Genomic DNA, 144,179 nt, shown 5'->3' with positions numbered 1-144,179 from the left:
GATTATACAAATTGCTCTTAGGTGTGAATGGTCTTTGTTTCCGTCTGTCTCTATGTGCTGGCCCTGTGATAGACTGGCGATCTGTCCAGGGTTTCACCATCCGTGACCCTGTTCAGGATAAAGCGGGTATAGGTAATGGATGGATGGATGGATAGCCTGGCTTTATTACATGCCTTTGTCACAAGTATCGAAAGTGTTTGATGACCACATTTGAGGGATCGTTGTGATAAATATGTGTTTATATATACAAAAGAATATTCTCCCTTATTTTGGTAAAAAAAAAAAAAAAAAAAAAATCATGGAAAAGCCTCATTGGACATGAATACTTCTTAAGTTAGTTTAAAGCTCAACATGGTGAGTCAGATACAATGACTGTAATAGAAGTCTCCATTGCACCATTCAGCACACAACACCAGGACATTAGCTTGATTTTTACTATTAAAATGGAGCAGAACCACAGACTCCAGATAAATGACCTGTAGTGGTGTATATCCGCCTCCATAAGCGGCAGAACAAGTATGTGTGCATCCAAGGGAGCAGTCACACAGTTTCACCTTTTCCACAACTTATTTGCGAAAGGAGGGTCTGTGCATGTGAACGTTCACCAGCAGCCAGTAATCACAGCGCGATTCAGTTTGGACCGTGATCAGTTCATTTAAGTGCCCTGAACCTACAATCTATCCATCAACCTCCTCTCAGACTGTGACCAAACTAAAACACTGCAAGCTGCCGTGCTCTGCTGCCTGTGTGTGTATGTGTGTGTGTGTGTGTGTGTGTGTGTGTGTAAAGATAAGAAGCAGATAGCATCGAGGTTAAGTTGTGTAATGTTAGTGGGAGATGGGGAGTGGAGGGGGTGTAACCCGATCAGACCGTGAAATAGCAACTTGAACGCTCAAAACTCAGACAAATGGATTCTAATTTTGAATGTTAGTGTGTTATTACTGTCACACAAACTTTAACGGCTTGGTCTGATTGCTAGAGAAATGAGACAAGGCTTGAGACAATGGGTAGCTTCTGCCTCGCAGCAGTGGCGGTGAGAGTGCAGATGTTCCTCCAAATTAAAACCACATTTCCCATAAATCCTGTTGCTTCCCGCTAGAATCTACGAAAACTCATCTTGCCTTTCATTCCTTCCACTGACTGCCACCACCAATAAAAAAGCCTCTGCTGAGTTTGTACCAGACTGTTGACAGCAGAAATGCCACAGAATGTGCCAGGAGGATGATTTATTGATGTTTCATTTGGTGCATGCAGCATCTTTAAGCTAAAGCTCATGTGACATTCATGCAGCCGGTCCTTTCAGCTTGTAAACATCTGCAACTGTCCCAAACTCAGCTTTTCTATCTCAAGAAATGAGCTCTTACATAACAGGTGATGGAAGAGCTGTGCTGAGCTATAAATCGAGTTCACCCAGTTGATGTGTGTTGATAGAGAAGAGTGGATAACCCTCCGACCTGTCAGCTCTAATCTGATCTTTTCATCTGCTAATAAACACACACGGTGGAGGAATGTACTGTGTTTAATGCGGTGCGGTGGCGGCGGCTCGGGCGGTGCAGGTGCCCTTCGGGGCTCAGAAGAAAAATTAAAGTGGTTTGTGTTTCTGAGCAAGAAAACAGAACCAGAGAATGATAAAGATTTAATAAAAAGATTTCATCAGATCGAGTCCACCTCTGATAAATACTAAAACTGTTTTCTCTGGAAAGCCCTCAAGAGAAACTGATGTCTGATAAATATAACATTTTTATATGAGATTTAGTGTTCTATGATGGTCTAAATGTTGCTTCAAAATCAGAATCAAAGTACACCCTGACAAGATAAAATATATAATCTGAACTATATTTCACACACACACACACACACACACACACACACACACACACACACACACACACACACACACACACACACACACACACACACACACACACACACACACACACACACACACACACACACACACACACACACAAATATGCACACACAACAAATCTTAAAGAGGCATTCCTGCAATTTGCACTTTTGTGGTCTTAAAGAAGCTTTAAGAGCTCACCAGAAACATATTTTGAAAAGAGCAGAGGAACAGATATTCTGACTTTTAGCCCCTTCCATTGATCAAACTACAAAAACAAGGGTTACTATATTTCCCATAATGAAACTAAGCTGCATCGTGACTGTTAAAGTCCCACATCTTTTAAACTCCTCAGACAAGTTTATAGTGCTGTTCTACTCACTTTTTTATTTTATTTTGTATATTTGCTGTCTCCGAGCCTAAAATGAGATAACCCTAATGACATCACTGTGACATCATCAGGCTTATTTCCTCAGGTGTGATTAAAGCCCCAGAGCCTGAGAAGATATTATATGACTGTTTTCACAGGTGCAGCAAAACCCCTTAAGATGAATAAAATCATTGGAGTACCCTTTAACTCAAGGTCCACTTATTAGTCAGTTTTTTTTCCTGAGCTTTCAACCACATGAAATAAGGTTAAAATAAGGTTAAAAGGTTAAAACACACACATGGTGACGACCGAGCCATCTGCCGAAGAAGACAATGAGGCTAAAAGTTCTGGCAAAAGCTCGTAAGCATATCCTCTTTTGTTTTTGTTTTTTTATGATTTTTGTCTAGTACTTAATGAATCAAAAAAAGTGAAGCATTTGTTGAGGTGATGTGAGAATGGCAGGTGAGGAAGAAAAAGAAATGGAGTGAGTGGAAGAAAGAAGAGGAGGGTCAACTGCATTTCTTCCACACTCAATGTACTCCCAATGAAGCACAACATTCCTCACAATGGCCCATTGAGACGGGTGCTTTGGCACTGTAATTGGCAACAGCGGTGTTGTCTGCATACGTGTGTGTGTGTTTGTTTGAGATGGTAAAGTGTGGAAGGGGGTTTGAGGAAAAGGAGACATTGTTGAGAGGGTTTAGGTCTTTGTCCTAATCCTAATCTTGGCTAATTCCTGTTGCCCAGAACCATTACAGGATAGAAAAGAGCCGCACAGCTGCCTCTTTACGAACCTCGAAATCTTCCAGATGGAAACACACACACACACACACACACACACACACACACACACACACACACACACACACACACACACACACACACACACACACACACACACACACACACACACACACACACACACACACACACGTATACACACACAGCTGGGTTTCCATTCATGGATTCTTATGCGAATTCCACCTGGTGAATCAGACAGAGGTGGCGAATTATGACAAAGTTTCTCATATATTGTAAAACACTAGTCATTATCTTTACGAGGCAGATTGGGAGTAATAAATATGCCCAAAAGAAAAGAAAAAACATAGGCCTCCACATACAACATACAACATACTTCAACTCAGCTGCATTTTAAGAGCAGAGACACAGTGAAAAAAAGAAGTTCATAATTCACACAGATACGTGCTGCAGGTGTGTTCTCGATATGAACGGGATCCTGCTGACGTGCTGCAGGTGTGTTTTTTGGGGGTAATGAGTGTGTGTGTGTGTGTGTGTGTGTGTGTGTGTGTGTGTGTGTGTGTGTGTGTGTGTGTGTGTGTGTGTGTGTGTGTGTGTGTGTGTGTGTGCGCGCGTGTGCGCAGGTGTGTGCAGGTGTGTGCGTCCTCTTCATGTGGTGGCTTGGCAGGTCACGGTGATGGTGCACAGCAATAGCTGGAGAGCAGGCTGGAAGGCAGACACGACTATACACATCTCCCTGGCACCGATAGCTACTGCTTAGACTTGAGCCGTGTGTGTGTGTGTGTGTGTGTGTGTGTGTGTGTGTGTGTGTGTGTGTGTGTGTGTGTGTGTGTGTGTGTGTGTGTGTGTGTGTGTGTGTGTGTGTGTGTGTGTGTGTGTGTGTGTGTGTGTGTGTATTGTGTCAATCAGGCCTGTTTGAACAGCCAACTGAACTTCATATCCTGTATCTTCCTCATTCTCTCTCTGACAGACAGGTGAGGATGTGGCAGTGAGGGCGAGCTGTGGTTATAATTTCCAACACTGAAGTGTGTCAAAGAAAAAAAATAAAAGCCAGGAAGCTAATTACGCCAAGCAGAGAAGCAGTGAACCTTTGTGCACACGTGTACTCCTTGACAGTCGTCTCTGATCCGTGCTTCTGCAGCGGTGTGTTTGGCTGACAGCGGGGGGATCTCCCGCTGCACAGAGAAACAGAAACAAAGGTGCCCTTGTGTTGTTTAGCTCTGACCACATGATTTCACAGAAGATAACATTCCTTGGTTGTATCCACCACATAGTTTGGTAATTGCAGATAGAGGAGCAACAGCAAATTTGCATAATGTGTGCATCTGCGTGCACGTGTTTTTAACTATTGTATGAGTCTTACACGCCTGTGTGTGAATATACTTTAAATTCCAAGAATGTTGAACAGATGTGGTACATCGGATCCTCTTTGAAACAGGGCCTGCAGATAAAAGTGGTACTTGGACAGAACTACAGGAAAAAAAAATATTTTTCTGTAATTTATGCACACACAAAAAAAAAATCTATATATGCAATATTGTTCTGTGAAAAGAGTAAGTGCAACTTTTAACTATTGATTACAGTTATTTTTAGTGACGATACGTCTATTGTCGATGGCCATTGTTTTCTTGTTTTGTCTTAGTTTTCTCTGTTTTTATCTTGTTCATTGCTGCTGATCCTGAGTGCCAATTGAATTTTGTTGTATTCTTACAGCGACAATAAACTGCCTTATGTCCTTATGTATTTGGCATCAGAAGCTTGTTTTGCCCTCGTTAACAGAAAGAACTTATTGTAGGTGTTTTGCATAATTATCTGCCAGTCTCTGATATCTGCTGACGAAGCTGATCACTGCATGATAGTCCGTCAGTCCATATAAATGTGTGAAAATTCAGTGTTTCAGATGATTTGTTTGATTTTTCGGTACTGGCTGCACGGTACAGCACACATTTGTCCAACATTTGTTTCTGTACTTTGTAGTTATCATGTCATCACCAAAAATGAGAGGGAACATCTGGAGCTTTGTCATCACTCATAAGTAATATGTGGCAAACCAACTAGCCAGTAGCTCCGTTGATCTAACATGCGAAACTGTCAGCGACCGAATGTCACCAGCTTCCCCACTGTGGAAAATTGTCAGCTGATGTTAGTTAACCATGTTAGCATTAAATAACATGTTAAACCCTGGTCTCTGTCTTATACAGGCTAACAGTCAGGTTTCTAGCCGAAAGAAACATAAAACGAGTAGATATATCAAATTATAAATTTAATTTCAGTCTGGAAACTACAATAAAAGGTGAATTAATTATTTTGAATGCAGGAAACAGCAGTAGGGTGGAGAAGTAGAGCAGGCTGATGAGGAAACAGATGCACCTTCAGGGTTTCAGGTGAGCTCCTGATTATGAATTATGTTTTGGAGCATTTAGGTTAGTCTCAAGATGTTCAGCAAATACAACCTCTGAAAGTCAACCTAATTGTTATGAGTTTATTTTGGGGAGGTGTTGGTAGTTGTCCTACCAAAGTTGAGATCAAATCGATGCTCTTAGGTCTGAGTTAACAGGCGAGACGAAAACACAGCTTCACCAAGGAAGAGCTCTGCTCCCAACAACGAAGTGACTCTCGATAGCAGCCTAATAAATGTCAGCGGGATAGGAGTACCTTGGAAGGAAATAACAACTTTGAAGTACTTGTAAAGCAAAAAAAAAGTTTGACGTGATTTCATGGTTTACTTAAGTTCATAACTAAACTAAATAAATGTTGTTATTGTCTACTGGTTGCACACAACAGTTGTAAAAGCTGCAGCCAGTTTAAGAAAGCTTTAACATTTGGCGTTAAAGCTTTCGCAGTCTGGTAGCCAAGATTCCTCTTTCACAAGAAGTGCTAAAAAAAGGAGAATAAGTAGGTGTAATATACATACAGATGTAAATCTTTTTTCTTCTTTTTCTATAATTGGTGTCAGAAGATAAGCATTGGAGTTGGTTTTAGGAGTGAAAAAGTCATAATGGTGCCTCACTAAAATAAGTATATCTATATCTGTATATATATATATCTAATGATCTGAGTTGCTTTCTTGCAAAATCACAAATTCCTGAAAGTAACACTTAACATTCAAACCCACTCGATTGCAGGAATGGAAAGATTTGACTTTCCTCAGCTGGTGTGTCTTCTCTTATTTATCTAGATATTTAGAAAGATGGGACACACTTTCCTTTCCACACTTAAGATCCCATAAATTTCTGATGAGAAGGCCAAGAAAACTGCACACTCTTCATCGACTGGCTGAGTGACCAAAGGATGGATAAAATCCAGGATATTCTCTATTTGGTTTCATTAGACGCAAAGACAAGCCAGGGGAGGAAGACAACAGGGACTCCAAGATTAGTCCAATGCTAGAAGACATACTTTCATGAGCAGCATCTTGTGGGGACAGTAAAAAGTTATTCCTGGTAATAAGTCTGAAACCGTGCAGCAATAAAACTCACTGTGGTCACCACTGATGCAGTGATGAACCGTGACGTAACCCAGACACAGACACCTCGTGAAACCAGTTTTGGTATCGAGAATAACGTCAGTTTTACAGTAACCGGGAGAACAGGGTTGTTTTTAGATTCACCAGTGAGTTTTTGAATTTCTTAAGTAAAGTTTAGAAAGAGTTGCACAAGACCAGAGGCTGCTTTGTCTCAAACCAGAACCACGTAATTATTCAAGAGGAGCTCAAACACAGAAACTGAACCCACGTGGTTTTCACAGGACAGCGGCAATAATGAGTGACTGGAGCCTCCGTTTCACAATGCTGATTTCACATATTTGGATCAGGTCTGAAGAACCACAAAACCCCACTAACCTCACCTCCCAGGAGCCTACTCGACTCATGTTACTGTACTTCATGAATCTTTGAGCATCCTGGCGGAGGGCTGTTGTGCAACCACAGTGACACATCCAGCGCCTCACATGACACATCATCGCAGCTGCAACGCAACACTGAAAATATGCCTCTTTACAGTAATTACAGGATTACATATTTCTGCTGTTGTATATCAATTTTCCATCCATAATATAAAGTATCTGGAGTATGAAGTGGTGGGTCGACACAACTATGTCAGAGCTTCTGTGAGCTACAACCCAGCGGGACATAAACTACAAATTTACTTTGATGAGAGTCCTGGAAACTTGAGATTTAGGCAACTTTTAACATGACAGCAGTGATTTATAACCTGCGGCTGAAAAAATTCAATTCAAATTGGCTAAAACTAAGTGCAGGTGTTATAGGCAAACTAAACCACCTAAATATTAGATAGCGTGATTGCAAACTAGTCTAAACAGTTATCTAACAGTAGCCTAATACAAATGGTTAATAGCTAGCTAAAACTAATAACTGGAACCGTTACCTAAAAATAATGGATGAAGATACAAATATCTACCACAGTAATTGACAGTTTGAATAATTAACAATAAAGTATTGTGTGAATTAAAATTATGAGCAAAATGTAGTGGATGGTCAAAACATTGCTAAAAGCGGTTGAACAGTCAGCTTAACGTGTTAGCTGACTGACGGAAAGAAATAACAAAATAAATATAATAAGCTAAATCACAAAAAGTAATGGTTCAAATAGATAGCTAAACGTAAAAGGTAAACGGTTGAAATAGCTAAAAGTAATGTGTAAATCGTCGGCTTAAAGCAGCTACTGAATAAGAACTTCAAATACTTGAAACAGTTAGCTAATTGATCAATTGTTAAAATAACAGCAATGGATAAAAGTTGAAATAGTTAAAAAGTGTCTGAGAAATGGTTGACAACGTTACCTTAAAGCTGATCTATAAAATCCAGCTTCTGACACTAGTAGCAACATTAAAAGCTAGAAACTAAACTGAACCAAACACTGACAGTTTAGTTGTTCACTGAATACAATCAACGGTGTTAAATGACATCTAGTTTAATATCAATGCAAATGAACACAAATGGAACATAATGAGTTACGATGATGATGATGATGATGAAGGCTTTTCATCAGTCATACAAGGTTGGACACCACTTAAGGACTCGAGATCAACACATTCACATTCACACATGCGGTAGTTACTCACATTAGTCTTGCTGGACACGGCGAATGTGGCTCGGCTGGAGAAGCGGGTGATGGAGGGGCTGCTGCTGGACACCGGGCTCGTCACCATGGAGGAAACTCTGGAGCTGGCGGGGGGGCTACTGGAGGTGGGGGAGGATGAGAAGGGCGCCGGTGGGGATGCAGGGCTGGATTGAGTGCTGAGGCTGCTGTAGGTCTGCGCTTGGCTGCCCAAGGTGGAGGTCTGGATGTGGAGGTGAGCCTGGCTCTGCGTGTGAGCCTGACCCTTCCCGTAGATCACCTCCTTCACCTCCTGATGGTTCTCCTGGATGTCATTTAGGTGATTCTTGTGGTTCTGGATGTAATTGTGGTTGTTGTTGTTCAACAAGGTGCTCCTGTCACATGTGATACCACTCAGGAGCTCCACCTGGCGGGTGAGAGCCTCCAGCTGACTCCTGAGCTGCCGGTTCTCCTGCTGGAGCTGAGCCACGGCTCGTCCGAGGGGCCCGCTCAGGCTGGCCGTGTCCTCCAGACGACGCTCCATACCCAGCTTAAAGGTGCTGACGTCCACGTGGATCTCTCTGATGGCGTCCTGGAGGGTGTGCTCGTAACGGGCCAGAGCTGCACACACGGTCTCCCCCTCTGGAGAGGAAGATCGTGGGTGACACAAGTCTCCCATCTCAGCCAGGGTTGAGGCTTCCATCGGCTCAGCTGCTGCTCCTGACGACCCGCTGGGAACGGGCCAGACGGCCTCTCAGTCTGTGAGTTAACGTCTGTGAGGGAGATCTGCTGGCCACTGGAGATTGTGTTGCCTCAGTCAATGTGCTGAGGGTTTGGCTGGAGGGGGTGGGGAGTGATGGATAAGGGCTGGGAGGTGAAGGTTTGTTAGTGGAGGGCAAAGGTCTGGTCTGCGTTATCCCCACTCCTGAGATAGGACGTCCCGAGCTATGTCTTCTTCAGTGAGCTTTGTCTTACTCTGGAGTCTGTTTGAAACAACGAAGGACATAAGACTGTCAAACTCCTAAAACTTAAACCTAAAACATTTCCTTTGCAGGACAATGAGACAAGAATCCAATACAGTAACACTGAAACAAAAACACGTAATAAATAATTCAATTCTGAATGTCAAACAAAATCAGAAACATGACATTTGATTCAAACACAACAGTTTGGACTGAAAAGAGCAAGAAAATCTTGTTTTTAAGGATTAATAATGACAGAAGGAAAGCATGCATCTCTTTGAAGCAGCTATGTTTCATAACTGACATTAAACACAGCAGTGAGGTAATCGTCCCTCACAGCTGCAACGAACCTACCTCCAATCTGCTCTCTGGTGCAGCTCACCACTTTCCTCAGCGCTGAACAGCTGTCTGCATGTGTGTGACTGTGAGTGAGCTCTGCTCTGTGCTTCCAGCTCTCTGGTTTGTTTAAACTCTCAGGTTGAGCACTCCTCTCTTCTGGCCCGGAGGAGGGAGGAGACAGGGAGGGGTAAGGGAGGAGGGTGGTGGTGGAGCGAAGAACCAACACGGAAAGAGTAGTAAATGTGCAGGGAGGGAGCGAAGGGAGGCGGACTGGGTTTATAACTCTCCCTCCTCCTCTTCTTTATATCATAAGTATGTATTTCACTTCGTCATTATAAGAAAATAACAGATGGAACAAAGGTAAAGAATATCTAAGGTTCTTATTGTTTATTTCATTCAAGTGTATTATTTCTTCATAGCCATTTACAGAAAAATACAAAAATGAAAATAAAATAAAGACCATTTACCATTTTTAAATCTGCTCTGATGACTTTTTTATCTGAACATTAGATCAAATACTTCAGTAAACCTATCAGTGTTCAAGTCCATGAGACAGCAAAAGTCAGCACAGATTTCTTATGACATAAGTAAATTACCAAGATGCAAAATATTGTATTTACGTAACATTCTCTAAGTAACGTACTTTTATAAAAACATCATGTAAAATGATGTTTTTTTTCCTCAAACTAATCCCTAAACCTAACGCTCATTACTTTTCACGCCCAGGCAAAACGTCACACTGACACAGTCTCCCCTAGTGGACTGATGGGTGTATTACACACTTTGCCGTGGACAGTTATCACCTAACCCTGCCGTGGAGTGAAGAACCAATCAACAAGCTCAACACTAAAACGTTCTTTCTACTTATTTTGCTTTGGTTTCGTATCCTGCAACATTAGGGCCTCACGATCTCATCAGGTTCCTTTCTGAAAACAGGAAGCTGTTTCTTAAAGAAAGCTCAGATAAAGTCACCACACACTACTGGCCCAACAACAAAAGACAGAAAGACAACATTAGCGACTAGAGAATGAACACTGTTGAGCATTTTAGCAGTTAAAGAGCCAGATGTTATTTGCAGGAGTTGGTGGAGACCAAAAAGAGAGATAAAAGAGGAGTGATTATTGGATTTACATTTGTCACGTGGCCAGAATAATGACGCCAAATGAATGAATATCGCTCTCCGCTGGCTGGAAGTGTAACTATGTGCAACCACATTGGCCACTAGTGGCGAAAAACTATTAATGCAGCTTTAAAGTTCTTCAGATCTTTTTCCTGACTTGGTTTGAGGACTCTGTGTTTATTTGTTATTAACTCCAACTATGAAGACCCTTGGATCATCAGGGTCACTTTTAGTTAAGCGCTGTTTTAAAGGGGCGATGAAGCTGCTGGTTGCAGTTTGTTTTCATTTGTTTTCACTTTGTTTGCAGTTTTCACTTTACACATATAGTGACAAATTAGAGTAAAGCTTTATCATTGCACGATTTCCACCACCATTTGTTGTAAACAGTACATAGCATATGGCAGCGCGTTCGTTGATTTGCAAAGAGAGAGTCCAGGAGAATTGTTATTGCTCAGTTCAGCAATTTATTTAAGCATTAGAGAATCAAAATCAGCATGTACATGGATCTTTTCTGTTCAGAAAACCACAGACTGCAAGCAGTTAACTGTAGCCAACTTTCCAAAAAAGAGTCCCTACCTTAGCGTTACACAGTTTTAAATGAGAAGGTGCTCCTATCTGATTGGTCATAAAAAGGTGGAGAGGCGTGGTTTAGACTTAGCTCTCCCTTCATTGGTGCGTAGGCTGGTCTCACTTCCGCGCCGCTTCGCTTCCACCAGTCACAGGAAACATCGCCCTGAAGGGAGGAAACCCTACACTGTCTCATGTGCTGCTCCTGTTCACTGCAAGGTTCCTCTTATCTGTTCAGTAGTCATAACTTTATCAGAGAGCGGCACCGAATCTTCATGTCATGGTGTTCTCCTCGAGCGTGCACCTGGTGTGACCATGAGGTGTGAGAAACAGTAGGACAATGCCTTAAATTGTGCAAGCAATAAACTCATAAACTCAATAAACTCATAAACTCAATGAACTCATAAACTTGTGCATCAATAGTTTTTTTGTAATAAGTAAAACCTTGGCTCATTGGTTTGTATAAAAGCATAAAAGTATAAAAGTAAAACAGGTCTCCCTAACACATAGATGTATACCATTAGTCTTAAGTCATTATAGGGGGGAGTTAATGGGGGTTGGATTGAGTTTCAGTGATTTTGTCCTGTATTATTACCCTAAAGGATGTCTTCATTTAGTTATTTTTATAAGTTCTGTTCTATTGTAGTTTTGTGCTTGATGGCAGGACGAGACAGACGAAGGACCACCACCCTCCCCCTTGTAACTGGACCCCAACCGAGCAAACATTCCACACCAGATAGCAATTGTGTGTGTGTGTGTGTGTGTGTGTGTGTGTGTGTGTGTGTGTGTGTGTGTGTGTGTGTGTGTGCGTGCGTGCGCCTGCGCCAAAGTGTGTGTGTGTGTGTGTGTGTGTGTGCGTCCACCCTGCTGTGTGTGTGCAACAGTTGAACTGTGTGTGTGTGTGTGTGTGTGTGTGTGTGTGTGTGTGTGTGTGTGTGTGTGTGTGTGTGTGTGTGTGTGTGTGTGTGTGTGTGTGTGTGTGTGTGTGTGTGTGTGTGTGTGTGTGTGTGTGTGTGTGTGTGTGTGTTAAGAAGTGTGTGAGGGTTAGGAGACGAGGAGGGGGCTTTTTCCTGGAAGATTGTCTCCCCCCCGTTTCCACCTCTCTCTCTCTCTCTTTGAAACACACAGACACACACACACACACACACACACACACACACACACACACACACACACACACACACACACACACACACACACACGGCAGGTTTTATGTAAGTCTGCGGTGGGCAGTACGATACACAGGTCAGAGGTATCAGCTTCATCACTCATCTGGGATTCTTAAAATTGGAGAAAGCGTATATTCCAGGCTGATAAATCTGGAAAAGTATATTTTTCTTTATTTTTAAAAGGCTCAAATGAAGCTTTTAAAAATGTTCTCCCTTGAAAAGTCAAGCATAATGACAAAAACAACATCGTGATCATTCATTTTCTACGTCAATATTGCAGATCTAAAGGATTGTCTGACAGAACTTAAGACCTCCAATTCATTTGTTCATTCATAGCAGCGGGTCGTCTCGTGGAAACTGAAACGTTGGGTTCATTTACCTCTTAAAGTGATAAATAAATAATGAATACAGAAACAAATCACTTCTTTAATTTCAAATATGATTATTTAGAGTGTTTTATTCTTCACTAAACTGACTTTATTTTTGTGTGCATATGAAATAACAAAAAAAAGAAGAAGATTTGCACTTAATCTTGTGCTGCTGTTGCCTTCATGTTAATGTATGAAATTCTGACCGCAGCCTGAAACAGACGGAGAGGTACTACGTTCTCCTGCGTTCTCATTCAGCATGAATTTGACCTCAGTTCATAACAAAGGGTGGTGCTAATACCATATTTTGTTGTTTACCTAATTACATTTAACTGAAAAGTAATAATAGCGAAGGGAATATCGTTTTCAGTGTAGACAACTCAAATACTAGTGTGAATGGAGTCCAGTTTGACACTTAAACCATGTTTCAAATTTGAATGGAGTTAGTAGCCCGGTGTGTTGAGGAGTTTTAAAGCTGCACCGTGCTGTTACGGTGATTGGATGGTGTGACATGCACTTAGCAGCTGAGGCTTTGTGCAATATTTAATGCTGCATGTTTTAACTCATTAAAAAGGTTTGAAATTGTTACACCAAATTCTTAAAGTCCAGCAATCAATATTCATATTTTAACAACTGATCAATTGACTGCGTGTCATGTGAAAGTGGTGCCTCGTAATGAATTGTCTCCAACTCCGCCGTTCTCCTCAGCTACATAAGCATTTATTAGTCTTTTAGCTAATTGTTTTGGTTTAGCCTCTAACTGTACTGTTTTGGTTCAGTGTCACCATCAGCTTTATAATAAATACAGAGGTCATCTATCAATGCTGTGCTTAAAGTTTGTTTTGTAAACCCCAAGAAGAAAATCCAGAATTATGACAAACTCATGCTTTGTCATGCAACATCATGATGTGATCCATTAAATTATCAAATTCAATTTAACTGAATGCAGTAAAAGGAAAACGTTTCTCATTTTTCTTGGACCACTTTTTACTGTCCCCGAAGTACCGCTGAGTCCATGGACCCCACTTTGAGACCCACTGCTTTCCAGTAACTATGAGTCAGCAGGTAATGTGGTTTGATCTGCATGAATCAGAGTGACATGCAATTTAAAAAAAAGCTTCAGCTGCAGTCACAACAACAGATCTCTCTTTCTTTCTGCGCTGCCTCCCTCGATCCAGTTTGAGCTGTTTCATTTTTTTGATAATGACCGAAAATGTTTGACTCCGGCTCCCCCAGTGCAGAGCTGAGGCTGTAAATGTCCAGTGTGATTACTGAAGAGAAGAGCTTTGATTCTTTTCCTCATCTGGTCCTCACCCAGATAAAGTATTTGTTGGTCTTGCAGAGACATTTGCAAATACACGTCTTCCCCTGTGCAGCAAAGGCTGCCTCAACAGATTAAGTGTGGATTAGGTCATGTAGCAGACTGGAAGACGTTTGGGGTTTCAGAAATACAGCACACTTATGGTGTAGCATATATCACGGTTGTCAAGGGGCAAACATCTGTAAAAAGGAGGGAGCAAAAGAAGTGGTTATTCGATGCTTTTGTACTTTTTTTTTTTAAAACAAGTTCAACACAGATCTGAAAGCAAACAGGTTTTAAAGACTAAAGAAATAAACTGTGGGCAAAAAAAGTCCAATAATCATGTTAAAGACTTCATTCACAAGGCATTAAAGTGGCCAATACATATTTACACACGTTACCTTGAAATGAGTCCTTCGTATCTACTTAAGGAGCAGGTCCCCTTCGATGGAGGGCACCATGCTGCACCACCTTTCAACAGTAGCCCAGAAGAGTCCAACTAAATGGCTCAAGAGGGCCTTTAGAGTTTTTATTGAGCTTTTTACCACCATAAATTCTCTTTCACAGTTGGAAGTGGAGCGGTGCTCAGTTGGATGAATCTGCAACTTCAAACTTCGAGGCCACTAAATTCTGGACACTGCTCCTTTAAAGTGATGAAAGCCAAACTCAACCAGCTTTAAAGATATATTTCAAGCTATAAATAGTTTTAATATTAACACGGGTATAAATTTGAATCTGTAATGTGAGAGAGGTTAGTCATGGGGACAACTCTACAAGGAATTATCACCTCGCTTTGACATATTTAGCCCACCGATAGCTGTAACCTGACTACACCGCAGGCCTTGTCAATCAAACAGATTCCCCCCCCAAAACACAGCTTTTTGCAGCTAGTTTGTCGGTAACTGTGTCTGTCTGCTGTTTGGTGCTGACCAGGTAGTGAATTAAGCATTTTTACTCTAAACATCTGCCTATTGTGGAAAAGTAGAAAATAATGCTACAAGAGCTACAATCAAACGGTAAAGTCGGGGGTTCGACAGATAAAACATGACCGCAATTCACTATAAAGCTCAATAAAGCCAGCTGAAAATTTTGTTACAAACATTTATTCACAGTTACACAGTTATTTGATTTTCTTATTATGAAAATATGGATGGAATTTCATCTCTTTGATACTGTCTCATATATTGGTGATGAGAGATATTTCACTGGCCTGTCTCTGACTGTGGTCCAAGATTATAACAGTGAAACAAAACAGGCAGAACACAGATATGGTCAGTGCAAACACAGATCTCAAGGGGTGATAACAGCCCTCAGTTGCACGTAATGTTGCTCAATAAGTCAAGACAAGGGCAGACAAACACTCATTAAATGATTGACACATTTAGATGAAGTGATCAAGGTTCTCACACTGCTCTCTTTGTGTCTTTTACAGGAAAACATGATGACGGCATGATGACATCCAACAGGTTGCTTTGGTTGTCACACTAGATCCTTAAATTTACCTCCTGTTGGAAAAAATGGAAATGTGAAAATGGAAATGTGAATTCAAATGTGGTTTTAGTTGGAAGAAATAACTTTTTTCCAAACAATAAACAGGGTTTTCTTTTTCCTTCTGGCTTCTGTTTACAGAGATTCTAATTCATTACATTTTTGGCTTATTTTACAGCTGGCAACAATTCCAGTGCTGTGTTTAAGTGAATAATGTTTGATATGTGGCCATTAGGGAATAAGCTGTTTATAATTAAGTTGTTAATTATAGGTATACTCGTATGAAGACGGTGAAACTGTGCAGCTAAACATGCCAAAGAAAACCACATTCCTCCTTAGTGCTCTTTAATTTCTCCTCCGTCATCATCCACATCCCCCCATATCACTTTAAGAGGGTTAGGGTATACACACACACACACACACACACACACACACACACACACACACACACACACACACACACACACACACACACACACACACACACACACACACACACACACACACACAGTGATTTATTCAAACACTTACAACTCAGCATTAGCGGTACTCACAACACACTCTGACTGCTGGTTACAGATTGTTAACATTAACAAGAGGGCTTTGGGTTCAGCCGCGAAACTACGTCAGTGCCGCTTTAAACAAAAATACATCCACGCTCCCTGAAACTCTTATAACACACACACACACACACACACACACACACACACACACACACACACACACACACACACACACACACACACACACACACAGATGCAAATATTGCAAGCACACAGCACAGCAGCATCGAAGCAGACTGCCAAACTGTTCTTTGTCGAAACATGAAAATGAGTCAGGCTGCAGGTGGGTGAAGTAGAACAACTATGATCATCTACATTACTGCACGATACAGTAGTTTCATTCTCAGATGTGACTTCTTCATTCAGTTGATTAGATGTGCTTCAGCTGCTTGGTGTTCACAGAGAATAACTTACATTCATGACGAACAACGCATTTACTTAAAGACTGCACTGTGATGTATTTTTACATTTCTATTGGTTTATTGGTCAAAGAACCGCAGTGGCAGAAATCAGCTGATGAGAAACCCACACAGACTAGACTCCTTGTCTTTCTTTTGGCTGCAGCCCAACAGCATCACTGTTTGAAGTACATCACATAGTACTTCAGTTCAAGATGTCTGCATTGTAAAACATCATACAGACATTTTGTGAAATCAACTACGCTTTAAAGTCATTAAAAGTACATTTTGTTTTTAGTCATTTCAAGTGTCTTGAAATGTTCATTTGAATTAATCTACTGTTGAGAGTTCATTAACTTTGAGCATTTTAGCAGATTTCCCAGCATGCATCATGGTGATGGCATCAATCTCCTCATATATGGCGAAAAAGTAAACGATGTTTTCCAAAATTCTGAAATTATTCTTATAATTGTGCAGGAATACAATTTTCCAAATACTTTGAATAGTAAACAAACACACTGTTTGACATCATGTCTTGATAGCAGTGTGTAAGAATTCTCATTTTGTAAAGGGATGTTTTTAGTCTATTTACGACCATTTCTCTTTGTGGGAGCTCTTTCAGCTGCAACGGTATTCAGCCAGGTTGTTCCCCTTTACAGCGTGTTTCACTCACACTTTGTAAATTGAAGACAACTTGACTGATACTCCTGCCTGGAAACCAGCGAAGGGCCACGACAACACGCGGTGTGGTGCCAGGCGCTGCGTCGTACAGGTCTCCAGGCTGGCAGCCTACCTGCTGGCTTTGATCCAGTCTGCTGACACATCGCTGCTCCGTGTCTTAACAGACAAAACAGCCGCGCGAATATCATCCACTCCCACTCGCCCGCCTCGACACCCCCATGACATCAGAGTTTCCATGGGAACATATCGTGTCCAAACAGGGCCGTGGAGACGGCAGCCAAGTCATGATGTCATTGACACTTCAAAGCACGACTTTAATTAACTGCATGTGGAGGTTAGAGAAGGACAGAGTGAAGGAGAAAGAAATGTTTTGTTTTAAGGGCAATTAGTACAAATTTGCTATTATTGTGTCATGTTATTACTGAATTTGATTAACTCCAACAAGTGCTTTCTGGCAAAGTAGACTGTGCTAGTAAGGCCACCCAAATAAAGAGGAAGATATTATTAATACACAGTTGTGCTGTAAAAGTGTTCAGTAGTTATAAAACATTAGAGCTTCTGCTTGTTGGACCAACTGGCTCCAAGCTGCAACATCCTAGTGATGCTGCTTCTTTATCTCCGTGTCTTCTGACTGTACCATCAACACTTGCGAGGTGTGAGTTTCTTTGAACCCAGATCTCTCTTATAGGAGATCTTTTGGCAGTAAACCTTCCCTTAGTGGTTTCCAAAGAGTTTCCCAAAGTTCCTAAAGACTCCTACCAGAGGCTGAGGAGAGATACGGGCTGAGTTCAGGTGATGTGGCCTCTACGCTTTAGATCCAAATGGTACCGGATCCAACTGAGTGGTCACTAACCATGTCACCGGGGGCTGCATCTCGGGACCCCCTCAATACCTCTGCCGACCCGATGCTCCCCACCCCATCCAACATGAGCTCACCTGCCATACCAGCATCAACAGCCCCCTATACCACCACCAGTGCTTTCAACTCTCACCTGGCAGGTTCAGGCCAGATAACAGACTCGGACCACCTCCTGGCTCAGATTGATTGGCTGCGCTAAAAGGTAGAAACCAAAGGGGCAGAAGACACCAGCCCTGAGACATGACCACCTTCTCCATCTCATGGCGACCAGAGGATTTTACAGCAACTATTTTACATTAGGGTGAATTAAAACATGTTTTAATCTTCTTCTAAAGAACAATTAGTATGGTCCTGGATGTGTGTTTCTGGTTATACTTGGCTGACTCAGGAACAAGCTAATCAGTCAGCAGCTCCTGCTGTTTGTTGGGGACGTCTGGACAAGCGTTGTCTGAGAGCTGCCGGAAGTTTTGAACGTTTTAGACGTAAAATGAAAACCCACCTCTTCAGCCTTGCTTTCAATTAAAATGGCTTTTAGACATATTTCAATATTTTTACATTTACTTTTAAAAGTTCCTTTTTATCTATTTGCTTTTATTTATTTATTTCCTTCACACTTTTATACCTTTCATCGTCCTTTTAGTTACTTTCACAGTTACTCTTTCTTGCTCTTACCTATACTCTCATTTTTTATCCTACCTTCTGTTTAAATAACTTTTATATTTTTAATGCATTGTCCTTGTTTTTATTATTTTTTTATTTCTAATTTTTATCTCTGTTTTTACCAATCTCATTGTAATTTTATTATTTTTTACAATTCTATCTTCTACATTTCTATTATTTCCATCATCTTGTGTGCATTGGTCTCAAAGTGTTTTCTAAACTGTCTTTTTTTTTTCCTTTTAATTTGTTTGTTAATCGTGTTTTTAATTTGTTCTTAAATGCATTTCATTTTCCTGTTATACAACTGTCTGTCTTATCATTGGCCTGTCAATCATCTGTGAAACACTTTGAACTGCACCAAAATGTACGAAAAGTGTTATATAAATAAAGTTTGATTGACTGATTGATTGACTGACTGATTGTGTATAATTGAATCACAGGAGATAGTTTAGCTTTGTTTTCATCAATCTAAATGCAAACAGGTCTCGGTTCTGTGCGCTGGGTGCACATGTAGGTGTGATAAACTTTCATGGTAATTTGGTGCACACAAACGCGAGTGCATCTGTGGCGCAGTGGTAAGTAGGAGGATTAGATAATGAGAAAGTGTGTTACAGCTGACTTCAATCAGATCAGCTCCTCTCATCCTTTTTAAAACCATTGCGGTGCAGCAAATTGTCTATTTTGTAAAGGCTGAAGAAGGAGCAGACCAGCACCTCCAAACTTTACAAAGGAGGAAACTGGTCAGTATTTCTGATTTTCCTGGATTCACATCTCATTCAAAACACAAGAGTCAACTTTTCCATCATTAACAGAATAAAATTGTTGTATTTAAAAATCTTGTTTTAACTAATATTAAGTGGGATTAAATACGTAGAACATCCACCGAACCGGTCTGTGGGACTTTGGATCGGTCTGTTCATGTGCTGCACTCAGACCTGGTTTGAACTGGCGGCCGCGCAAACTCGATTCCTCCTCAAAATAAGTGCACCAAATAATTGCATCTCTACCAACGCACCCCTTATTGCGCTCGTCCGTCCATCTCGGCACAGCAGGGTTCATGTTAAGCCCTGAAAATAGCAACTCAAAACAAGAAAATATGGCCCATTGAGTGTTATTGCCTTCTCAAGTCAAGACAAATCTGAAGTGTTGAAAATGATATGCAGTTATAAAAAGGTATAACTTTATGTTTACACCATTAAATTGATAGAAAGCATTATGCGATCATTTATTGTAGTGAAATCTTAAAAGAATTTCAGCCAAAAGGTGTCAGACTAAAGTCATTGTGTGATTGGTGCCACAAGGTTTGAATGTTTTTTCCGTCTGTATGAAAGAAACACTTCACTCTCATTGCAGCAGTGAGTCTCAGGCTGACAAGATGACCGGCTCACGACCGTCTGACCTTTACCAATGTATCTGACGGGCCTCAAAGAGCTCAAGCTTTTTGGCGCTCGAGCGACAGTTCAGCATGCAGACAAACACACAGGAAGCGAAGAGCGCCGTGAGTCCACTCGAGAGCTGCTGGCATCAGTCCCCACCTGCACTCTTAAAGTTTGTCACGTAGTACTCCAGCTAAGGTTGTATATGCTTCCATTTGTACAACTTGTTTGGCAGCATTTAAATTCAAGCAGGCGGAGAAGGCAAGCGATCCTGCCGTGACAGTGTGAGCACATGGCTATTTACTAGAAGCATTACATAACAGCGTATATTGTATTGAACCATCAAAATTACCAATTTAAAAAAAAAATCTGTTGTTCATTTTTGGTCACAGTGCAACAAATAAAATTGTTGACATATCATGTGACTTTAATGAATAAAATTTCCATTATTATGAGACAGGAAGTTGGTATATTGAGAAAAATCCCCAGAAGAAAACCTTAAGAGTTGATGGAGCCCAGATGAAGGGAGGCGGAGGAGTGATGATAGAAACATGAGATATTAACCAATCCAGGCAGAGTGCAGGGGAGGAGAAGGTGTCCTTGATTTACATGTTTGGGAGCGATGGGGTGGGATGTGTGTACAATATCAAACAACCACTCGGGGTCACTTTCAGTGTCAGTGTTTGGTTTATTTTTGCAGCGTCCTTCAAAAAGACAAAGAAGCCTCTGCTCAGCGTCTGTTTCACATTAATCATCTCGCTGTCCCAACGTAAGAGGATTTATTCTTTTTAAAAGTAATGCAGATGAATTATTGAAAATGAAGTATGAAGCCTCTCCGTTGCCACTGTGTGTTTAGATTAGACTGTACAACTGCACCCAGCAGTAAAACCTTTATTTTGCAAATGTTTTTTCTTATCAGCCTTGGAACAGAGAAGAAGAGAAGAAGCTGTGAGGGTATGAAGAGGAGCCACGCTTTACAAACTGAAGATCAGTGGCTCCTCTTAATTACAACCCTGCGAGCTCCGCTGCCCTCCAACAATTACAAACACATTTCTCTACTTCTGACGAGCTTCTTTTTCAATAACTTTTCACGTTCTGCCTCGACCTGGGAGGCACAGACACGTTACAATAAAGTTTAGAAGATGGTTTTCTTCTTCATTGAAAAGCTGAAAAAGCACTGCTGACTTTAATGGTTAATCAAGTTCATTTTGAATCTGCATCCGTGTTGATGGAAAAATAGATCATGATTACTCACACGTATCAGAGAAAAACACCGCACGTGTGGTCGCTCCTTTTTTTCTGATCTATGCTTTGCCATGAAGAGAAGTCAGAACTGATGAAGTTGCTTCAGTGTCACGTGAAAAGTGACATCACGCGAGTGCGACGCTGACAGTGTTGGGCCCTGCAGCACCTTGCTGGCGTCATTATGAAACCCAGCAGTTTCCAAACCCCACCCATGGGTCTTTCCTAAAACTTTCATTTTCCTGTAAATCACCTGGCTGTATACATGCAGTAGGTTTCATTTTTGTCCACTACAGGAAAACGTGAAACTGTCACACCTAGAGAGGCGAAAGCCGTGATACCGGGATGCATTATGTAATCCTGTACAAGCCTAATTCAAATGAATGAGGGACCTTTACACAGGAAGTCTTTTTCAACGTAGCTGTACTGTGGATAATTTACAGGAATCTACTGGAACTAATTTCTACCAGACAAATAGTTAAAAAAAAACTTCTGTGGTTGATTTATGACAGTTTCCTTGTAAAAGAAAAGATGGGGGTGGAAAGGCCAAAGACAGGTATCTTAAAATCAGGACAAATGATACCAATACTATCTACTTTTTATATAATATAATATATATAATAATGCTCAGAGGCCAGCTGTAGTTTATTTCTTTCCCTAAAAAAAGGAAGAGACACTTTGGTTATCTGCTGTAGTTCAGCCACTTAAACTGAGGCTGTCTGAACTGACAACAAACATCGTCTCTCTCTGTGACATTTAACAGGCTTCCTGCCAGCTGTTGTGAAAAACTGGGTGACATTTATTCCCTGTATTTTGGTCACACAGCAAAAATCCAAAAAGTCCACAAAATGTTTATTTCTTGGCCCTTGAAATAAGAACATCAACCTGTCATATGTTCAGACTGTCCAGCTGACGGACCACCCGGGAGAGACATGTGAGCTGAGACAATGAGCAGACGGAGGGAGACGCAGAAGTAGTCTGGACGTGGTGTCCTCTGTGGGATGGCGTCAGGATTAGATAGGCGTGGAAGTGGACGGGCCCCTAATGTCAACAGTAGAGAGGATACCGGGGACCGCTGTGAGGATGTGACCTCAAGAACTGGATGGGACTTTGGGAAGTGGAGCATGTGGATAAACAAGAAACACACATGAATCACACACTTTGATGGAGGACTTTATGTGAAAAATAATTCTCTTTAATTTATTGAAGGTTTAATACCATCAAATACATAAATAAATAGGGTTTAGCGCATGACAAAACCAAGAATTAAAAAATCCAATCAGTGAGAAAATTTGAACACATTGATAACTGATGACTGTTAAGAAACACCGTGTGTATGTTCAGTATGTGTAAGCACAAAATGAGGTCATGCACCTAGACTGAGCCAAAATACATCCCAGTCATATCCATCAATTGTTCTTTCTCTGCAATCTACACACACACACACACACACACACACACACACACACACACACACACACACACACACACACACACACACACACACACACACACTTCGGCCCTTCATCTGGCAGCGAGGCCCTGATTCAGCATTACATCACCCGTTTCCTCGTCCAGGCCCCGAACACACACACACAATCAACCTCACACACTCAGAGCCAATCAGCAGGGTTATTAGAGAACATCCATCAAGCTGAGCCCATATTTTCCTCAGAGTTAAAGTTTGGAAAGACAACATCATTAGCAGCAGAACAACGTGTTCTGTGAAAACTTCTGGAAAGCAGGAGGACGCTGAAGCTCCACTGGAGCTGCTGATGCATGAATCTATGTCATTCAGGAAACAGAGACTCGACAGTAATTTCTGTTCGATTTGATGGACTTGATCGATATCCTCATTTAAAATTAGGTTGTATTACAATGACATTAAGTCATTTTTTTAATGCAAAAATAATGACTGGTGTCCACTGGGCCTTGAACGACAAGCTTATGTCACAATTCAGTAAATCCAGGTAAAAATCTTAATAGTAAAACATGAGGATAGTTTCTATAACAGCTCTCCAATGTTATTAACTAATATCTGCCCAGTCTTCTTGTCTCCTGCTGCCCTTCAACTCGTTGTCTATCTGTTCATTTTATTCCCATGTTTCTATAAACTCCTGTGTCATGGCTCGAGCTGTAAAAGCACACAATGTCACTAAGAAACGCCCCGTTACTGTCACTGTTAACCAGAAAGCCAAAAATAAAAATGAAGTGACATTTCCTTCAAACAGAATTTATTGTGTCCATGTGAGATACTCAACCTGCTCAACTTAGTTCGTGCTACAGTCACTTTCTATAGTATCTCTATTTTAAAGGTCCTATATGTTACACATTTTCTGCATTTTGTCTTGATAATGAAAAGATATTTTCGTAGTTTTATGTAAAAAACACCTCTGTAAAGGTTCTCTCTGGAGCACGACCAAGAACCAAGAACAGGCTGTTTTGTGTCTGAGCCTTTAAGAGATGTTGATCCTCTCTTCTGATTGGCTGACTCTTCTCTGAGTGACGCTCTCCCAGGCGAAACCACAGGTTTCTGCAGTGTTATGTTTCAGTAGCTCTGCAACAGAACGACTGTCTTTTCTTCCACGTTAAAGTTTGGATGGTGGGCCGTGGTGAGGGCGGACACATGACATGAGGATGAGTTTGTGACATCACAAACTCTTGGAAGTACAAACGGTGCACTGGCTGGCAACAGGCTGCATACATTTCTCCATGGACTGAGCCTTTTGACACTTTCACAGTAGTTATTCAACACCGAGAACTGCTTTAAATTCAAAAAGGACATGGAAATGTGAATCTATACAATGTGGTACTTTTCTGTTATGCTGCCATCTGAGGATTGTACACTCGTACAATCACATCACACACACACAACACAGTGCAACCAAATATCATCGGGTTACTTCCAACTTTTACAGCTCACCAACATGTGGTGTCAGGGTTTGAACATAAAACTCAGAGGGGTGTTTTCATGAGCAACTAAATCCAGATGGATCACAGACAAGATAATAAGTGATGTTGGATCACATGACTTCGGTGCGAGGAGTCAGGTAATCAAGAGAGTCATGGTGGGAGCTGTAAACACGGGGGGTTCATGTATGTCTGACCTGCTGTCCTCTGCAGACTGCTGCTCTGTGATTTATACTTCAGTTTAACAGGCTTTAGGACACTTGTAAGTGAAAACATACACTAATGTGATAAAAGGTGAAGATTTATGTTTTGTAATAAATCTTTGTGTCTGTCTGTCTTTGTCATTTTTGGCCTCACATACGATTATTGTACAAACAGAGTCATGTTTGTTTTTGCATCTTCTAGTAATTAGTTGCCTAAACATTAACCACTGCAGTGTCTGATCAGAAATACTATATAATATATACTTTATATTATACACTCATGTGAATCATTTCCATGAGGGTCATACGGGCTGTTTTCCAGAACATAAACTGACCAGAAACCACAAAGAGCAGCTGAATGAGATGAGGTTACACAAGATAAACAGGAAGAAACAGACAAGACACAAACATGAGTGGAAGACAAGAAGCTCTGAAGCAAACATGTCAGTAGCAGAAAACACCTCTTGACTGTGTTATGACGATGAAGCTGTGTCGTTTCTAATTTACCAAAACACAAGTGTTGCAAAAGAAAACTGCCACTCGCCAACTTTCACATGAAAAACGCACACAAACATGCACACACAGAGCCGGTTTGTCTCCGGTCCATCTTCAGTATGAATGACATCATTCAGGATGAGTTTCATCAGGGCTCTGGAGAGCCGATAAATCAGGAGTGTGTTGTTTTTATACCAGGAGTGTGTGTGTGTGTGTGTGTGTCTGCACGTGAGTGTTTCCCTGAAAAGTCCTTCTTGCTGTTTAACAATCTGGGAATTCGTTCTGCTGACCTTTCCCGCGTTACGCTGTTGAGGAACTGCTCTGACTGTTACTTCCAACCACACACACGCTTATAAAAAACAAGACCATATACACACACACACACACACACACACACACACACACACACACACACACACACACACACACACACACACACACACACACACACACACACACACATCTGGCCTCCTCATTACAAATTAAAACTAATCTCAGTTTCTCTGCGGTTTTCACGTGCTGTATCACCAAGAAGTAGTTTTTCTCCTCTGATCTTTCTCCCCTTCAGTTATTTAAATCATCTCTCAGCACCAGTCCAGTCTGAATAACCACCTACTCATAAAATCAGCTCTGAATTCCTCTTACGTAGCAGATGGATGTCTGCTTTTAAATTATAGTGCATGAGATGCAGTTTGGAAAAGAGCGGACCATCTTTCAAACGATCTCAACGAGTCTCTTTTAGACCGTCGGTCTTCATGTTTACGGAGCTGCTTTAATAACTTAATCAGAGACTGAGGGAAGTTTCCATTTAAGTCTTGGAAAATGTGTGTGAACTCAGCTACGCACACACAGATAGAGGGCGTACTCTTGGATAAGTGGTGAAGAGGTTAGAAGTTCGAAAAGGTTGGACTTATCCGATAAACTTCAGTCAGTACATCAGTGTCAGAGTTATGAGACGATGGACTAATTCAAGACATTTCAACATTTAATAGCTGGAGTGGAAATGTATTACAGATATCCATGATGTAGTTTTGAATATCTAAAAGACGTTGTGACTTATGAAAGAATTTAATGTTGGATCCCCGCAAATAGAATTATAACTAGTAACAACGCAATGGCAGATATCCACAGCTGACAGGTCGACAGGATGCTGTCCACGAGTTATCTTGGTGTTGTTTGATGAAGTCGCTCCTTCTTATTAGTTTTCTGGACGTCCATCTGAAAACAGTCCCGTCATTAATTAGAAAATAAGTTTTAAAAAGCAGTGTTTTGGGGGCGTGTCTGTTTGATTGACAGGCCTGTGGTGCAGTCAGGTTACAGCTATCGGTGGGCGGGACGTGGTATCAACGGGTTTCCAATCAGATAAGAGTCAGATCCACCGCTGGCTCCTCCCAGCTCGTCCAAATATGGTCACTTCCTGCTCCAAACCGCTCTGAACTAGCAACACGGCGCCGGACGAAATCTCAACTCGAGGCTTCATAACGGCCGTTCACAAACCAACGGGTGACGTCACTGCTGGTTTCCGCCTGGTGTGAGCACAGTCCTCTCAGCAAATATACTAAATATTATACAAAAAATACTATACAAAAAATTTCCCCTCAGGGATTAATAAAGTATATACCTACCTACCTACCTAAACACACAAAGATGTACATTCTTACTATTAGAAAAAGTATTTCAGTCACAGCAGATCTTTACACAACATTTTAGCCTATAAAAATAAAACAAGACGTCAACACCTGTGGAAGTCGGATTGTTGCTTCACACCTCATGACATCTTTACAGTAAATAACTCAAGGAACTATTTGAAAATGAAAGATAATTCAATATGCCACTATCACGTAGCCGCTACTTCAGCAGACCTTGCACAGTCTCACTTTCAAGTCGAGGTAAATATATTTATTTTCACATTCAATTCCACTTGACACGAGCAACGCAACGTCTCCTCGGAGTGTCAGAACCACGCTGAGCGCCAGCTGGCCGAGCAGGAGGCTCAGCTTTCAGACGACGATTACCGCCGTGAAAGGCGACCTGCGACCGCCCCGACCGCACACCGCAACCAACACCTCACACTTTACAAAGCAGAGTGCGGTAACCATGTATCCTCCTTATCATCTGACTCCCTGCTTTTCCCCTCGAGCGATGCCAACTCCTTCGGACTGTGCAGCGCTCAGATCGTGCGTGCCCTGCCGGTGTTTGTGTGTGTATGTGAACACAATTAACACGCTGTCACCCTTTACAGCTGGAATCAAGCATCAGAGATATGGCACACAATGAAGACATTATAACTCATACAGACGGGCATCAGATGGCGTAAACACACACACACACACACACACAGACACACACACACACACACACACACACACACACACACACACACACACACACACACACACACACACACACACACACACACACACACACACACACACACACACACACACACACACACACACACACACACACACACTCGTCTCTGAGGTCTCCTATCACTTACAGTTATTCCCCTTCAGTTTCCATGTAAACACAAACAGAGAGAGAAATACAAGTTAAAAGTGTCATTAATCTCCACATCATTTCCTCTTAATCACGTCCCACTTCGTTGCCCAGAAAAATGCCACTTTTTATCTCCACACTGTCGCCGCATAAATCGGATTACTTTTTTGCTACGATAAGCGCTCGCACACACAATCTTATTTGGCCAGAGCTTCCCAAAAACACGACCGGGAATCCCCCCGAGAGCCCATCCAGCTATTTTCTTCGAACATTTTCATGACGCTGACTGCATAGCAATGCGATGACACGTCCTTGTTTTACGATCTGACTTAAATGTCGGTTTGGAGCGAGCGGCATGAATCATATTTCACTCTCGCTCTCTTGTGCAACTTCGATGTTTCAACATGAAAACCCGCCGCGTCCGTCGCTGGCTGATCGCAGCTCGCCGACAGCCAGGCCGGGATGCAGCGAGCATGAGCTCATGGCCTCCGAGCTGCTGCACGTACTTTCATTTTATTATGTGCTGAGACTTTCGAGCAACCTGACCTCACCGGAGAAACTGGCAGAGCAGAGAGTTGAGTTTGAACATAAACTGCATGAGTCAAGGTCTGTCAGCGAGAACACCGATGGCAATTAGCTGCTTTGCCTTTCCAAACACCCTTCGTGTTGGAAATCAGTCTGGTGGTGTTCCAGATCTGTCACAACAGCTCAGGAGAGGAGATCCAGACGGTCGCACCGCCATTCGAGCTGTTTATTATTTTGGAGGACCGTAGGAGCTCTGAAGTCGAGAGGCCGATGAACGAAACGGCGAGGAGGAAATCTCAGTGTGTGTGGTGAAGAGGAAAGAGAGAAAAGAGAAGCGTTGAAACCACAGACAGATGAAATAAAGCTTGAACAGAACGACCATCCCGCACGTGTCTCCAAATGCAGACAGTGAATTTTCCACCAGCTCCACATGGATCTTCATCATGTGTGCAGTAGTTAAGTATGTGGCCAGCGGTTTGGTCACGAGGTCACACACATGTGGGACCTTTTCTGCTCTTGACATGAATTTTCCGCTGAGTTTAAGTTACCAGTTGATCCGTGGAAATGCAGCGGGATCAGAGGGTCCGACCAAACCTGGGACACACAACCAGCTTTAATAAACTGTCCTCTACATGAACCACAGCACGCTGACAAGTGTGAATAAAAGTATGACCATTAAGAGACAAACACTGGTACACAGGGAGAACAACTGCTTTTATTCCCCAGCTGGATAAGTCTGTGCCGCCTTCAACACTGTATACATTTATTTTATTTCTCACCAATCATTGAAACCAGAGACAAAGTTAAAGTCATAGAAATGAAATCATCAAAGCAGGCAGGAGGATGACTCAGTTCTCTGTTTAACCAGTTTCCCAAGCTATTATAGCTTTATAGCTAATAATTTATTTATATTTTATATGCTGTAATTTGTATTTTATATGCTATAATTATGATAGCGGATGATCTGTGTGAATTAAAACAGTCAGTACAATGAGTTTGGATACAGTCAAACTAGTTTGAAGGTCTGAAGACACTATTTGTCAGATTTTAGTTGCAACACTGATGACGAAAAAGACAAGAGGCTAATCTGCCAATAGCCTACAAAGAGTTTATTGTGTTACTTGACTTTCTCTGCAATGAGGCAAAAAAAAATGGTGCATTTGAGTTTTTTCGGCATATCAAATATTGCCATAAAAAAAATCCAGAATCTTGCACCGTACACTTTATTGGTTCCCCTTTGACATTAAGTTTATTAAATTGTTGTAGCATATTTTTTTTAATACGATTGAATCTTTATGACGAAGGACTTATTGAAAACAACCACTGTGTACATTGATGTATGTTTTCGCAGGATGCAAGAGGTGACAGGTGTTAACCATCGTAAAACCTAAAAAGCAGTGAATACTTATTATTATTAAAATATTTATTTTATTATTTACTTATTTTTTCATATTTAATTTACTAAATAAAATAAATAATTAATTTATAAATAATATAATAAATACATTTATTATATTTATATAATATATTTATATATAAATATATATATATATATATAATAATAATAAATAAATAAAATAATGTACTTATTATTATAATAATACTTATTATTATTAAACTCCTTATTGTGAATAAAAATGACTTGCAGCTCTTTATTTATCTGCCTCACTAAGACATGTCCTTTCTTTGCTGGTTACCTGTAACAGCAGACCTGGAGCATCCTGGTATCGTGACAAAGCTTGAAATAGAGACACTGGTCCCCTTCAGAAAAACATGAAATAGACACACTTTAACCCGTCTGGGTTACAAGTTTTGAAACCGTGAAACTTACACACACGTACATGTCATGTGACGCAGGATCATGTACCCAAAGTCCTGCAACAGAGGCAAGTATTAGGAGGCAGGTCTCAGTCTCTACGCATGCAGTAGGTGTCATTTTCAACGACAGGAAAACATGTAACTGTCACGCCTAGTCAGGCCAAAGTGTGTCTATTTCACGTTTTGCTGTGATATCGGGTTGCTGGGAGACACAAGACCAGAGATAGGGATCCAGCCATCAAACAGAGAGGAGGATACAGCTTTAAATCATCCTCAGGCTCCTGCAGTATGCTGAGCTAATTGTTCTCAGTAGTTACATCATCCAGGGATCAGAGAGAGTGTGGTTCAGTGTATTTACTGCGAAATTGACCCACCTCCAGCGCCGGCCTCAGCCTGCCTCCAGTCCTGCAAACAAGATAATCGTTTTAAGATCTGTGGCTGGATAAAGACGCTGTAATTACAGAAATGATGCAACTTGTGATTTTTCCACTGTTCATCTATTTCTTTGTTCCCAGTCTGTTGTTGATGTTGTTTCACCTGAAATTACGCAACTTCGGTTTCTTTCCTTAATAAATTGGCGTTTCCCAGCCGATCTTTACACTGTAACTGTAGACCTCTGAGGCCCCAACCAGACACACAAACGGCCCGTTTACGGTTGTTTTTGAAGGCTCATACCAACATAGATCAATTTTCCAAAGAAGCTGCCGCAGCTGAAATTCCTGCCTGTTTTATTATTTCTAAATTAAACAGTTTTCATGGCAATTATAGTACTCAGTATCCACATGGTTAATCATGTCAATGTGGAAAATCTCTGAAATACCATGTAGGGAAAGATAAAGTTCATCGGGCAGCTCAGTCTTCAGAAGTCTCCGTGCTTATTGAGTAGCATCCAGTGTCTCATTTACAGCTACATCCAAGCTATGTTGTTAAAAGCCTCAGTAAAAAAAGAAAAGTAAAAACGTAAATGAATTGCTTTGAAATAAAGTTATGAAAAAAGTTTATTTCCTGCATATCTGAGACAATTGGCTGTTTTGATTCGTTGTCAGTAAACTGAAAAAAAAAAAAAAAACCAGTATCCAAAGCGCAACAGATTCCTGTGTGATTTACACAGGAATCCTGTGTTTGTCTCAGTGAAAAACAGCTTTAAAAGTCTCTTCTAACATATTGGCCCTCTGTGAACAGACAAAACAAGCACTCAGGAGACAGCTGATATCATCCCCTTTGAGTAATACAATTTATGGTAAATGTGATTTAACGTTAAGTGACTGTGCAGCACTGATCATAGCTGCCTTCAAACTGTGGCGTGCAGATGAGGTTGTGCGTCATTCGCACCTTATCTTGAACCGTTGATAGTATCTGCTCAGACAGCTGACTGTGGATCTTGGGATTGAATGCCAGCCTTTGTCTGTCTCTTTAAGTATAAGTTGGCTAGGTGTGTGTGTATTTTCACTGCTTCCTTTTATCTCTCTTCTATTGTGTTGCAGCATTTCTTCAAAGAACATTGAAAAAGCTACGTCAGATTTTTCAATACATTTTTTTCTTCAACTCTCCTCCTGCTTCGCTCTCCTTCCTGCCCGATGTGCAGCCCAGGCAGATTTAACGCTGCTTTACTCTGTTTGTCTTTCCTGAACATTTGTGATCAAACCTGGGCCACACACACACACACACACACACACACACACACACACACACACACACACACACACACACACACACACACACACACACACACACACACACACACACACACATCTGGTATCAGTCTCTGCTTATCCCTGTAAATGCACTCAGACCTGACTGACCAGTTGAGCTGTCGTCTCTGAAGACTCCACCTTCGCCTTCCTCTTCATCAGTCCACATCAAAGCTGATGGCTGACATATACGAGCAGCGAGGGTCAGCGTGTTTTACAAGCAGGGTTTTTGTTTTTTATAGAGTGCATGTTTCTAATAAGAGAGTCTGTGAAAAGAGCATGAAAAAGAGAATATAATATGAAAGCAGAGTATTTTGAGAGGTCGACAAGTTTTACAAGAAACTTTGATTTCACTTTTTACTGCAGGGTTGAGAGTGGATGTGAAAGACAAAGTTCCAAGAAACACACCTAAAGATGCCTTAATGTTCAAAGATGTATTAAATACTGCTTTGAATAATTATTTGGGTCTAGTATTATTGTTTTTACTGAAAAAAAAATTAAATTAGATGGTTGGAAATGCTTCAAGTGAGGAAGGCGCCGATCCGACCGAAACTACTGAAATGTAACAGTGACGTCACAAATCCTGCTGGCAGGTATACACCTTAAATCAGATTTAAAGTGGGCTCAAAGAAATTTTCAACTTCTGTTATACAACTTTTGAAAGAATGAGGACTTTAAGAATACCCTAAAGAGACAATTTAGGAATACGAGAGGCGTGATGAATAAAAAACACAAAAATACAAATATTTAAATGCCAATATTTAGCATCAATCTATTCATACCAGCATTGATGTAAAGAAGGTTCAAATAGATTTGCACCAGCTCATTGCATTGTAACCTCCTTCCAAAAAAGTCAAACGTCTCTTTTTGCCCGTCATTTCCGTGGCCTGTATGAAAGTAATCATGAAAAAAACAACAGTTCAAAAAAATACATTGACGATTGTATTATTAGGTTGAGAATAAAAAAAAAACATTGTGTAAAGGCCTTAGAGACTATTATTTGCAAAACATGAAGAGTACAAACCTTTCATGAAGTGACTCAGCTTTCATTAAAGGACCGGTGTGTAGAGAATTTAGTGACATCTCGCAATGAGGTTACAAATTGCAAACCTCTTGAACTCTCCTCGTCTCACCCTGTCTGTACGGATACTCATGAAAAACACAAAAGTCTCTCTCGATGGCCAGTGTTTGGTTCGTCCCTTCTGGGCTTCTGTAGAAACATATGCAGGCACGAAGTGCTCATTCTAAGATAACAAACACACCGTGATTAGTTTTGGATAATCATACACTAATGAAAACACAATTCTGAATATTTTATTCAATTTCAATCCCCAAACACTTTGAGTTAAAGTGCGGGAGGAACATTTCTCTCAAGCGATCATGAATGTGGTCGCACACACGGATTTACTTTTAATTTTCACCTCTGTTTCCATTCAAATATTGAATTTAAAATATAAATTGACTCATTGTTGTGTATGTTAAAATATTGGGCAACATGGTGATGCAGAAGTTACGACTGTCGCCTCACAGCAGGAAGGTTCTGGATTCAAACCTGCTGGTTTGCCTTTCTGTGTGGAGTCTGCATGTTCTTCCTCTGCCTGCATCTGTTTTCTCTGGGTTTCTCTGGCTTCCTCCTACGGTTCAAAGGTATTTGTGTCCAGGGTGCAGGATATAGATGATAGTTAGATGGATAAATCAGTACGACAAATCATGCTTGGAGTAGGGATTGGTTCGTCTGCTGTTAGTTTAGCAATGTAAAAAAACTAAAACAACATATAATCAGTGTAATTTATCACCACAGTAAGAGTAGTTAGTTCTCACACACAACAATTTATAAATGTAACTTTAAGCAATGACAGCAATAGCTGTAATTTTGACTTAAAAAGCCACATAAAGAAAAAAGGCAAGTTTCCCATGTGCAAAACCCATGTTTCCCAATTAGAGGTATGTAAAGCCCATGTGATTACACATGAAACCCATGTGATTGATGAAATGAAAACCATGTGAAACCCTGTTAAGTGTTTGGCTCGAGAAGGCAGGGAAGCAGTTAAAGGTATTGCATAAAGGGTTAAGGGGACCCTTAAATTGTAGTCCAAAGAAGGAAGGTGGTAACGGGCAAAGTGGTGCAGAAGTGTGAAGGTCCATCGAGGTCTCCAGTTGAACTGAGGCTCCAAAATAGAAGCTGGACTCCCGTAGCACTCACTGAGATGCAATAATGACCTGGAAACCAGGAGATGGCAGATCTGAGAATATGTAGAGATCTTGATGATTGTGATGAGGTGCAGCTGGTGGCTCCGCCCCCGACTCTGGCACACCTGCAAAACATCACATAAACACAGAAGGGGGGGGGCTGCTCCCAGGGAGACCTGAGGTTACTGCAGGTCACATGATGTTCCAGGATATATACAGCAAACCCATAGGATTGTATGTAAACACATGGGATTATATATAAAACTCTTGTATATTCCCATATACCAATACATACCAGTGTGAAATCCACAGATTACATGTGAAAACCATTGAATATGTGATACAAATCAAGTTTGTTCAAACATGCATTGCAAATATATTAACAAAAATGTCCATAAAAAGCGAAAAAGTGCCCCAAAAATCAGTTGGCAAATAAGTCTCTGCTTTGTCAAGGGTCTTTCTTCTCTGCTGAACCTTTGTGTTGGTCAGTGCTCACATTTCTGCACTTGTTAAAATGTTTTCCACATGTGCTACCACATATTACAACATGTGGAAAACCTTTTTTTTTTTTTCCATGTTATTATATGTTCCAATATGTGGTAAACAGGTGTCCTACATGTGATCACGTGCCCTGTGTGCAAAACATGGGAAACACGTGTGTTTTTATCTGTAAGGGGCAACTCTGAAGCTCACATGCATTCATGAGCATTTTTTTGTCAAAGGAAACATCTTTCATTTTTTAGGTTGTGAGGAGTTCAAGAGAAGGATTCTTATCATTCATTTAAAGTCCAACATTTTTACTTAGTGGTTTGTTAAATATGGACACAGATCTGCCAGGGATTCAAAAAAGAAAGAAAGGAAAGACAGATTTTTAGACAGTAAATAAGACAATTTCCTTATCATAAAAACACTTTTATTATTCACTCATATGCTGCCAAAACAGTATAAAACCACTTGATAATCAAACAACTTCTCACATCAACTTCATTTTTGCAAATTATTGACATTAATACATGAATGTAGGACCTGGTGGGTATGATACAAGGACATTAACCTTGATATTTCCCATTGGACAGACGCTCAGCCGGTTTTCACTTCAGTTACTTCAGATAAATGTCATTAAAGGTGCAATAAAAAATGTTTAAGTTACAAAAACACAATATACTAGTTACATTCAGTGCTTCTAACCAAAACAGATTTTCTGTATACATCAGACCGGCAGCACATCCATCACCACACTCCTTTCTGGGAGAAACTGCACGACAGCAACCATATAAACAGGAAGTTGAGACTTTTCTCCAAACTTCCAATTTAAACTAGCCGGTTTAAATAAATAACTAAATGTTGAGGAGTTGTTTTGTAGCTGGTTGCACCAAAAACTTTGATCTCTGATTTGTTCCACTGCCGTGTCCTAAAATAGATCCTGATAAGAAGACGTCATGGCTCCAAGCTATATGAAGGGAAACTCTGTGAGTTATAATGTAGCTCAGTCAGCTGTCAGAGTAAATGTTAGTTAACTTTTTGTAGAGCAGGTAAGTAAAATATTTCACTGGTAAACTGCTGAACTGGAGACCCAGTAAGGTAAAAGTAGATGTCTGGTTTGGACACCTTTGGCACCTGAGTGAGGTTGTAGCTTGATGCTGGAAGGGTTGCGACTGAACAGGGATCAAATTAAAGTTTGAGATATATCCAGCGTCTTCTACAGCTGGAACAGTGGACATATATTTACTTACTAATCAATTTAACTGGGTAGTTTTCTAATATGGTTTTGCACCATTAAAGTCGAAGACGTGTTTTCTTCCAGAAGAGGGCGCAAACACGTTGCAACCCAAAGTTCCTGGATGTGCAGGTCAGATGTATCTGAGGTCTAAACATTTTTTGAATGTCTTTAAGTGGTTGTGCTGTGCTGTGCTGTCTCTATATAGACCCATCTCTCATAAATTAAAACTTGTAAACTTATAAAAAAAAAAAAATTGTATCTCTGGCCACTCCCGGGCTCTGTAAAACTGTGATTACTCCATTATGTCACTTTTCCAGTTTTAAATAAATAAAAATTAGTGCAACATGAAAAAAGACCCAAAACCCAAATTCACCTCAGAACTAAATTCAAACATCAAACATGTTCTAAATTAAAGAAATGACTGAGTGGGGAGGAGACTGTCCACCTTCACTGGGGCTCCTGATGTTCTTCTCAGGCCATCAAAACTGCTCAGAATGGTTTCCACTGCAGGACAGACACACAATACACACACATGCAGATGTAAACAAACACTGGTTAAATACTAGTTTGTATTGATGGAGATTATTTAATCAAAGATAATTTGATTTTTGTATCAACTTACCGGCACTGACCGCTGTCTTGCTACAAAGAAAATAAATAATAATTACTCTCGTGGACATCAACAGTTCACGTGTCACAGTGATATTAATACAGTAGCCTGCACATGGTTTTATGTCACTGCCACCAAAACACATCTGATCGTCTGTCATATTGGAAGATGGTTACTGTTGGTTTAGCAGCCTGTTTAATGACGGCCTCTAAACTCACCTGAGTACCGGTAGCACCGCATCTTGAACAGGAAGGCCAGCAGTACGACCACAGAGAAGCCACTGGTGAGGTAAAACATCCAGCTGACTGGATCTGAACTCAGGAAACACACAACAGATATTTACCTCTGCTGCCACTTGGTGGTAGCTCACAGTACTGCAGTTTAGTTTCTGGGACTTTTGCTGCGTTCCTGAGCAACACAACACAGGAACTCCAGCTCACACCATGTTTCCCTATGTTTAAGTGTTTGAGTTGTGAGAAACAATGACAACATGGACGGCGTCTAGAAGCCACAAAAGTTGACCATTTTTAGCAAGCTAGCGGGCGGGGAACGTGAAGAGATAATGACAGAGGGAGAAGATGAGGTCGTTGGAACATCAACATTATCCACAGATGCATTGTTTACGTTATAAAGACAAACTCTACCAGACTAAAATTACAATATATTAGATCTAAGGCTGCAGGAAATGAACCTCCATGGGCTCCGCCGTTGTTGAAAACGTAAGCAAACACGTCACAACTTGTGAACTTGGGGCTTTTTGAAAATATTGAGTTCCAATGTCGTGAATCCCACGTCATGATATTGGACTGTAACACTTTAAATACGACCCCATTTGAACGCAGCATTTGTATCGATCCTGCTCACCTTCAACATCCAGGATGAAGCTCTTCCTGATGTGCTCTGTCAGGGACTGATGGGAGACGCTGCATGTAAACTCACTGCCAGAGTTCCTGAGCAAAGCGTGGAGGTAGAAGAAAGCCGACAACGAGTACGTCTTGTCCCGGTTGTGTTTGTGGCTGAAGAACGAGATGTTCTCGAGATCTTTGGGCAGAGGAGCGCCGGCCCTCTGGCCCGACGCCTTCTTTGACCAAACAAACTCCACATCCAGAGGGTAGTAACCCTGCGCCTCACAAACCACCCTCTGCCCCTCGCCCTCCTGCAGCGAGAGAATGGGCCCCACGTTGAGGGAGACACGAGGAGGCTCTGAGGAGAGGAGGGAAAGTAAAAGGAAACTTTGACTACGGTCACTGGGCTGGTTTGTCCAAGAGTCAAATTCTGCTTTCAAACACATTAAATTCTAACTTCTCATTCACATCAGTAGGAAATGTTCCATAAATGTTCCTTCGTGTTGAGATCTGGTCTCAGCTCCCACATTATTTATTTCTGTAACAACATTGTGTAACTTGATTTTTACGAGTAATATCCCGATTGTATATTCTGCATTCTATTCTACAGTCTATAAACTTTCCTTTTGCTTTGATTATTGAAAGCACGGTTCAGGGCGGGAGGTAATGAGCAGCAGGCTGAGGCTGATCCCAGACTGGAGCCTGGGTCGCCTGGATGATGCGTCCTAGCGCATCCAGAGGTTGTATCTTACACATTGTAGATCAAACATGTGAAACAGTAAAATGGTTGGAGAGCAGTTTAAGTGTAAAGCACAAATAAATTGAAGTATCAATTTAAGAGTTGAGCATTTTATCAAAGTTCAAACACTGAAATGAGCAGAGATGCCAGTTGAAGCATGATAAACTGATGTTTTGGTTCAGTTGGATAGCCTCGTCTACGGACATCTGTGGGAAGCAACACAAAATACAGTAGGAATTTTATATTCTTATTCTGTGGGATATTGATATAGCCAATGATCTGGTATATTGTAGCCTATTGTTAAAGTGGCTGTTCTTGCCTTTCAGGCAGTTGGGTGGCCTTTTAAAATGAAGGAGACTAATCCCGGTGTTGTGTCGGAAGCTTTTGAGCAAAAAAGTATGAATCAATATCTCTCTTGCGCGCTCACTCGCTCGCTATGTGCGTGTGCAGGAACCTATAGACGTTAACGGTGGCCTACGAGTGGGCGGCTCTTGTGCGTACTATGGATCTTGGTGGCGCCACTTATGAAAGCCCTAAAAACAAGTGAGTGGACCTTGAATTCAGATTTTGTCCACATGAGACTTTAAATCATCAGACAGCACGAACCATCAGAACCAGTATTTTTTTGCCATGATCTTTATCTCACCTTCGATGTGCAGATTTACGTCCAAACTCGCTAACAGTGCATTCGCTGAAACCGAACAAACGTAGGTCCCTTCACTGGTCATGTTGGCGACGGGGACGGTGTAGGAGGCGTCTCCTACTGCCTGCAGCCCCGGGCCGGACCCACCGGTCCGCTGGGTCTGACCTGAGCGATGGAAAGAGCTGAGGAGTTTCTTCATCGCTCCCTGTTGTCGCCGGTGCCACTCCACGGTGACGTTTGGTCCCTCATGGTCGATACCAAACTGGCAGTGGAGCTCTTTTTTGGCCCCCAGTCGAGCTTTCACTACTGGAGAGTTTGTTTTGATGACCATGGCAACTATGGAAACGTGACAAAGACAGTGGCACAGAGAAACATTTAGGCTTGTATTACACGGAGATGTGTGTTGTGTTCACAGTGTGGAAACCTCAACTCGAGGTTTTGCTCTAAATTTTGACTCAGATTTCAGAATAAAAGCTCACATGAAGTCCCATAACTACAAGTGCTTAACTTAGAATTTATATGTAGTTCTAATTCGACTACGTTTTTTGTGTTTACCTGTTGCAGTAAGAGTCTCTTTGTCCCTGATGGCAGGCCAGCTGCGGTAGTCCTGCTGTGCGGGATGTTGGTCAGACGGGTGTCTGAGGAAGGCGGTGACGGTGAAAAGGTCCTTGATGTGTCTGAGGGTGCAGCTGAACCAGCGGTTGTAGTCCTGGGGCGCCTGGACAGGCCAGTGGATGTGGCCACCCTCACTGTAACTTCGTATTTCACACACCAGCTGATCTGCATTCACCGGCTCCACGTACCTTCGCAGGTCCAACTTAGATCCTGCAACAGATGAAGTACAATAGAATAGAGTAGATTTCAGTCTTCTCTGTCAGTGGGCTGAAGTAACTTACCGGTGAGCAGGAACGTGATGGCGTCAGGATTGACAGGAGCGTCTCCTGTTTGACCAAACTGCAGCATAGCATCTCTGCGGATGTGTTGTGTGTCAGTGTCTCCCTTCGTATTCGGAGACAAACGTTCATCAATGAACTCACAGGGCAGCCAAGGGATCTGATGGGTACAGAGCACACCTGGATCACACACACACACACACACACACACACACACACACACACACACACACACACACACACACACACACACACACACTGAATCAGTAGTCTGTCAACATTTAGTAGGAAGCAGTCATGTTATTCTTGCTGTCTCCATGAGTTTATACTCACCACACGGAAGCTACAAAAACAACACAACCTGCAACGAAGCTTTAAACAGTAACTTACCTGTATAGAGGTACAAGTACACCAGTATCTTTAACATTAAACACATGATTGTTCATTAGTGTGCTCCGCTGTGTTTCTCCTTGTTGCTCGAGCAGCACACCGAAGCTGTTCAGGATACTTTCACTTTCACTTCACAGGAAAAAAAACAACCTGCTTTGCATGCAGCTGACATCAGTAGTGTGGGATATAGCTCTGCTTAGTGCATGTGAGGGCTCATATGCTGTACGCTCAAAATATATACTGACTGTAATCATTGTATAACATTGCTTGTAATATATATTTGCTGTAATCATTGTAGAACACATTGTTTATGCAGGAACTTATCACGTGTACGAAATACGGAAGCACCTACACAGCGTAACTGACCTTTGGGTGTACCGGTTTCAGAACAGGCAAGAGGAGTTCAAGAGTCCAAGTATAGAATAACAACTCCATATATGGTATCGGAAACAGGAACCTGTGGGGGGGTCACGTAGGGTGCAACTCGCTATCAGACAAGAGGGGATGTGGGTCAAACAGTGGAAAAGTACTGAGACAAACATATCATGCAAACGTTCCCTGCCCCATTATATGTAACGCCTCTTCCTATAGTACAGGGGTGGCCAACCAGTCAGAGACTAAGAGCCACATTTTTTACTGTGTTACCGCAAAGAGCCACATCATACACATGGGTACACATGAACATCACCCCATCCCTTCCTCACACACACACACACACACACACACACACACACACACACACACACACACACACACACACACACACACACACACACACACACACACACACACACACACACCTGTGCTCAGCCAAATTTATTGTGTGTCATTATCATGTCACACACCAACATGATAATGACAGACATTGACTCCTACAGTACTAAGACCACAGGCCAGTCATCTTCAACAATGAACATTGTGTGCACTGTCTCACACACACAAACTCTCAGTTCAACAAAGTCCACAAACAAAAACATAATAATTTACAATAGCGTTTTTCACTTACTATGCATGTTGCTTAGTGCGACTTCAGGCATTCCTTGCCTTGAACAATCCTCTTCAAATCTGGCTTGTACTCTGTTGTTGCCACTCGAAGCAACTCTTTCACACGGTGTCAGTCAGAACAGATCGATGCTTTGATTTCACGTGTTTCAGGGTAGAAAACACACTCAGACGTATGTTGACCCAAACATTGACAGTATCTTAAGCGCAGCCCGTTTGACATTGGGGTATTTTTCCATTGGCACACTTTTCCAGAACTCAATGGTCCCTTCCCTTAAAGCAGGTTTCAGTTGGTCCTCCTCACAAAGATCGATCATCTCCAACTCAGCCTCATCTGTGACTAGCGGGGCTTTCAAACAGTCCGTCTCCGCATTAAATGGGTCGACGAGGAACGTAATCTGTGGCCTTTTCAGTTGTAGATCACGGAACCGGATGACAAAGCTTTCGTGCAGGTTTTCAACCAGTGTTGCATATCTGGCTCTTTGCTTATTCAGGGCGGCGCTGGTGACTTGCCCGCTGGCTTTTAGCAGAGTGGGAAAATGCGTTAAATCTCCCTTTTGAATATGCGCCTTGAACAGCTTCAGTTTGTTGACAAACACAAACACACTTTGCAGCAGGTGAGGCAGCATTTTTAACTTACCCTGCAGGGTCAGGTTCAGTCTGTCCAAGTGACACAGCGTGTCGACCAAAAAGGCCAGATCCATAATCCACTCGACGTCCGAGAGCTCGGGATAGTCCTTGTCCTTCTCTTCCATGAACAGTTTCACAGCATCCAAAAGCTCAAAGAAGCGAGCGAGCACCTTGCCTTTGGACAGCCACCTCACAGTGCAGTGCAGCGGCAGGTCACCTGGAGGTCCTTGGTCCAGCTCAGCGATGAGATTCTTCAATTGCCTGTGGTTAAGCGCATGTGTGCGGATGTAGTTGACGATTTCCATCACAGGCTTCATGACGTTGTCTAAATTCAATGATTTAGACACGAGTTGCTCCCTGTGGATGATGCAGTGGAAATTCAAAAACTCGGGAAATGTTTGGTCAGCTTTGCACAGCCCCACAAGTCCGTTCACAGATCCGGTCACGGCCGGCGCTGCTCCATCCGTGGCTATTGCAGTTAGCTTCGGTATGGGCAGATTTGCTTTCGCAAATGCAGCCATCATTGTTTCTTTCACATTGTTGGACTTGGGCTCCTGCGAGTACAAAGCCAATATGTGTCAGCCCCCAGTCCTGCGTGTTCTTTAATGAGGCAATAGGAGAAGATCTCAGGCTCCAAAATATTTATTTAACAGCAGCAGAATAATCAGTTTACAGAGCTCTGGGTCCAGACTATGTTTCCCTGACCGCAACAAAGTATGTGTCAGTTCACGAAGTCTGACCTCCTGACTTTCCCTGACCCAGTCTTCTTATAGTCCAGACACCAAAAAGTCACGTGTATTGATGTGTCCTTTGTTGATTGGAGGAGGTCGTGGTTGTCTTCCTTCACACCCTGAAGTCCATCCTGAAGACAGCCGTCTGTTCCTGTTTATGCCTCAAAGAACAACAGTATGTGACCCCACAGGTTGCCGACCCCCTCCTGTGACCTTCTGGTTTGGCCCAGTACTTTCACTCTCATTCACAAACACAGCCTTCACAACCTTGTCTACACCTTCATTCACAACCACAGCCTTTCGTCTACCCCTTAGGATTAATAGTTGATAATACGACCTATATATAATTAATATGATATGGCATATATATATGTTGTATTATTGTAAACATAACCTAACACAGAATCGCACAACATCTATGCCACGGGTTCTGTCTTTTAATGGCACAACATCAAGGAGTTCTTCTTTGATCACACAATCTTTTGACACAGACCGTGCAAATATTGCCAGCTGAGGCTCATCTTGTACGTCACAACTCTCATCTTGTACGTCACAACTCTCGTCTTGTACGTCACAACTCTCATCTTGTACGTCACAACTCTCATCTTGTACGTCACAACTCTCATCTTGTACGTCACAACTCTCATCTTGTACGTCACAACTCTCATCCAACGCGACACTAAAATACTCACATGCTTGAAGGTCAGAGTGCAACTGTGATTCAATAGCCGTGTTAATGTCCGATATCCTGTGTTCAACAGTGTGGCGGGACAGTTGGACGTCTGATACCATTCGTTTTAGTTTGTCGTTTTCAGGAGACAAGATTTCAACAACGTCACTGAGGCATTTTTTAACGAACTCCCCTTCATTAAATGGGTTTGTAGCCCGTGCAATGCTCCAAGCCAGTTGATACGATGCAAGCGTGACAGTCTCTGAGTGCTTTGTAATTTTTTGGAAAAACTGTACCTGCTTTTCTGCCTGACTTTTCAAAGTGTCCAACTCGTGCTTGCGAAGTTCAGTCCCTTTTGGAAATCCCTGGTCGATGTTAGTGATGGAGTGAGCTGAAGTGGCGCTGAAGATTTGAAGCTTTGAAATGCGCTAATGACGTCTGACATATCAGGCAGAATGTTGATATGAACGTAAAAGAGCCGCATGAAACCAGGCAAAGAGCCGCATGCGGCTCGGGAGCCGCGGGTTGGCCACCCCTGATATAGTATAAATGTGTGTGCCAGAAAGCGGGAAGTTAGACTCCAACAGAGACCTCTGGTTGATGCTGTGTTGCTGAATAAAAGACAACTTGATAACTATATTGCCTGAAAGACTCTCTATCAACAGACTCGGGGAAACCAAGCGGTGGTTTCAACAGTAGACGCGCAGACACATTAATCACATGAAACTATGATGAAAATATTAAGTTTCCTGTCCATAATATATGTTATAAAACGGTAGTAGGTTAACCAGGACGTGTTTGTGTTCTACATATTGTTCAGTTCGTTAAAAACATTGTTTTAAATGTCTCTCCTGCTTCAACCAGACAAACCTGGGCCAGCCACCCATGCACACACAGTTACCCCTTAGGGCACGGGGCGTCGCACACACACAATTGTGTCACTGTCCTCAATGGGATTTTCCATTAAAGTAGTCCATTTCCTCGCCCATTAGCCTAGCCTTTATCTAACTCTAACCTGAAAACCAAACTTTAAACCCTCAAACAGCAGGCTGGATCCTTGGCAACCTCTAATTCAGTACCAACAGTGACAAATGTACCCTGGGTTAGAGTGTATTACATCTTTGTTCCACACCGGGATATTAAAACATGTAAACACATCTGGTCCAAGTAAAAGTCTGTTGAGAGAATATCATTTGAAAGCAGAGGATTTTGAAACGTCGACAAGTTTTACAAGAAGCTTTGATTTCACTTTTTGCTGCAGAGTTGAGAGTGGATGTAAAAGACAGGAGGCAAACGTTTCAAGAAATACACCTAAAGATGCTCTAATGTTCAAAGATGCTGTTACGCCCCCTGACGTCATTATGCCTCTTTTTAGAAGAGAGCTGTGTGTTTGTGTTTCAGGTCTGCCATGCCCCCTCCTGATTGCTGAAACTGTTATGTGGTGGGTGTTTTTCCAGGACCCAAATGCAAGCTCACAGACTGGAGGTATCAGTTCCAAAGTACAGTCTTTATTGTAAACAAACAACAAACCAAAAGGTGGCACCGAGCGTGTCCACTTGCGTCCAGTCAGGAGGGCAACTCGACCGACAGCTCCAGGGGGACACGGCTGACAGGGCAGCCGGCAGACCAGCGGAAGGGACGGCGTCAACAATCCTCCGAGCCGGGAGGGCAACTCCACCGACTGGTGATTTTGACCGGGATATCCGCAGGAGACACAGAGACCGGAGGAACGGGAACGGGACTGACGGAGGACGGACGGAGAGCAGACGGAGGACGGACGGGTGACTAGTAGTGATGTTACGAGATGTGCCGACGCTACGAAGCGTGTGTCGAGTAACGGAGGGGGCGTGTCCTCGAAGCGCGTGTCGAGGCTTGCTTCATTTAGGGGAGGAGACAAAAATGATGACGTCCGAAGCCTCGCTGCCGGCTGTACCACGTGACTGCTTCGGGAAGTGGTTCAGGTGTTGCCGGGAGGTTTGACAGCAATATAAACCCCTCAGGCTCCGTTCAAAATGTGGGTTGTTGGTGGAGAGTTGAGGTCAGTTGAGAGTTTGGATAGTTTGGAGAGTTTAGAGAGAGAGAGAGAGAGAGAGAGATAGTTTGGAGATGTAGGAGAGTGAGGAGAGAAGGAGGTGATAAGATGGAGCCAGCTAGGAAGAGGAGGATTTCCCCTGTGTGGGAACACTTTGATTTAATAACTCCTAATAAGGTAAATCTAACTCTATTTCAGACACATTAGGTTTGCTTATCAAGAACTGTATTTTTCACAGTTTCTTATTTTATTCAAAGGTGAGGTGTTTATTGTGCTCCAAGGAGTTGGGGTACAATAACAACACCTCATCCATGCTGAGGCGTTACCGTGCCTTGCATGAGAATAAGGAGGAAACTGGAGCTTCACCCAGCCAAGGTAAGTCATTACAATATTACAAATGCACCATCACAATTTTTCCCTGTTCACTTTTGTTTATTGTGCAAATAAAGACAGGTAACAGACACTGTATTTATTCTCTTTTAACCAGCCACCAGAAAACAAGAGCTGGATGAAGCCCTCGTCTCCATGATAGTGAAGGACACACAGCCCTTCAGTATTGTGGATGATGTTGGATTCAGGGCATTTGTGTCCAAACTGGATCCTAATTATGTCCTCCCTACAAGGCAGGTATGTATGGGTGCATGCATGAAACAAATGAGTACTTTATTGTGTCTCACAGTTCAGCACTATATATTTTTTCCTTGAGGCTCTGAAGGCCATGGTGGAGGCCAAGTATGAGTCAGCTAAGGAGAAGGAGAAGACTAAAGTGGAAAAGGTGGCTGCTGTTAGCCTTACTTCGGACATGTGGACATCCACAAAACCAAAAACTGTTGAGAAACTGTTATTTCTGAATAAAAATGAATAAAATGTCCCCTGTCCTGTACATCATTGTCCAAGTTAAACAAGCATATTCAGTCCCCTCTTCCTAGTTCCACAAGCACTTCCACTGTCCTCTGCCTGCTTAAGCCCATGACATTTTCCTAAAGTGACAGAAAAACATGATTACACAACCTGCCATATCATATGATACTACCATTTTGGGAAAATTTACACACAGAATACATTCAAAAAATATTTTATTATGCATATATGTGATCATTTACGTACAGAAATTATTTGGTCATACATTTCTGTAATTCATAGTCATTCCCAACAGCCATAACAGACACAAACATTCAATGCATCACATGTGGTTCAGATACAGCTGCCTGTCATTATACACTCAGACAGTAGGTGGTTTCGTGTTCACATGAAGCTTCGAGAAATGAACCCTTTCTGGAACCAACTGGCTGAAGTGGTTCGATGCCTCATGAGGCTTCATCTCACCATCACTAGTGACTAACAAAATGAACCGACAACCAGGGAGATGCAGCACACCTGCAGGTGGTGATCAGGGGTGAGTGGCTGCATCTGCTGGGACCGGTGAGGGGCGTGGCCACGGGAGGTGAGGGGCGTGGCCACGGACAAAGACAGGGGACACGGGAGGAGAGGTGATCGGGGGCAAAACGGAGGAAAAAAATGGACTCCTGACAGAAACACCCACACCTGAGAGTCCTCAATTGATCAGTGGAGCTGCATATCAACCCCAGATCCTGTGCTACTCTTCTCTCTTCTGATTTTCTCCTTGCATGTTGCTGCTGCTGCCGCTGAGAGTTGCTACTGCCGTACCTGGGGCATCGACAACAGAGCTGTTGTTTTTGGTGAAGCTGTTGTAGGGGTGCTCTGCCAGTTATTTTGGTACTTCCTGTTTTCTCCCGTTTTGTGGCTAGGTAGGGAGCTCAGGATTGTTTTTCTGTTTATTTCCATAGGCCAGCTGAACTTTTCTTTTCTAGTTAGAGTGGGAGTTTTGTTTATCGTTTTGGCCTTTGAGATCCTGATGTCATCGCTTCCCAGGTAGTTGGGTTTTGTTTTTGTTTACTTTTACTTTGTGAATAAATGTCATTGATTGCAGCTGCCTTATCTTGTTCATTTCTGTCAAACCTTTTGCCAGTTGTTTTATCACCAGTTATGTTACTTCCTGTGTACTCCTAGGCACACCAAATAGGCCGTAACAGATGTATTAAAAACTCTGCTCCGAATAGTCATCTATGTTTTCTCATTATGAAAACTTGACTTTATACATTTAGAAATTCCCTAAAATGTAATCTTCACCCCCTTCTTCAATGAAAAATCCTGAATACATGAACATGCAAACACTTTTTATTTCAAAGGTTTAACCACTAAAGCACAATATGTCTCAGTGTTTGTGCAATGCCTGTCAGATGTAAACTCATGTAACATAATTGTGATGTCACAGATCCTGCTCGCAGTTACACACCTCCAAACTGAGCTGTGAAACTTTCCTCTTTTGAAATAGATTTTTTTTAGAGGAGGGCTTTAAAGATGCCCTAAAGATCCAATGTAGGAATAAAGGTCTTTAGACACCAAAGGTGTGACGAATAAATGCCGCAAAAATGCTAAAGTCAGTTAACATTGACCCTGCTCAGGATGAAGCAGGTATAGATCATGGTTGGATGGATAAATTAGAAGGAAAGAAAACAAATGTCTGGAGTATAAATTGTGCTGTTAGATTATACATGTAAATCAAAAAACATTATTAGCGGATTTTTTTTTCACAGTAACGAGTTCACGTAATAGAAATGTATGTAAGTACCATTAAGCAATGCCAGCTATAGCTGTAATCTTGTTTTGACCTGAGGTTTAACAAGAAAAAAAGTAGTATAACGATCTCATGAAGTATGTTTTGATGTAACAAGGCTTCAAGAAAGCAGCAACTCTGAGGCTTTCTTACATTTAAGAGCATTTGATGTCAAAGGAAGTTTGATAAACCGGTTTCAGTATTTGGGTAATGAGAAGTTCAAGTGAAGGATTCTTATCTTTCATTTAAAGTCCAAAATTTTACTTCGTGCTTTGTTAAATATGGACACAGATCTGCCAGGGAATAAAAAAAAAGAAAGAAAAGACATTTTAGACAGGAAATCCCTTAAAGAGGAGTTTTTTTTTCCCTCTTAACTTATGTGGGAATTGTTGAATTGTTGGGTTTCTCTGTATAATATTGTAAAGTCTTGCTGTAAGGACTTTAATGTGTTAAGTGCCATGAAATAACCTGTGTTGTGATTTGGCGCTATATAGATAAAATTGAATTGAATTGAAATAAGACAATTTCCCCCTCCCAAAAAAACTTTTATTATTCACTCATATGCTGCCAAAATAGTCTAAAAACCATTTGATAATCAAACAACTTCTCAAATTGACTTAATTATTGCAAAACATGGTATTAAATTATTGATCTCAATCAATGAATGCAGAACCTTCAGATACATTTATTTAAAGGTATCCAGTATGATAAACAATGTTCGAGTTTCAAATAAATACATGTGTAATATTCTCGTGATATTTAATGCTTCTAACCAAAACACATTCTCCATCATCATGTTCCTTTCTGGGACATAACGGCCCCTCAAACTGCACCGACAGCAACCGTATAAACAGGAAGTTGAGACTTTTCTCCAAACTTCTAATTTAAACTAACCGATTTAAATAAATAACTAAATGTTGAGGAGTTGTTTTGTAGCTGGTTGCACCAAAAACTTTGATCTCTGATTTGTTCCACTGCCGTGTCCTAAAATAGATCCTGATAAGAAGACGTCATGGCTCCAAGCTATATGAAGGGAAACTCTGAGTTATAGTGTAGCTCAGTCAGCTGTCAGAGTAAATGTTAGCTCACTATTTATAGAGCTGGACTGAAAAGTTAAATATTTTATTGGTAATTTGCTGAACTGGAGACCCAGTAAGGTCAAATTAGATGTCTAGTTTGGACACCTTTGGCACCTGAGTGAGGTTGTAGCTTGATGCTGGAAGGGTTGCGACTGAACAGGGATCAAATTAAAGTTTGAGATATATCCAGCGTCTTCTACAGCTGGAACAGTGGACATATATTTACTTACTAATCAATTTAACTGGGTCGTTTTCTAATATTTTGGTTTTGCACTGGTTTTTTAACATTCAAATCTATGACGAGTTTCATTTGTTTTCTACCAGAAGTGGGAACAAATGTGTTGCAAGCAAGCGGCGACCAGCAGTGACGTCACCCGTTGGTTTGTGAACGTTATGAAGCCTCAAGTTCAGATTTTGTCCGGCGCCATCTCGCTAGTTCAGAGCGGTTTGGAGCAGGAAGTGACCATATTTGGACGAGCTGGGGGGAGGAGCGGTGAATCTGACTGATCTGATTGGAAACCCGGCGATACTACATCCCGCCCACCGATAGATGTAACCTGACTGAACTACAGGCCTGTCAATCAAACAGACACGCCCCCAAAACACACCTTTTGAAGCTTATTTTATAATTAATGAGGGATTATTTTCAGCTGGACGGACTAGTAAACTAATAAGAAGGAGAAACTTTAGCAAACGAAACCGAGATACCTCATGAAGAAATTGTATTAAAGTTGAATGGGAGTCTATTGCAGGTTAATGCATCAATCGGCCTCAGCCGGAAGCTACGTCCACTTTTATATATAGTCTATGGTTGCAAGCCGAAGTTACTGGATGTGCCGGTCTGATGTATCTGTGAGGTCTAATAACGTGTTGAATGTATTTATGTACTCATAAGAAAATGCCAAAGTCGATTCCTGCTTTGTTCGCTAGCTCACAATCTTTTGCTTTCGTTGGAGTTCTGCATTGATTGTTTGTGCAACACCGCCCCCTGCAGATCAGGAATGAGCATCATGTTGTATGCAGGTGCAGCAAAAGCATTGCTCCATAGCACTCCTGGTGGTCAAAAACAATAATAGATATCTGCAATTGCTGCATTATCAGCCATTTCCAGTTTTTAAATTAAATCAAAATTAGTGGAACATGAAAAAAGACAATCAGCTTCACAGACACCCAAATTCACCCCAAAACTAAATTCAAACATCAAACATGTTCTAAATTAAAGAAATGACTGAGTGGGGAGGAGACTGTCCACCTTCACTGGGGCTCCTGATGTTCTTCTCAGGCCATCAAAGCTGCTCAGAATGGTTTCCTCTGCAGGACAGACACACAAAACACACACATGCAGATGTAAACAAACACAGGTTAAATACTAGTTTGTATTGATGGAGATGATTTAATCAAAGATCATTTGATTTTCATATCAGCTTACCCGCACTGACCGCTGTCTTGCTACAAAGAAAATAAATAATAATTACTCTCGTGGACATCAACAGTTCACGTGTCACAGTGATATTAATACAGTAGCCTGCACATGGTTTTATGTCACTGCCACCAAAACACATCTGATCGTCTGTCATATTGGAAGATGGCTACTGTTGGTTTAGCAGCCTGTTTAATGACGGCCTCTAAACTCACCTGAGTACAGGTAGCGCAGCATCACAAACAAGAAGGCCAGCAGTGCGACAACAGTGAAGCCACCTGTGAGGTAAAACATCCAGCTGACTGGATCTGAAGCAGGAAACACACAACAGATATTTAACTCTGCTGCCACTTGGTGGTAGCTCACAGTACTGCAGTTTAGTTTCTGGGACTTTGTATCGATCCTGCTCACCTTCAATATTCAGGATGAAGCTCTTCCTGATGGGCATTCTCAGGGACTGATGGGAGACGCTGCATGTAAACTGTCTGCCCGAGTCCCTGAGCGAAGCCTGGAGATAGAAGAAAGCCGACACCATGTACGTTTTGTCCCGGTTGTGTTTGTGGCTGGACAGCAAGATGTTCTCGAGATTCTCGGGCAGAGGAGCGCCGACCCTCTGGCCCGACGCCGCCGGGTCCTGCTTCGACCAAACAAACTCCACATCCAGAGGGTAGTAACCCTGCGCCTCACAAACCACCTTCTGGCTCTCGCCCTCCTGCAGCGAGAGAATGGGCCCCACGTTGAGGGAGACACGAGGAGGCTCTGAGGACAGGAGGGAAAGTAAAAGGAAACTTTGACTACGGTCACTGGGCTGGTTTGTCCAAGAGTCAAATTCTGCTTTCAAACACATCAATTTTATAATCTCTCATTCACATCAGTAAGAAATGGTCCATAAATGTTCCTTCGTGTTGAGATCTGATCTCAGCTCCCACATTATTTAACAAACCTGCAGGTGTCTGTGAAGTCACTTAAAAAGGACCAACAGAGAATTTTTTGGGTGCTATATTTTACATATAACCTTTTCTCTTGCATTTGTTATTTATAAAAACATATATCATCTTCGATACAATGAATGTTGGATAGTCTTTTGCTGCATAACAGACAATAACACATAGTAATAAATAAAACATAAATAATACATAACCATTTCTGTCCTCTGACTTGGGAACTCAAACCAATTGGGTTGCAAAGTGGGCGGAGCTATTTTGGGCCAGTACTTCCAGAAGTTAAAGACCAATTTATCCAACCCGGTATCACGGCAAAACGTGAAATAGACACGCTTTGGCCTGTCATGGTGTGACAGTTACACATTTTCCTGTAGTGGATGAAAATGCCTCGTGATTTGCAAAAAAATAAAACTTATAGCTAAAACACATGGTTGGCGTTAGGAAACAAAAAACAACTCAACAATACCGTTGTCACCTCCTGGATTCGAGCCTTACCGCACCGCGTGGCAGTCCGCGACTAATACCGCCAAAACCTTGGTCACATGATCCCGGGTCACATGATATCCACGCGTGTGTAAGTTTTACGCTTTCAAAACGTGTAACTGTCACGCTCAGATAGGCCGAAGTGTGGCTATTTCACGTTTTGCTGTGATAAGAAATGTTGGGGGAGCCACAGTTAGAGCACCAACGTGTGGCTTGGGTCGGCTTGAATAATATCCAGTTCCATCATCAACCAAATACTCAACAACTTCCTTAAAAATGAACTGCTTCTTCAGTAGAATCAGAGGTACAAGCTTACGTTTGTGAAGTTTTAGAGAAAGAGGTTAACTACAACTCCCAAAGCAGCCAAATGTTCAAAGGTTTAGTCTTCTCTGTAGTTTGAAAAAAAAAAAAAGATCCTTTTTGTCCATGACAGCTAATTCAATCTCTTCCACTGATTAATACCATTATCAGGTGAAAGCTCCTAAAAAGCTAGTAAGTGGACCTTGAATCCAGACAAACAGCTAAAAATATCAGACAGCATGAACACTGTGAACTAGTATTTTCTGCCATGACCTATGACCCCTCTGATCTTTTTCTCACCTTCGATGTGCAGATTTATGTCCAGACTCACGGACAGCGGATTCACTGCCACCGAACAAATGTAGGTTCCTTCACTGCTCATCTTGGTGAAGGGGAGGGTGTAGGAGGCGTCTCCTCCTGCGAGGGCCTTCAGCCCTACTCCGGTCCCCTCCGTCTTCCCCGAGCGGCTGGTATGGCCAAAGAGTTTCTTCCTCTCTCCACGCTGTTGCCAGTGCCACTCCACGGTGACGTTTGGTCCCCTGTGGTCGATACCAAACTGGCAGTGGAGCTTCATTTGGGACCCCAGGCCAGCTTTTACTGCAGGAGACTGTGTTTTGATGACCATGGCAACTATGGAAAGAGTTGGGACAAAGACAAGCTTGTGTTACATATGGGGTAGATTGGGTTGTGCTCACTGTCTGACACCTCACAACTTGAGCTGTTGCTTTGCCTTTTTGCTCAGATTTCAGAATAAAAGCGTCCCATGATGTTCATTATTATCAAAACTACTCAGCCCCTTCCACCCTGGATGCCTCTAAACTGGGAACAGTTCATATCCCAACTAAAAACACAAATGGATGTTACCAAGTGTATGAAATGGATGTAGCCTTGTTGTGCTTCATTTATGTAGCATCAAATTTGGTACAGTTGCAGTTGAGATGTTTTAAAACAGGTTCAAAAACATCACTGTCATTATTTGGTGTCGGTATAAGGCTTTTTATTTACTCTCCTATTTGTAGTTTTCATTAGATGGAAGTATAATCTGAGATCTGGTGTTTTTCAGATTTCACTCTGGCCTGGTGACATTTTATCATATAGCCCAGGTCTTAGGCGCTATATGGGTTAACCTAGAATAAATAAATACATACATACCTACATGAATACATACATATATATGTGTGTATATATATATATATATATAGTAATTCAAAAAATCTACGATAATTGTGTTTACCTGTTGTAGTAAGAGTCTCTTTGTCCCTGATGGCAGGCCAGCTGCGGTAGTCCTGCTCTCCTGGGGGATGTTGGTCAGACGGGTGTCTGAGGAAGGTGGTGACGGTGAAAAGGCCTTCGCTGTGTCTGAGGGTGCAGCTGAACCAGTGGTTGTAGTCCTGGGGCGCCTGGACAGGCCAGCGGATGAAGAGGCCCTCTGTACTGTACCTGCGTATGTCACACACCAGCTGATCTGCATTCACCGCCTCCACGTACCTTCGCAGGTCCAACTTAGATCCTGCAACAGATGAAGTACAATAGAATAGAGTAGATTTCAGTCTTCTCTGTCAGTGGGCTGAAGTAACTTACCGGTGAGCAGGAACGTGATGGCGTCAGGATTGACAGGAGCGTCTCCTGTTTGACCAAACTGCAGCATAGCATCTCTGTGGATGTGTTGTGTCTCTGTGTGCCCCTCCTCATTTAAAAACACGCGTTCATCAGAGAACCTACAGGGCAGCCAAGGGATCTGATGGGTACAGAGCACACCTGGATCACACACACACACACACACACACACACACACACACACACACACACACACTGAATCAGTAGTCTGTCAACATTTAGTAGGAAGCAGTCATGTTATTCTTGCTGTCTCCATGAGTTTATACTCACCACACGGAAGCTACAAAAACAACACAACCTGCAACGAAGCTTTAAACAGTAACTTACCTGTATAGAGGTACAAGTACACCAGTATCTTTAACATTAAACACATGATTGTTCATTAGTGTGCTCCGCTGTGTTTCTCCTTGTTGCTCGAGCAGCACACCGAAGCTGTTCAGGATACTTTCACTTTCACTTCACAGGAAAAAAAAACAACCTGCTTTGCATGCAGCTGACATCAGTAGACGCATTATCAAATTAAACTGACAAAATATTTCGACATGTTTAAAAGATGTTTTCCTTAATTGCTGTATTTTAACAATGACGTGTCTGTGTCCTACATATTGTTCAGTCGGTCTTAGTGTGGGCTATCTCTTCAATGTATCTATACCATGTTAAATTAGGAATCCAATGATAAAGCACTTTCCCTCACTGCAGCGCCAAAAAACATTTAACGAACTTTTTGTTTTAAATCGCTTTCGGTTATAGTTTTACGCCAATGAACGTGCAGTACTGGATCCGTCCTGCGGTGGCGCTGTGAAGAACTGACGAGAGCAGCGGGGCTCTCTCTTTGTCAGGTGACTCGCTGATGCGGAACTGCGGAAGCGCGTTACACGAAATGTGTGACATGCAGCTGAAAAGTTGCGACAAGCTTCTCAGACCGACGGACTTTTATCTGCTCCATAAGCTTCTCTGCAGTTTATTCTGAAGTATTAGGTTGTAGTGGACTGTTGAGATGAATGGGAAACCGGACGGACAACCAGCGATGACGCTGATGATGAACAAAGGTAACCGGACCTCCTCACTTCCTGTTTGTAAACATGTTGGTCTTTAATTCAAGAGTCTTTTTCTTTACGAAGGACCAGTAATGTTGTATAAACTAAGAAAGAAGACTGAAGTCGGCTTCTTTTACGACTCAAAACAGATTTATTTTGCTGATTGTTGGTGAAGCAGACAAAAACGAAAACAGAAAACAAAACAAAAAACGCACCAAACAGACATTTAATGGAAGAAAAGTCAGTTCCTCCTGCGCTGACTCCAAAGAGTCATCTCGGACCCGACACACAGTGTCAACAAACGATGTTCAACCAGATGTCTTGATAGCAGCCAGTTGTTCTTATTCACTGATTTGTCTGGTGTTTTATAGACTTGGTGATTAATCAGGACAAAAACCTTCACGTTCATTTAAATGAAAATGATTGTCCTGTCGTGTGTCTGTAGGAGGATCAGAAGTCATCATCAGAATCAGCTGGCCGACTTATCTGTGATTTCAGTTTTGGGGTTTCCTGTCTTGTGCTTCCAGAGTCGGCCGTCCTCCAGGGATCTTTCCTCCTGGCCGATAAGCTGTGTCTCCCCTCGTCGCTGTCCTCCATTGAGAAGGCAGACTGGAGCCGAGCGGGTCAGCCGGTCCTGGAGGCCCTCGGAGAAATCCGCGGACGCGACGACCTCGGGGGTCGACCCGACCCGACAGCCGCCAGCTGGAAAAAGACGACGGTTTGCGTCGTGTGGTTGAAGCTGCTGAGCGGAGAGGCCGGAGAGGATGTGGAGACGGCGTGGAGGGAGAACCCTTTCTTCTCCCTCCAGAACGGCCTCCCGGAGGTCAACCGCGTCGTCCTGCTGGAGCTGGTCAAGTCAACAGCAGCGGCGCACATTTATGCCAGTTTTCTCCTTTCTCTGCCTCAATCTGAAATCTGCACAGAGCTGGAGAGGCTGGCGGAGCACGTGAGGATCAGTCCCAGGCAGGAGGACGACGTGCGACTGCTCCTGGAGGTGTGGTGGGAGCTGTGGAAAGGCGGAGCCGGACGGGCGGCGGAGAGTATCGAGACCGCGTTCGCCGACCAGTTCGCTCGTCTCTCCTCGATGTCTCCCGGCGTGTCTCCTCAGGCGGCCAAGAGGTTGAAGCTGGACTCCACAGATTTAGCAGCATCGCTGCCAAGCGCTGATGTTCTGCACATTCTCCTTCATGCACTTAAAGACATGAAAGATGAGGTGTCCTCAGCGGACCTGTGCTTCCAGGCCCTGACTGTCGCCCTCGATGCTCTTTACACGTCCTTCCTGATAGACCAGGAAGTCCTTCTTCCTGTCAGAGAGAAGATGGACATCCTGTTTAGAGCCGTCAGCAGCAGAGGAAAGAATCCGGAGGATCTGAGCCCTGAACTTATCCAGGAGGCTCAGAGGAACTTGCGTGCTTCTCGCACTCCGTCTCGATTTCGGCCCAGCAGCACGAAGCTGAGTGAAGCTTTGAAGGTCGTAACCGAACTCGCACAGTTCTGGAGAAACAGCGGGATCCTGGACGCCAGCTCCGCTCCCGGTTACTCCGCTTTCCAGCTGGAACAAAGCGTCCAGAGAGTCGTTGCGGCTCTGGACCGACCCGAGGTGACCGACGGAAAGACGGAGAAGAACACACTCCGAGGTCTGCTGAAGTCGCTGTCTCTCCCCGCCGTCAAAAGCAACCCCGAGGTGAACGCGAAGGTCGCCGCCACCGTCATCGGTCACCAGCTGGAGGACTACGAGAAGTTCGCCGTGTTGTTTGCCGGCGAGACGTCGTGGGCAGCCCGTGACGAGACCTGGCTGGACTGCCTGGAGAAGAACCAGGCGGCCTTCCGGCAGCCCGACACCGTCGTCAGCCTCTCCTCCACCCTCATGAGCAAACTCCGCAGCGGCAGCGCAGACGTGAGCCGGTGCAGGAAGCTGATGAAGGTCGTCGCGGATATTTTCTCCGCGCTTTCGTTAGAGGACAAGAACAAAGCGCTGGCCGCCGTGCTGAGATCGTCCAGCAGGGGGCTCTTTGCGGGCTCCGTTCCCTCCGCTGTGACCGACGGCTTCGAACAGGAGCTCAACATGGCCTTCAACTGCATCATCCAAGTAGGAGGAGGAGCGGCGGCGCAGGGCAACCTGAGCACGGCGGTGTCTTTAGTGGCGAGGGTGGCCTTCCAGAACCCCGAGGCTGCTCTGAGGTCCTGCTGCCATTCAGCGGTGTTCAACAAAGGAGCTTTCTCCCTCATGGCCAAGATCCTGCAGCAGCTGCCCGGACTGCGACGTCAGCGACGAAGAGGAGACGAAGAGGAGAGTCTGGACGACGGGAGCCCCGGCAGTCTGCTCTGCGGGTGTTTACGGGAGATGATCGCCACCAAATCGCTGTCGGCCGGTGAAAAAGAGCAGCTCCTGGTGTTCCTGGGTCTCCTGATGACACCGGACGCGGCGGCCGAGGGAGAAGACGCGAGACGAAGCTTTGTGGCGCCTCAGGAGGTCGTGAACACCTTCGTCCTCCCCAACCTCTCGGCACAGGGTGAGTCTCCTGCCCGGCTGCACCTCCTCATCCGCTGAGTAACCAAACTTCATTTAGAGCACCAGAGTGAGAAAGACGTTCATCGTCCGGTGCCTCTGACTTTCTTTTTTTTAAATAAGTTGTCACAGTGTTGAGAACAATCAGTTTATTTGTTCTACAACATAAATGTCCTGCACTCACTTAGAAGTTTTTTACCTCAGCAGTCTACGAAGGACCTCATAAGTTTGACACACACACACACACACACACACACACACACACACACACACACACACACACACACACACACACACACACACACACACACACACACACACACTCTCTCTCTCTCTCTCTCACCAGTGACAACAGAGCTGCCATAAAATAGATCAAATGTCTAATATTGATCAGTATTCAGGGTTTTCTCTGGTCTGTAGCAGCGTGAAGTTATTTAACAAAAACACTATTTGTTTTGGCATCTTTTTTTGAATTGTTATCATTATGATATATATATATTTTTTTTTTTAAATGTCTAAAAACTGTCTGCCATTAAAATTATAAGCTCCAAACACTGGTAAAACAAATCTTTGAGAAGCTGCAGTGGAGTAGAGACTGTGGAATAACATGTGGGTGCTGCGCCTCAGTTATCACGCTGCTGCTGGATCCTCCATACAGTAACGTATCGTCCACATTCGTCGGCAGATTTAACTGCGCGTGTCTTTTTTGTTTTAACCGCCTGGACAAATGAGCCTCGAACAAAGCGAAACCCCTCCGAGATCCGCCGGCCGCTTCCCGAGTGTTCGTCACGAAACAAAATAGATAAGTCGTGTTTCTGCGTGGTTACTTTACCAAGCCGCTCCGGCCGCCACGTTTACCGTCAAACGGCACAATATCACCGTCAGGCGATTAACGCTTCGAGCGGTATCCATGGCGATGGATGTTTTGGTGATGGAAGCCTCTCCCACACTTTATCTGTTTATTTATACCGCAGCACAGAGAGCTCTCCGTGCTGCTGGGGATGAATCTGTTCACAGAAACCAAAGAGCCCGAGCTTCATCCACAGCTTGCATCTCCGGTCAGAACCATAGACTGGATATAAAAGCAGAACCCGTGTCAAACTATAAATGAATCAAAGTTTAGCTGCAACACTGAACAGGAAAACGTAGACGACTACAAACTCGGCTTAGTTGTGTTTTCTTCAACTGTGTAACTCGTGTTTCTTACTTACAACCCCGTTTCCACAAAAGTTGGGACGCTGTGTAAAAAAAAATGGTTAAAAACAGAATGCAATAATTTGCAAATCATGTAAACTCATATTTAATTGAAAATAGACCTAAGAGGACGTATCGAATGTCGAAACAGAAATATGATTGGATATGAAAAACCTGTACTTATTTTGACTTTGATGACGGCAGGAAAAACAAGCTGACATCAGGGATTTGTGGATAAAAACGACTCCTTCTGATACTCGTGCTGAAGTAAGAGTATTAGAAATACTGCTCAGTGTGCAGAAGAAGTCTATTTGAGAGTCATTAACTTGTAAGCATCACTGATGTTTAAACACGGGCTTTTATACACCGCTGGGAGCTTCACCTGTAAGAACACATCACCGTTTATTAGGAATAGTCCTTTTTTATTTTTTTCCAGTTGGGAACTAAATGCAGTGGAGTGTCAAATGTCTCATCTTCATCTCAGAAAGGGTTTTGGATGTTGTGGTGAACACTGCTCTCCGTGTCTCCGTGTCTCCGTGTCTCCGTGTCTCCGTCCAGCTGTCGGCTCCGGTGATGCAGAGTTCAGTCTGAAGCTCCTCCACGCCGCCCTGTCCGTGGACGCCCGGGACGCAGCGTCCTCTCCCCGCTGGCTGCTGCGCTGCTCTCCCTTCCCCCTCCTCTACGTCCTGGCCCAGCTGCACGACCAGGCTCTCAGGTCAGTTCTCGGAGCCCCGTCCGGACGCGAGCCTCCTGGTGAGATCGGATCACTCGTGGCCGGCTTCAGGCCGAGTCGACGCGGTCCCGGCTGACCACCTGAGATTAAATCTCACTTCCCGGTTCTGTCTGCAAATGATCACGTCACGAAAATATACCAGCAGATGAGCACGAGAGCAGAAACCTGAACATCTGACCCCCAATGAGTCAGGTCAGATTTATGACAGGCGGGATCTCAGTGCGTCCTGAGTGCGTTTCCACCTGTACTTTTGCTGGACCCTCGTGATCCGATCTCACCAGGTCGGACGTGTCTGGATTGATTCATCCAGATGGAAACCGGGTCCGAGTCCGTTCGTTTGAACCCGAACTCTCCCACTGCGGTGATCCCTGTAACCTGCCTCTGGTTTCAACACGACTCCGTCTGATCTCCGCCAGGTGCTGGGAGCAGCCACCAGAGGGCGCTGTGCACCACTGGTCCACGGACACCCGGGAGCTGCTGGAGGCGGTGCTGGACACCGTGGGGCAGGCGGTGGGCGCGGAGGTGGCGGCGGTGCCGAGCCGCTGGTCCAGAGCTCTGTTCTGGCTCTACAACAAGGTGGAGCAGCTGGACTGGACCGTCCGGTTCCACCTGAAGCCCGTGTGGGGGCAGCACTTCAAAAACGAGGCGCCCTCGTCTCTGCTGGCTGTGTGCGATCTACCTGAACAGGTACCAGAAGTTGAATGTTTCTCCTGCAGCGATTGGTCGATTAGTTGACTCAAACGTAATCAACAGCTGTTTTGATCATCAATTAATTGTCGCAGTTGTTTGTTTTTTTCGATCCAAAATATCAACCGTTGTCTGGTTTAGGCTTCTTCAGTAAGAAGTTTCGCTGCTGTCCTTCGTCACGACAGAAAGCTGAACAGATTTCGGTTTTAGACGGGAAGTTGAAGATGTCACTTTGTGCTGACTGAGATTGTGAACAGCATTTTTTTTTTTTTAACCTCTGTTGTTGTTTTTCACTTTTAAAACTTTTAAATGAAAATTACAAATAAATGTTAGTTTCAGCCCTGCTGGGTTTCTACATCTACTGGGCCACAGGTGGTGCTGTGAGCAGGAAGTGGTTGACCATATTTGGTGAATGTAAACTACTTGTGTCAGCTTTGGTCTCCTGTGTGCTGTATTTAGTAGAAATGCAATAAACTAATGTTTAATAGTTTAAGATGATGAAAGTGGAGACCCGATGGGTCGATGGTTTGATTGTGCTACTTGTGTGTTTGTGCCCCCTCTGCAGGACTGGTCAGGTTTGGATCTGCCTCAGTACGGACAGGGTACCGGCCTCCTGGCCTGGATGGAGTGCTGCTCCATATCCGACTCCCTGCAGTCCACCATGCTGTCCTGCCTCTCTCTGGACCAGCGGAGGCCGGACCACGTCAACATGTTCAGCAAAGGTCTGCTGGTGGCTCTGACCCAGACGCTGCCCTGGTGCTCCGTCTCCCAGTGGAGCCGGCTGCTGAGGGGCCTGAGGGAGCTGATCGCCTCGGGCCGCCTCCACGTCCCTTTCTCTCTGGAGTACGTGGACTATCTGCCCCTCCTGGACCTGAGGAGGTTCTCCTGTGAGCTGCGTCTGTCCGTCCTGCTGCTCCGAGTCCTTCAGCTGCTCTGCGGCTCCAGCTGCTCCCACTGGCTGTCGGCGGGCGGCTGGGCCCACGTGGGCCGGCTGTACGCCCACGCCGTGAGGGAGCTGATGACCTCGGTGAGAGCCAAGCTGCCCCTTCCGTCACCCGGAGCTTCGACAGTCTCGAAGACACCGGCGTCCACCGACTCCAGTCCTCCCCCTTCAATCAAAGCTGCTCAAATGTCCACAGATCCTCAGAAAGCAGGAGACTCTCCTCTGAAAGCCCAACCGGAGGAGGAGGTGGAGGTGGAGGTGGAGGCCGCTCCCAGCCAGGAAGTCCTCTTCGTTCTCAGTCAGATCTTCTGCCACGTTCAACACATCCAGGTAGGAACTATTCACAGTGATGCCACGGCAACGGAGACGTTTGGATTCTGATTGGCTGGAAGGTGTTAATTAACTCCGACTAACCGCACAGTCGAACTGGACGTTTCCATGATGGAGGTGTCTGTTTGTTGTTGTTAAATAATGACCCCAGCTCCAGGTTATTTTATGTCACCAACACAAGAACTCACAAAAAAAAACCTGATTTAAAGTGATTGACTGGTACATTTAGATATTTTGATGGTAAAAAAAAGTTCCTTTAATACTTTCAAACCTCCTAAATCTGGATCCCTTTCCCCTCTCCCAGGTGATGAAGCCCGGGGGTCAGTGTGAGCCTCTGTTCCTGTCCAGTCTGGAGATCCTCAGTCACTACGAGGCCGTCATGGCGGCGTTCCCGGACAGCTGCAGCGCGCTGGAGAGCGACAACACCCGTCACTTCTTCTCCACCATCACAGACAACCTCGAGAACCCGGAGATGAAGGCCGTGCTGCAGCAGAAGATCGCTCAGCTCGTGTCGTCAGCAGCCTGACGCGCACACACACACACACACACACACACACACACACACACACAGATCTGTCATGTGTTTTCCACTCCACACCGAGTTCCCAGATGGTCAAACCTCTGAGCACGTTTGCTGATAAAACAAGAGCCACACTGCACTCAGTTAAATGTGGGAATTAATACAAAGTGATGAATTACAAATCTGCTTGAATAAAAGTCTCATATTTCACAGCGAATGTCTTCGTGTGCTGCCTTAATAATATTTATTCCCACTATCATTTAAACCTGAGACCACATTTGCAATTTAATGACATTATTTTTTTTATCCATTTAAAAGAAGAGTTTAATTTATACAAAAAAAATATTCTTTTGAGTTCAGATTAACAGCTCAACATATTTCAGGCGTTTACAGCTGACAAACGCATCCCGAAGAAGGAAACGTTCACACTCAAATGATTTAGTGCACAACGAACACGGAGCTGCTGAGGCTTCAGATCAACGGTGTCAGAGCCAAAGGTCGGGAAAAAAACCAGCGAGGGAAGAAGAGGTGAAACTTTAACAATGTCGAAGGTTCGTGGCGGGAACACAACGAAGCCGATTAGTCAACAGAAGCTCGACTTTCACCAATAACAATCCTCAATTTGACAAAAATAAATACTTTTTACCCAAAATCTTCAATATTCAGACTTTTTGCTCAGAATAAAGAACTTTTTCTCAATAAATGAGGAATCTATTGTTAAACTGGAGCAGCGCAGTGGTCAGCACTGCTCTCACCCTGTTCGGGATGAAGCAGGTCCAGATAATGGATTCGAATCTTTAGTTTTTTCCTCTAACAGTGGCCCTCATACTTGACCCGTGGCCTCAGAGTCTCGCGTTATTTCTGGAGACGGCTCGGTCCGTCCTCGGCTTGTCTCAGTCGCCCCTCCCTCTCCTGTGTCTCAGGTACAGTTTCTTGGCTTTCCTCAGCAGCAGCAGGAACCAGTAGACCTGAGGAGCCAGGAGCACCGCATTACCCACGTTGCACTGCAGGGGCAGGTGAAAAGGCACGCTGTGCAGAGGAATCCCGAACTGCCGGCCGTACATCCAGTACATGAAGGGGAAGAGCAGGATGCGACACGTGAAGAAGGTCAGGAGGACGGCCACGCCGTTGATCCAGTGCAGCCGGGTTTTGTCCAAGCCCAGCTGGGTGGAGGGGAGGGGGGTGGAGAGGGGCGGGGGGAGAGAGAGAGTGAGACACATTGTGTAATACATGAAATAAATTGTTCTGCTGTATTTCCCAATTTCCCAAAACAACAGTGATTGAAAATCTGTTGACAGGAAATGACAAAAAAACAAAAAAGCAACACGTGTGAAAGTGTCCCTGAGACAGATGTGGTCCTGATCTCTGGCTCTCCTTCCTTCTGACCTCGTGTGAACAGTGACTCAGCGTAAACTTTGGTCTGTGAAACCAGCTGCGATTACAGACTGGATCCGACTCAATAAAACCTCGGTGGTTTCATTTTTACAGTTTCTTCTTTCTGTGCGGGCGGACTGAGGACAGCTCACGGTTGGATGTTTGGGGGGGGGGGGGGGCGGACCCGTCCACGTCGCTTCTCTGAATCCTGATTTCAGACAGTTTTATTGACTCCAGCATGATCACATGGTTTGATGAACACAGTGACACTCGGCAGGAAAATAAACATTTCAAAAAATACACATTAACCAGATAAATAGTGACGCTGTCCGAGTGGTTTCACCTGAATGAGAATCTTTCCTATGGAGACGAAGGGAGTGCTGAACTCTGTGGTGAACAGGCAGCCGATGAAGAAATCCCCCAGCCCTCTTCTGAAGAACTGGAAAATCAAACAAACAGTCGTCAGCCAGCCATTTGAAAACACGCTACGATCACGGCAGCGACTCCTGCCGGCTCGCACCAGAGTGATGGGCAGGAAGACGAAGAGCAGCGCCACGTGATGGAGGACCAGCATCCAGTCCTTGAGGAGGAACGCTCTCAGGGTCGACAGAGAGTGACCGCCGGGACCGCCTCGTTCCCTCTGAGCGAGGTAGTGGCACAGGTACATGGCGTAGACGTCAAAGGCCATGTACGGCGCTCCGAACAGAGCGAAGCTGTTGACCAGCCAGTGGCTGCGGACAAGCGAGACGGTCAGTAAGTCCACTGGATTAACATACGCTGTGTTGTTTACCCACAACGGCTTCAGAGAAATGATGCATGAGCTCATTCACTGATTGCACTATTCTTAGTTCTTTGCGAATGTTCTTCATCGTGATAAAACGGACTTTCCCACCTGTCAGTCATGACGTCCCTGCAGGAGGACACCACTGTGACTCCAGCTGCTGTAGCCAGGGATGCATGGACGGCAGACATCAGACTGAAAACACACAGTCAGCAGAACTGATCGTAGTTTGTAATGAACACAAATTACACTGAAATCAACCGACTACACATCGTTTATAGAGATGTCGCCAGACTCCATTGAAATACATCCCACTTCTTTGATGCCTTGTAAGTGATTTTTGATTTTGATTTAGATTTTATACACTTTATTAATCCCCGAGGGGAAATGTCTTCCCTACAGCAGGGGGGCTCTCAGGGGAGCTGCTGCAGCAGGCTGCCACTAGGCGGCGCCAGGTAACCTGACCTGAGGTGCATGTTTTTGGATGGGCACCGATAAATACATCATAATTATTACTTCAACACGTGACCTTCTCAGATGTTATTTGGTGTCTTCAGCTTACTTATGATCACATGTTTGTGTAAAAAAAAAAAATCCAACTTTTTCAATTGTTTCATGAAGCTCATTGTCGCCTTCCTTGAAGGTTTGGAGGAAGATAATGGGGTGAACGGGATGTTGAACTTAGCAAATAGATTTCCACAACGTTTGTAAACTCACAGATAAAAACGAGGCAGCATTAAACCGCCGCATGTGTTAACCTCGTGTTGTCCTCGTGTTGTCCTCGGGTTGTCCTCGGGTCAAAATGACCCGCAGCTGTGTTCAACCAACTTCTAGTTTATTCTCGTATCTTTGTGGGATCGTTGGAGACACGGAGGCGGTGAGGGTTTCTTTAAAGAATGATCACCAATGATCCCAAAACAATAGAGAAATAAAGAAATAAAGTAGAGGTCTGTTGACCCCGAGGGCGGAGGAGGGTTATGAACCCGTGACGTGTCGGCTGACCTCGCACTGACAGAAACCACGTCGGCGTCGCTCCACTGGGGAGAAACGGATCTCAAGACTTTCCTGAAGCCGCAGAAAAGCCCTGGAAACACCGCAGCTCCGCCGACCAAGGCGGTGAACATGGTGCCCGTCGACCTCGTCCTCCTCCTGGAGCCGCTTCGACGCGCAAGTGGAGCTCAACGACGGTCCGCGGGACAAACAGCCGTCACGTCACGTGTCTCCGGTAACAACCAGGAGCGGCTCGACGCCTCGTTTCGGGGAACTTCCCCGTCAGCTTTCATTTAGAGGGATTTCATTGGCCGAAAGAGAAGCTCTGTCAACCAATAGGAACCTTTGACCTCGGACAACCTCTTCACGATGAACGCCAGAAGTAAACAGAAACCTTTCAAAATAAAGCTGATATTGATCTCAAGTTGTTTCCGTGCAATAACGATGACTATAAAGTACGAATTATGTTACCGTAACACTTATTGGGATATCTTCATCAAACCAACTGGTATTTATTAAAAGAAATGTTTCTAAATGATTTATGTGAATTCTTCAGGAGAAGTTTTAAATCGTTACACTGCACGTGACTCACTAATAAGTTCACGCACACGTCTACTTCTTTCACCTTGATGACTGGGTGATTTAAACATGTAGAAACCTAACGGTGGTGAGCATGATCATCCTTCATGAAATAGGATTTAGTTTTAACAGAAACATGGACAATAACTCACAAACTGAATGATTTAAACCCGTCATGAAACATTTTGTACAGTAAAATGATTAAAATGCAGAAGCCAGCGACAAACACAAGACAAGCTGATAGATGGAAGAACTTATTGCTTTGGGTTAATAAAGGACAAAGAAACTCACGGTGGCTTTGAACAATGCAACTAAATAACATTGTCTCCACATATTTTCTTTCTTTTTGACATAAATACCCTCTGCAGAGGCTCTCCCACCTGCTGCTGCTGCTGCTGAAAACCGGGCTGATAGGAGTAAATACAGTGAACCAAAACAACAAACAACAACAAAACCAAATGAGCCCAAACAGAGTGCAGAGCGTAGAAGAACTGTGGAGTCGGGTGACGACTGTTTGTGGGAGACTCCTTCTGCAGCACACAGAGTTGCTTGTCTGGTTGTTTATTGCAGCTTTAAAGGGGAAACAAAGGTCATATCTTCAACTGTGTCGCTAACTAGAGATTACGTAACACGCATTTTCTTTTTGGTTTAAAAAGTTGACAAAAATAAACACGTCACATGTTAATATTTGTTCTTCTCATTTAGCCACTTAAATGTGACCCGTCATATTTATCTTGTGACCCCTCTGCATGGTGCTGAACCTCAGATTGGAAACCTCTGGGAACATCAGGCCACCAAATGAGCGAATGTACAAACACAGACATAAATCTGGGACCACTGCCCTCCGGCCGCTGGACACAAACTGAGCACCAAGAAAAACATCAGACACCAGTGATTGAGCATGTGTTTGGCGAACTTGTTTCCATGGTAACAGGACCACGGTTTGCTGGCAGGTAGGGGGTTCGAGGCAGCCTGAGCCGGACCTCCACTCCTCCTGACTGAAGAAGATGGAGGTGGACAGCACCAGGACGAGTGTCTGTCAAGACTGTCCACAGTCTTTGTACTGCTTAAAATAACTGACGAAATAAAAGGTTCTGTGTTTTTGATTTATATAAATAATTCTTGGGAAATCATTCCACAGTTGTTGGTTGAAACACGAGTCTGAAATCTCTCAGCAAGTTTCCTCTGTGACTCCACTTCTGTATTTACTTCCTGCCTGTCTGTGAACTGAATATGCAGTTTTTCCTGCACATGTGTCGAGGCCGTGCCGGGCCTCAGGATTAGTTTCAAAGTTCACAGAAGTTCCTGAGAAGCAGCGTTGGCCAATAAAATGACTCCGACTGAACCCACAGCAGCTGGATGGTTTCCAGGCATCCAGCTGGGTGATTATTGGATTTAAAATGAGTTGATTTACATTTTTTTTTCCAGTTTTTACATTCTTATTTTAAAAATATACAAAAATATTACAAAATAATTTACTAACAAATCCCACTGTTTAACATATTTATAGTTTGCAATCAACAAGTTTGTCATAAAAATGTACTTAAGTTTAAACTGAGCTTTTCTCTCAAGGAAATCCCCTCTTCCGGAGAAGTCACACCAAAGGAAACCTTCATGAAAATTAGTACAAAAGGTTTGTGAATAGAGGATCACTGAGTGTGTTTGGACTGAATGACCTCTGCTAAGATGTGAGTTATGCCAGGCGTGTGGCCACTGCTGAGCAAAGGTTCATCGTATTTAAAGTTTTCAGGTTTTCTTTGGTCGAACAATGAGGACTGAAACAAGAAACGAACGCCTGAACGCAGTGTTCCTGTTTAACCCTCACATTAAACTGATCACAGTAACATGTCACCGATCCATCAGTCTGATGGTACGATGGATGTTCCTCCCTGAACATCAACCTTCATGCACGTCGGCTCCATTCACTGCACGAACGGCTGAACCGGCTCCCACGTGCGTGATTTTGAGTTGAGATATCGGACCAGACGAGTCCTCCCGGTGTGACCCCTCTCCTCCCCTCCTCCTCCCCCCACCACACACACACACACACACACACACACAGAAATAGGCCACGCACGGATAATGGAGCAGCAGAAAGTAGGCCAGGTCCACTTCCACAATGATCACTGAGCAATCTATCAAAATAAATTGGTGTATGTCGCTGCAGGGTGAAACCGGGGGGAGAAGGTTGAGATGAATAACGTCAGATTCCTGCAGGTTAAAACACATTTACAGTGTCTGCCGGTGGTTGCAGTGTCGTCCTTTCACCTCCCAACCTGACTGCTGCAGTCATAAAACATGAAGCGCTGTTCAGGGAAAACTCTTAAAATCTCATTTCCTCTGAAACGTTTTAAAGAAAGTTCTTCAGGGACGTTCAGACCTGCTTTTAACGCAAGTCAACTTGTTTAAGTCATTTTTTCAAAGTCAGGTTTGACTGTTTCTGATGCGAGTGCAGACGTCTGTCGTCTTCTCTTTAGTTTCAAGATGCGAACACTCATTTTGAGAAACCAGGTTGAAATAGCCTCACACCGTGTTCTCTGATTCCTTTGCGGCATTCTTATATAAAGTAATTACAATTTGTGTCATCTCAGTTCTACAACATTAAAACACAACTTACGCATTCACACTCATTTTTGATAATACATCAATAATATACAAGATGAACGGTAAAATAATTTGAAAGGGCACGTTTGTTTCACACTGTGTACTTTTACTTGAAGTAAAAGGTATATTTTTTTGTGGTTTTTTTTATACTTTTACTTTTTATACCAAAGTTATTTAAAGCGTCCTCCACTCTACGACTTCTTTCAGGAAGTTTGTAACAGCCAACAGTTCAGTCACCGTCCTCTCATACACGTTTCAGTCAATGATGTTTTTATGGGTTATTGAACCTTGTTTTCATTTTTTCCCACCGAGAACTCTGCATGACGCAGTCTGAATCTGAAGTGTTGACATTTTTAAATGTAAACTTAAGCTATACATCCTCAGCTTTTAATTAGAATTATAGACATATTTTCATTTGATTTATTTTACTTACATTGTAATAGCTTATTACTGCTACATATTATTATTCCCCTCATCTAGTTTAATCTTTTATTCTAGCTCTGATTTCACTCTTAAAAATTCTCGACTGTCTTAGTTTTCATCTTTATTCCATTTCATTGTCTTCATTCATATTCGTGTTTTTTTTTTTAAAATCTATTTTATTTTTACTCCAGCTTTCATTTCATGCTATTTCTCTTACTGTCATTTCAGCTTTTATTTCTTTTACACTTTTATCTCCATCTTCTTGCGTGTATTGGTCTCAGATAGTTTTATGTATTTATTTGAGCCTACACCCGTCTGTCTTTTTATCAGCCTGTCAATCATTTATTAGGCACTTTGAACCTGTATGAAAAGTTATATATAAATGTTTCATTCATTGATCAACGCTAAACCAAAAAAAGACAAAGACACGAAGTAAAACCACTGTTTTGTTGACTTTTATTCATATATATAAATATATACATATATATATTTATATATATATTTATATACTCATGTGTTTGACTGCCGCTGTTAAAAAGTGTGACTCCTCACATCATCACCTGTAAGCATAAATAATAACTTTTTTTTCTCTCTTGAAACCTGTTAAATAAACCAACTGAAAACAGTTATGGGTCATTTTCAGCACCATTGAATAGTACATTCTCTATATTGCATCAGGATATAAAAATATACAGATATAGTGTTCTGTTTTTTTTCTTCTTCTTTAAAACATTCTTTCCGTGTTGTTCAATGGCATGAAACAAGAGAGGAAGAAAAGACCCCATGTCGACGATGAGGATTGTTACCGTTATTCTCGTCTATGTTATTAATCCTTAGCAGATCCGTACTGGATGGTGCGTTCATCCATTCCCAGCACTTCTAGAACATCAGTAGCAGCCACACGTGGGAGAAACAAATGAAATAAAACACGAGTTCGAGGGTTGACCTCTGAGACGTGTAACGCTCACAGTGTCTCCGGCCCTCCCGACCCCGTCCGGAGAAACGAGGAGAGGCGAAGAAGATGGAGACGCGGGAGTGTTGGAGTGCAGTGGAAGGGAAAGCCGTGAAACGCAGCGAGCGGGCCGGTGGAGCTCTCCGTAACCATGACGACCCTGTTACAGTCACACTCTCAGCACAGTTTATCCACAGTCCGAGGTGGCCATGATGCTCGTGGTGCTTCGCTAATAACATCGTGGCTGCCCCCCCTCCCCCAGAAAAACAACCAAAACATCAACAAAAAAACAAAAACAACAACATAAATTCAAAGCAGCAAAAGTCCCCCAAAAAAAATGCAACAAGTCGGTTTTAATGTTTCGAGGCAAACGAGGAGACGGAGAGCAGAAGAAAGAAGCGAAGGCGCGGTCGGGGTGAGAGTTCGGTTTGCAGTGCATAGAGAGGGACGTCTGAGATGGAGACGGGTTCACCTGGTTGGTCGCTCAGATGGGATTATTGCCCTGCGTCGCTTCACACACACACACACACACACACACACACACACACACACACACACACACACACACACACACACACACACACACACACAATAAACACACTCCTCCACCCAGAGAGAGAGAGAGAGAGAGAGAGAGAGAGAGAGAGAGAGAGAGAGAGAGAGCAGGGCTGGTTGATGAAGTTCTTGTGGGTTCCAGAGTCCCCCCCCTCCCCCCCCTGCAGAGAGACATGCAGCCTCCGGAGCTGCTGGGGGGCTTCGTGTGTGTGTGTGTGTGTGTGTGTGTGTGTGTGTGTGATATATATGTCCAAACACAAGTCCAGAACAGGCCGGGGTCCGACGTCCATCCTGTGTGTGTGTGTACATCCCGTGTCCGTCTGTCCGTCCGTCCGAGTGGTGCGGCGGTCCGCCGTCCTCCAGGCGGCTTCACATGCGTGAGGACGAAGCCAGCTCGTAGAACAAGACGTAGGCGTCGCTGCTGCGCACTTGGCTGGAGGACATTGGCGTTACTCTGGAAACAAAGAGAGACGTAGACTTTAACGATCATTCGCGTCACTTTATCCAACATACATTAAAAAATGTCCCCTCGGGGATTAATAAAGTATATACCTACCTACCTACATGTAAACCTCTGTTTCTGTTTCACTCCCCCTGCTGGCAGACTGGAGGTGCACACCCCAAAGTGTATTTATATATTTTTGTGTATATAGTTTGTGTGTGTATTCATTCATTGGTCTTTATGTTTATACTTTTTCCTGAAAATGTATTTTTATCTATCTTATTTTGAGTCTATGCGTATTTAGAAATGTGTTCTTGTTGTGAGCTTCCTAACCGTGTGTCCACGCTGCTGTGACGACTAAAGGTCCCCGCTGAGGGATCAATAAAGTCTTATCTTATTTTATCTTTGACGGAAGCCGCTCGGAGGTGAACAGAGCAGATCGGCCGGGCAGGAAGTCAGTCGAGAAAATACATCAAAACACGGTCGACTTTCAAAATAAAACAACCGCGTGTAAACCGGTCACTACGCCACCGTCCACCTTCTGATTTTGGACAAGTAATGCTTTCACCTTTCGCTACAGACACAGTATGTGAAATAGTTACGCAATAAATTACGCAAAGAAATTTCCCCTCGGGGATTAATAAAGTGAAATTAAAAATATATATATATATATATAAATAAATAGGAGGATTCATGCTTTTAATGACTGAAACAGAGCAGCTGTATTAACTTTGTCGGCAGGCTGCAGCACAAAGAAGGAAACGACAACGATAAACAGAAAGCGGACCAAAAAAATGAAGCTGTTTAACGACGATAGAAGAACAGAAATGAAGGAAACACGACCAGATCAGGAATAAGGTGAAGCGCGACGTGACGGATCCATGTTCAGTGGAATATACAGGTAAGGTAGGTAGGTAGTTACTTTATTAATCCCCAAGGGGAAATTTTAAGCTGGTTATTTACAAAATAAGATGATGAAATCACTTTGCATGTCAGCAGCTCTTCGTGAATTTTGACATGATTGTTTCTATTATTTCCATTTGAATTAATATGTTGAGTTTTTGCCTCAAGGACTCCCGTCATCCTTTTAGTCAGTTAGCACGTCCCACATGAATCCTACACTACAAGTCATGATGATAGTACGCTGGTTTAGCACAAATAAAACCAGCAGAAGCATCTCCCTCCATTTCTTGTGTCCCATTTCCATCAACAGCTGTGAATCCCCTTCATAGCGTGACACACTAAACACTGCTCGGTGCGTGATGTGGATGTGGGTCACACTCGGCGAGTTCCCCGGCAGCTCAGTCCGAGACCCAGTTTTCACTCTTTCCACTTTAGTGAAGCTGTGACGGAAACGTCGTTGAGCAGCAGCTCCGAGCGGTTCCTGAATCTACGTCTGGTGGTTACGAGACCGAAGAAGATCCTCTTACATCATTTCAAAAAGGGATTTATGGTCATTTACTGTTCTCCCAGTGGACCAGATATTAAAGAGCCAGTCGTGTTGACTCCCGCTGTGTGTGTGTGTGTGTGTGTGTGTGTGTGTGTGTGTGTGTGTGTGTGTGTGTGTGTGTGTGTGTGTGTGTGTGTGTGTGTGCGCGTGTTTCCATCAACTCAATCATGTCAGTGCATCTGTTTGTAACTGTGTGTGTATACACAGTTATATATATACACATGTTTGTTATTACTGGGAATCTCACGGACACCGAAAACACTGAATCCAGCTTGTGTTGAGATTTCAGAAGGTTTCAGTGTATCATGCATGTTAGGCTGTAACACACACACACACACACACACACACACACACACACACACACACACACACACACACACACACACACACACACACACACACACACACACACACACACACACACCCACCCAGGAGAACCCGTGGTGTGTGCAATCATGTGGTAAACATGCTCTGTGAGCAGTCGTGTCTGGTTAACGCACGAGGCCGGTCATGTTGAGAAAGCGAGCGGGATGTTATGAGCGACGTTACGAACGACGTTGCGAACGACTGCAGCGGAGCGGGAAAACCCGGAGGAGCGGCCGGAAGCTCACGAGGCGGCCGACGAGACGAAGGAGCAGCGGAGGAATATCTGTCAGCCCTCCCGATGATCTTTTTAACCGGTCACGGTGACTTGGTGACAGACCGTACTATTACGAGGTCCAAAGACTCATCATGAACGTTACGCTCCCATATGTAGCTAATATGAAAGTAATAAAAGGTTTAAAAATATTTCCTCAGCTGAGTGTGTCACACAACTCCCACGATCTTCTTCATGAATGGAAACGAGAACAAATTGGAAGGTCCGTCTTTTATATATTCTGAGACTGCTGCTGTAATGAGAACGGAGAGCAGCGGGAAGCTGAAGTTTTGGAGGAAGTATTAAAGACACTGAATCCTTCAGAAACCCCGAGACGATGAAGCGGTGAGCCGGGCGAGGTGTCCGAGTGGCGTTCACTTCTCGTGAGGAGCAGAACTGAACCCGGTTAAAGACCGAAGAAGGTACTTCAAGACGGGAGCGCAACCAGGCGGGTTTACGTGAAGCTTGGCGGGTTTGATGCGCCGGAGTCAAGACGGTCAACGGCGAGTTCTGCTGTGACGCGTGATGTCACTTCGGTTCTCCGACGTGACGCTTTAGTATCTCGCCGAGCGACAACACGCTCGTTGCCATCGTCCTCGTTGGATTTGGCTTCCTGCGACTTCTTTGTGTTCCCCGACGATTTTGACGCAAAATCCGATGAGCGCTCTGCTCAGGTTTCAGGTGAAATCACAAAAACGGGTGTGACTCAGGTGTTGATCGCGTAAGGTGGTGAAGCAATATCGCACTCGAGCGTGTGCCTTCACGCGATTGTTGGCACGACAGTGATTCGGTCAGGGCCGAGGCTAATATTGCGATTATACAACAAGTTACCATCTAAATAAAACATGTAATCGAAATGTATTCATATCATTGGGCCATTCGCTCTCAAAATGTAAAACCTTTTGTGAGCCGGAGCTCCGTCTCCATGGCAATACATGGGGTGTGACTAACAACTGGAAAAACTACCAGTCGCGTCAGTAGAAGCGAATGTAACGCATGCAATGTTTACCACCCCGGGAAGTAGTCCGACCCTTAGCAACGACCCTAGCAACAGACGGTTTCTAGTCTGTTTTCATGATTTCTAGAGATCGTTTCTTAAACTGAATAAACAGCACAGAAACACTAAACTGTTCAGCTCGCTCAGTCTCGAGATATCCGCTGAGAAAAGATATCTATATACTCATGTGTTTTTTATATTTTAGCACCGTGTCGTGTTAAAACCAAACCGGTCAAGCATGGTGTTACGGTACGGGTGCTCAGAGCGACAAAAATGGATCAAAAGAGACCCGATTTTGCCAAATGGGTCACAAATATTAGGCCTATGACACGTAAACATTATAACATTATAGTGCATATTATTTGAAATTCAATTCCAATCATATATTCCCACTGAGAAGGCGGAGTGATATTTCCAGTGGTGAGCAGGGTGTGATGTCACGGTGATTTGAGCACGTTCCAAATGTACCGTTGACCAATCAGATCTCTGGGTCGGAGCTACTTGTTGTGTGATCTGGAACACTTACTCACTTGTAGCTTCCCGTCCTTCTCTCTGGTTCTGTCCTCACACTCAGTTCATACCCAACAGGAGCAGTCTCACTACGCTTATAAGACGACGTGACTGAAGCGTGATCTCTGACAAACCTACCTGGAGTCATTGAACGTGTACCATTCTCCCGAGTTGGGATTGCGACAGTAGGCTGTGTAGTGACCGCCCATCGTGGTGCCTGAGTGGTTGGACACTGCATACAGGTTGTACACTGCATTCACTGCGAAGGGACGGAAACAGAAGTTAATCCTCACACGTTGAAATGAGCTGCTGACGTCAGAATGTAACAAATATCTGCTTTATTCTCCAGAACTATGTGTATTTGTCTTCAATATCTAAAACCACAGCACGACTCCCAACTCATGAAATCTGTTCTGTCGTGTGGTGATCGTGTCGCTCGGCACTCACTGCTGTTTTCAGAGGCAAACTCCCGCAGGTCCAGATCCTTCATGGGGAAGTTAACAAAGGTTGACAGTTTGCTGGTTCTTCGTGCCTCAGAGAAGCGTTTCAGGTCTGGAGAGGGGGCGGAGTCAAGGAACACCTGCTTCGTTATAAGTACAACACGTGAGGGCGACACAACCGTGTGCGGTGATTTTCTCTGAATTATCCTCAGTCATCGCAGGATCACAGACAACCGAGGCTTCATAATAACACGCCCATCACCTCTTTGATTTGACAAATCAATGACCGGTTTTGATCGTTTGTGAGTGTCGGCGTTGATTGCAGCTGATTATACTTCAATACACAAACGTTTTCTGACTGTGTGTCTGAGGTGTCTGCCGGTAATTACTCAGGGAACTTTTATATAAATAAATAGCTGTGATACAAGTCCTTAATGAATCCATTATTATATATGGATCTTTGTGTGATGCAGCGTTTCAATAAATGTGAAGCAGTGATTCAGCATCATGTTCCCGCTGCAGATGTGTAACGTTGCACGTCGGTGTGACACGCTGGCGTCCGAAGGAAAAGGATACGCAGCACTAAGATCTTGGGGAACTTCTGTATCGTGAACTTCTTGGTGCATCTCCTCCTGGCTTTACACCTGTAACACGTCTTGAGGAGCAGAAAACACAGTCACTGTTTCAATCCAGCAAAAATAAGAAGCATAATACACACGTACTGCTCTACAGAAGGCAAAACGCAGAAAGGACTCATCAGTTCTAACTTCTATCTGCCTTTTTGTTATAAAAACAATATTCTGCGGAGGAAATGAGCAGGTTTAAAAAAAAAAAAGAAAAACCTTTTTCAAACTGTTAACAACAGTTGTGTTAAGGGGTGTGTACTTTGTGTGTGCAGTTGCCGCATCGTGTCTTTGTGTTGCTGCAGGCAGCAGTAACTGCACACTGGTTTGTTAATGTGTGAGCTCACTTCCACTCACTGCCAGAGGGAGACAGTAAACTACCCAGCTGGAGTCGGAGGGCCGCAGCACATCGCTGCAGCTAAAACTAAAGCTGAGTTTAGTCACTGATTTTTCCCTAACAGTTATCTGGAAATGAAATACATCCATGTTGACGGGCTGATCAGTTTTTTTAGTACAAAGAATTCAATAATTAACATGCTGTTTAAGCTACATTTAAAACACTAAAATGTAATAAATATAAGTGGCACATTAACTGTGGATTTCAGTGAATTAATAGTTCTGGACTGTAAATAATAATCGGATTAAAGTTACTATTCTTAGACAAACTAGTTGAATGGATCAGAAAGCTTGTTCGTACGAACTGCGGGTAGTTATACAAAGGCAGAGTGCACAGTCAGCACTTTTCTATTGGAACGACTAAAATAAATTACAATCTTTTTTTCTGTTAGTTTTTAATCCATCCTGAAAACATGAAACCTGTTTTTTTTTTCTCAGCTTCCCTGTGTCTGTAGATCCTGTGTGCTGCGCCTCTGTAATCAAAGGATTTCTACGTGTTGTACTTATAGACCTCATTTTAAAACATACCAAGCGCATTTTAAGTAACTGAACAGGCAGAATGTCATCCGGAAATTATTAAATAAAATGAAATGTAATGACTAAGGATGATACAATATATTGTACAGTATCTACCAGAAAGGTACAAATTCTTTCCTGTTAAATGAATCTGGATGGAGGGTCGCAGACCAAAAAAATACAAGTTTATGTTATGTAATATTCAATTTTATTAACCCTTTAAAAACACACCTATTTTTTTAGGCCTCTGCTCGAAAATTGCAAAAAGAGTATATCTCTGCAACCACAATAAAAAAATGATTAAAAAAATATATATTTTTAATAATAAAGGGAACACTTGTGGGATTTGTTCAGATGTGTAAATATCAGTATATATGTCAACATTTTAATAATAGTTTAGTCTCTGGCCCCCAATTGGGGGCTTAAAGGGTTAAAATGTCATATACTTTACAGAAAATTTCAGAATAATTAAAACGCTACTCGTCAATCTGCGTGGCAGTAAATACATTATTTTGCAAAAATAATTTTCTACATTTTCAGTGTGAGACACACTGACGGCCCATACGAGAGATGATACCGTACTCGTAGAGAAGACGAAGGCCAATGTTATTTAATAGGCAGCAGTGTGCCGTATTTGAATGTAAACTCATTTTATGTATTTTTTAGCTGCACAAAATTGTCCATTTGTACTTATTCCAGTCCGCATGTTGACCAACTTATGAATAAGGAGAAGAAGCAGGTGGTGGACAGAGAGGCTGCTCTGGTGTGAACAACACACTCGTCATGTTTGGTTTCACTTGTGCTAAATCACCAGTCGGTAGGAAAACCATGAGTTTGAGGTGTTCATCATCATCATTATCATCATCATCATCATCATCATCATCATCTTGATGATGAACATTAGAACAAACGGACTCCACAGAGGACGTCGTCGACCTACCGGCTTCTCGTCTCCGTCGAGGACGTCTTCTTTGGTGAAGAGCCGCATGCAGTCCATCAGACTCACCTCACCGTAGCCCTTCTGAGCACAAACATAGATGCATTGACATTAGCACGCACACAGGACAGACACACACACACACACACACACACACACACACACACACACACACACACACACACACACACACACACACACACACACACACACACACACACACACACACACACACACACACACACATACACAAAGCAAAGCACAAATAGAGACAGGAAAGAAACCAGAGAGCTCATGTTAAGAGCTGTGGACACAGAAATGACAATTCTGACTTCAAATCATCAGGAGACAGTGAAGGTACACACACACACACACACACACGCACACACACTCACTCACACACACACACACACGCACAAACTCACTCACTCACGCACACATACACGCACGCATGCACACTCACACTCACAAGTCTCTTCTGAATTGCTAAGAGTGCTGACATTTGTGTCCGCTGACCTTCTGGGACGTGTTACACAAGGATGACCAACATTCACCTGTGTGCGTGTGTGTGTGTGTGTGTGTGTGTGTGTGTGTGTGTGTGTGTGTGTGTGTGTGTGTGTGTGTGTGTGTGTGTGTGTGTGTGTGTTGTCTAACCTTGGCGATGGGTAGAGAGAGATCCCAGAAGGGGTCGAAGACAGTGGAGCAGAAACCACAATGGCTGCAGGTCAGCGAGCTCTTCAGCTGCCCCACAAACACGTCTGGACGAGCAGCAGATACAGAAACACGACACACAGACGGATCAACACAAGCTTCCTGTTCTGGTTTCTTTCTCTTCAAATGCATTTTGTCTATTTCATATTTTGTAGAATTTTCTCAAGCAAACATTTTTTTTGTAGTCTGCTAAAGATGAATTTTCACGTGTCCATTTCAACTTCTACTCACCGACTATCTTACTGTCTTCTCTCTCCAGGTATTTACTCCACATCTTCCTCCCTTTCTCCTCGTCCCTGAGCGGAGAGCACAGGACACAAATTAATGTTGAAGCTTTATTTACCCGTTAAGTTGCCGCTCGCTGAGGAAGCTTTGAAGTTAAAGTCCCAGGAAGACAGTGTGAGTTTGTAATTACTGACGGGTCAGCGCTGGTTATGAAGTTGCTGGCCGACCGTGAGGAAAACTCAGCCGTTCTGATACAGTCGGAGGTTTGATCATGTAACAGACAATGGACCTGACCTACTTTATTCTTAACATCTAGGTGGCAGGAAACCATGGAAGGGGATTAAAAAGACACTTTATAGACACACGTTCTGCCCTGAAACACTTCGCCATGCTGGAAATAAATCAGGTTTTCTGCATTGTTCTGAATATTTTAGGCGCAGCGAAGCTGCTTTTGAGGGTAATGCTGAAAGTTGCAGAGATTAACTCTGACCCTCAAACAAGCCATGGTTAGATAACTGATAATTATATCCAAGAAGAACTGGAGCATTAAGCTCAGCTGGGCTGCAGAGAGGCAACAAGTGGACGTGGGAGGTGAGACTGTCGCACGCAGCCTTATATTAAAGCTTAATGATGAAGCCTCAATGATTCATGTTGTCTTGGTCTGGGGCTTGTTTACATACTGTGCACCTTACATCACCTACACAAGGAGTCTACGGTGGCCCTCGTGTGTTTCCATTAGTTCACGTGTGTAATTGTGCCGAGTGGTTACTAATTGGAGAAAAAAAATGCAGTAAAATTCAAAACATATTCCATTTCTAAAACTCCCCAGTATTGCGCAACCTAACTCTCCAGTTTCCACTTTTGTACGTAGAGACGAAGGAAGTCAGCTGATCCCAGGCGGAGTGGTGTTCCCGTGTAGGAAGGTGTTAGTGCACTCTGTCTGTCAGTCTGATTACTTACGGCAGGTGGTCGAAGTCCTCGGCGGTGCCTCTCGGCCTGACGGTGACCCGGTTCACCTCGTTGTGCAGCCCGTCCAGGAGGAAGCGCAGGAACTCCTGAGCGTCCTGTTGGCTGCAGACAGACAGAACATCAGTCGGACCGATTGGAGTCGCAATATTCTCCGACAAAAACAAAGCTGGGCTCTCCAAAATAAAGTAGAAAAAAAAAGAGAGAAGAAGACAGAAAGGGGCGTAACAAAGCTTACTTGTATCCCACAAATCTGGGAGCGTATCTCTGGATCTGAGTTTTGAATTCGGACGGGCTGACCGCCTCGCTGCTGGACGACGTCCACATGGTCTGGATCAGCTTGGCAAATTCTACCAAACGCACAAACGCTCAAGTTACACGCACGGCGGGACATGAAACGCACCGTTCGCAGCTCATTTTTACACGAACGCCGAAAACACCTCAAAAAACCTCTCTCGGAGCGTCTCCGGACGCCCGAGAGAGGTTTTCCTGACGCGCGTTCTTGGGAGATGCAAAAATGGAGCCGCGAGGTAAAGAGGGAGCGACAGCTGTGACGAGTGTTTGCGTCTCTCACCTTCCATGAGGGCTGTGTTGGTGCGGCTGTTGTTGTTAAGGTCTCTGCGGTGCGAGTTGTGCAGGCAGTAGTCTCGCAGGCTGTGTGTGTTGCTGAGACACTGCAGGATGCTGTTCATGAAACACTGCGAGGGAGAAACAGCACAGAACAACCGGGGTTTACTTACAGATGAAACGGACTCCTTCACTGATACAGAAAAAAAGAAAAGAAATAACAGTCGTCTCATGAGTTGTGATTTTTGCATTCAGTCTGACTTTAATCATTCGTTGTTTTTTTTATGTTGTTTTTTATTTGCTGTGTGTGATTTACAGTCTGTAATGAGGACAAAATCCATCTGGACTATAAACACACCAGTCTCTGTTAAATCTGCTTGTCACCATGGTGATAGCATACTCTCTATAGATGAAGCCAGCCAATTAAAGTAATAGTTTAACATAAGCTTATTGATCAAAAGTAACATCAGAAAATGAACACTGTCGTAAATATATAAATATGAATCTACAGCCAGCAGCTGGTTAGCATAAAAAAAAAAACCTGACACAGGAGCAAAGAGCTAGCCTGTCAAAAGGTAACAAATACAGTGAACCCTCGTTTATCGCGGGGGTTACGTTCCAAATAGAGACCGTGATAGGTGAAATCCGTGAAGTAGTAACCTTTTTTTTTTTTACAATTATTATACAATGAAATACTCCATAATACATTGAAACCAAAGAACAAAACCTTTTTACAGGCCCAAGCATTTGTTTAACAAATAAAAGTACTGTATAAATGTTTTTTTTTACAAATAACTACTGTACTGTAAAATAATAATTTGAATCATCAATACGAACTGAAGGCTTCAAATTGCTGAGATCGGCACCGCCCCACTGCGACCCGAGTCATTGGATTAGAACGGGAGGAAATGAAAAATGATTATGAAAACAAATACAAAGTACAGTAGGACAAATAGTGACTCGTGTATTTCACTGCTCTTCTGACTGAGCCGCTGCATCCTGACTCCGCTCTGCAGCGGTTCTTTCTTCTAAAGCCGGCGGTGCAGGTGTGGTTTTTCGAGAGAAGAACATAGTTATCGGTAGTTGTTGTCGCTCTTTTTTCTTCTGGGCAAAAAGATTCTTATAAACCGACATGCCACCATCGATTATTTTTAATTTGGCAAGCTGTTTTACGTACGTGTACATATTAAACCGCAACGTTATTGACAAACAGGTAGAGAAGAAGCGGAGAGACTGTTTAGCCAATCAGAATGCAGAACACAATGCACGATGCAAATCCGTGAAGCAGCGAGACCGTGAAAGGTGAACCGCGTTATAGCGAGGGGTCACTGTACCACAATATCCAAATATCTAAAGCTATTTGATTGTCACGTTATTGGGCTGGTTGATGCATTGATATTTTATCATATTATGATGAGACTAGATATTGTCTTAGATTTTGGGTACTGTAATGTTGTGATATAAGTGTTGTATTTTCCTGGTTTTAAAGGCTGCATTACACTAAAGTGATGTCATTTTCTGAACTATTTATACGTTTAACTATATAGTCATTGTATCCGCATTACTGAGGATTATTTATCAAAAATATTGATATCAAGGTATGTGGTCAAAACTATGGTGACATTAGACTCACCCAGCCCTACGCTGTGTCCTGTTTGTTTAATACACACAGTAAAAAATGGTTTTACTGGAGGTTATAGCTACAATTATTTCTTGGCTCAGCAGAGCAACTTTTTGAAATCTTAGCTGGTTGCCTGGCAACCCCACAGTGAGGACCAGACTCCAAGAAATGATCACAAAAGGCCCAAGAAGCATCCCTGCGCGCACAGTATGTGTTGCTTTTGCCCCCGTTTCCATTCTGTATGCTAAACTACGCTAACCGGCCGCTGCCTCTGTGTAAATATGAGGTTCAATAAGACGGCAAACAAGAGCATTTCCCAGAAACCTTTTCCCCCTCAGTGTGAGAAATGGAGGTCTGCAGTCATGTGATGCATGTTAATGCTGACACTCACACATTATGTGACCGTGTTTTTCTTTTCACCGCAGATTTTTAGCTATTTGTCCTGGACGAATTTTTAAAGGCCTCCAAAGGCAAAAAAAAAAAAGAGAGAGAACCCCGGTGTGAGGACGTCAACACGGCAGCACTGTTTGTGTGGACACGGCTCACGTCACGTGTCCACAGGAGACACGTGCGATGTGGTAAAGATCAAACCGGTCGGAGAGGAAAGGAACGAGTCCTCCCTGGTACATAGCTCAGAGCTGTGATTAGGTTTCTGTACACACACACACACACACACACACACACACACACACACACACACACACACACACACACACACACACACACACACACACACACACACACACACACACACTCACTCACTCACACACTACACTCTCCGTTTATTTTGGGAGCCGTCCTCCTGCCTGTTGCCTGGCAGACACCGTGGCTCGACCACCGCTCTTGCGTGGTCGGATATCAACAAACTGCTGTCAGCGTAACGGGAGCCGGAGAGCCGCCGCCAATTAGTTGAGAATAAGATGACGGCACTTCAAGACGTTTTGGCTCCAGTCAGACGTGAATTAAGACACAGTGTGTGTGTGTGTGTGTGTGTGTGTGTGTGTGTGTGTGTGTGTGTGTGTGTGTGTGTGTGCGGCTGCTGTACTTACAGTGTTTCCTAAGTTCTTCAGTCCCACCAGGCCTTGGGCACTCTTTGAATTCTGAAAGACAAGAGGAGCAACATGTAGGTCAAAGTTCAGCTCATCGTCTTCTTATTACACCGGTGGTGACTGCTGTATATTCAGTATTTGACACCACCTAAGATTGAAGACATGTCCACTGGTCCGTAACGAGGTCTCACAACCATCACCGACACTGAAAGTGCTTAAACGTCCAGAGTTGGGTTTTTATCCCAGAGACACGGCGTCATGTTACGTTTCTTTAACTTCGATCGTTACGTTTCTTTAACTTCGATCTCCGTGTGTCTTCTAGTTCTTTGTGTCCTATGTTTTTTCTCTCAATTGATACACAGAGAAGTATAAAGTATTTTTCTGGACTGAAATACACAAAAGCTCAAAGAGAAGCCTTTTTTTTGTTTTGTTTTTTGCATTATTTCTCTCATTACTGATTTCCTACATATCCCACAATGCTTCTCTGGACAAACTTCAGACGGCCAATAGAAGCGTCTTCACATTATCTGTGGCCGGAGGGTGTTTCATCAAGGTAAAGTTATGGCAAGACATTTTCTAACTTTTACAACATATACACCATTTTGTTAATTTTAACCAAAAAATGAAGAGTAAATAAAACAAATGAGAAATCACACAAGCGATAATCTGTCTATTACTGACGCCGCTGACATTCATCAGTGTGCTTCCCCTGAATAAAGGAGGCTTGTGATGCACATCGCCAACAGCTGTTTTCTGACAGCGAAGACATGTTTTCAGGCTGAGTTTGTACTTTCATTATATCTGCAGGAATCTAGAGGATCAGCGTAAAAGCCACGTGTGACAGAGATGTGATCTGACGTCAGTCTGCAGCTGAACGAGCGCGTTGTGTCCGTCGAGGAATGACCGACGGGAGTTTATTTTTTTCTGGTGAGCATTATCTTCAGAGCGGAACTTGTCTTTGTTATCTCGCTGTCAGTTCCTCTCCTGGTAATCGCTCCCAGATGGCAGAGATCTGATCGACGACGGGAGACAACGCAGCGCTGCTCTACCTTCACGACGCCACTTTACACCGCAGCCTTTGGCCAATTCTCGTGATTATCGTGATTTCAAATTCTCAAAACGGTAAGAGATTCTTGGGAGAACTTATGTCATCGCTCGCTGCAGTTCAATTTCATTACATAAGTTGAGTGGTTATGTAATTGAGTGGCTGGAGGAAGAACTAACAAAGAACACGGGGGCGGATAAGGAATGCACTGGTGGCCTTGAAGCAGCAGACTTGATTCTGCTTCAGAAAAAGGAACTCATTCGACTCCACATTGGATCCAGCAGCATCAACAGAGTCGGGTCACACGGATCCTGTTTTTAGGGTGACTTAAATTAGCTGCGTTTTAATAAAGAAAGTACGGCGCAGCAAAAATAATCACCGAAGCGGGTTCAACTTTATGCACACACACAAAACAAACCTAAGTGTGTTGATTTGAGCTTTTCAGGGCGACCGTGCGGAGCCAACCACAACACCAGTCACCTGATCTCACCGCCGGGGGACGTTTATCTCCCCCACGTGCCTCCTGTTACTCTCACCTGTGAGCAGGACCACCATGAAAGTGGGCCAGTTCCCACAGGGAGCCAAACAAAACGGTCGGATCGTTTAACCGTTCAGCGACTGAATCACACGGCGCGTGGATGAAGAGGAAGATGAAGAGGAAGAGGAATTTAAAAGCCCCGAATTAGGGAAAAAAGTGCATTAAACTGTAAAAGCGGTGGTTATTGTTTAACATATGGACGTCTGAAGTGTCCACATCTCTCATCTACTGGTTGGAAAAGGAATAAAAACACAAAGTCAGACGATGCGAGATGTCCTCTACGACAGTGACGTGGTCGGCAGCCCGAATGTGACCCGGCGACCGACGGCTCAACAGGGCCGCACACGTCATGATCCTGATGACCCAAGGGAGTATATGATGTGATGACCATTCATAAAGTCTGATGGTGTCAGAGCGCCGTTAGCAACCTGCTGAGCATCGGGACGAGTAATCAAACCAGCGGGGTGTGACTGATGTGCAACGGATCAGAACGTTTCCTCAGAGGCTGTAGGAGGGCGACTGGTACTCATAAAAACACATAGCAGCAGCAGCTGTGATGATTTTCATTTGATGATTATTGTGTCAGTAGTTTTTCTGAATAACTGACGAGCGGTTTCCCAGAACGGGAGCAAAGGTTTGCAAATTGCTTGTTTGGCCGGCGACCAGTCTGAACCCTCGGAGCGGTTCATGATGATGCATCCAATGAAACCTGCAATATGGATTTTATTATGATACATTTTTTAAAGCTGTATTCATGTTTCGATAATTGTCTTTCTAAAGATGAGTAACTTATTTTGTGTGGGTCACAACGAGGCAGCGAAACAAAGCAGTAATCAAAACGTTGACACGTTATCGCCTCATCAGCTGGGGAAGGTGTCGTAATTATGACATAATCGCCCTGTTGACTCATTTTGCATAATAGCTGGAACGGTTTCTAATGATCTGAATACAAACAGCTGGAGGGAACTTACAGCAATGTCACACATCACTTTACACTGAGGTTGGACCAGACCTCTTTTGATGACATCATCTCATCGCACCCCCTTCTTCTGCTAAGATTTAATGTCACATGACTGCCCCCCCCCGCCCCCCCCTCATTTTCTGACCAACTGTATTTAGATGAGCATCTGCTGACATAAACGTCATGGATTTAGTTGCAAAGTTCCCGTGACTTGTTCTTCATAAGGTGTATGTGTGCGATCAAATTATGATCAGTGGCATGAAGTGAACAGAAAAGCAGAGTTAAATCGTCAATTAGTTATTTGAACGACAACAAATCATCTCTTTCAGCACGGTTGTTTTGTCCCCACCAACTCCGGAGAAAACCATCCCGTTCATCATCAACAGCAGCACATTTGATCCGTTGTTGAGGACAAACTGAGAGTGCAGCTTTCACTGATTTTAATTTAGATTTTTTTTTTGCCATTTCAGCGCTTCACAGAAAGACTCGGAGAAAGACTGAATGCGACAACAGAAATCAAAGTGAGCGTTCCTGTCCTGAGATCTGCTGCCGGGCTTCAGGACGGCTTCACGTGATTTGAAGCGTGTTCGGCCCGTTCATAAGTAACGTGTGCCTGCAGCTTATTTCATTATGAGCGCTGATAAAAGAAGAGCTTTTATTTTTTTCTTAATTATATAAAACAACCTCTGCCATCTGTCTCATATTCCGCAGTAATGCTGAGTCAATACCGCTTGTGGAGGGGAAACAAATCTACAGTTTAATCAACCACAGCTTAACTAAATCCTCCATTCTGTAAATTCCCCTGCAGTGAATGGAGCGCTTCATTAGCTGCATGCAGCAGAAACACACACACACACACACACACACACACACACACACACACACACACACACACACACACACACACACACACACACACACACACTGACAGCATGCAGGACAAATCCTCTCTGGTCACTTCACTCACTCACGTATGCACACACACACACACTCTCTCTCTCTCTCTCTCTCTCTCTCTCTCTCTCTCTCACACACACTCTCTCTCTCTCTCTCTCTCACACACACACTCTCTCTCACTCACTCACTCACACATGTATGCACACTCACACACACTCTCTCTCTCACACACACACACACACACACACACACACACAACACACACACACTCTCTCTCTCTCATGCACACACAGACACACTCTCTCTCTCACACACACACACACACACACACTCACACTCTCTCTCTCTCTCGCTCACACACACACACTCACTCACTCACGTACACACACACACACACACACACACACACACACACACACACACACACACACACACACACACACACACACACACACACACACACACACACACACACCACAGGAATGTGTAGGTCTGACTTTGCTGCACTCTGCTGAGTAATACCACGACTGGGCCCCAAAATAGCAGCTTTGCTTCTACTAACGGCTGCTTGTCTGCTCCCAATTGGGTGATGCTTCAGGCAGCCTGCCGAACGTCACGACGACGAAACAACGTCCCGGCTCTGTCTCCGTAGCAACGCTATTCTTACGGTTTTTTTTGCGGGATGGAAAGCTAAAGGACACTGTGACATCACAGTGTATGTGTGTGTGTGTGTGTGTGTGTGTGTGTGTGTGTGTGTGTGTGTGTGTGTGTGTGTGTGTGTGTGTGTGTGTGTGTGTGTGTGTGTGTGTGTGTGTGTGTGTGTGTGAGAGTTCAGTGTGTGAGGATCTGGCAGTGAATGACTTGGAGCAGATGTGACTTTTACAACGAGAATATTTATAATCTGAAGCTAAAAACAGAAAATATTTTATTTTGACATTCAGCATTTCAATTCTGCCATCCCACAGTGATGATTTTCAGCATGATTTTTTCTTTATGGAACTGTAAAATGTCGTGATAAAATGTGACATTATGAAATCAAAACAAGACTTTAGAAAAAAGAGGATTTGGAGAGGAACATTTCCTATCAAAGTCTGTTGGGATTAAATATCAAGAAGGCTCAAATGATATTTAAAAAATGTCTACAAATATTTCGCATTATTATTTCATTTTTATATTTTCCATAATTCATTCATGTGATTATTTTATTATTACTTTTTCTATTTAATATTGAACGCATTAGAGCACCATAGGGGTTTTAACGCAAGGCTTTTTCAAAGGCTGCACTTCGTGCATCATGGGACTGTAAAGTCGTCCACTAAAAGCTGCACTAATGACATTATTTTTGGTGCGTTAGCAGCTCTCCTCGGGGCAAAGCAGCTTTTACTGCAGCTTTTACAAACTGTTGAGGAAATTCTCACACCGGAGGGTTTTTCTCCGGTCTCTCCATAATACATTAGGATCATTTTTAAGATGCCATCGAGCAATAACGAGGGCGGAGCACTGTTGACTTTGAAAGTAAATTACATCAAAATTGAGAGCAAATAGCTCTTTGCTTGAAATAGAGATACACGGTGTAGAAATGACAGCACGTTTCATGGCTTTCATCCCGCCACCTCTATTCATTTGACAGGCACGGCGGTAAAACGCAATAATCCAAGTCATTAAGTCTTCGTTTCCAAAGCGGTGTGTCAAACACGATTCTTTAATGTATGTGTGACGATCCAGGAATCAGCGACTCCCTCCGGCTGTGATCGCAGCCTGTAGCACCGCTGTAATGACAGCTAAATCCCTCATGCTAATTCTGCTGTGATTCTTCTCCATAAAACCAGCACAGAGTGTGTGTGTGTGTGTGTGTGTGTGTGTGTGTGTGTGTGTGTGTGTGTGTGTGTGTGTGTGTGTGTGTGTGTGTGTGTGTGTGTGTGTGTGTGTGTGTGTGTGTGCGCGTGTGTGTGTGTGTGTGTGAGATTAAAGTCATGTACGAACAGTAAGACTGAACCAGTGTGGCATTTCTACTGCACAGGAAACAAATGAAGTGGGAAGAGTGGCGGATCATTTCAGACATTCAAGCAACAAAGCTGCAGTTAAAAGCTCCTTTTAGAATCCGGTGATAGTTAAAAGTCCCTTTCTCACTATTAGTGACGGAGTTACACATGAATTCTGGATCCCGACAATTCTCACACACACGCCGGCATTTAAACAACGGCTGTCATGAAGAACCAAAAAGCTGGGTGAGAGGTGGGACACGAGCTGCAGCCTGCCGCGTCAGCTCGCCTGGTAAATGTAGGCTGAAGTACGTTTAAGTACGACGGAGTCAAGTCACACTCACAGTTTATATTGTTCTTCTACGTGCTCATCTTTCTCTTAATCCTGAGCGACGTAAAGCCACCGCCACCAGAACCCAACGCTCGCTGGTGGTGTTTTTTTCTTTTCACTTAACGTGAAAATTCAAGTTCATTCATGGAGGCTTAAAGAATTCAGCTTCTTTCAGAGGCTTAAACATTCTCACTGGTGGTCGCAGCTTCAGTCTCTGCTGTGATTCTAGTCTGGAAACCCTGTTCGCGTGAAGGTTTGCTCAGCCAGCGTTAAGACCGACTGATCAGTGACCAGTGGAGGCGGGGCTAACGGCGGCGTTTGTCTCTAATTGTAGGACCACCATAGTGGTGAATGCTGATTGGTTAAAGGCTGCTCCAGTAGTTAATTAACTCCAACTCTACGCCCATTAGGATGCAACGATTGGAAACAATACTCAAATGGAGCGTGTCCCGACCGACAGATTCACAAAGGGAATTTGGTTCCGCTGCAAAAATAGTAAACACACTGAATTTATGGAGACAAAAGGGAAACATGGAGGATGCTGTGAGGCTGTATGAACCAAGAAGAGGGGGAATTGTAAATAATTTATCGGATATATAGCTTGTTTAATATTAAATAATACCTAGGATGGTTTTTGTTCTTTCACAAAAGTGACTGTTCCTTGTCACATTTATCTATTATAGAGAAATGATATAAATGTTTTCAGGGCGTTGAAGACTACATTACATGTGCCAGAGCTTGTTCCACACACTTTCCACACAGGTTTTTCTTGTGACTCAATGACTGAACCATCACATGTTCCTCGGACACATTCCAAACCCCTTTTTCTGACCTTTTTTTTTTTACATCTGAATACTTCTGTCCAAAGCAACACGTTACACACGAAAGTCACTGTTTCAATTCTATCATTTTAAGATCTCTGCATCTGATGTATTTTACAATATAGCGGGACGGTCTAATAATTCGAATACCTCGCTATGCATTCATTAATGAGTTAATCTGCTGGCAAGAGATCAAACTAAGAAAGAGAGGTTTCATCAAAGAATCGATGCACACGGGGAGAGGGAGACCGAGAAGGAAGAGAAAAATAAAGACACCAGAGGAGATAAATGAAACCAACAGTCACAGGAAGGATCATACGTCCACGCTTCACGTTCCCACATGTTCCATGTGAACGGACTGATACATACTGTACACAACAGAGGCAGACCGGGGGGGGGGGGGGGGGGGGGAGACTTTGTATAAATGCTCTATTCATAAACGTAGCACAGGCAACTAGTGGGCTACTTTTGAAACTCTACTCCTCTGAGGCTAAAAAGCATCAGGAACAGAGAGGCCGCATTGAACTGATCCCTAAAGCTGGGAATAAGAGACGGAAGAAATGTCCCTTTGGCACGCAGCCAGCTCGGTGAAGGTAAAATCTGTCCTTCCACCGTGCTCGGTCAACTCAGAGATGTGGGACCGCTGGCTTGAGGGATGGATGGCGGTGTTGGAGCAGAGGAAATGGGTCAGAGCAAGGTGAGGAGGCTGGGAGGAAGCAATAATCCCTGATTCTGGCTCTGCTTTCCAGAGTGACTTCATAGGAAAACAACCGGAAGGCAACAACAACGACAACAACAAAACCTCCTCTTTTCAAATCTTCATCTGATCACTCGATGAACTCTGTCCGACAGCACCTCTGTGTTAAACGCCTCTAACAGGAAGTTTACATCAAGACTCGTAAAGAATCCAGTTGAACAAATACCTGGAGTGCTTTCACTGCGTGTCAGGTGTCAGCAGATGTTGATCAAACAGTGTTGACAGACTGAAAACCTGTTCAGGCTACATACTTGACATCAGGACAGCAGAAACTCTGTACATCTTCCGCCGCAAACTAAAAACACACCTCTTCAGACTTCATCTTGAACGATAGAACTTTAGTAGCACTTAAAATGACACTTACTGATAGAACTTTGTAGTTTGGCTTTCTTGAAGAAATTGTATTTTCTTGATTCCTGTTGTTCTGGTTTTGTACCCTCATGGTTGAAATGCACTTATTGTAAGTCGCTTTGGATAAAAGTGTCAACTAAATGAAATGTAATGTAATGATATGAGAAAATAACTGTACGAGAATTATCATTCGATGGTTAAAGATCATGTCAGCGTGTTCATGCGTGTTCATGCGTTTACTTGTCTGACGTTTGACACATTGACTAAAGCCGTAATTCTAGAGACTCAAACATTCAACTGTTCATTTGACGCATTGTTCTGGGTTGTTTTAAACCATGAACATCTTCAACAAGAAACCATGTGAGAGCTGAGATGAACATATTTTCTGATTATTGATTTATATATTATAGATTTAAAGGTACCCCGTAAACCTTTTGACCACATGTAGCGCCATGGAGCAAAGTTTAGAAGTGGGAGCTCATTTTCATTGATTATATCCGTAATGCTCTTTGACTTTCGCTTGTTTACAGAAAACAATAACTCCAGAGGGCAAATTCAATCGCTACTTTACCACAAAGATTTCAGCATTCACTAGATCACCTTTTAAAATCGCCCGTGGTTGGTGTCTACTGTAAATTTTGAGACGTACATCCAAGTGGCAATCCACCATAATGTCTCCCATTGGTTTGTGAACTGCCGTTTTGTAGCTTCCAGTCTGCCATTTATTTATTTTTTTGTTTATTTTTGGACCATTGACCATATTAGGATAAACTGGGGCTCGGCTTGGATCTGACCAAAAATCCAAGGACAATATGCCCCGCCCACCCGCCTCGCCAACCTAACTGCCCCCCAGAGGCATGTCAATCAAACCAGACATGCTCCGGAACATACCTCTCTGTGAGGCCTAATATCTAATCAATAATGGAATGATTTTCAGAAGGACGACCAGAACACTGATCAGATCAAGTCAGTAATGACAAAGTAGAGACTTGTGGACAAAAACTCACTGACTGTGTGCTCACTGAGAGAAGTTGATGCTCTTTGAATGAGAGTGTGATGAAGCCAGTGGTCCCATCACATGTAAACATCATAAACATATCTAATATTGTCATAAAGCAGTCCTGCTTACTGATTTACAGAAGTGCACTCAATTACCTAATACACAAAGATATTAAAGGGATAGTTCCAACATTATAAACAATATGGCAAAGTTTTTTACTGTATTAGTACTATCTATTGTGACATATCGCCTTAATGGCATCATTTAATTCTTAGAATTTCAATAAGTTTAAGAATCCTAAAGAAGTTTTTATCTCCTCTAAGGCAACTTTTTGATCTTGACGCTATAATAAAAGATAAATAGTATGCACACAAATGGAAGCCCAAAGTACTAAAAATCAATATCGGTAATAAATATCTAATTAGCAATATTGGCAATGCTGCCATGACATGCCTCCAACGCCAGGGCATTAACCGGTGCCACTATCAGCCCTCTCTGCTCTGCCCGTGTCTCTCAGGGGTGTAAACTCAACTTCACACTTCCAGCAGCAGGATGTCAGGGTCCACCTGGCAGTGCAGAATGCCAGCTACTGATTGGCTGGCAGAGCAGCATGAGAGAGAGCAGCAGAACAGTCTGTTCTGACCGGTCTCTCTTTTTGGCAGACCATCATAAACAATCTCTCTCTCACTCTGTTACCTCTGTTGTTGCCATCGACTTTCTCCCATGTGCGAGCGTTTTTTTTTTTCTCACACGAGTGTGTGTGTGTGAGCGAGCGCACAGATGCACCCTCGGTGTTGGCACTTGATAGGGACAAACTATTTATTCCTCCCTTCTGAAAGGCACCCAGAGGGACGAAATCAGTCATCAGAGCTGGCCGAGTGTGTCCATGTCTCTCTCACACACATGCACAATGCATACAAACAAGTCAACAGTAAGATCCTCTTACTGAGAAGAATCCCAGTTCTTTCTGAGAAATACAAAATACATATAGCCCTCCTACGGTCCTGAAGTGGCCTCTTAAGTTTCATCAGGTCAAACACGGACTCTTCACACGGTCTTTCGCACACCGGGGATATCACAGCAAATTCCACCGTTGCTCAGATACCAGCCAGAGAACCATGTGACCATGAAGCAATGCACCGCTCTGTTCATCTTCACACACCTCCCCTGGTATGCACGGCCTCTACCACGAGAAACATTCACCCTCGGCGCACAGCAGAGTTCACTGCGAGCTGACGGGCTTGTGTTTACGTTCTCCTCGGACCAACGGGCCCCTGTGGGTCAGCCTGTGTCTAATCAAAACACACGACGCCGGAAGATCGCACCATAAGTCACTTGATGTGTAGGCTGAAAATAACCAAATACTTTATACCATACTTGACATGCTCGCATGGAAGATCTGCTGCTAAGTTACTCCCACTGCAGTGAAGACAAGTGCACACCGAGGTTAAAGCAATGAATTACAAACGGGAATGATTTAACACACGAATATGTCAAACAGAAATTTAAACACTGCAAAATATTTAAGTGAAACGTTGAATTATTTTGGCTTTTAAAGTCATTGTTTTATGGTTTCTTTGATATTGGTAGGATAAACAAAAGGTTCTTTTTACACTTAACACTCAATTTGTATTATATTTTTGACTTTTTTGTCAATCAAATGATAAATATTTAGTCTAAAAAAGACTATATTGTTTAAAAAACATGAAAAGACTCATCATAGGTTTACAGAATCCTAATTTTGTGATTTGTCTCATATTGTCCTATTGTGACTTAATGAGTAAATGCTACCTTTTATTGTGTCCAAGTTTGTGGTTGAAGTGGTTTTACATAAAACATTTTTGGTCTAATGGATTGCATAACAGTGTGACACAGGTCATCAATCCATTTTGCATATATTTTAATATCATATTGTTCAGTCCTGCGACCAACAATCTAAATCCCAAAGCTGATCAAGTTATAGACAGATGGTTCTAGAGTGATAGAAAACAGAGAAAAACATCAAACTCTCAACACGGAAAAGCTGAATTTCTGATCGAAAAACGATTAAAAAAAAAAATTAAAAAAAATGATTGCAGAGAATGGAGAATCCGTGAATGGTTTCGGTATGAGTGTGACTCCAGTGAGACATCGAAAAGGACGAGTTAGAAAGCTGTGGCGCAAAGCGACCTTTGACCTTACAGCTGGCAGAGCTGCTGCGCTGTGAGCTTGACCACAGACGACCGCGCACACACGGCCAGCGTGAGCTCGAGCACATGCTCCTTTTGAACGTATGAATACTGTGACAGAAAGATGGATGTTTCGTGTTCATCCCGCATGCGGCGGTCTGCGGAGGGACAGAGACGGAGAGGAGCAGAGGACGGATGATGATCCGGAGTGGAAGGAGAAGGACAGTACAGGAGGAGCAGGTGGATGGTGACAACCAAACAGACAAGCGTGCCAAACCGCAGGGCCTCGGCAGCACTAAAGTGTACTCTAATGTGATTTGTCATTATATAACAGACGCTGGCACACAGCAGCTCCCCTCCACACTGTAGCCCAGGAACACACACACACACACACACACACACACACACACACACACACACACACACACACACACACACACACACACACACACACACACACACACACACACACACACACACACACACACACACACACACACACACTTTGCTAGTAGCAGCACAGCTCACAAACTTAAAGTCATGCATCTTCTTCTACTCATATCAGGACAAATACAGCTGACAGATGGGCTTTTAAATGTCACTATAAAAAAATGCATGTGTAATTTTAACCTCCATTTATCTGCCACGGTTGAAGAAAAATATCTGGCGAAAGACACATACTGGGATTGAGCGTCTCTCTTTGTCAGGTGCACTGACCGTATCGGTTCTGTTTGAGCCAATGGCATTTACTAAAATTTGATTTCATCATGCAGTGAATGTATTTATTGATTTAATTCATTTGTTCGTTGGGTGATTTAACTCAGAATACACAGTACAATCTGCACAATATTACTTTTTGGCTGCAAATTTGCCAGATTTGTTTTCTTTGTCATGTCCTGTGTTTATAAAAATTAGAGGTTTTTTTAACTAAAAATATAAAATGCAAACAATTGCATATCTCCCAAAAAAAACAACTAAACTAAATTAGATTTACATAGCGCCAAATCTTGACATGAGTCATCTCAGGGCACACTACATAGGAAGAGATACCTTACAGTAAAAAGGTCAAATAATTTTAGTTAACAGAAAACATCAACGGCGGTTTCGAGTAAAAAAGTATTCCCATATCCCTTTGTCTAAACGCTGCGCTGGATTTATGTGGTTTTCTGTACATTATCTACTTAAATCTACATGGTTGCTCCATATGGGAATAGCTAGAGGCAGCATAGATATATAATCATAGAAAGCCCTGTCAGTTCCTGTGTTTGTTTCCATTAGAGGCCAACAGCAGGATGCATAAGAGCAAGTGTAGTAAGAGCAGCTGTAGTGTATGAGGGGGATTAAACGCAGGTTATATAACCAGTGACCTGCCAGTGCAGGACTACTGATCCTGGCACAGTAGAGTACAGCGGCTTAAGAGAGCGGCTTACCTCTGCAAATGACTCACTTCAACGCTCAACTGACATCATCCCTCACAAGACACACATTGTCTGTGAAATAAACATCTGTGTCCTCTTTTTAATGCCCCCCCCACACACACACACACTTTACCTGCAAGAAGCAACAACACTATTACAGTATCTATGAACCCCTGTCCAAATTCCTTCCCACAATAACCTCAAAACATACAGAATACATGCTTTTGAACAGTATTAAGTATTGGGCATTTATTGAATGCAGCATAATATAAATCGTAAAGTGGCATTTGAATATAAAATACATTTGTACTATTCACTGCTTGTTACCACCCAGCGAGGAGTATTTTTTTATGACATTACGATAGTAAATACTACTGAACACTCACCGGTTTCTGTATAACTGCTACTTCTTACTTATTAGTTGCTGCGTATATGGCATCCATTCACAAAGCGTCCAAACTGGAGCTTTACGAATTTACATCTTGGGCAGTATTACAAAAAAAAAAAAAAAAAAATCCTTAAATCGCTTGATTTTTGAATGGACTTTGGTGTGATGCGCTCTTCGAAGCAGCGCTAACGGAACACGGCGGCTCCTGTCTCTCTTACCTTGGCTTGGTTTATCAGAAGCCCTACGAAGGTTGAGACCAGCACCGACCCAGACATGCTGCCTTTTCTCCGCATCTCCTGCTTCAGGAACGGGAAAGCAGCTGCCGGCGGCTCCTCGGGTACCGTCACCGTGTAGGACTGTCGCATGCTCGGCATGCTGGCGGGGAAAAGAAACCGACTACTCCGGTCCGACTTATTCAGGCGACCGCGGTGATTTCCTGAGCGCTCCTGTCCTTTGGTTATTGAGCTGTTCTCTATTGCAGCAATGCAAATTGAGACGTTTTACTCTCTTTCTGATGCCTGTTGTCATTCATTCATAGAAACATAGCGGCACCAACCTCACAAATCAGGCCAAACAGAAGACCTGTAGCTTACCCTTTCATTTCTTCTACTTGCAGTATAATGTGGGAAGCGATTGAGGCCAAATAAAACCGGCCAGAGACACGTCCTACCGGGAGAAGAGGGACCGACTGCGGTTTCATTCCACGCAGGTGTGAGCGACCCGCTGGTCCTTTGGACGGGGTTGGTCTGTGAATGGCATTAAATGCTCACCGGGCTCCCGGTCCGCGTTACGGGACGGAAGCTCCGCCCCCTTTGAGCTCGGCTAAAACTCGGGCCTCCGACAAACGTCATCGCCCGCCTCCAGCCGTGCCGTCGACGTCACAGAGCATCTTCTCCGCGCTGCTGCTGCTGCGGTCCAAGGAGACGACTCTTCTCCACAATGACCATGACGTAAAACGAACCTGTAGGGCCCACGGCTCCATGTCTGTATGACACAGCGGTCTTAACGTGACAACAGTGATGTGTGCTTTCCCACAATCTGAGCCACAGCTTCTAAAATTAGGAAAGCGGCCGAGAGGAGGTCCCGGTGAATCACCGGCAGCACAAAGAGGAGTTTGTCTTTAGTAGGAGTTTGTTTCAGTCTGTCATGAAAGGATGAAGAAGAATGACTATCTTACCAACATTACCTAGGTAGAGCCAGACAACAGTTGTGTGGGTAAATATCAAATAGGGCTCAAAAGGAGCAGATTTATAGCCACCTTTGTTCAAAACGTTGCTCTTTATTTAACAAATAATAATATCTTGTTGCTACCTTGACACTAGTGACAAAAGTCTACGTTAAATGTGAAGCGAGGCTCCGGCATCAATTTCATACAATACAACGACAACTGACAACAGCGCACGGACGCCTGGGACACTGTGTGTTTGCAGCGCGTGGGATGCAGACGTCTTGATTTTGATGTCGTCATACATGTCAACAGGTTAGAGCTGTCACAGCCTGCGCCAGAGGAGCCGAGCACAGACGTCACAGCTGGCTGGCTGCTGTGGCAAAACATCTGCGACCACGTGTAGTATCAAGTCCCAGCATATAGGCTCTCCATTATATTATGTGTGTCCATATCTTGAAGGCTGTGTGTGTGTGTGTGTGTGTGTGTGTGTGTGTGTGTGTGTGTGTGTGTGTGTGTGTGTGTGTGTGTGTGTGTGTGTGTGTGTGTGTGTGTGTGTGTGTGTGTGTGTGTGTCTGAGGGCACACACAAATAGCGTGACTGCTTTTTGGTTACAACTCTTCACTTGACAGACCTCAAACATTTGATTACTGATTTCCAGATAATCCAGCGGAACCTAATTATTTCATGATAGGAGCGACATTAACGGACACACTGATCATGTGGACACACACACACACACACACACACACACACACACACACACACACACACACACACACACACACACACACACACACACACACACACACACACACACACACACACACACACACACAGCCAAGTGAGCTGCAGCAGTACAGCGAGGGAGACACCACACACACACACACGCACGCACGCACGCACGCACGCACGCACACACACACACACACACACACACACACACACACACACACACACACACACACACACACACACACACACACACACACACACACACACAGTGCAGCCAGTGTGTCTCAGGTCTACATGAACTACATTTTTTCCCATCATCAATTGAGATGTTACGCATTAGTTCATTTTTGGGACCTTGTTGGCAGCAGAAACAAGATATAGGAACTCATTCAGTATTATCACCTTTAAGTTTAACTTTGCAAACTTGCTGGTATGCATCTGATTTTATTTAACGCATCCAGCGAATACCACACTTATGTTCATTTGGAGCTTCTGGACCCCAAAGGAAGTCTGATCCTCAAATAACTCCTGATAAATGCTTTACTATGTTCACCAGGCAGGTAGTAGTTCACTTTGTCTGTCTGCTGTTTCACACTTTGAACTGATAATAGCTGCTTGCTGTGAGACTGAACCAAACAAATCAAAGGTCCTGTATTGTATAAATTCAGCTTACCATTTCCTTTTTTATTATGAAGCAGGTCTAGGTGCTTTAAAAAAAAAAGGTGAAAGTGTTAAAACACTGAGTCCACAGTGAAATGCACACAATCGCTATTCAACAACTGTACTATTTTGAATACTGTAAGTTTGTGATGTCACAATAAGTGTCCACCCTCACCACGGCCCATCGTCCAACATTTTACATGGAAGGAAATACAGAGCGGTCGATCTGTCGCGTAGCTAGCAATCTACAAGGCCAAAAGGAACCTGTGGTTTGTGTCACTCAGAAAGAGTCAGCCAATCAGAAGAGAGGGTCTCTTATATCAGGGCGCCTTTAAGACACAAAACGGCCTGTTCTTGTCAGGGCTCTGGAGAGAAACTTAAGAGAGGAGATGTAAAAGTATATGAAGGTAGCTCCTGGTACATAAAACCTCATCTCTTCTAAAAATATAATCGTAAAATATGGGGCCTTTAGAGTTGCCATCCAGAGAATCAAAACAACCTGGAAGACATTCAAATGCTCCGTTAAGCTGAGGGGATCTTCACAGTCAATGGAAACATTGTTTGTAAGTTTGTAACTGCAAGTGACACTTATTACAAACTCAGTCATTTGATCGATTACTAATATAAGATATTAATAAGAGCAGCTTTGAGGTTGAGTGAGCAAGTATTCCCTTGGTTTACTCAGAAATGAGCAACATGTCGATTAAAGATGTTAGACTAATACATTTAAAAATATGTATTGCTAAAAATAATAATATCGGTAATAAACAACTAAAAGCTAAGATTCCTTGTCGAGGGACCGAACATGAACTTGTTTACAGAAGAGTCTTTTCAGTGTAAGAAAACAACTCATCTATCATAGTCTAAAAACATTGTGTAGAGCTTGTAGGCGGGTTTTTTATTGGGTGTTTTTCAGTTCCATGAATAAGGTCACATGACTCACAGTGTGATTCAATCTGACTGAGTCCTGAAGACTTAACAATGAGCGAATGCATCTGTTTTTAGCAAATGAGGGTTATGTTTTGATTTTTCAGAAATTCAAAACTAGAACTGTTTTAAGAATTATTTGCAGTATCATGTTATAGTTCTGCTGGCAGCTACACTCGTCAGCTGATCGGTCTGAGACTTGGCATTTGATCAGTTTTTATAATACGTTTATGACTGCATATAAAGTTAATGAGTAAGAAAGGCAGAAGAATGTGCTGTACCTCGCCTCCCACGAAGGGCAATGTGATTCAGAGTCACCATAACACCAACCAGGCCAACATCTGAAGGAACGTGTGCCGTCTGCCATCGTTTCATCCCGCTTGTCCGTACTCGTCGTCACCGGGTCACAGTGGGGGGTCACTCTACCTCAACTGATGTGTTGAAGTGAACGCAGTGCAGCATGTTCCCAGCAACTATCTCATGACCCAGGCTCAAGTAATGTGTACACAACAAATAACCAAGGAGCACATTCCTTCAGCAGGCTAAACGTGTGTACGTGTGTGTGAGCGATGTCTAAATCCTTGAGGTGGAAAACTACAACGTGAGAAGTCAATGTTTGTATTCCGATATCTGACACAAAAAAAGCAAAGCCGTCTCGTATTTAAATGGGACAAAAGCTGTCTCTGAGCAATGTTATCTAGGAGAAGTCAAAGTACAATTATCTTGGGACAGCTGTTCTATCTCTGGACTAAATTAGGCACTGAGGGGTTTAATTTTACCCTCCGGACAACGTAGTCTTTTGGAGCGCAAATACAGCAATTCATTGTCGCCGATGGGCTGTTCTTCTACATTCTTTACGCGGCACATAGGATTATTCAGCTCGTGAGTACTTGATGCTTGGACACCGGCTTCGCCTCGACTTACGAATGTGGGAGAGTTTGGGAGAGTTTGGGAGAGGATGTGGGAGAGTATGTGGGAGAGTTTGGGAGAGGATGTGGGAGAGGATGGGAGAGTTTGGGAGAGTATGTGGGAGAGGCTGAGAACGGGCTGAAACCTTCCGTGTCCATGTTTGAGAACAGAATGAAGCGTTCAGTACGGTCCATGTCGAACTGAAGAGAAAATTAAAAGGCCAAAGTTAAATATACACCAGATTATCTCTAGTTTTATCTTTTGAGTCTGAACTGACCTTTTTAGTCGATTAAAACTAGCTGCTTATCTGCTCCTAATTAGAAAGAATGTAAGGGAGGACTTTCAAACATCCCCCGTCAACCCTTATCTTTAATCTCCAGCACTCGTGTAATGTCTGCATGCAAGTGGTCGGGAGGGAAAGTCAGTCTTTCGGGGATATAAAGACCACGTTGGTGGGAGCCAAAGTAAGACATCAAAATATTGATAGTGCAACATGAAATGTGGATGGAAAAACTGGATTTCATAACTTCTATTGTCTTCTATTGTTTTTACCTTGATTTGGGAGATTATCGTGATCTATGTTTTGGAACTACATTTACTATAATTTGGGCGGGTTTGAGGATTGTAAAGAGGAGTTATGATGTTGCTATGGATTCAGTTAGTTGTGGGCTACTATAACCCCCCCCCACACACACACACCTCCTTCTTAAGCCTGCATGTGTTTGTTTGACACCAACAGTATGCTAAATTAGTTATTAGCACTTCCTGTTTGCAATGAAGCCACGGATGTAGAAACAACTCTCACTTTGATACTGATGAAGATTTGTAACGATTCTTTGGCAACTTCTTGAGTTTTAAGGAGCTTCTTTTAAAAAAAATAATGAATTATAAGGAGATTAATGGAAATGTGTTTGGGATATTTTCAGTCATACTGGATTAAGAAAATGTGTGACATGCCTGTTTTCAAATATTACCGTTATTTCTTTGAGAAGGGTTAGGGTTCAGATTTTTTTTTATGCAAATTGCATGGCCTCAATGCTTTATTGTGTGATTTGTGTGTCACAGCTTACTACAACTGCTGATAACAACTACAGTAACTACTTTCCCATTGTTCCCACTCACCATAAAGCATTATTGCTGCACACTCGGGTTTTAATGAGTTTGATAAAAAAAAAAAAAAAATGAACACTATTTCCATTTTTTTTTAAACATAACTATAACTCCAGGTGCACTGACTACCTTTTCTGGCCCTACCAACCATATTTAACATAGTCTGTATTTACATTCCTCAAAGCTTCATTCAAAACGTGAGACAACTGATCTCCATGACAACTGAGCTAATTCTCTTCTGAATGAAATCTGGATGACTGCTTGAAAAGAAACGAGCATGTAGACTTTGAGTTAGAAATCTTCTGTTAAACTACAAAATAAAAGGTAAAAAATAAATAAATAAATGTCATGGTTAATATTTCTATTATGACTAAAGTTAGGTGTAATGTAACCATTGTATCAGACTATAGTGGTGAAGGGAAAGCTGACCCACAAAGCAAATTTATTTATTTGCTCCACCTTCATGAACTCTTGAGTACAGTTAGGAACTTGGTTACTGCTCCGCAGTGGTTGAGATAACAACCATAAGCTGGTCATCATTGTAAATGAGAATTGGTTCTCAATTGATTCTACCTGGTTAAATAAAGGTCATATATAAGCTGTTGGCTAGACTCACTGTGCACAAGTGGGGGCTGTTTAAGAAAACCTCAGGGGTCAACAAGTGCTTCTAAGAAATAGTTTGAGGTTCATTTGGGGGACAGATAATGAGGTCTACCCATTGATTGTGTGTGTGTGTGTGTGTGTGTGTGTGTGTGTGTGTGTGTGTGTGTGTGTGTGTGTGTGTGTGTGTGTGTGTGTGTGTGTGTGTGTGTGTGTGTGTGTGTATCAACGTGGGCGTGGCTTCTGGGTCTTAAAAATGAAGCCAATGCAGAGGTGGTATTGCAGTTAATAATCACTGCAATACCACTGAGTGCCACTAGAGGTTGGCTCCAAAAAGCCTGCGGCTCCATAGACTCCCATTCAAATAGTCTCATGAAATTTTCAGTGAATAAAATTTCTCCACCAGTTATCTCTGTGTCGTTCGTTCGCCAAAGTCACTTCTTTGATACTGGTACACCCATGAAACACTACAGTACTGTAGCAGTGAACAGCAGTTTATGTGTACTGTTAAAATAGCTTTCCTGACAGACGTGCCACACACTGACCCAAAAACCCTTGTAATCAAGCGGGCCAACAATACTAGCTTACAAAACAGAGCTGCTGGCCCTTATTTGCCAAAGACTAAAGAAAAGCTCCATCCTGTACTAGAATGTGTTTTCCCCCCCTTTTTTTATTTTTTTATTCAAACCATAATCTGTCTGACCAGGGTGGCAAACTGAGTCAGAAAGTCTAAAAATATTGTTGACTCAACAAAAAGTCTAGACACAAAGCAGGAACAGCGCTACTTGGGGTAAGACCTGGCCTCCGTGTGGCTGATTGTCTGCAGGAGCAACAGAGAAAAAGTGAGTGAAAGGCTGTCGTTGTCTTATCAACGAGCTGGATGGAAATCAACGCGACAATGGAGCCCGAAAACCTCCTGAAGACAACCTGAAAAAGTCCCAATAGTGATTATAATAATGGAGTGAGGTGAGCAGACAGGTTGTAACCACGCCAACAGTTTACTCAGATTATCAAAAGCACTTTATGAGAAGGTTGAAAATAGATTGAAACAGCTTAATATTGCTAAAAATACCACACAGCAAAAAGAAAAACAGTGAACACATACAAACTATATGTAGATCAAAGTTTTGGGTAATAATTTCAATGTACTATTAAATATAAGTTGGACTAACCTGAGAGGTGGTCCTTCTTGCATTTTTGTTCCTATTTTTTAGGATTTCTAAGATCTCTGTAATTATTTTGCTGAGCAGTGTGTTATCAGAACTAATAGACACGTGATAAACTATATATAAACTTTCTATAAGTTCTTACTGTGACCCAGTTTATTACAAGACCAACAACTGACAGGCTCGAGCACTGTTATCAGAGCTGGGAGCTCCATCATTTATAAGATACCGGCAGTTATTGCACAAGCTGCTTCCAGTCATGAATCGGTTCTGATGAATTCAGAGAAACACATGAGAAGCATGTGATGAAGAAGATGAAATCCATAAAAATGCTTCATGCAGTCGTGTTTTTAATAAACTCTCCAAAGGAGGTTATGTTGTTGGTGTGGTTTGTTTGTTGATTTCTTTGTTTGTCATCAGGATTATGGAGAGATGACCGGCCCAGATTTACATGAAATGTGGTAGAATGCTGTGTCATGGGTCAAGGAAGAACCCGTCAAGTTTTTATAGTGGATCTGAAGCATCCGCAGCATTTTTTTACGTTCACTTACATTGTGAGATACCAAATTTGTCTTACTAAATACCGTGCATGTTAATCATTGATCCTGTGTGTCACGTCTGCCGTCGCAGTAATATATTGGCATATTGGGTCGCTTCCTGTTGCCAATGCACCGCGCCGCTGTTCATGGATTTATCTCAGCTCCCAAACACTAAATGTCTCTGTAAAGCGGCTAAGTTTCGAAGTTGTAACATTTTGTACTTTATACGTTTCCCTTTCTCTTTCCTGCTCAGCGTGTCTGCTGTTAAGTTTCTCCGTTCCCTCCTTTCGTGATAATGGTATTTAGAATTGATGAAATCGTTTCACAGCTTTGGAGGCGAGGCGCACTGAATTTGGATCACATCTCCGGATTGTAGAAAACAACATGTTTGCTGCATTAGCTAGTCAGCTCCCAGAAGCTGATGCCGACCCGGCGTAGCCCCTTTTAACTAGTCCTGAGCAGCTCGGACGCCTGGCCAGCTGGGTGACAGTATGAAGGAAGCATAGCCCTAAACAGAAGTCCGTGGTGGCAGATGGCCACGCACCTCTCAGTCTGGTCCCGACCGAGTTTTCCTCCTGTTGAAGGGGAGTTTGTCCTCCTGCTGTCGCGACATTTTTTGCTCATGTAAAAAAAGTTGAATTGTTGTGTTTCTCTCTATAATACTCTCAGGTCTCGACCTTATGTCCTAAAATACCCTAAGATGACTTGTTGGGGCTATAAAAATCAGGTTAATGGCAGTAAATAGTGACTAAAAACCAACAAGTCTAGAAATACAGACTTCACATCACAATCCACATTCACAGGTACGAGGGATCCTCAACAGGTACGAGGGATCCTCAACAGGTACGAGGGATCCTCTGGGATTCACGTGGACCAGTCGTTATGGAGCACTGTGGGAAAGTGGCTTCATAGAGGAGAACTGGAACTGGTACAACAGCTGAGATTTGAAGCTTCAGCTTGGCACTAGCATATTTTGACATCTTTCTCATAGTTGTGGAAATATATCCGGACATTTATAACGGTTGTGGTGCAGTTCCAGATTAACATATCACTGACGAGTGGACTATTCGCCATGGCAGCGGTCTCAGAGGGTCCTTCTGGTTTCTTCTATGTGTCCTGGTCTGATTTGAATATTACGCATGAGGAGAAAACAGGAAAAACAAGGATGATAAGAGTCATGTTAACCAGCTTGCCTTCCACATGGCACAAGATGTACAACGCCATGAGGCACCAGCAGCTGCTATTTATGTGTTGGAAGCTTCTGGGAAAATATCAGGATTGGGTTTAGCCTTGCTTTGCCAAGCAGCATTTCAAGAGACCCTTCAACACTGCAAGTGAGCTTAGACATTCATGTCACAACAAGAGGAGAGCTAGTGTTCATTTAAGTTGTTCTCCATTAATTCTGGAGAACTGGTATCACTGCTGTTACTGGGAAGTTCGACAAACTACAACTGCAACAAAAAAAAAGTCGGAAAGAGGTTTTATTCTACATATTGAGGCTGAAAGTGAAGTTGAAGAATATGTGGAGGGAACTGGAGGAGTTGTGATTTACTGTCTTAAACGAAACAAGAAGCATGATGTCTGGATGTTTATACACCAAACGTGTTTTCTGACTTGAGCAACAGAATCTGTTGAACATTCTTCAGTAGCAGTGCAGGTTATGTAAATCCATGTACCGTTCATGAAGTCATTTCTCTGTATATACAGTATCTGCTATATTTTAGCTGTATTTTTTTTTTTAATGTTATGTCACAAAACGTTGCACTGTAGAAGAAAAAAAAGGGGGGGGGAAATCCACCCACCTCCGTCAGTCATATTTTTGTCAATGAAAACAAATTCTAAATAGCAACAAGTGAACGTTTAACAGCACCATGTACGGCTGAAACATTTAATGATTCGTCCATTTGACAGAAAATAATAACTTTTTGGTGATTTTTAAAGTTCAGTAATTGCCAGGTCAATGAACGGTCACTGGAAATAATCCGTGGTTGCAGCCTTGACGGTGACTGCTGGGTGGAGGGTGGATTCGTATGATCACTATGAATAACAGGAAGATTCTTTCTTCGTCGTCTTGATGTTGAAGCTGATAAAAGTTCTGTTGCCCTGAGGATGGCTGACCTAATATCGCTGGTCCCGTACCGGAGAGTGCTCAAAGCGTCACTGTGAGTCTCATCAGTTATGAGATCACCGCTGACAGCCCCCGAACCACCCAAATGTGTCAGACGGTGCACATTAGGCACAGCCCGCTTGGGACGGGACACAGCACATGTCCACCCCTCATCATCATCAATGTCACATATATTTACATGCTGGCCAAAACACACACAACCTTGACACTCGCCTTTTTTTTGTTTTTGTTTTTTGCATGAAGCCATGTTTGCTGATAAGTGCATGTTTAAAGGGACCATCATCCAGTAGATCCACACCAACACACATGAATCAAGCTACATTTGCAGCTAACGATCGTAATAATTCTGCTCACTGCCTACTTAAGTACATCTAAATTAATGACTGGTTTATATTTACTTATAGTAGTATAATCCTAGCAGAGCACTTCTCTCAGTATGCTGGTCTACTTGTGGTTCCCAGAGTTTACAGAAGTAGAATGGGAGGCGGAGCTTCAGTTTTCAGGCTCCTCCCCTGTGGAACCAACCAGCTCCCAGTTTGTGTTGGAGGGGCAGAAACCCTCTCTAGCTTTAAGATTAGACTCAAAACGTTCCTTCTTGATAAAGCCTATAGTTAGGGCTGGCTCAGGTGGACCTGAACCAACCCTTAGGTATGCTGTTATAGGCCGAGGCTGCTGGAGGACCTCGTTACATGCTGAGCTTCTTTTCTTTCCTCCTACTCTTTAACTGACTCATATCTCACCATCTTCTTCTCTCCCATAGTTTCTTCTTATTGTCTGTTGTCTCCATTTAGTTCCCTCGCTCGCGTAGTTTCTCTTCTTTCTTTTGCAGATGTCCCGTCATGGAGCTGCATGTCTCTGTCCTGCGCTTGTCGTCTCCACCAACAGTTCTTCTCTTCTATCTCTATGCTGTTCTTTTCTCTCTCTGCTCTCCTCTCACCCCAACCGGTCGAGGCAGATGGCCGCCCACCTCTGATCCTGGTTCTGTCGGAGGTTTCTTCCTGTTAAAGGGAGTTTTTCTTCCCTCTGTTGGAGGTTTTTCTCCCTTAAAGAGGAGTTTTTTTTTCCCTCCTAGCTTATGTGGGAATTGTTGAATTGTTGAATTGTTGGGTTTCTCTGTATAATATTGTAAAGTTTCGCTGTAAGGACTTTAATGTGTTAAGTGCCATGAAATAACCTATGTTGTGATTTGGCGTTATATAAATAAAGTTGAATTGAATAGTTGATTGACATTTATAAAGTATTCTTATAAGTTCCTCTCAAGTGTTTTGTGAGGAGATTCAGAACGGTAAATATGTAGCTAGTTAGCTTAGCTTAGCATAAAGACTGGAAACGGATGGAAACAGCTAGCCTTGCGGAGGTTTCCTGATTTTAGGGACTTTTTCTCAGTTGGCATCGATTTCTTCCTGCAGCTGGTTGCTCAACTGCACCATATAACTCCCTGTAAAACGGGGATAATATAATAATAAATAAAAATAATAATATATTTAGCATTAATCAACTACCGCTACTACTATTTAAGTGAGACTCCTACATAGGAAGTTAAATGCATCTTTCTCAGCTCAGCGCACCAAGTCTTAGTCATTTCACTGACTGAAACACTTTCGCTCTACTTCTGCTATCGATGTACTAAATATGACTACGAGCCAGTAAACGTCATTTGTGGCCACAGCAGTTGCTGTTCAGCACAAGTTGTCTACGCATTGTTGTTACATAAACACAAGACAGAACCAAAGTGGGGCTAATTTCTGTGCTGTCAGTGCGACACCCAGCCCTGAGGGAAGAGGCCTGGAGTAACAGAGGCCTTCGGTTCATTAACAGCACTAATGGTCCAGCTGCTGACATCCAGTTAAAGCCCTCTACCTCTCAGTCCCTGTGCGATGGATAGGTGTTGATTATTTGATAGGTCAATAATACAAAAATCAAGTTCGGGCTTGTTGGTTCCACTGCAAACAAAAATGGGTCACTTATACTTCACTGCCCTCCATTTCCTGGGGAATCTTTTTTATTGACTAAGACATTTTGAAATGAGGTTAACAAGTTATTGACCTGAGCTGATCGGGATGGGTGGCCGCTGGCTCCAGGGAAAATCCTTGCACGTCAGTGAGGAGCTACACGTTCACAGTTCACTATCAAATTAATGTTTTCAGCAAAGAGCATTTCACTGCTTTGTTTTAATAGAGCCCCCCCTTTGTTTTTTCTACAGTTCACTCCGTAGTCCCGTGGACATAAAGTGATCTTCATCCCTGACCCAGCAGAGCTCAGGATTTGGAAATGTGGGGGTCGTGTTGTTTCATTTTCTTCTATGTCTAAATAGAGACTTCCATGAGAGGAGTGTACTTCCTGACGTCAGCAGGTAGCACAAGACCAGCTGGTTAATACTGTTAAAACGCCCTTCTTCATAGTATCGTCATACTGTATTACATAGTCGTTTGTATTATGATATTTTCAAATGACTGTTTGTTTTAAAGGGCCGGAACACCCATGGTACACCCACACGGGTGATTTTAATTAATCTGCGTGATTAGAGCTCCTCTCAGGACTGCGTGGGTGTGCAGACTTTCTGACTAGTACACGGTGTCCAGTGACCTCACGTAATTCCCTGCGACAGGGCCGCCCGCTTTCAACCCGAGCGCACGGTGTGTCCGAACGGCCAGAGAAAGTGAAAACACCTGGGTGGATGTGCAGGGCACTGGATGACATTTACTCGGGACTCAGGGGAAATATGACAACATAGGAACAGCTGTATAATATAATGTCAAGGAGTCCAATGTTAATTAATGAACTCAAAGTCAAGCGCAGAATGTTTTTGTTGAAGCTTTCGTTGAGAATCGCAATGAACCAGCGGATCATTTCCTCACACTGGTGTGGAATAAATAATGAAAATGCGTATTTTACGGAAGAAAAAAAGATCACAACTCAAAACACGAAAATATTCAGATCCTCCCACTGCAGCAGCTGGAATAAGCAAATATTGGGCAGTTTTACATGAAAATCTTTCAAACAATGAACTGATTATAAAACATTTTTGATAATCAATGTGTTTTTGATTCAGTAATTGATCAACTTATAATTGTTTCAGCTCTATCATTGTTTTTTTTATATATTATATATTCAAAATATTACTGTTATTGTGTCCATACATCATATACACATGTACTGTATATGCTATATATACTGCTCTTTCACCATACTGCTGTTCTATGTGTTTATACATTCAGTAAATGACTTTGGCCGTGGTTCTGATGAATGAATATGATGTACGTAGGAACAAGAAATGCTGTCTTGAACTATTCCCTGTTAATGTTAAGGCTGATATATAATGAACATGATGAGCAACAGAACTCAGAATAAATGAAATATGCCACAAAGTGAGGACTGTGGGTTTGATCCTACCTGTGATGACATTTTAAAACGTATTCATTCATGGATGAAACCAGTCAAAATGCACTTAAAACCACTTTTAAGCCAAAATGATCATAAATTCTACCTAATTCTCTTTCTCACTCTTCTTCTTCTTTCCAACCATCCGACCCGCCAACATTCACGTAAGCGGTTATCGGGACTAATCCAGAGGGGAAGTGGGTCAGTGGTGCTCTCTGACCTGCTTAGAGTAACCTCAGGTCATTAATACTGAACTACTGAGCCTCGTGGCCCACAGACCCAGCTCACCCTCAGCTTCACAGAGGTGTAAGCTAGCTAATTGCTGGGCTACAAGGGGTCACATATCCAAGCTAAGAGCTCATTTGTCACATAACCACTGAACTACATACGTGGACTGGACTAGTGAACTCTGGTTTGCATAATATAGGACTGTTATTATGATGATAGGAGAGAATAAGGTATATTGTAATGTTTATTTTTACTAACTAGCTCAAACAGGCTACAAAAAAAAGATGGAAGAGTTTAACGTGTGTGGGATGTTATTGTAAACCAGGACCTCAAGTGCATTGACTCTGTTCTGAGCAATAGTGCCCCCATTTGGTAAAAAACAGTGCTACCAGCAGCAACAAAGCATTGTGGGGGAGTTCCATGTGTGGACTTAATGAAATGAAGGCAGTGTGGCTCTGTGGTGACGACTGCAGCTTTGATTCCACTCAGCCTTACTCAGCTCCTGGCTATTGATCCTCTCTGGAGGAGTACGTCTCCAATAAAAGCAGAATAAGAACAGTTGACTTTGTCTTACCGTGGAGTCCCTGGTGGGGGAGTTGGACAGCCCGTTACTGCTCGGCTCCCAAGTCGATGAGCTGAAGGCTCTGCTGCTGCTGCTGCTGAAGGCCTCCTGGGTGGAGCTCCGCGACAGACCTGAGTAGCTCGGGCGGGAGCTGGTGCCATATGAGTCAGCCACATCGCTGGCCCGACTGCGGTAGCTCCGCAGGGCACTGGTGGAAGAGGAGGGGATGGAGGAGGAGGAGGAGGAGGCGTCGTTGAGGCGCAGAGAGGCCAGGTCCCTGCTCAAGTCACTCTGGGATACAGATTTCCGTCGGTTGAGCGAGATGCTGGAGGCCACCGGTGAAGAAGAGAGGTAGCTGGACTGGGCCGAGGACGAGGAGTAGGAACTGTAGCCGGTGTAGGCCGACCCCCCGCTCAGCCCCGACCCTCCGTAGCTCTTGACGGGGGTTCTGCTGAGGCTCTCGCTCCGGCGGCCGATGCTGCTGCTTCCAAGGATGTCGGTGCGTGGGATGGTTCGACCGCGGTCGCGGTCGCGGTCGGGGTCCGAGGAGGTGCTGTAGTTGCGGCTGCGGACGGCGGAGCTGTTCAGATAGCTGGAGGAGGAGTAACCTGAGGAGGAGGCGGAGGAGGAGGAAGTGGGCGACTTGTAGGAGGAGAGCCTGTCCCGCTCGCTGTAGGAGCTAAGGCCCGGGGTCAGGGAGGAGCCGTAGGAGCTGTAGTGGCTGGTGTAGGAGGGGCCAGCGTAGCGCTTGGCGGTGGAGGAGACGCGGGACATGCTGCTGCTGCTGCTGCTGGTTTCTCAGCCACGGGGAGGGAGAGCCTCTGGAAGACCGCATCGACTGCAGACACAGCAAAGAGACACAAGCTCTGTATTAGTTCATCAGCAACAATCAAATCGATACTTACACTACAGCAACAACGGAGGCAGCAGTTAGGACATCGTTTATTCTTGCTTCCCTAAGCATGATCTGGTTTTAAAGAGACAAGAGGATTGAAGAAAGTGCATGACTGACTTTAATACCATGAAAACGATGATGGATAGCAGGCTTACTGTGTAACACAAATACCAGATACTCATTGTCCTGCCCTTCAAAGGATTAAATCATCATCTTGTCACTTACTACAAATCACACTTCCTTTACATTACTGCAGTCCAGTTTCAAAGTGATTATTCACTTTGTTTTTCCTGACTTACGGGCAGCGATTAGCCTCCATCCAGTGCACTATATTATCAGAATCATATTAAAGTGAACATCAAGTCTACTTTAACAAAGTTTATCTAATGTCTGAGTGGTCCATAATGCAACAGTGAGTGCTAACTAATGGGCAATGTCTCCACTAAACTGGTCTACAAAAATAATGGAACCATTTTGGACTTTATAGCGACTGCATGTGAATAAATGACCATTTCTGGTCGTATAAAAAAAAAAAAAAAGACAGCAGTGCACATGTACACTTTGCTGTCCGTGTCTTTCACATTTCAAATGAAAGACATGTTTTAAGCTTTACAGTCCCACTCTTTAATGTTGTTATAGTTTGTTAATACGAGCGAATGTTGTGCCAGACAGATGTGATTTTGTCTGACGTGGCAGTTTTGCCCGGTGTAACGAAGCATTTTAACACATCGACATCGGGCAAGGAAGTTCTCATTTTTCTATTTAATAAGCTCCACCTTTTTACACCAAGATTTTACATCCCAAACTGCTTTCAGATCCATGTTGGTAAAACTACCCGGAGCCGAAACAACCATCTTCAACTTATTGACCTTCACGGGGACTTTAATATGAAATCTATGGTTTAATCTCTCTTTAGTGAACAATGGACGAACTGTACGATGTTCTTTATCTTTTTTACTTTCGTGTTCAGACTGTATGAAAGGTTGTGTTATATTCTGAAGATGAATATACATTTGTGTCCGTCTTTTCACTGAACGTTTTGCATATGTCCGACATCAGGTCTATCAAACTACATGACGTCTATATATTAATTTTTGAATTATTAAAATACTTTACAATAGTCAAGTCAATTTTACCGATGGCTTGATATTATATACAACTGTATCACAGGTTTTCTTGGGACTCTCTAATCAGATAATGGAGGAAAAAGTCCTCCATTAGGAACCCCCCACCACCCTCCAGCAACTTCAACCTCATTCTCCAAAATGTGTAAAACTATATGGAAGAGAATCTATACAGGCTATTTTAACTTCTCAAATTGTACATGCCCTCTCCTGAAGGGCCCCAGCACCCCTCCGCTCTCCCACAGCTATGATGGCAGAGTCCAGCCGGTCCAGCACAGTGTGTTCCCGTGGCGGCCGAGGCCGAGAGAGGCTCTTGTTCACATGCACAGCAGCGTCTGAATAAATAAAAGTATCTGGTGTTGCTGATCCGTGTTGAGTTCAGTGAGAGAGGCTCCTATTTCTTTAATCTGTTTCTCTCCCCTCTTCTCTCTCTCTCTCTCACTGCTTCCCATCCTCCGTCGTTCTCTCTTCCTCCTCGGCAACCTGCCTCCCCTCCGAGTCCACCCGCCTCCTCGGTGTAATTTCCCTTCCTTCTGGGTGCCTATCACTTTCTCCCTCCGCTGCCCTCTCTCCATCTTCCTGAGACCGCGGGTTTATCAATAATTCAGCTTATGGATCTGGAGTAGGCAGACTGGCACCGTGCTGGAGACGGCCCAACACACACTGCTGGCCAAAACACACAGAGGCAGGCCGGGCGGCTGGGGCCATTCAGCTTAGTACGGCTAAGCCAGCTGGACCAGCAGCATCAAGAACCAGTCCTCCCTTTAGGTCCGCCGGCTAAAGCCAGGCTTTGTAGATGCACGAGGTTTGTTTCTAGAATTTGAAAGCGGTGGTATTTTGCCATTATTTCGGTTTTGGCACCGCAACACAGAGACTGTGTCTGACATCACTCAATAGTTGCCTGGATCTGGATTTAATCTCCATCACCACCTCTGTCAGTTACTGGAGCCAGATAATTACCAAGTTAGGGCAATGTGGCGGGAAGCCGGGGCCAGAACTGAGGCGGAGCGAACCAGCAACAACCACAACAACTAGTGTGAGAGTTTGAGTCACCAGCCAAACAGGATAAATGGCCCAGAAAGATTCCTCTCTGGAAGACTGGAGTTAATCACAACATGCATGAACAAGTCATTACCACTGACACTGATTATTAAAGCTTAAATGAGTCCCGATTCAGCAGCCTTCAGCGCTGTTGCTCCCCTCACCGGAGACCGGAGGCGCCGACAGCTCGGCTGTATTTTTACAGACATAAACCCGACGGAGTAACTCTGCTGCAGCTATCAGCCTCCTTATCAGCAGGGCTTTAATCGGCTGCTTACGATGAGTGATGTGGTCCTAAATCATCACAATCTGAAGTGGGCTGGGCCAAGTCGGAAAAAGCACCAATCAGGATTCAGCAATATCTTCCGTTGTCTATTAACAGTTTTTCACTCTTCAATTGCTGTTTTCAGAACTTTAACTTGGATGTGTTTAGCATTTATAGTCATGAACGTTTATCCTGGTGTTTAAGATGATTTGAGTAGCATGAAGGCAATCCCTAACGTTTTGTCTTGTATTTTATATTCAACTCAATTCTTCTGTCTTCGGTTACAATGGTTTCCTACAGAAGACTTATCCAGGCAAAAAGACAATTTCAACAAAAACGAGAAAATAATCTGTAATTATAGCCGTTCTGTTTTTCTAGTGCCTGAGCGATGAATCATTGTTGTTTTATTCATGATATCCTTGTCAAAGATGTTTGGTTCTGTTGTATGAATATGTTCTAGGGTCGGTATATGTATAGTTAAGATTCACATTTTTTAAAAGTATTAACAGGCTGTAGTGTTTAACACATTTATTGCAATGTATTGTGAGTTTTATCTTTGCTTGTCATGGGCTCATTATCTTAGTAAAATACATTTCTATAAAATCATACTACCTCAATCCAAAACATGTCTATTCTGCTGCTTTCTCACTGTGCACATTTTCTGCTAATTTCCCGTATAATTTGCTGCTTGAACACGAGCCGAGCAGCCGACTTTGATTGAAGCAAAACTCATTCCTCACTGCAGATTCCACTGACCTGCAAGGCTGCGGCCGGTAAGCTCACCGCATCCTTATCATCACAGCAGCTCACACCTTCACTGTGCGACTCCTCGCGATGTGCGAACACAAGGATCTAAAACAGTGAGCGAGATGACGGTGGGAATCCAGCGTGACCCGTGGTACCACGAGCTCTGTTCTTTTTGACAAAAGTAAAAGACGCGGTTGCATGAGTCCGGCTCTTCACTAAAGCAACGGTGGTCTTATTAACAGTTCTACAATACCCGGCCATCACAACAAAGATGTTCTTCTTATGTTTAGTTGGGCGCTCTAAACTTTCAAATAAGTGCAGCCTACATGTCCTTTTACCCCCTGACTGCATCCTCTCAGCCTTGATTCGACCCTTCCCCTGACTGCCTCGTGCATGCGCCCCTATGTAACCCCACAGCTGTGTCACAACCAAAGGTAACGGGCAGCTGGGTGAAAGGAGCTCGGGCTGGCCTGGTGAGCGAGCTGCTAAGAGTGAAGTGTGAACAACAAGTCACACCTGTGGGAGTAACGCCACACAGCACGGACACACCGGATTGATAAGATGATAGCAAACTATGGATTCCACTTCTGAGAGGAGATGTCTCCACGGAAACAACAACACGGGCACGTGCATGTGCCACAAACACACACACACACACACACACACACACACACACACACACACACACACACACACACACACACACACACACACACACACACACACACACACACACACACACACAAATGCACTCTGGCTATTCTGCACTTTCGGCCTCCCCTGAGGCTGTGCTAACCAGCAGTTACCATAGCTACCGTGGCAACAAGCTGCATTTGTTTGCCTGCTACCAACGCATAAAGGACTTAGAAGTAGCAGCAGGACATGTTCCACAACCAATTTACACTTACAATCAGAGCTAGAGACGGTGGCTGCACTTAATGCTCCGCATTCCTGTCTTTAGAGAACCACCCAGGACATGAAAAGCCTAACAAGCGACTGGAAAATGACAGAACAGGATAAGAGTGAAACAAACATGAGAGGTCGCAGGGAGAACAACACCGCGCTACTGAGAAAGCGCCGCTTGGTCTGCAAAGCTTCTCCTAAATCTGTATTAAGAAAGCTGTCGACAGAGAGGCACAAGAGACCGCAGGAGCGCAACGCAAGAGAAGATTTTAGCAGCTGACTGCAGGCATCCTGCTGGCAGAGAGCTGAAGAGATGAGGTTTCACTTACAGGGCAGCTTTCAGAAAACCAAGCGAAAAACTTTTTAGGAACCTCACGTTCAGTACGCGGACATGGATTCGAGCGTTACAAAAAAAAAAATGAATCCACGAAACTAACGAAACACTCGCAAGGAGTGTCGAAAGTAACAATTCCCACAGCTTGAACGCTTTTACTCTTCGACACAGATTCCTGTGCATTCACAATAAAATAAATAAACCCTCCTTGTGCTATTCTAGCAAAACTTGTGCTTTTTTTTTGACAATTCATAATTCAAAATGAGTCAGCGAGTCACATCTCTTCCAGTACAGAGACAATCTGAAGTACGTGAGGCGAGTGTGTGTGGTGACGCCAGGCGCCAAGAATTAGTTGCATGAATGTAACATCAGCACGGACGCTCTCTGGGGATTTGGAGTGAGAGTATGTGTGTCTTTGTGTGTGTAGAGATGTAATTTACATATAATCAGTTACATATGATTATATGTAAATGATTTGCTCAATCTTGGCTGACTCGGTGCACTTCTGAAGGGAATTCAGTGCTTTTATGTGAAGGTCAAGTTTAACAGGTCATAAATATGGAAAGAAGACACATGTAAGCGCAACAAGTAGATTAATATTTCACTCCTCTACAGCACAGTGCGATCAATACTTATGTCTAACTGATGACCTGGCTGACAGCGGATGCCACATTAACATGAAATGAAATTGAATTGTGACACATTTACTTCTCAAGCAGGATAAGCAACGACGAGGCTTCTTATCGACAACCTGACATCACGGTCGAGTTCGCTCATTTGGTTGCGGAGGGGAGAAGTTTTGTTTTGCTCAAACCAACTGTGTCATTATTTACCGACCTCACAGGAGCAAATGGTAGGTAGGTAGGTAGGTAGTTACTTTATTAATCCCCGAGGGGAAATTTTTTCGCTACAGCAGCATACAGAAGCAATAAGATAATAATAGAAATAATAAAATAAAATAATAGAAAAGCAAATGTTTTGAGACTTAAAAACCCCTGTGTGAATCTATTCCACACTTCTCACCAGATGTAGCTGGCCAGCTACGTGGGAGGAAGACGTCCCTGATCTTAATCCCTCCTGAAGAGCTATGATGTGTTTGTCCACTTGCAGAAGCGGGCTATGAAATCAGCATTCGTTTGCTTCCTATCCACCTGATGAGGCGATGAACTGTTTTCGTCTCCACCAACTCCTGAGCGAAATATCCAGGTCACCATTATGTTAGCCAACGTGTTGCTAACTTTGCCTGGCAGCTGTCTGTCTGTACGGTGTGTTCATGCAGCTTGATCACTGAGAAGAGCTGCGGACTGCCGCTGCAAATGAGCTAAGACTGATAATGAGGCAAAGCAGTAACGCTGAAGACTGTGGAACCGAAACAATGAGCTGAAAGACAATACAACACTTCGTAAAACAGAAAGGAACGGAAGAGAAATGGGTGTAAATTATATTTGGGTTTGTTACTACAAGTACACCTTTTAAGATGTTATTCATTAGTGCGGCTTTAAGTCAAGTTTTCATAATGGAGTTGTTGTTGTTGTTTTTTATCTTTGAATCATTGTACTGCTACTTTTAAAATGACCCTTGTTGACTTTTTGCAAATCACACAAACCATTTAGAAAGTCACGTAGGAGCACAGTATTGTCTCGTATGAACACATGCAACCAGGCACAACTAACATAATGTGGATGTAGTCTTGATCTCATAATGTTAGAAATCAATATGGGGAGTTTGAGATCTCGGAGCTGTGCTGGTTTTGGCTTAGTGTCACAGGCTGCCATATGTATACCCTGAAATGTGAGCAGATAAGAGACTGCTGATTTCTGTGAAGGCCACACTGACGCCTCTGCCCTCCCTCTCTGCCTGTTTCAACTAGTTGCCAAGCATATTAAAATCGGGCTTAACTACTTCTCTATTCTGACAAGCCATAATTGGACCTTCCCAAGCCTTCCATAGTTACTGGTTAGATGCCATTCAACACCTTTGTTTTGATCTCAGCCAAAGGTAGTGAGAGGCAGTGCAGTGCTGCATGGAAGCAGCACTTTAGACTTACAAACCAAGAAGAAAAGGAAATGGACTACATCAATGCACAGTGCTGGTACAAGAATATATAGAGTGGCAAATAAAACCATAAAATTAAAGTGGCAACTGAAAACATGTGGTTCATAATAAATGTTATGAAAGAGATGTAATATCAATGGCTTCAGTTGCCCCTCCAGCGAGCTAAGAAGCTCAGGGGCTCTGAACGTAACAACTCTGTTACCTTTCATTTTCCATCCTTGAACATACTTTATTAGACTCTCTAAAAAGAGTCACGTCCCCAAAACACCGAGATTCAAAGATTCATTTCTTCCTGTTTTCTGCCACCCCCTCATTACAATTCTTCACTACACAACCACGTTTCTATTATATGAAAAGCGGGAGAGCAGCAGCCAACTCGCATTCATCACAACCACCATCTGTTGGTGACTCACATGAGAGGTCCATAAACGCAGCGGTGACCTCAGAGAGGACGGGATCTGTGGGCTAGTGATTGATGCTCCGGCCTCTGCAGCTGACTGCTGTAATTCTTTATTCATTGAGCTAATCATTCGGTCAATTAGACGCCATCATTATTTGAAGCTCCTATCGATCTCTGCCAGGCCACCGAGTGATGCTGAGAGATCCATTAGATACACAGAAGTGGCTCGAAGCAACTGGTGGTTACATCTGTGCTTCACACTTGTGGAGCAGTTTTTACTGTTAACACGTTCAACACAGATGATGTCACTCACGTTTCATTTTTAAGATATCGATCTAAAAAAATGAATACGGTCAATAACAAATTTATGAATGCCATTTCTTGCACAACTCCATAACAATATTATATTTGATAAATTCCCATCTGATTTATGTAAAAGGTTTTCACACAAGCGCCATCTCTTTGTGTTCTGCGCTGCCCCTCACTGACATCAGCGCTGCTTTTTGTTTTTGACACAAGTGATCACAGTATTTCAACAGGTAGGCGCAGAACCTGAGTCGGAGCACCTGGACCCACATGTAACTGATAATTGGAACAGGTTGATATTCATCCACCGATATGGGATTATTGCAGCTATATTACAAGGAAACAGAAACATCAGTGTCACTTGTTACGTAGTTTTGCTCACCAGAGAGAACTCAAGTTGATTAAAATGTCCCGCTTAACGTCATATAATGCAGTATGTCACAATTTAAAACATGAAAGTTGATGTTTTGTGTTATATCCCTCCCGGTCTCAATGTTACCTGTCAAACCAAACGTTTTGCGTTTCCATACGCAATCATGTTTTGTCATCAGACAATTTAAAACGTGGTGTACCACAAGGATTGATTCTTGATTCTCTTATAATTGTAATTCTTGTCCACCTTTTATAGTAACAGCTCTTGGGTAGAAGACACAATTCAAAACTGACACAAGCCCCAAAATGAATGGATGTCTAAGTATCCACAACCTAAATGATGGAAAGAAAAGATTTGTCTCTTCCTCTTGTTTGCATTGTGGCTCCAGAAAGTCTCAAAGTTTCCTTTGTTTTCTGTCTTATTTGCAAGTGATTCTTTCCGCATCTAATTGACGACTATCTTGTGACCTACAACCAACTCTGTATTACCACACGAAAGCAGGTACAAAGGGAATGGGGGTGATGGTCTACTGTTTGTCCCACTGTATAAAAGCTGCCCTACAGAGGAGGGAGGGGGCCTTTTTGCTGGACACCTCTCTTTGAGGGTGCATGTATGTATTTCTTCTTGCAAGAATAAATGTCCGATGTTTTGATTTTGAACCAAGGCTCTGAGTAATTTTTCCAACACTAACTGAAGCGAAAATATTTTTTTACTTGCCACAATATTTTTGTGAAACCAGGCTGTTGTGGTTGATACTGACGTCAATAATAGTTTTGTTGCAGAAACATGATACAAATGGCTGAACATCATCTTGTCAGTGCTCTCTGGTGGGAAAACTACAGATGTGACATCTCAAACCGAGAATAGTATCTCTGCACTGCACTTTCTTTTTAATTATGGACCAGCATGTACATCAATACTTGCATGTCTTAAAGAAGCTAAGATTGGTCTCGCTCGATCAGATTCTGTTCTGTACAATTACTCAAATTAAATTAAACAAGCAATTATTATTTTTTATCCAAAACTAAAGTTTGACCTCCACGTGAAACTATTAGCCAAGAACTTTGGCGGAATCCAAATCCGAATGAAAAAGTCATCCAAGCTGTCATCACGTCACGTTTCAGCGACTGTAATGATTTAGATCATCAATTTGAATAAATCTTCTCTGTCTCCACTCTCGATGGAAATCTGCACCAAGTCTTCCTACAAGAATTTAACATAGATGCGTACATTATGCCGGTTTCAGCTTTTTACTGGCTCCGTCACTTATAGGACATCACTCCTAAAATATCAGCCAGCACAGTCAGGCACCTCTGAATCGTTGTGCCCTCTGACATCTCATCGGAGCGGGGGACCTCTGGTTCTTCCAACGTCAAGGCTGAAAATTAAAGACGACTGCGCCGCTGCTCTTGTTGCCTCTCGACTCACAAAAAGCCTCCCACGGTCTCAAAAGAAGCCACATCAGCTCACATCTTTAAAAAGCACTTTAACCCAAAACTGTTTTCTCTGGCTTTGTCTCCTTTATTCCTTCCTTTGCACCTGCAAATTCCAAATCCAGTAGATAAACTAGTCTCCAGTAGAAATAAGACCCATGTTACCACCTCTGCATTATATAACAGCTGCGTTGCATGGCAGCTTTGATGTCCAGGTCAGTGGATATGAGCTTAATGGTGAATTCTGTTTTCCACTTTTCTTTGATTTTGCCATCGTCAAAACTTTTTAGCTACATTTGAAATGTCCTACTGCGTCACAGTCTAAATGTCTGCATAGCAGTAATGCTGTAAACTGAGAAGGAACTGACGTGCAGCATCAACTTTCCAGTTCACTCACTTGCGTGAGTCATTGAGTGAGCTGATAAAACGCAGCACGCTACTTATTTTTATAAGTTCTTTTGACTCGGCTTCAGAAAAGGACTGGTCAGTTGTGCTGTGATACATCTGAATCTGGTGCAAAACTCCCGACATGCAGCACCAGCGAATGCTTTATGACCTACATGTACTCGAGGTTACATGAGAGTTTGCGCCGGGACAGTGTTTGCGTGTGTAAAAAGCGTCGGTGTGTGAAGTAGTTACCTGCCGTATTTGTAGCGGTGTGTGTCAGTCCCCGCAGACTGCAACGGCTCGGGGGCGCCTCATCCTACTGTTGCTACCCCACAGTGTACACACACATACACACACACACACACACACACACACACACAAACACACACAGGGTTTCTGTGACACTGATCACTCCTGTGGAAACACACAGACATGTAACATGTCAAACCACGGGACACACAGGACGACACAATGGAACGGCAACATGTGAAAACAAATCTCTTATTCTGTTGACTGATGAAACGTGTTTGAGATAACTGTTATCTGAAACTGGAAAGTACGTCCAGTGAGTGTCAAACAACAGCCACTCTGTCAGAAAATCTCTGCTAAGGCAGCATACAAGACACATCATATTGCCTGTAAGACTGTAAATTGACAAATAAAGCAGAAGTCAGCGTCTCTTTGATGTGTATTGTTTCGTCTCTCACGGCAAACTGTTTCATTTACAGCAGACATGTTCAGCACGAAGTGACCGTACCGGCCAACACATTCTCCGGATTTCATGTCCGACCATGAAAGATTGATGATGCATCCTTCAGATCGCATGATCAAATACGGAAAAGTTGCTCAATTGTAAAGCTCAGGTAAACAGAAAGTTGATCGGTTGACTCCATCTTGTGAAGCTTCACGACATATCGTAGCTCTTATACCACTTGTTTCAAAGCCAACATCACAACCGGGTACTGCTATACTGGATATATTTTCCAGTATATTTTTCACTATCAAATGTGAACAACCAGAGGGTTCTCTACTCGTGCTAGAAAAATCCAGAACTTTCTGAAACATTGTCTTCTACCCATGTCTCCTTGGGAAGACACACATCCTTACAGCTGAGCCAGCAGCCGACATCAACTATCAACTGACAAGCGGGTACCTAAAAGAAGACAAAAAGTGAGGAAGAGTGGTGGGTTAAGTTGGGTTTCAAAAGGCTCACCCTTGTTGTTCTGAGCGGCCAGGCCAACAGACAGAAAGCAATGGGGTGCTACTCGGGACGCTGTGGCCCCAGAGTGTGAGAGGATAGTATGAGCACAGCGACCCAGAATGCCACAGATCAAGTTACAGAGCCGGTAAATATAGCAGACGCCTCTGACCTCCACAGGTCGCTCAACACTCACTGGCATTCCAATTTGCTCTTAAAGGACTAGCATTAGGGCTTTTTATATGCCAAGCTGGGTAAGCATCAAGTACACCACACTGCTGTCGCCAGCAGATTGGCTGCTTTCACAGAAATTAAAGTCTGAAGTAAGGGGCAAGCTTTACTGGCTCATGATTCATCCACAGGCATGTCTGATTTCCTCAGCAACAGAGCTGCTGCATAGCAAATGACAGATAATATACCCGAGACTGTCATACAAATATAATTGGTTGGCTGACATTGCAAACATCAAAGTGAAATGTATCATAATATTTAATGTTGATTAACTAAATGCATTTAAGCTTTATTGGACTTTATTTGCTGCGTGGCATTTCAATTTCTTCAAACTTTGAAAGTCATCTTCGACCTATTCTCCGTTATTCTGGCCACACGTGCCCATTCAATGATACAGCTGCAATGCTGGTGTGTGAAACAACATTACGTGAGCAGCAAATTACCAGATGAAGCCGCGTATTTTGGCGCACAGGAGAACAGTTGACGCGTGTGTGCAAGACAATGGAAAAAGACAGACGTCGCTCTGTGTGAGGTGGACGGTCTCTGTGTGAGGTGGACGGTCTCTGTTGTGTGAGGTGGACGGTCTCTGTGTGAGGTGGACAGTCTCTGTGTGAGGTGGACGGTCTCTGTGGTCTCTGTGTGAGGTGGACGGTCTCTGTGTGAGGTGGACGGTCTCTGTATGAGGTGGACGGTCTCTGTTGTGTGAGGTGGACAGTCTCTGTTGTGTGAGGTGGACGGTCTCTGTATGAGGTGGACGGTCTCTGTTGTGTGAGGTGGACGGTCTCTGTTGTGTGAGGTGGACGGTCTCTGTGTGAGGTGGACGGTCTCTGTATGAGGTGGACGGTCTCTGTTGTGTGAGGTGGACGGTCTCTGTGTGAGGTGGACGGTCTCTGTGTGAGGTGGACGGTCTCTGTATGAGGTGGACGGTCTCTGTGTTAAGTGGACGGTCTCTATGTGAGGTGGACGGTCTCTGTGTGAGGTGGACGGTCTCTGTGTGAGGTAGACGGTCTCTGTGGTCTCTGTGTGAGGTGGACGGTCTCGTGGACGGTCTCTGTGTGAGGTGGACGGTCTCTGTATGAGGTGGACGGTCTCTGTGTGAGGTGGACGGTCTCTGTGGTCTCTGTGTGAGGTGGACGGTCTCTGTGGTCTCTCTGTGGTCTCTGTGAGGTCTCTGTGGTCTCTGTGTGAGGTGGACGGTCTCTGTGGTCTCTGTGAGGTGGACGGTCTCTGTGAGCCCGGGGTGTAGCCTTACATGACACTGAGAGGGGATGGGACGACGCTGGTACAGAAGCCAGGCTCGACGCACCGCAGTGTGCTGCATGTGTCCGCTTGCATTTAAAGTGGCACGATTCGACGCAAATACATCCGTGTTTCCAAAAGTACGGAGATCACGTTAATTCACGCGTTATTAGATAACCAGTCAGTTGCTTCGTGATGGAAGCGGGGCGGCATCGCGAAGGGGGCGGATCGAAACAGCGAAAACTTGCCGTCCCTCCAGTCCCTTGGTCTGAGGAGGCGAAGCACAAAGTTAATACGACGCTTACCCGCATTAGTAATCCGTCTGAGTGACCTCGGTGGACGTCCCGCCTCGGTCAGTTAACGAGCCATCTTGCTAGCTAACTGAAGTCAACAGTAGCCAGTGTGTCGGAGAGCAGCGCGCCAAACTGAAACCCTGGTCGAAGAAGACACGTTTCTCCGGCGGTGACGGAGTACCTTTAAACGTGTTAGGCACAGTTACAGTCGACAGAGTGAGCCATGCTCAACTCGCCGATAACCGAACTTCAAGAGTTGGTCGAGCTGTTAATCTCCCTCCAACACACCTCAGGGCAGCGCGCACACCTGTTTTAAACTCCCCGTGAAACGGAAACCAAAAAGCTTTTTCAGTCACATTTGCAGCCGAATACTCTGGAGGCACACTGCGACTTCTAACATGTTCGAAGTGGTTCTCGGTAAGGTCTACATCCGCTCCCATCGGCAAGGCAATTTAACACTCCCAGAGTTCAACGGGAGTTCGGTTGGTGCCTCCGTCCGTCTCAAAGGACAGCACCTCTCCGGGCTGCGGTGGCGTCGGGTAACCGCATTCACTCACCCCACAGTTGAGGATCATCCCAACCCAAACCGGCAGCGAAACGCCCCCCGAAGAGTCCCCTTCTGGTCGGTTCGCGCTGCTTGTTAGACCATCGCTTCAAATGCAGAGAGAGATGAACAACAATGTTGTGCAGGATACTCCACCGGCAGCGGTTTTAATCCAGACTCCGCTGGTGTTCAGCCATGTCTTCGGTCCCCTCGCAGTTGTAGAGTTTCGGCAACCAAGTAACGGTTCTTTTCGCTTTAACGGTGACGTCAGTCCTGCAACGGAGCTCATTTCTGATTGGTTCATACCTCTGTCTGAACGTCACCGCCAGAGCGGCGAACCACCTCCTGCACCGTCGCCATGGAGATGAACGTAAACATCAGAGATTTCTTTCATTGTAAAAATGCAACGTTCATGAATCTGGGAAATCTGAATACTTTTTTTTTTTTTTTACCCAGTAAAGAATTTTCACCCCAGGTTTTTTAGTGGTGAGGAATTTAGTGGGAATACTATTCAAGTAAACTTGGAAGTAAAGAATATTAGCGCACGTGTATTTAATTAGAGACAATTGGAAAAGTCTAACGTTAAAGTCTATACAGAAACTCTCGTTACCACCAAAGCATGCAGTATTTTTTCGTTTTACCTGAAGCTTTATTTGTATAGTGAACGCAACAGGAACCGTCACCAAATCCTTTGATTGAGAGCTGTTATGTAAAAATGCATACGAAATTGTGATTGTTTTTCCGGTTTCTTAATTAAAAGACCACTGGCGAAGCGTTGCTATTTAAAAAAAAATTGATTATTAATATTAAGTAATAAATAAGTTATTAATATTGAAACCCAAGCACATTCTTAGTCAATATTAGTAAATCATTTTTGCTGTTTTCAATATCAAAAACAATGAAAGATAATGCTTTTGTATAAATAAGTTCAACATTCTGTATAATTTGAACATATTAACTTCATTTTGTTATGCTTATAATGAATTAGGACTTTAAATTCCCTTTCAATGTTCCACCACATTGAAGAAAATAAATACTTTTTTTTTTCTCTGTGTATTATATTATTGTACTGATGGTTACATGGGTTAAATATTTAAAGAGATTTCCCAATAGATGATTGTTGTTGTTTTTTTTTTTTTTTTTAAATAAACCCATTTCTAGCACTCAAGCAGTCATTCACACTGGAGTGTGTGAGCGTCTTCATCAAAGTGAATGAGTCATAAAATCTTACTGCAGGGGGGCTGCCATTTATTACCTTTCAGTGACGCATCTTTCTCTGCATATACTAATACAAGAAAGACGACTCATTCTGATCCATTTAAGACTTCGTATAGATTCTTACAAAAATTGATTATGCTCATATCAATTGATTATTCCATATGTGTTACATATAGTGAATGAATTGATTACTTACTGGTGTGTAAGACTGAGCAGGGATGAAACCAAGACCTCCTGCACATCTAATCCAACCAAATCTATAACACTATAATCAAAGACAAAAACAGCCTCTTTGAGAACCAGGTGAACTGTGGTGTACTATACTTTTAGAGGCAGATGATGACTCAAGTAGTGTATTTACTGATGTATCCAGAGTAGCAACTATCTATTTAGTTTTCACAAGTTCCCATTCAGACAGGATGTGCTGTGCTAAAGCTGCCAGATGTCTAGCATTATGTGTTGAGTATTTAACTAAGCAAAGGAAACACGGAGCTGTTCAATGCCTGAATTATCTCCATTTCAGCTGTCAAGCTGTAATTTAACAGAATGTTGAAAAAAAAAAAAAGACATTTGTGCAGTATTCAACCCGTTCGGTTGCTTCTTCCAATATAAACACATCATGGTGGTTCAAAGGAGCAGAGGTGGAGTAATTGGGTTAAACATGGTTTAATTTAAAGGAACAAATTCTGTCCTGAATTAATAAATAATTCAGGTGTTCAAGTAGCAATTTTGCTTATAAACACACTCCAAGAACTCCCATAACTTATCTCAACATTTTTGGATAGATGCTTTCTTGTCAAGAGCTGGGTGAGAATATTGACACCACACTAAATGCAAAGTGACCAGTTAGCTTAGTTTAGCACCAAAACAAAAACAAGAGCAAACAGCTAGCCTAGCTCTGTCCAGCAGCAACAAAATCCACTGCACACTGCAGTGTGTACACATCAAGTTGTGGTTTTAAGGGTGTTATGTGCCGGGAAGTTGGACAACAAACTACAGCTAATCATATTGACAATTAAGCTTGTCTATACATTAAACAAACAAGATATAATTAGTGAACCTCAGAGGTGCGGGCAAGTGTATTTCAATGCCTCTCGACAGTCAGACCACCTGTTTACAGTCTTTATGCTAAGTTAAACTAAGCTGACCATCATCTGGCCGCAGAAATGTATTTAGCACACAGTCAGAGCGGTGTCCATCTTCTCATCTGATTCTCAGAAAGAAGGCAGATAACTGTATTTCCCAAAATGCTGAAGTTTTCATTTAAATGTCACATTCCTCAGTGACGGTGGCGGCAAATTGAGAGATTAACAACAAACGTGAGTCACTTCTTACTCAAACAATGACATGTCCTGTGTTTGCACTGCTCTCTGGCCTACTGAGGCTACTGCTGGTGGATTTATTTGTCTCTGTCACTGTGATGGACGTCTCCCTGTAAAACCATTGAATGATGAGTAAAAGGCGGCTCTGGAAAGCCTCAGTAAGATGGGACTGATACCAAAACCTGATGTCTACGGTTAACGGTCCAGTCGGTCTGAGTAATGCAACAACTGCAGCACAAAAAAAACCCCAACTCAGCAAATCTAAAACGTATAATGCACTGTCAATAGATGATAAAGGCTTTTAAGGTGGAATGTTCCCTTAAGGGCCCTGAAAAGCTTTTTTTTAAATCAGCATCGGTGAAACAATAGGTCCTACATGAACATATTTTCTGCCAAAGTTAAAACAATTTCTATTTATTTGTCTTCTTACTGGTTGAATTGGTGAGTTTGAGTTAGAAAAAGGTGATGTCACACATTGGGAACAATCAGAATTTGATTCAAAATGTGATGTCATTCAAACTCAATCAAATGACACCCTCATGGTCCTGTTGATGCAGATCAGCACAGGTTTAGACTGTTACACCCTTAATAAATAATTAAGCATGTTTTTTCTTATTTCCCTAACGTCAACTGTGATTGTTGCTTTCTTAATTCACCAATCTTTACTGTTACAGAGAAATACTCCACTTTCAGGGGCTTTAAGGGCTTTAAAATGGCTGAGCCAACACTTTTTAGATTGTAGCAGTTTTGACAGTAAAATGGATTCACAATAAATAACATATTCTGATACAAAAAATAACAATTAATTCGACAATATGCAGGCATAGTGACCACTTTCCTCAAAAACACACAAACTCGGTGAATAAATAACATGCGTACCATTAAATCTCCCACCCTGCACACATTTACATTCTACATGTTGTCACTCATCACAAGTCGCACAGACACTTCAGCTCAATACTTCCGTCCAGACTTGGACTTTGGTTCCAGCACTGCACTGCTACGTCTGTGAGTGTGTGTGTGCCGGCTTCTATGGCTGTCCTTCATGCTACTCTAACATTTATTCAGCACTACTGCGATAACATGGGGGGTAGTGAGGGGGGTGGGGAGGTGGTCAGTATCGTAACTCTATTCATCTAACCTGCTCCACATACCTTCACACTTACTCCTCAGTCGTATTCAAGTATAGCAGCAGTGTTCTAAAAGCAACACTGGTAAGTTCTAGCTCGGAGGGAAAAGTTGTGTCATTTACATACTTGAGATATTAATACTTCTAGAGGGCAATACGAGGGCAAAGCACAATGAGCTGAGTTTTCTATGGACAGTGGATGAACTGGAGCTACGGCCCAAACAGACATTTGTTTCCAAACAGCCACTGAATGTCAATATTTCATTGTGTGGCTGGATGGATCAGCTGTTTCTACAGCAGTAACACTGGCTCAGGACTCACCGGCTCTGCTAAGTCGCCTGCTATAGGAAAAATCAACAGCATCAAACATCTAACATCGATCCTTCTCTTATACAAGATGGATGCTGTATAATAAAATCAATACATACTGTGTATATTCCACATTATAATAATAATAACATTACCATAATGAGCTATCTTTGGTGAAGGTATTTCTGTGCAGGACTGAATTGTAGAACTTGTGGCGGATGAAACACATGAGGGAATATTTCAGTGTACAGACTACAGTTCAAAGGTGAATATACACTAAATGCACTTAACTGATATCAGCATCTGTTCAAGGATGAAGAAAGTGCACTGATTACATGTTTAAAGGTCAGTTAAAATGAATGGCAAGTATTTAAAATAAATTATGTAGTGATATAACTTATTTAAGAAACGGAATGGGGCGCTGATATAATCAAATGCTATCTTTTTAAATGCATAATAATAGCGCATAATAGTAACCACGCTGCTACCATATTTCATTAAAAAGTTCTCCTCATCTGACACAAAACAGTCTGAATATAATCAATAGTATTATAAATTATGATGCACACCTCTCTTTTGCAGGATGCTCACTAAGAGATTGTCTTTGTGTGTGTTGCCTGTGTGTTACTGCTTTTGTCGCACAGACTCTCACCTGGTGAGGTGTCTGCAGTGGCAGAGCGCTTTAGCTTTACAATCAAAGACACACCGAAGCCTGTAGGGGGCAGCACGTGATGTGACACAACAGCTGCTTGGTGGTAACCATTGTGGGCGTGTGTGAGCGTTTACATCCAGGATGTGCTTTGTTAAGAAACACAGTCACATCAGATCTTATAAAACAAAAACTGGACCCATAAAGAGTCTTCACACTATGAGACTGAAGCCATTTTTCCATTCAATTTTCCCGTAACCTGCTTCATCTTTTCTCTCTTTATCTAAAGACACTCTAATGGCGAGCCAATCCAAAAAGTGTGATGTGGAAAGTTGACATTGTGTGTTGAGTTTGAAATGAAGTATTTTTGCACATTTGTACGATTTGGATTATCAAACAAGGGAGAAGGAGCAGATGTAATTTGAACTTTGTTGTTGGGAACCCCTCGGCTCGGCTACGGTCTGGTCCAAACGGGAACCCCGACCAGAAGAGCACTTATCAAAAAGCCGACTCTCACACATGTCTGGAGGGTTTTGAGGGTTTTAAAATCTGCTTTTATTCTGTGAGTTTCAGACTCATATGTGAATGTCATTATGGCTCTGGAGAGAATCCCTTTGCTCTTTGACTACATGAATGTGATGCAACATCCTCTAACTTTGGCAGTTAGCCACAGAAATATGGAACAAAAAAACAAACAAACAAGCACCATCTAACAACAAAACAGACCCATAAAAAAAAAATGCAAGTTTAACCACCGACCCTGCATTGAACAGTGTTTAGGGAGTTTCATCTAACGCCCGCTGCGCTTCCTGATATTGTGCTGAGGGTAAAAGTGCCGGTGGGAGCAGCAGTCCCCTCACTGTCTACATGACAAGTGGGCAAGTGAGTGGTGTTGGATGCTTGCCTATGCAGGTGCTATGGTACATGCCGTGTGCTAAGAGGTGCAGCGAAGCTTTGATGGTACAGCAGTGCCCTCCCCCTCCGCCTTAAAGCTGCAAGCTGGCCGCCCGTTGCTTTCTCAGCCCGCTCTCCAGTGTGACCGATTTGTGCACCAACTCCAGTGGTTTCCCTCGAAGACAGCGTAAATAAATAAAGACAGAATTCTCTCCAGACTGCATTTGCAGCCAGAGCTTCCCAGTAGCCCCTGTCCAGTCTCCATGATGATGCTCACATCTTTTCTTGTCTGAACATCTCTCCTTTCCAAAAAGTGGGCCGCCGCTGCTGTTCCGTATGCGTTCACCAATTATTTTGCAAAGTCAGTTAAGCAAACAACAAATAATCCAGTTAATCAATTCACTCTCGTCAGTCAGACGGACAATAGCTGTTCACTTGCACTTGGGCACCACCAGTATTTCATCGCCGTCTTGGATGCTGTAGGAGTGGAGGGCGCGCGTGTTGTACTTCATTTCCTCCGGACCGAAGGCGCTGCACTTGTCGATGTAGTAGATCCTCATGCTGTTGGTGGACAGCTGGACCACTGTCGTCAGCTGCTTCTTCAGCTCGGCTACGGTCTGGTCCAAACGGATGCTCAGCTGACACAAAGACAAACAGTTTCGACATTTATACCACCAACATAAACCTGGTCATGAATTAAAGTGTACTCTCACACCATTTCAATCCAAATCCTCCCGGTTTAAGTACTGTTGACGTAAATGTGCACAGTCTGTTACTGGAAACTCAACTGTTTAAACTTTATATCCAAAATGTGCCGATGTTGATCAATGACCAAAAACACATTTTAAATCTATTTCAGAGAGAAGCTGATAATGACAGTGTGGAATACACCTAACTGCAGGCTATCCATTTAGCCAAAACTAATACAATAAAAACCGCGCTGTAAAAACTGCATGCAGGGACTGTTGAGGCTGCTTCACTAACTACTTTTACTTTCTGGCCCCAAGTAGGAAATATCCGAGCTTTGTAAGGTAACTATCCAGTTTAGCAACTGAAGCTCATGTTAGCTGCTACTAGCCTTTCTGAATGTTAATCTCTGACAAGATATATGAGCTTTTGTACAAATCACACGTGTAAAGACAAGACCAAACATTGTTAGCACCAAGCAATGTAAACCAACAAGGTAACAGAAAGCTGATGGATGGAGATGAAAAACAAACAGGAATTGCATTATGTGCAAGCCTTTTAAGGACAAATGTTTAGTTTAGCCTGCATTCAGTGATCTTTTGGGACATTTGGGACCAATGCAACGAGCTGCACACAACGATGACTTACTATCTAAAGTTGATACGGTGAACGTGTGAGCAAACAGTTGCCTTTTTACACATCGAGAACATACAAGGCAACATTACCATCCAAGTTCTCAAAGTCCCACATTCACTCTGCTTTTGACTGTTTTGGTCACCACAGTATCTGGCTTATAGCGCCACAAGTTTTTACTAGTTAGTCACAAACTGTCAGCTGTTTTATTCTGAGCCATTCAGCAGACAAAGTGAACATAGCACGAAGGTTATATCACTACTACCATGGCATTTATCGATGCCACAACTAAACACCGCCTTCATTTTTGTCCAAAAGTAGGTTTAGTATATGAAGGTGTAGCCGGACAGATTTACAGTATCTGTTGGTGTAAGCTTGAGTAATTTATAAAGTGGTCGGTGATGATACCAATATTAAAAATACCCTTTTTTTTTAATCAGTTATATGGTGATGACTATGGTGAGGCATTCTTTTACTAACTATATCTGCAAACGTTCACAGACTGTTCCTGTGGCTCACGAACGGAGCATAGCACCGTGATTTACATAAGCATTATTTTCATGAGTAAGACATTCCAAGTTTGTTGCTCATCAACATCAGGACCTGAGTTACACACATTTTTATTACCACTGGTATTAGCAGGTGGACAAATGTGGTGATTAGAGAGGCTGAAGAGCTACGATTGTGTGTTTTTAACGTTTTAATGCAGGTGCATTGTCATGTTGGAGAAAGTAGTGCCATTGTTTTCACCGAATGTTTGGTGCATGAATAAAATGACAGTACTGATGGAAACAGTGATTTACTAGATTTACATAATTTACCTGCCACATGTTATTCTGCTTTTGGGAACTAATCTGAATAGTATCTCTGAACGTACCTGTTCTACCTTCTCCTCACAGTGAACCTCTACCTGGGCACGGCAGCGAGGTCGGAGGTCAATCTCAGCTAGTGGCTCCAGCTTCCCATACTTGGTTACCAAGGAATGGTATCTAAGGAGGAAAACACACACACACACACACACACACACACACACACACACACACACACACACACACACACACACACACACACACACACACACACACACACACACACACACACACACACACACACACACACACACACACACACACTTAAAACACCAACACCAAGACTCATACCACTGCAGCCAGCGTACGGACAGGCTGTGCAGCGTACCTATAAGGCAGCTCCTCCTCGGGGTAGTCTAAGTAGTAACGGATGAAGAACCTCTCTGCATCTTCTCTCTCACTGTCAGTCACAACGCTGCCGTTGAGCAGTGATATGGAGGGAAGCCTGAGGGGAAGCGCAGACATTTTATGCATATTAAGTAGCAGATGTTTGTATGAATCCGAAAGTACACCACATTATTGATCTCTACAGTTTGGAGAGTCAAACTGAGATCCATTCATTGTCAGGCTCCTCGGTGCTCTCCCCTCACTGTAGAGGAGGTAAAGTCTCGCTGGCATCACTGACAGGACTTACTGTGCGACCATGAGGCTGCGCCGCTCTGCGTTGGTGTAGGTCTGCAGTAAGGGAATGCTCTGCAGCCGCACCTCCTCCAACTTGGGGAAGAAGTTCAGCTTCTCTATGTCTTCCCATTGATTGAGACCTGACAGCACGCAAGGACAAGTCATGTGTCAAACTGTTGAAGGAGGACTTCATCAATTCTACACAACAAAGTCTGTTTACACGTGTTGAGGGCACGCCTGCATATGTGAGAAAAGTTGCATACTTTGCACAAAGTATAGTGACATCGAGTGAGTCGGCATCAGTTGGGTCTGAAGACTACAAGATGATTAACACAAAGAAATAGAAAAGCAGAATAACTGAGCTTCCCAGATTCCCTCATGTCTGCTGGATGCCAAATTAGCCGCTACTAGTGTAACACCCCAAAATCAACTGGTGGACAGTCAGCAGTCAGGTGTTTTAGGTCATGTAGGGGCCACGTTTTGACGAGGAAGAAGCAACATGTGGAATCAAAAAGACTAGGGCCACTATTTTAATGATTTGGTTCTTTTAGCAGCAGATGATCTGAGCCCAAAGTAAGCTGGAAACATTTTACTTGGTCTCTAAATTAATCATAAGTGTGTTTTGGGTGTAACATGAAGTAATCAGAAACAATCAGATTATCATCTCTCATTCCATTTAAAGTCCGGTTCACTTGCACCTTGGTGGATTGCTATCATAACAGCAGACCTGCTGAGTAGGAGGACATAACGCTTCTCTCCAGAGGAAACAGATCTGCTCATGTTCACAATAGTCATTTTTTACATTGTAACATTTTTAATCTTTGGCAATTTTATTTTGCTGTTCCATGTGTGTGTAACAGGAAGAGGGGATCTCCAACCAGGAGCCCTGAAGCAAAGTGTGCTTGTGGTGCAGTCAGGTTACAGCTATCGGTGGGCGGGACGTAGTATTACCGGGTTTTCAATCAGATCGAGTCAGATCCACTTCGCCCCCTCCCCATCCCCCCCATCTCCCCCAAATATGGTCACTTCCTGCTCCAAACCGCTCTGAACTAGCAAGATGGCAGCAGACAAATTGCGAACGCGAGGCTTCATAACGGACGTTCACAAACCGACGGGTGACGTCACTGCTGGTCGCCGCTCACACTTGACCGTGTGATGTGTACCGGGGAAACTCACGTTAATAGTGGCAACACTTACAGTAGCTCAAGCACAAAATGTGTATTAATCTGTTCCTGAAAATAGTAGAAATATAAATGTATTATTTACTAGTGTCTGTGTAAACTGGAGTAACCAGACCAACTGTTTGAGGAAATTAATGAGACTGTTTTTTAAATGTCAAAAGCTTAATCTTAGTTATAATCTTTGCTGCCTTGTCAACACTCATTTTAAGACACTGGAGTTTCTAAAAACATCTGAATCTTTTTCATTTTAAGAGAACTAAGAACTGAAAGATGAACGTGAGACTAAATGCCTTGCAGGAAAGATGTTTTTTTTTGGTGCCTCAGGCGTAGGAGTTCTGACAAACGAATGTATTGAAGTCAATTTGAACACTTCTTTGGCAATCGTCTTCGTTCCCTCGACTCTCAAAAGAAGTCTATAAATAGAGTCAGCGCTGATACTCTCCCAAATACAAACCGCTGCCGTGGAGAGGAATTTGGTGTAATACTCTCCAAATAACACAAAGCTTTCAGGATCCAGTGACATGTTTGCTTGTGCTAATTTTATCAGCTGTTATTATGCAGACACTTTAATTTTGAACAGACTCTGGGACAATATGCTGAAAACCAGGAGGGATTCAGCATTTCTTCCTGAAATAAAACCATCATGGGACCCTGAAACATCCACTTTGAATAGTTAACATGTGTAAAGCGCACACACACACACACACACACACACACACACACACACACACACACACACACACACACACACACACACACACACACACACACACACACACACACACACACACACACACACACACACACTGACCTGAGTTGTTCAGGTTGATGCTGCGGAGGCTGGGGAAGAACCGTTGCAGGATGTCCTTGCTGTCCTGAATGGAGGCCAAGTTGTTGTTGGCCATAACCAGGGTGTCCAGGCCGGGGAACATGGAGCCGATCTTGCGGACTTCGGCCCAGTCCTGGAGGCTGTTGTCGGTGATGTGAAGCAGGCGCAGGGTGGGGCAGGTCACACCGGAGGCACTCACGCTGCTGTACTCGTTAAGGCACAGGAACAATTCCTTCAGCCTGCAGGACAGCACAGGAGAGAGCAGGGCGGAGGACAGAATTAGTGCCGTGTGGGACAGACAGAGACGGTCCTCGTCCCTCTGAGGACAAAGAGGGGAAAATTTCAAGTAAAAATCAGTTCTTTAACTACTTAGTAAACCTGCCTTTCTCCAATTAGAATAAGTTAAATAATGCCTTCCCCACATCTACTCCAAGTTTTAGACTATAAAGCGAGCATATGTGGGGATATATATTATACAACACTCTAATATCATATTAGGATATAACTATAAATATTATGCTATATTACATTATTTAGTATACTGGGACACAGTTAAATATTAACACTGCAACATTTCAAGTCTTATCTTACATTAAATATGTGTTACTTATCTGTGATTTGTTTAAAGTGTTCTGGGTCGGATGTAGAGCTGGGCAATATATCACTATTATATCATTATTTCGTGATACGAGACCAGATATCATCGTAATATGACACAAACGTCGTCTTTTCCTGGTTTTAAAGGCTGAATTACAGTAAAGTGATGTCATTTACTGAACTTACCCCGTTGCTCTCGCTGTTCATTATATACACATCACTGATGATTATTGATCAAAAAGGACCAATAAACATGGGTACAGTGTTGTTGCAATATAAATATATTTGGTAACAAAAATCAAGATTTTTTTTTTTTTCCCCTTGTCATTTAGGAATTTACTTGTTTTCAAATCCAATATACTGTGAAACAACATGACAGTAGCTCCAATGAAGCTGTTCACAGCCGGGTCTGAGATTTATCCTGAGCAACAGATACAGATATAGACCTAAAGGTAAAATAAAATTCAAAAATAGTCATTTTTCAGTGCACTGTTGTGTTTTTTGTATGTTTGCTGTGCTGTAGTTTGGGTAACGTGATCCTTTCTGGTCGGAGGTTTTCAATTATGTGTCAGCGTTACTCAGAAATAAGCAGGTTGTTGTGCCGGCCAGCTGTTCATTCTGTTCTCGCTAATAAAACAGCGCAGTGCCTGCTGGGAATGTTAAAGCCAGTTTATTCTTAGTCTCAAGGCTGATGAAGTGTAACTGCTCGTCTTACTCAGGTGTCTCCCGAGTGAGCAGCAGCACGGTGTCCCAGGACACCTGAGTGTTGTTGAGGACGAGGTGTCGGACCCGGGAAAAGGCTTCAGCACACCGAGGCTTCAGGGCGATTCCTGCCAGCGGGTTGGAGCTCAGGTTGAGGAACACCAGCTTGGGGAGGTTGGATACAATTTTACTGATCTAAAAAAAGGGGAGTGGGTAGTTAAAAAAAAAAAAAAAAAAATCTGCAATATAATCAAAAGAACAGTGAATTTAAACAGAAAACTAGACATTTAGTGGTCACAGATCTTTACTGGTGATCAGAATTTGTACCATCGCAAATACACCAAAAGGATAACAGTCACCCTGTCCAGATTTTCACTAGGCAACCCCTAGTGGGTCCTCTGCGGTATTACACTTTTCTTTTTTCAGACCCAGAGATCACGTCCACTTTTATATACAGTCTATGGTTCACAGTAATGAACACACGTGTCACCCTGTGCAACAGCGTGGCTCATTAACATCAATGCCGCTCTATGGCACAAATAGTTCATTGTCGGTTTTGATCTTTTCGTGGGATTTACTGGCACCAAGATAAAATGCAGAACACACTACTGAAATGAAGCCAGAGACAGCACCTCATGCCAGTCCTGCAGCTTGTTGTGAGACAGGTCCAGCTCCATGACATGAGCACAGAAGGCAGCAATCCCAGCCTGGTTTCCTGCCCTGCTGATCCCACAGCTGTTCAACACCAGCACACTGGGCAGGTTCAGACGCTCTGACAGGAAGGAGGGAAGATTTAATGAGGATGAAAACCAACCCGGATCTGATTACAGTAAGTGTTTATAATAAACTATTGTGATGTTTCACTGATAAAAAGAAAACAAGCTTAACGAGTTTTAATAGCATATCTTTGTGAGTATCTTTGGTTCACTATGGTGTCTCAGTTTCTAGAAAGAGGAGACAACGTTTTCTGTCTGTCTTCAATTTGACCACAACCAGAAAGCCTCATTAGACCATAATGCTACGCAGCTACAAGACATGGACTCAATCCAATTGGAGTTCTCCGCACTTGCAGACAAAAACTTAACAGACATGTTCGCAGGAAGTCCGAGAGTACCGATGTGCATCAATCACACTTCCTGTGGACTTCCAGAGAGTCCAGCTGAGGTGCAGACTCCCTCACACTTGACCTGAAAGACTGCCCATAGTTTGTAGAAACATGGCTTTAACAATGTAAAAGAAATGACGCTACAGGTCTGCATTTTCTCATCAAAAAACAAGTTCCAGTACTTCCCTTATTTACATGTGGGCGTGTGTATCACCAACATATATTACATTCTGAATCTCTACAGTGAAAAAAAGATATGTAGGAGATACTGATGATGTCACCAACATAAATTCATTTAATCAAGTCAATCAATATCCATTACCATTATTAGAGTAAATAACAAGTTTGTGGCTGGATGGTGTATCAAAATGCTGGATGGCTTTTAATTTGAAACGGATACAGGAAGTTGTGGCATTCGGTGACTTCGGACGTTTTCTGAAAATGAACTCTGGAGAGTTTGAGGTTGTGTTATGCAATTGAATGTTTGACAGTGCCATAAATTCAGCAGCACATTTTTTTTGTAAGACAAATAAAATTGTAATTCACTGAATAAGACTTACAGTATTTTTGGGGGGTTAAACTGAATTGTCGCTGCAAGTGTTTTTGTTCTCTTTGTTTATAGGACTGGCGCGAACGTTAGCTTGCTGCATTTAGAACTGGCTGGGAAGGATTTGACTTTTGAGGCTCCGCTGTGTCATCATCCAACTTAAAATGTGTTCTCTTTGTGGCCTTTTGGAGACAGGCCGTCCGTGTTGTAAGGGGAAGGTAATGTTGCAGCGAACATGGTTGGTGCTACATTAGATCAGCTGGAGAGAAGCACACTATACACTCTGTGCTGCTGTGGATGGTGGTCTAACTGTCAATCAACCCTCCAACAAGGTAACAACCAATCCCAGCAGAGCTTCCCTCTCGCTGATCCGATCTAGCACCAACCAAAGGAGGACAGACAGCCTGTGAGAGAAAGTCCCAGTACACCAAAGAGGAAAATATAGAAGTGCCAAGGCGCAGTCGTAATTCTTCTCCAGCTCACCTTTCATCGGGGAACCTTGGGGCCCTGCGGTGGGAACCACCACCACCCCCATACCAGGCCCCCTGCGGTACGGGAAGTTCTCCGGGCTGTACTTTTCACTGATCACCTCCACAAAGGTACGGCCCTCCTGGTCCTCCGGTGGCTCCATGGCTCCGTCCCGCTGAGAAGCCTCCCCTTCAGCTTCACCAAACACACATGCACAGAGATGAGCTGTCACCATGTAAATGTTTTAACCGCAACAGCGAAGACCTGTTTGAAGCGCCGCAGCATTCAGGTGTAAACGAGCACGTGCAAAATGTCCAAAGTAACATCCTGAAATGTTCTTCTTTCGACAGAGAAACACTGGAAACTGGAGACGCCTGAACCAGAAAGTCTTTGGACTTGAACTGATAAACAATTAATGAATGACCAATAATTATTTAATTATCAATCAGATAAATAGTTCAATCTCATAATCAGCTGATCATTCCAGCTCCAGTGCAGGCGGATTAGCAGCAGCCCGCCATGACGTCACCCATCGGTTCATAAACTGATGATAAGATATTTCTGGATCTGTTGCACCAGTTTTCATCTTTCTTTAAATGATTTAATCACGAGTCAGATAATGTTGAGGTGGTCCAAAGATCAGTGGAATATATTTTTAAAATGGCAGCAAAAACACTCACACTAAAGAGGCCGGACAACTGAACCTTAATCGGCTCATAGAGTTCATTCATCATTTTTTTTGTCTGCTGATTGTTTCAGCTCGTTGATGTTAATAGACGGTTAATTTTAACAGATTTTTGTCGAACCAATCACCAAACCATACCATCAGCTAGACTTGCTTCTCTGAGACTTTGCGAGGGCTGGAAATAAATGCTGAAATGCATAAAATCTGCAGTTCCTCGAGTGGCCACATGAGGCCGGCTCCAAAAAGTAAATCGATCCCCATCGGCCCCTTTGTTAAAATTGAATGTTTAAATGTTCACAAGCTGGTCTCTTAGGTCTGTACAGATAATTGCCCCGTTCATGGCAACTGTACGCTCACATTAACACCTACAACTAATTTAGAGTAATCAGTTAGACTGTGGGGGGAAGTGGAGCCCCTGGAGAGGTGGTGGTGATGCCACCATAGGAGGGGGGGGGGGGGGGCATGCAGACACCACACAGAAAGGCCCCAGCCATTCGACAGGCTCAAAACCACAACCCTCTGGCTGTGTGTTGACACCGCTGCCCACTGCGCCACTGGGCCGCCCATGAACCAATTAATGTTTGATGAATTAATTGTGTGTAAACCACGCTAGAGCTCAGTAATCCTCCGTGTTCCTATCCGACACACAGCTGCTCCTTAACATCCCAGAAACTCCACGACCAGCAGGAGACCGCAGCCCAGAGCTTTCACGCATCAAATACCTATTTCAAGCTATTGTTCTGTTCAATGCTAATACACTGCTAACATAACAAAGATTGGTCTACTCAATGGGGAATCCTCAGCTATTTCCTCAACAAAACACACACACACACACACACACACACACACACACACACACACACACACACACACACACACACACACACACACACACACACACACACACACACACAAAGTCCCATATAAATAACAAGGAAGAAAAACAAGGAAGCTGATCTTTGTGCTGAACCTTTCAAAATAAAACAATCTGACCTAACTTATCACTGAAGTTTCTATAATTAAAATGACGAGCATCTGTTTTCTAACACCCGGCGGGCAGAGCCTCGCTGAGGAATCTGCTGCAGGGAAGCATGAATAATGTAGTGGTTTGGCTGGTATAAAAAAAAATAAAAGGATCCTGTTACAATATTTGACAAAAATAGGGTGCAGTAAATTGTGGCAATGTATGAAAGCACTTTGTTACTCTTCAGCTAATAAATCCAGTGATTTGCTGTGATGCCATATTGATTTTTTTTAATTTTTTTTTACAGGCATAAGACAAATAAAACACACATCAGACTTGTGTGTTTCATCCACTGTTGTGATTGAGACAACTCAGACACATTTCTAAGCTGTTACAGTTGAAGGGATGTGACATAAACCGTCTTACCTGAAGAGAAGTCTCCTTTGATTTGACCTCTATCACTGCTCACTGTCTTCTTCTGTTTCTGTACTGACGGCCTGTCAAAGAAATCAGGATCATTCTCTGTAACTAAACTAAATGGCATAACTTTTACGCAAGACTAAACTGTGTGGGAGATCCAAGACAGGCCCTGTAGCATTATCAGTCTTACTCCAGAGTGGCTGGTGGGGCTGACAGACGTCTGCAGAGAAAAACGCTGGTCCCTCTTTGGTTAGCTGGCAGGATTTGCTCTCCACAGACAGGAGCAGAGAGGACTTGACTGCTCACCACATGACACTGGAGAACAAACAAGGTCAAAGATCACTTTCTGCCTTGTGACTCACTTGCCAATATCAATATGGCAAAAGAACATACAAGCACATCTGGATCTCTTGGAAGTGACAAATATGCTGTTGTAAGCAGCCGCACAGCTCTTCCAGCACATACAACCAGACAGGCTTTACAAAATAAAACAAAATTATCTGTCGGTAACAATGTACTCAGTGACTGATTATTATTGTGAACTGAATAAATCACTTAAATAGTTAGGAAAGAGGTTCTGGTTTATTTTGGTTACTGTGAAGCCCGCTATGCCGAACTCCCTTAGGAACTATGACAATTGTATATCCCTTCAGTTTTCCTTAATAATATGTACTTAAACAGATAGAAAACACGATGACAAATAAACAAGCACATAATTCGCCTAAATTCGGCATACGTCTTGTTGAGAACTTAAAAGTAATTTGTATGAAATTACAACTTTTATTGGTAATTTAACAGCTATCGACTATTGGAGTAACGGCGAAAAATAATCGTTGCTAACAGGCAAATTGATTTTTTTTTTTTATTGCAGAAAGTGTTACTTTTTTGTTTAATTTATGCCGAATTGTTGGGTAGCTGTCAATGCTTTGTAAAATAGCTTCAGCGGTGTTGCTATATTATACATCGACTGATAAGATACGGTTACATATAAAAGTAGCAGATTCTGGAAGAGAATTGGCCTCATTTTGATTTAAGAGGTGCACGCTGTGCTAAACGCCCTTGAAGTCACGTAATTTTTCCCTCTTCTTCGCTTTTCAGGGAATGTACACATCACAGAGAGTCAGCATGTCAACGTAATGTAGAGCATGATGTTTATGTATATTTGGCACAACGCTTTTTGACAAACCATTTCATTTTCATGCAAAATTTTAACTTTGATACGCACCTTCCTGACTACAGCGCGTCACCGAGTAGCATCAGTTTGGCAAAAAATTCTCCTGGCAACAACAGGCAGACTGGTAATACAAGTTTATAATTTATTGCTGCAGGAGCTGCTTCTTCTATGAAATGTACGCCGAATCGATGTCTGATTCTCGGTGATTAGAACGAGGTGTACAAATAGTGTAGTTACACTATAAACAGGCCGAAAAGCCATGAACACCTCAAAATTGAAAGATATTTGAATGGAGTTTGGCTTTTCTACCAAATACTATAGCTAACCCATTACAAACAGTAACAACATCCTTTTCCATTTTCCAGCACCAGCTAAAGGAGACGACATTTCAGGAGAGAAACGGACTGCTTGTTGTTGCCGTAAGGGTAGCAGACAGTGTCCAGTCCAGACTCCCTGTCAGAGAGTCTGACCCCCAGCAGCAGCTCGATGGAGCCCGAGGTGGATTACAGATGGCTCCGATACAAATACACTTTCAACTGTCTCCAGCTGATGACAATGCGCTCGGACAACGTGTCGGAATCTGATAAAATAGCAGGTCGTCGTTTTACGTACCTTTAATGTCTACTTTAATTTCCCCTTGGTGATGAAAACAAACCAGCTGTCATTTTGCTCTCCCCTGCAACCCGGAAGTGACGTATTTTAATAGCAGAAAACGAGCTCCCCCCCCCCCTTCATAATTTAATAACTTGCTTTAAATTGGCAAAATGTTTAACCGGCACCATATGTTTTTTTTCTGAGCCTGGATATGGATAGTATGAAATTTACAAAAGAAAATAATGAAAAAGAAAAAAACGGAGGTACCCACAGAGTAGATCTATGATGTCATTAAGTTGCTGCTGCTGCTGAGGGCAATTATGGTTTGTGTTGTTTAACGTGCAACTTGCCTGATACTCTGAAGAGTTTTATTATTTGATCTTATATTACTGTAGACATTTTGGCATGTCACTGCAGGGAGAGCACACGTATAATTGATGACATCAATGATGGCTGCATATAGTTTAGGAGAGCAGGTGCCCTGGTGTTGTGTTGACTGACTCACAGGGACAATTAAAGGACAGGTTCACAATTTTTTAAGCCTCTTTAAAAACAATAGAGGTCTTCACAGCAGACAGTTTGGCTTGCTATTGCAGGAAAACCACAGGTGTAACCAAAGACTGCCTTCTATTTATTTAAACAAGCTTTCTTCATGGAACAGAGCCATCATCAATACAAGTCAGCCCGAGCTGTGCTTTTATGACAAGTCAAAAATAATGTCTCCTGTTAAACAAACCGTCCATATGAATACTGAAACAGGTTTCAGATTGCCGTTTCGAGCGCTGGTCCAGTACTTTTAGCCTTTTTTTCACATTTTCCAAAGAGTATTACCAATATTTCAGTTATTACATGCATAACGTTAAGCTTTTTCACTCTTTATGTATTACTTCTATTTCAGTTGTTCATCCATTACTTTTAACTATGTTTCAATTGTTCGCTATTTAATCAGTCATCAATCAGACTTTATTTTTTGGTACGTAATAAAAACAGGAACAGAAGAACTCAGGAAAAGCACGTCATAGATCTCAATGATAAGGAAACACCAGAGGCAGAATTAAAAATGAAATAAAATCGAGTAAAATTATATCTATTTATCTATCAGATAAATAGATAGAGAAATGAATTCATAAAATTCAGTTCAAACTTATCCGTGCTTTTATTTATTACTATTAGCTCTTCAAAAATTTACACTTGAAAGTATAGTTACAGAGAGAAACTTGAGTTTCCCATGTTTACCACATGAATGACACATGTGATAACATGAATGACATGATAACATGGGGGAAATATGTGGAAAAGTCTACATGATCTTCACATTACACCATGAAAATATTCCAAAACCATGTTTGCCATTGGCAGAATACATGTTTTAAATGTGCACAATCACATGTGTCATGTGATCACAAGTTTTTGCACGTGTGAAATTCTCATTGTTTTTCTTTAAGGGAAATTCAGGCATTTCTCCATTTGATTTACCAAAATATGTGGAAAGTTAACTTATTACTCTTTATTGCAACCGTTTCTTAACCTCACTGTGCACTGCAGCAGGTAGAGCTACAGCCAATATGAGGCTACATAGTTTTAAACCAAATAACAGTTTTGGTTTTGTGTGAAATCTGCTGAGCTAAACCACAATCTCCTCTAATAGAAACTGTTAAAGTATCTTGTGATAAAAGTAAGGCTGGTCTGAAATCAGTGCTGCTGGCTTGATGAGCAGCACTTGTTATCCTCCTGCTGTAACAAATCAACATGTCTGCTTTGAAAATAAAAATCTATGAAAAAAAGGTTTTAGCAGAATATTCTGGGGCTGAACCAATAAACAAATGATCACCAGGGATCAATTTGAAATTTGAACTCGTGTTGGTTTCTTCATGTAATATTCAGAAAATGTGCCTGCATTTTTAAAACATGATATTTTCTCAACCTACACTTCTTTAATAAAGAAACTTTCATGTTTTTCTATAGTTCACCCCACTAATGATTTTACTTATAGGGAAAATACAGAGAAAAAAACAAACTAAACTAAAAAAAAAATACAACAGCACCACCTACTGAAAACAAAACCCTATCAACACTAAATCCAGGATAAAAATAATGGTTTGGTACACAAAAGACTAAATTCCAATAAAGTTTTCATGTTTCACCAGATAAAGAGAAATGAGTGAAATAAGAGAGTAAAATTGAGGAATAATACAAAACCCAGTGACTCTGTCCCATGTAGCCCGACCCGGTCTGACAAACAGGCCGTTCAGCCACGTCCAGCTCTGTAGATATTAGTCTGCTTTCAGACAGCTTTATCAGTGTTATAATCTTACTGTCTAGTTTTTTCAGTTGGATATTTCATATAAGCAGAGGCTGACTGGCCTTCAGAGTGTCAACAGATTCAAAGATCAACCTGCTGAGGGTCACTTTGTTTCCGTCCCTTTAGAAAGGGGTTTATTTTTTGTATCACGCCAAAGCATGAAATAGACACGCCGATCCACTGTAGCAAAACGTGAGGTTGCCACGCTTTGGGTTGTCTTGGTGTGAAAGTTATACGTTTTGAAACTTTGAAACTTACACTCACATACTTATAAATGTCATGTGACGCGGGTTCATGTGACCAAGGCTCCACAACAGAGGTTTTGAGACCAAGCACAAAGGGCATTTTTTGGCAGTATTATAAAGAAAGAGGGGTGGTTTGGTGGCATTGGTTGCAGACTGCCACATGGGATTATGAGGTTAGAATAAAGGAGGTAAGATTGTTTTTCTTGAGTTTTCTTTTTGTGTCCTAACCCCAGCCATGTTTTTACTTTTCCCCAACCCCAACCACGTGATTTTGCTAAACTTTCACGCTTTGGCAGCGCAAAGTGTGGTTATTTCACGTCTTGCTGTAGTGGACCGGCGTGTCTATTTCACGCTTTGCCGTGATACCGGGTCGCAGCAGTAAAAACCTCTTCATTCTCAAACATGTTGGCACAGAGTGTATTCATGAACTCATGACAGATTTATTGATCAGATGATCATGCTCAGGCTGTTTTTATTGTTTTGGGTGTACATTTAGCTACGTATTACTCGGTTAGATATGAGATCTGCAAAACACATGAATCTTTATTGTGTCGACAGATTGTGAGGCAGTGATAACGATCAGTTTAGATCTGACCCCTTTCAGAGGTTGAAAATGAGTTCAAAGCTTCCTGCCACAACAGATCCGACATCTTAAATGATACAGAAATACAGAAAACGATCAGAGGAATGTTATGTTTTCCTAATGTGGGGTTTACTGATTTTAATGTAAGTGTATTGTTAAACCAAATATGGTCACAACATTTGCAAATGTCAGATATGGACAATTCCTGCATCTCTGGGAGGAGTCACAGACGTACCTGCACACTCAGTAACATGGAATAATGATATAAATCACAGAGCTTCTAATGTCCCATATTAACATGATAACTAACATGATTAATACCAGGATAAGACAAAATAGTGTGAGTATGACAGGTTAGAAGTTAAATATGCTGAATTAAATAATAATTAAACAATTCTTCTTCATGGCACCAGTGAATGTGCGGCTCATTGCATCAAAATGATTGATGATCGTTCCAGTGCATGTCTGTTCACGTGGTCGTGACAAAAATGGGCTCGAAGGGAAAGCGGCGACGTGAAAACCACCGCTAACATTGCTAACAATAAAGCTACTGCTAATGCTAACTTCATGTGTGGTTCCCTTAAACCTACAAGTACGTCTTGGTACGAACTGTATTAGTACAAAAGCTGTAGACTGTCTGTAATTTACCCGTCTGCTCCTCTCAATGACTGATTCTAAAGAAAAAAACACTTTCTTCTTTGTTGTTTGTGTTTCTAATTTCACACTGAAATGACTTTCTTAACTTATTTTCTGCTTGGTGGATAAAACGACATCAGATATATAAAGAACATTAAAGCCGCAGGATGAAGTGCGACTGTAGGAAAACAGAAACCAGTTTAAAGGTCACTTCATTGTGTTTTATTGTACAGTATGGTTGAATTTGATATTAAACACCGACAAGAGTTTCGCAGCTGTGGAGGAGTTGTGACAGAAACCTGTTTGTGTACGAGAACACAAAGAGACGATGAAATACAAAATGTATTGGAAAGGTGTCTTTAATAAAATGCTGCTTTTTATATTACACTGGATGACCTCAGTGACGACCTCAGTGACGACCTCAGTGATGACCTCATTGACGACCTCAGTGACGACCTCAGTGACGACCTCAGTGATGACCTCAGTGATGACCTCAGTGACGACCTCAGTGACGACCTCAGTGACGACCTCAGTGACGACCTCAGTGATGACCTCAGTGACGACCTCAGTGACGACCTCAGTGACGACCTCAGTGACCTCAGTGACCTCAGTGACGACCTCAGTGATGACCTCAGTGACGACCTCAGTGATCAGTGACGACCTCAGTGATGACCTCAGTGACGACCTCAGTGACGACCTCAGTGATGACCTCAGTGACGACCTCAGTGACGACCTCAGTGATGACCTCAGTGACGACCTCAGTGATGACCTCAGTGATGACCTCAGTGACGACCTCAGTGACGACCTCAGTGACGACCTCAGTGACGACCTCAGTGATGACCTCAGTGATGACCTCAGTGATGACCTCAGTGACGACCTCAGTGATGACCTCAGTGACGACCTCAGTGATGACCTCAGTGACGACCTCAGTGACGACCTCAGTGACGACCTCAGTGATGACCTCAGTGACGACCTCAGTGATAACCTCAGTGACGACCTCAGTGACGACCTCAGTGATGACCTCAGTGACGACCTCAGTGATGACCTCAGTGACGACCTCAGTGACGACCTCAGTGATGACCTCAGTGATGACCTCAGTGATGACCTCAGTGAAGACCTCAGTGACGACCTCAGTGAAG

General features: G+C 43.1%; 7 protein-coding genes and 2 long non-coding RNA genes across 19 annotated transcripts in view; 2 read left to right on the top strand and 7 right to left on the bottom strand.

Moving 5' to 3' along the window:
* The window catches only part of smtnl (smoothelin, like), a 34,894-nt gene extending 26,156 nt beyond the window's left edge, over positions 1–8,738 (bottom strand). The window contains exons 1-2 of one of the 2 annotated variants that reach the window (XM_069699970.1): positions 8,061–8,738; positions 4,067–4,153 (exon numbers count right to left, since the gene is read on the bottom strand). In XM_069699970.1, the coding sequence (XP_069556071.1) occupies positions 4,067–4,153; positions 8,061–8,738 (765 nt within the window). The remainder of the gene's footprint in view (positions 1–4,066; positions 4,154–8,060) is intronic. The other variant, XM_069700808.1, reaches the window with a different exon arrangement.
* The window catches only part of LOC138622688 (uncharacterized), a 26,527-nt gene extending 11,052 nt beyond the window's left edge, over positions 1–15,475 (top strand). The window contains exons 4-5 of one of the 2 annotated variants that reach the window (XR_011311051.1): positions 8,454–8,796; positions 15,293–15,475. This is a non-coding gene — a long non-coding RNA (uncharacterized lncRNA). The remainder of the gene's footprint in view (positions 1–8,453; positions 8,797–15,292) is intronic. The other variant, XR_011311068.1, reaches the window with a different exon arrangement.
* Positions 15,476–35,431: 19,956 nt separating this feature from the next.
* LOC138620778 (tapasin-like) lies at positions 35,432–39,416 on the bottom strand. Its single transcript, XM_069698715.1, has 8 exons — positions 39,299–39,416; positions 38,912–39,088; positions 38,571–38,840; positions 38,019–38,351; positions 36,653–36,991; positions 36,007–36,099; positions 35,801–35,820; positions 35,432–35,682 (listed from the first exon to the last, which is right to left on the bottom strand). Exons 1-8 carry the CDS (start codon positions 39,342–39,344, stop codon positions 35,668–35,670), a joined length of 1,293 nt encoding a protein of 430 aa, XP_069554816.1. The 5' UTR covers positions 39,345–39,416; the 3' UTR covers positions 35,432–35,667.
* On the bottom strand, positions 35,432–53,289 carry LOC138620086 (tapasin-like). Its single transcript, XM_069697439.1, has 9 exons — positions 53,172–53,289; positions 52,809–52,985; positions 52,462–52,737; positions 51,528–51,857; positions 49,912–50,259; positions 49,716–49,808; positions 49,510–49,529; positions 49,333–49,391; positions 35,432–35,645 (listed from the first exon to the last, which is right to left on the bottom strand). Exons 1-8 carry the CDS (start codon positions 53,215–53,217, stop codon positions 49,377–49,379), a joined length of 1,305 nt encoding a protein of 434 aa, XP_069553540.1. The 5' UTR covers positions 53,218–53,289; the 3' UTR covers positions 35,432–35,645; positions 49,333–49,376.
* A 418-nt stretch (positions 53,290–53,707) lies between these two features.
* Positions 53,708–61,007, top strand: gemin4 (gem (nuclear organelle) associated protein 4). Its single transcript, XM_069694927.1, has 6 exons — positions 53,708–53,893; positions 54,409–56,394; positions 58,143–58,299; positions 58,734–59,004; positions 59,570–60,277; positions 60,582–61,007. The coding sequence occupies exons 1-6, from the start codon at positions 53,842–53,844 to the stop codon at positions 60,801–60,803; spliced, it is 3,396 nt and encodes a 1,131-aa protein (XP_069551028.1). The 5' UTR covers positions 53,708–53,841; the 3' UTR covers positions 60,804–61,007.
* A 7-nt stretch (positions 61,008–61,014) lies between these two features.
* On the bottom strand, positions 61,015–64,166 carry LOC138619363 (TLC domain-containing protein 3A-like). The gene is made up of 5 exons (XM_069696194.1): positions 63,955–64,166; positions 63,064–63,147; positions 62,692–62,902; positions 62,515–62,610; positions 61,015–61,960 (listed from the first exon to the last, which is right to left on the bottom strand). Exons 1-5 carry the CDS (start codon positions 64,074–64,076, stop codon positions 61,691–61,693), a joined length of 783 nt encoding a protein of 260 aa, XP_069552295.1. The 5' UTR covers positions 64,077–64,166; the 3' UTR covers positions 61,015–61,690.
* Positions 64,167–67,987: 3,821 nt separating this feature from the next.
* Positions 67,988–121,901, bottom strand: LOC138629778 (ubiquitin carboxyl-terminal hydrolase 2-like). Of its 8 annotated transcripts, none has more exons than XM_069687350.1 (14): positions 121,691–121,901; positions 118,425–118,586; positions 107,922–108,747; positions 81,143–81,193; positions 78,480–78,603; positions 78,144–78,255; positions 77,900–78,010; positions 76,946–77,010; positions 76,658–76,761; positions 76,007–76,087; positions 74,108–74,186; positions 73,539–73,643; positions 73,230–73,350; positions 67,988–69,509 (listed from the first exon to the last, which is right to left on the bottom strand). In XM_069687350.1, exons 3-14 carry the CDS (start codon positions 108,681–108,683, stop codon positions 69,425–69,427), a joined length of 1,800 nt encoding a protein of 599 aa, XP_069543451.1. In that variant the 5' UTR covers positions 108,684–108,747; positions 118,425–118,586; positions 121,691–121,901; the 3' UTR covers positions 67,988–69,424. The 8 variants fall into 8 exon arrangements, with proteins under 8 accessions (XP_069543451.1, XP_069573868.1, XP_069548077.1 ...); XM_069717767.1 differs by lacking the exon at positions 121,691–121,901 and adding an exon at positions 119,386–119,487; XM_069691976.1 differs by lacking the exon at positions 121,691–121,901 and adding an exon at positions 119,386–119,487 and having other exon boundaries at positions 76,007–76,084.
* A 1,555-nt stretch (positions 121,902–123,456) lies between these two features.
* tbcela (tubulin folding cofactor E-like a) lies at positions 123,457–137,817 on the bottom strand. The gene is made up of 10 exons (XM_069705422.1): positions 137,697–137,817; positions 137,513–137,583; positions 135,453–135,632; positions 133,950–134,089; positions 133,331–133,512; positions 132,001–132,257; positions 130,022–130,148; positions 129,716–129,832; positions 129,396–129,507; positions 123,457–127,836 (listed from the first exon to the last, which is right to left on the bottom strand). Exons 3-10 carry the CDS (start codon positions 135,598–135,600, stop codon positions 127,630–127,632), a joined length of 1,290 nt encoding a protein of 429 aa, XP_069561523.1. The 5' UTR covers positions 135,601–135,632; positions 137,513–137,583; positions 137,697–137,817; the 3' UTR covers positions 123,457–127,629.
* Positions 137,818–143,239: 5,422 nt separating this feature from the next.
* Positions 143,240–144,012, bottom strand: LOC138614126 (uncharacterized). 2 transcript variants are annotated; one of them, XR_011310849.1, is made up of 4 exons: positions 143,870–144,012; positions 143,774–143,833; positions 143,509–143,532; positions 143,240–143,436 (listed from the first exon to the last, which is right to left on the bottom strand). It is a non-coding gene; the product is annotated as an uncharacterized lncRNA (long non-coding RNA). The 2 variants fall into 2 exon arrangements; XR_011310677.1 differs by lacking the exons at positions 143,774–143,833; positions 143,870–144,012 and having other exon boundaries at positions 143,509–143,628.
* Between the last annotated feature and the right edge of the window lie 167 nt (positions 144,013–144,179).

The sequence above is a fragment of the Brachyistius frenatus genome, unplaced genomic scaffold (genome assembly GCF_029030835.1).
Source record: "Brachyistius frenatus isolate BFR_SWC_R1_liver_20210118 unplaced genomic scaffold, ASM2903083v1 Contig_1, whole genome shotgun sequence".
NCBI lineage: Eukaryota > Metazoa > Chordata > Actinopteri > Embiotocidae > Brachyistius > Brachyistius frenatus.
The sequence above is the reverse complement of the archived record's forward strand: the minus strand, read 5'-3'. Positions and strand labels throughout refer to the sequence as shown.

What these genes read in the sequence shown, in the direction of transcription:
- tbcela (XM_069705422.1), bottom strand. Translation starts at nt 135,600, where the DNA reads ATGGAGCCACCGGAGGACCAGGAGGGCCGTACCTTTGTGGAGGTGATC. An exon ending in CCAAGGTTCCCCGATGAAAG is followed by an intron (nt 134,090 to 135,452) that starts GTGAGCTGGAGA and finishes CCTTCCTGTCAG; the next exon opens with AGCGTCTGAACCTGCCCAGT. An exon ending in CTCACTCGGGAGACACCTGA is followed by an intron (nt 132,258 to 133,330) that starts GTAAGACGAGCA and finishes GCTGTCCTGCAG; the next exon opens with GCTGAAGGAATTGTTCCTGT.
- LOC138629778 (XM_069687350.1), bottom strand. Translation starts at nt 108,683, where the DNA reads ATGTCCCGCGTCTCCTCCACCGCCAAGCGCTACGCTGGCCCCTCCTAC. An exon ending in TCTCTCTACCCATCGCCAAG is followed by an intron (nt 76,088 to 76,657) that starts GTTAGACAACAC and finishes GTTTGTGCTCAG; the next exon opens with AAGGGCTACGGTGAGGTGAG. An exon ending in TCGACGGAGACGAGAAGCCG is followed by an intron (nt 74,187 to 76,006) that starts GTAGGTCGACGA and finishes CTGCTCCTCAAG; the next exon opens with ACGTGTTACAGGTGTAAAGC.
- LOC138620086 (XM_069697439.1), bottom strand. Translation starts at nt 53,217, where the DNA reads ATGTGTTTAATGTTAAAGATACTGGTGTACTTGTACCTCTATACAG. An exon ending in AGAGACTCTTACTACAACAG is followed by an intron (nt 51,858 to 52,461) that starts GTAAACACAATT and finishes CTCTTTCCATAG; the next exon opens with TTGCCATGGTCATCAAAACA. An exon ending in CATAAATCTGCACATCGAAG is followed by an intron (nt 50,260 to 51,527) that starts GTGAGAAAAAGA and finishes TCCTGTCCTCAG; the next exon opens with AGCCTCCTCGTGTCTCCCTC.
- gemin4 (XM_069694927.1), top strand. Translation starts at nt 53,842, where the DNA reads ATGAATGGGAAACCGGACGGACAACCAGCGATGACGCTGATGATGAAC. An exon ending in GACGCTGATGATGAACAAAG is followed by an intron (nt 53,894 to 54,408) that starts GTAACCGGACCT and finishes TTGTGCTTCCAG; the next exon opens with AGTCGGCCGTCCTCCAGGGA. An exon ending in CTGCACGACCAGGCTCTCAG is followed by an intron (nt 58,300 to 58,733) that starts GTCAGTTCTCGG and finishes GATCTCCGCCAG; the next exon opens with GTGCTGGGAGCAGCCACCAG.
- LOC138620778 (XM_069698715.1), bottom strand. Translation starts at nt 39,344, where the DNA reads ATGTGTTTAATGTTAAAGATACTGGTGTACTTGTACCTCTATACAG. An exon ending in AGAGACTCTTACTGCAACAG is followed by an intron (nt 38,352 to 38,570) that starts GTAAACACAAAA and finishes ACGTTTCCATAG; the next exon opens with TTGCCATGGTCATCAAAACA. An exon ending in GCGGTGCTACCGGTACTCAG is followed by an intron (nt 35,821 to 36,006) that starts GTGAGTTTAGAG and finishes TTTTCTTTGTAG; the next exon opens with CAAGACAGCGGTCAGTGCCG.
- LOC138619363 (XM_069696194.1), bottom strand. Translation starts at nt 64,076, where the DNA reads ATGTTCACCGCCTTGGTCGGCGGAGCTGCGGTGTTTCCAGGGCTTTTC. An exon ending in AGGGACGTCATGACTGACAG is followed by an intron (nt 62,903 to 63,063) that starts GTGGGAAAGTCC and finishes GCTTGTCCGCAG; the next exon opens with CCACTGGCTGGTCAACAGCT. An exon ending in TCTTCCTGCCCATCACTCTG is followed by an intron (nt 62,611 to 62,691) that starts GTGCGAGCCGGC and finishes TTGATTTTCCAG; the next exon opens with TTCTTCAGAAGAGGGCTGGG.